The 143,217-nt window shown below is 40.2% G+C and overlaps 7 protein-coding genes across 14 annotated transcripts; 6 read left to right on the plus strand and 1 right to left on the minus strand.

Annotated features, from left to right (window-relative positions):
* The first annotated feature begins 3,171 nt into the window (after positions 1 to 3,171).
* On the plus strand, positions 3,172 to 16,905 carry skp2 (S-phase kinase-associated protein 2, E3 ubiquitin protein ligase). The gene is made up of 10 exons (XM_054757461.1): positions 3,172 to 3,301; positions 4,532 to 4,764; positions 4,826 to 4,937; positions 5,916 to 6,059; positions 10,463 to 10,597; positions 12,826 to 12,924; positions 13,003 to 13,130; positions 13,327 to 13,378; positions 15,769 to 15,876; positions 15,943 to 16,905. Exons 1-10 carry the CDS (start codon positions 3,288 to 3,290, stop codon positions 16,148 to 16,150), a joined length of 1,233 nt encoding a protein of 410 aa, XP_054613436.1. The 5' UTR covers positions 3,172 to 3,287; the 3' UTR covers positions 16,151 to 16,905.
* On the minus strand, positions 15,545 to 30,008 carry nadk2 (NAD kinase 2, mitochondrial). Of its 2 annotated transcripts, none has more exons than XM_054757460.1 (12): positions 29,873 to 30,006; positions 29,124 to 29,212; positions 28,957 to 29,045; positions 27,818 to 27,899; positions 27,102 to 27,185; positions 25,934 to 26,073; positions 25,748 to 25,841; positions 25,497 to 25,592; positions 23,822 to 23,877; positions 23,689 to 23,742; positions 19,318 to 19,441; positions 15,545 to 19,067 (listed from the first exon to the last, which is right to left on the minus strand). In XM_054757460.1, the coding sequence occupies exons 2-12, from the start codon at positions 29,204 to 29,206 to the stop codon at positions 18,929 to 18,931; spliced, it is 1,041 nt and encodes a 346-aa protein (XP_054613435.1). In that variant the 5' UTR covers positions 29,207 to 29,212; positions 29,873 to 30,006; the 3' UTR covers positions 15,545 to 18,928. The 2 variants fall into 2 exon arrangements, with proteins under 2 accessions (XP_054613435.1, XP_054613434.1); XM_054757459.1 differs by having other exon boundaries at positions 15,554 to 19,067; positions 29,300 to 30,008.
* A 2,517-nt stretch (positions 30,009 to 32,525) lies between these two features.
* On the plus strand, positions 32,526 to 55,173 carry LOC129170360 (excitatory amino acid transporter 1-like). Of its 2 annotated transcripts, none has more exons than XM_054757797.1 (10): positions 32,526 to 32,632; positions 35,762 to 35,904; positions 37,185 to 37,322; positions 41,728 to 41,932; positions 42,035 to 42,077; positions 43,352 to 43,638; positions 43,719 to 43,952; positions 45,007 to 45,201; positions 45,277 to 45,411; positions 53,503 to 55,173. In XM_054757797.1, exons 2-10 carry the CDS (start codon positions 35,766 to 35,768, stop codon positions 53,711 to 53,713), a joined length of 1,587 nt encoding a protein of 528 aa, XP_054613772.1. In that variant the 5' UTR covers positions 32,526 to 32,632; positions 35,762 to 35,765; the 3' UTR covers positions 53,714 to 55,173. The 2 variants fall into 2 exon arrangements, with proteins under 2 accessions (XP_054613772.1, XP_054613773.1); XM_054757798.1 differs by having other exon boundaries at positions 32,534 to 32,632; positions 35,765 to 35,904.
* A 2,202-nt stretch (positions 55,174 to 57,375) lies between these two features.
* Positions 57,376 to 62,546, plus strand: spra (sepiapterin reductase a). Its single transcript, XM_054756980.1, has 3 exons — positions 57,376 to 57,790; positions 58,678 to 58,968; positions 60,243 to 62,546. The coding sequence occupies exons 1-3, from the start codon at positions 57,499 to 57,501 to the stop codon at positions 60,431 to 60,433; spliced, it is 774 nt and encodes a 257-aa protein (XP_054612955.1). The 5' UTR covers positions 57,376 to 57,498; the 3' UTR covers positions 60,434 to 62,546.
* A 4,961-nt stretch (positions 62,547 to 67,507) lies between these two features.
* smyd1a (SET and MYND domain containing 1a) lies at positions 67,508 to 89,835 on the plus strand. Of its 3 annotated transcripts, XM_054758066.1 has the most exons (10): positions 67,508 to 67,806; positions 75,347 to 75,523; positions 79,607 to 79,820; positions 79,907 to 80,037; positions 81,607 to 81,645; positions 82,264 to 82,450; positions 84,197 to 84,289; positions 84,356 to 84,519; positions 85,858 to 86,026; positions 89,176 to 89,819. In XM_054758066.1, exons 1-10 carry the CDS (start codon positions 67,670 to 67,672, stop codon positions 89,242 to 89,244), a joined length of 1,380 nt encoding a protein of 459 aa, XP_054614041.1. In that variant the 5' UTR covers positions 67,508 to 67,669; the 3' UTR covers positions 89,245 to 89,819. The 3 variants fall into 3 exon arrangements, with proteins under 3 accessions (XP_054614041.1, XP_054614038.1, XP_054614039.1); XM_054758063.1 differs by having other exon boundaries at positions 85,858 to 89,835; XM_054758064.1 differs by lacking the exon at positions 67,508 to 67,806 and adding an exon at positions 72,803 to 72,944 and having other exon boundaries at positions 85,858 to 89,834.
* Positions 89,836 to 96,124: 6,289 nt separating this feature from the next.
* tbc1d13 (TBC1 domain family, member 13) lies at positions 96,125 to 119,716 on the plus strand. 3 transcript variants are annotated; one of them, XM_054757628.1, is made up of 12 exons: positions 96,125 to 96,298; positions 100,728 to 100,801; positions 100,870 to 100,910; positions 102,132 to 102,193; positions 104,837 to 104,936; positions 106,560 to 106,642; positions 106,771 to 106,930; positions 111,369 to 111,579; positions 112,145 to 112,308; positions 114,276 to 114,436; positions 114,523 to 114,580; positions 118,448 to 119,716. In XM_054757628.1, the coding sequence occupies exons 5-12, from the start codon at positions 104,865 to 104,867 to the stop codon at positions 118,511 to 118,513; spliced, it is 975 nt and encodes a 324-aa protein (XP_054613603.1). In that variant the 5' UTR covers positions 96,125 to 96,298; positions 100,728 to 100,801; positions 100,870 to 100,910; positions 102,132 to 102,193; positions 104,837 to 104,864; the 3' UTR covers positions 118,514 to 119,716. The 3 variants fall into 3 exon arrangements, with proteins under 3 accessions (XP_054613603.1, XP_054613601.1, XP_054613602.1); XM_054757626.1 differs by lacking the exon at positions 96,125 to 96,298 and adding an exon at positions 97,725 to 97,852; XM_054757627.1 differs by lacking the exons at positions 96,125 to 96,298; positions 114,523 to 114,580 and adding an exon at positions 97,725 to 97,852.
* Positions 119,717 to 124,825: 5,109 nt separating this feature from the next.
* Positions 124,826 to 142,754, plus strand: thnsl2 (threonine synthase-like 2). 2 transcript variants are annotated; one of them, XM_054757454.1, is made up of 10 exons: positions 124,831 to 124,896; positions 128,837 to 128,987; positions 130,530 to 130,762; positions 130,851 to 131,045; positions 133,799 to 133,951; positions 134,036 to 134,269; positions 137,077 to 137,225; positions 138,715 to 138,840; positions 138,942 to 139,096; positions 141,903 to 142,754. In XM_054757454.1, exons 3-10 carry the CDS (start codon positions 130,540 to 130,542, stop codon positions 142,126 to 142,128), a joined length of 1,461 nt encoding a protein of 486 aa, XP_054613429.1. In that variant the 5' UTR covers positions 124,831 to 124,896; positions 128,837 to 128,987; positions 130,530 to 130,539; the 3' UTR covers positions 142,129 to 142,754. The 2 variants fall into 2 exon arrangements, with proteins under 2 accessions (XP_054613427.1, XP_054613429.1); XM_054757452.1 differs by lacking the exon at positions 128,837 to 128,987 and having other exon boundaries at positions 124,826 to 124,896.
* The last annotated feature ends 463 nt before the right edge of the window (positions 142,755 to 143,217 follow it).

Genomic DNA, 143,217 nt, shown 5'->3' on the forward strand with positions numbered 1-143,217 from the left:
CAAAATCTGCTCAAAATTCGCTGCTCAAAAAGGGTCGTCAAACGGCGACTGCTTACGTGCAGATGTTGCAGCGGGCATCCCTCATGACTGAGGGCCCTCGTCTGTGTGGTAACAGCTGGGTTTCTCAACAGGACAACGCTGCAGTTCACGATGCTCGCTTGACCAAGGACTTCTTCAGGGAGAATAACATCACTCTTTTGGACCATCCTGCATGTTCCCCTCATTTAAATCCCATAGAGAACATTTGGGGATGGATGGCAAGAGAAGTTTATAAAAATGTTCATCAGTTCCAGACAGTTGATGCCCTTGGTGAAGCCATCTTCACCACTTGGAGCAATGTTCCCACTCGCCTCCTGGAAACACTCGCATCAAGCATGCCCAAACCAATTTTTGAAGTGATTAACAAGAACGGTGGAGCTACTCATTACTGAATCCTACTGAGAACATTTTTTGTTCTCGTTTGGAGAGTTTTTTGTTATTTTTGAGCGATGGTTATTTCTGAACAGTCTATTGTTGTTTTTAATAAATGACTTTTTCAAAATGTTTTTTGTCTCACTCCCCCTTCTTGCTTCTGCATATTGTAGCTCTACTTAAAACCTCATTAAGATCCAAATGTGCAAAATGCAAATTCTAGCAATTTTTCAACTGGTTTTAAGATTTTGAACAGGAGAGAATATACAGTGGTGTGAAAGTGTTTGCCCCTTCATGATTTTTTTTTTTTTTTTGCATGTGTGTCACACTTAAATGTGTCAGATCATCAAAGTAATTTCAATATTTGTCTGTGACAAAACAACTAAACACAAAATGCACTTTTTAGATGAAACTTTTTATTAAGGGAGAAAAAAAATTCCAAACCGACATGGTCCTGTGTGAGAAAGTGATCCCCCTGTTAAAACATAACTGAGATTAATTGAGATCTATCAGTCTGGAAAAAGGTTCTAAAGCCATTTCTAAATCTTTGGGACTCCAGCGAACCACAGTGAGAGCCATTATCCACAAAAACATGGAACATTGGTGAACCTTCCCAGGAGTGGCCCGCCAACCAAAATTACCCTAAGTGACGACTCATCCAAGAGGTCACAAAAAAACCCACAATAACATCCAACGAACTGCAGGCAAGACATGGGACAATCCACAGCCCAAATGAAGGTTGTTAGTGGTGCTGAGCGCAGTCCAATAAACACCAGACTGCAACTGTGAGAGAAGGGTTTTAAGAGTCAGAGACAAAAAGAAGACAAAAACATCTTCAAAGGCCTCTTCTCCTTTAACGCCACTAAATTGCTTGTTTGGAATTTGCACCAGAGCACCACACGTGGGACATTGAAAGGTGGAAGAAAGTTTTAATTCTCTGATGAGAAAAAAAGTAACCTTGACGGTCCTGATGGCTTCCAACGTTCCTGGCATGACAAGGAGATCCCACCTGAGATGTTTTCCACACAGCACAGTGGAGGGGGCGCCATCATGATCTAGGCTGTTTTTTCCTTCAATGGAACAATGGAGCTTCAGGTTGTGCAGGGGTGTCAAATGACAGTTGACTATGTGGAGATGCTACAGGGGGCGTCCTTCATGACTGAAGACCCTCATCTGTGTGGTAATGACTGGCTTTTTCAACAGGCCAACGCTGCAGTCCACAATGCCCGCCTGACTTCTTCCAGAGGAATAACATCACTCTTTTGGACCCTCCTGCCTGTTCCCCTGATCTAAATCAAATTGAGAACATTTGGGGATGGATGGAAAGAGAAGTTTACAAAAATGGGCATCAGTTCCAGACAGTGGATGCCCTCCGTGAAGCCATCTTCACCACCTGGAGCAACATTCCCACTAGCCTCCTGGAAACACTGGCATCAAGCATGCCCAAACCAATTTTTGAGGTGATTGGCAAGAATGGCACAGCTGTTCGTTACATTTTTTGAACATTTAATTTGTACTTTAGGTGGGTTTGATATTTTTTGACTTATGGTCTTAAACTTATGATCTGCTGATGAACTGCCTTTTTCACTTTGATTGTTTCCTAAAAAAATGGTCTCACTCCCATTTATTGTTTTTGTATTTTGAAGCTCTGCTTAGAGACCCACCTTAAGATCCATTCCATTCCATTTTCCTCCGCTTATCCGGGTCCGGGTCGCCGGGGCAGCAGTCTTAGTAGGGAAGCCCAGACTTCCCGGTCCCCGACCACCTCCTCCAGCTCCACCGGGAGGACACCAAGGCGTTCCCAGGCCAGCTGTGAGACATAATCCCTCCAGCGTGTCCTAGGTCTTCCTCGGGGCCTTCTCCAGGCTGGGCAAGCCCGAAACACCTCACCAGGGAGGCGTCCGGGAGTCATCCGGAATAGATGCCCGAGCCACCTCAGCTGGCTCCTCTCGATGTGAAGGAGCAGTGGCTCTACTCTGAGCTCCTCCCGGATGGCCGAGCTCCTCACCCCATCTCTTAGGGTGAGTCCCGCTACCCTACGAAGAAAACTCATTTCCGCCGCTTGTATCCTTAAGATCCAGCAGTGCAAAATGTAAATTCTTGCATTTTTTTAAGCTGCTCTTAAAATTTTGGCCAGGAGTGTGTGTATATGTGTGTGTGTGTGTGTGTGTGTGTGTGTGTGTGTGTACATACATGTGCTTATAATATATATACTGTAGATATACATACTGTAACCGTACACACATCACTTCCTGAGGTGACCTGAGGTCAATGAGGAATGAGCATCGGATCAATCCTAATGTTGGACCAACGTTGCCAGATGTACGATCAAATTATTTAATGTCTATGATCATTGCACCCCCTGTACGAGAAACAATTCTAAAAACCTCAGAATGTAGGATAGTTTGAGTTTCAATGGATGGTTATTAGCAAACACAAACAGGATACATCCTACACTGCCCCTGCTGTTGTGTATTTGCTCAAATACCTTTTTACAGCCAGGTGGGTGGGCTGTCCTTTCATAACCGTGCTTTAAATTTATTTAAGGTTAAAACTGTATTATAAGATATATTATTCCCGGTTTGTGGTAATGTTTTACTGTAGCAGTTGGTCCCGACCAACGTCAGCTAGTATATGGACGAAATGTTTCTTCAAAATATGTTAATTTTAAGCATATGGCACGATTACTTGAAATTACCCATCTGGCAACACTGCGCCGGGCATACGCGACTTGTGACGTAGTCACGTAAGGCGCCATGCAGCTGGCGGTGCGTTTAAAAGAGTCAGGTTGGGGGGTTACTGCGGCAAAACTCTTCTAAAGTCTGCAGTCGCAGTAATTTGTTGCACATGACACATTTGCTTCGGAAGCGGAGGCGATGCCAGAAGAAAGGTATGGTCAAATTTGTTCTTTAAAAATGGAAATGTACTTTTTTTCGGTAATTTGTTCTTGTCATTCTATTCGCCGTGAAACTGCTATCGAGCCAGTCACTTAATGACTATTTCTATTATCCTAACGAATTGTTTGATTGCTGGTGTGTAATCCTGGAAGTGTATTGAGTAAGCTCTAACTCTTGAAATGGCAAAGCTACTAAGTAAACTTATCACATTTTGTTGTGGCTTTGCGCGGTCAATCGAATATGGCGGGCAGGAGGGAGGAAGGATGAACTCAAAAGTCGTCCACATCACATTTGTTCACCTCAAACAACAAACCGGGGTTTTTCATGGTTGTTTTCCATAATGAAAAATGAAAGGATGCAAGGGCCACTTCGATATTTTGTACTGCAGCACATGTACATTTAGTTATGCTAAAAGAAGTTGTACAGTATTTTTGAAGAAAAAACTACATCTCAGCTTTGCAATGTAGGTGAAAAAGTCTATTATTTGTATGAACTCAGCTCTTTGCTCGTTTCCCCCCATTTTTAACGATTTTTCCCCCAAATATTTCAGATTTGTTTTTCAATAAACTTTGTAAACTTTATTTTCGTAATATTATGACTTCATTCCCATAATAACTTTTTCCCTAACCTATTGTCCAAAAGTTACAACTTTTGTTTTGTTTGTTTCTCATTGCAACTTAAAAAAAACAAACAAAAAATCTTTTAATATTTAAACTCTGTGCTACTAAAATGGTATTTTTTTCTGATAATGAGTTTACTCTTGTAAAATTGCCATTTTTTCGCATTAGAAAACTTTTTCTCAATATTTTGACTTTCTTCTCATAAAATTAGTTTTTCTCCCGTCGTTTGAATTTTCCAATTATTTCAACTTTCTTAGAAATTTTCTTATTGTAATGTGGCTCTTTATTTTTGTTTTCTCATATTACAACTTTAAAAAAGCTTTTTTGTAAATATTTTAACCTTTTGCTACTAAAATGGCATTTTTCCTATTTTATGATGTTATCCTCCTCAAATTTAGATTTTTTTTGTCCTCATTGGATTACAACTTTTTTTGTCTTAATATTGACACTTTATTCTTGTAAAATTACTGCTGATTTGTACATTTTTGCAGTTTTTTTGTTTAATTCTATTTTGAGAATGGGCCCCGGGCTGCACTACCCCTGACATAAGCGTGCTGTATGACTCCACCAGATCCATATAGAAAATGCTTGTTTTCCACCCAGTATGCCACTGCAGGATGTGCCCTGCCTCAGCGTCCAGGGTTCCTTGTTGTGTAAAGGCAGCAGCAAACGGAAGTGGACTGAGGGTCAGGACGCCGAATGCACCCCAACAGAGCTCATCCAACAGTGGTCACCTGGACACAAACAACAACGCTCCATGTGCAAGGGGAAAGAGAACGACTGCAACCACTTTGTCATCTCCAGACGCTCAAGAAAGAGGAAGGAATCGCTGTCAGGTAAGGTCATGTCTTAATCGTCCCCGCTGTCAGCCCGTTCATTCATGATGTCCTCCTGCAGGTATTTCATGGGACAACCTTCCTGATGAGCTGATTCTCAGGATCCTCTTCTTCCTCCCACTGCACGACCTCCTCAGGACATCAGTCACTTGCAGGCGCTGGCATCGCCTAGCGTTAGTATACTGTAGTATAATATAGTTTTGTGTGTGTGTGTGTGTGTGTGTGTGTGTGTGTGTGTGTGTGTGTGTGTGTGTGTGTGTGTTATAAGCTGCTATTTATCGGCAGGCATAGCTGAGGACAACTATGGGGGCTTGGGTCAATGTAACTCTGGCTTGAAGACAAGAATGGATCTAAATAGCATTAGCAGCGTGCTAGCTAGCCACCGGGAAAGATTTTCAACCCATCAGCAAAACATACTGTATGTACAGTATAGCGATCTAATTGATCTTATTATGTATTGTGTAAAACTGTGACAGGAATAACCTCAAATTAAAAGCACTACATGAATACGGGCCCACCATCCACCAGTATGAGCCTGGTGTTTGTTTTTCCAGAAAGTGCACAATACAAATATACAAGTATACACATTAGCACTCAATAAGGTCATCAAATCTTACCTTTATGCATTCCCACATAGTAATGAGGTGAAAGGAAAAAGGGGAAAAATACAGTATAGTAGTCTGTGCAGTGTGTGAGAAAGTTTTGTGTGTTCAAGGACCATGGGACAAGTCGCCGCTTGCATTAAACATGCAAAAACTGTGGGATTTCTAACTTTATGAATAAAATAATGGCCCATTTTTCCAAAATTGATATCCCTTTAGATATAATTTGCTGTAGTTATTTACAAATTATTTTATTTTTTTCAAATTTATTTTTATTATTGTGCGTGAATGTTTCACGTTCTACATACAATATATCTCGTACGTACGTACAGGGACAACTCCACACAGAGATGCCCAACGGAGATTCGAACCCAGCTCTTATATAAAGTTCTGCCACGCGCGTGGGTTTTCTTTGGGTCCTCCGGTTTCCTCCCACATTCCAAAAACATGCATGTTAGGTTATTTGGCGACTCTAAATTGTCATACTATGAATGTGAACGTGAATGATTGTCTATATGTGCCCTGCGGTTGACTGGCGGCCTCTTTCAGGTTCGATGAGTCACTGTGGCACAGTGTAGACCTGGAGGGGATGACCAACCTGGGTCCAGCTCTGCAGCAGGTTCTGAAGACGGGCGTGCAAAGGCTACGTTGCCCTCGCTCTTTTATAGACAACCTGCATGTAACGGACACATGGTGAGTGTTGGTGGGGCTTGTCTGAAAAAATCTAATTTGGTATTCTACTGACTGCGAAAAAGCTCTATCTATACTTACATGTTTATCCCAGGAGTGTCCAGACTTTTCCACTGAGGGCCACATACTGAAAAATGAAAGGATGCAAGGGCCACTTTAATGTTTTGTAAAGCTACACATGTAGATATGCTAGCAAGGTATATACTTCAAGAGATGGAGCTCCCTCGCTTTATCGCAGTTTTCAAACTCGTCTGCACCCTTAATCACAGAGCGGTTCTGTTGACGGTCATTGCATTTGGCTAAGCGCCAACTTTCAACCACTGGTTCTGTTTTACAACACACAGCATGTTCTCGTTCTTGTGCTTGGGTTTTCTCCGGGTACTTCGGTTTCCTCCCACGTGCATATTTTAATCAACAATTTAGCGACATGGTCACTATATTTAGCAAGTAAGGGTGTTCCTTGCATCATGCATTGATTTGGTAATTACATAAAAGCTATCAACAAAGGTGAAGCATCCGCTGAGTAGGCGAGCGGAAGTGAGCCCCACCTCCGTAATGCCGTTGCAATGCACGTTTCAAAGCTGTAAAAAAAACCCCTCCTTAATGCAACCCATCCCCTGACCAACATCACCAAGAAGGCAGAACTTGGACACACTCGCCTTTACGGCATGAGTTTGTATTTGTACTTTATTTATCCCACAGCTGGGAAATTCACTTGTTACAGCAGCAAGCAAGTAAAGAGTACAGTGTAAAGAATACATAGTGACTACAACAATGGTTCAGGTGGTGCAGGTGTTGTAGAGCCTGACAGCGGTCGGTATGAAGGACCTGCGGAACCTCTCCTTCTTACACCGTTGGTGTAACAGTCTGCTGCTGAAGGGGCTGCTAAGGGAAACCACGCTTTGAACGCTTATGTTGGTTAGTTGGTTGTTAGGACCAGAAATGAGTGTTATGGATGTAAAATGAGACAGGCAGAAACACCGAGTGTCACCCACATTGCCCCAACCCCACTGGGTTGACAGACTGTTGCACAGGAACCACAGTAGTAAGCTTCGAAGCCGATGACGGAGCCACTCCCATCACACTTACACCCCTCTGAATGACGATGGGGCTGCACGGTGGTAGAGTGGTTAGCATGTTGGCCACACAGTCAGGAGATCGGGAAGACATGGGTTCGAATCTCTGTTTGGGCATCTCTGAGTGGAATTTGCATGTTCTCGTGCTTGGGTTTTCTCCGGGTACAGTTTCCTCCCACGTGCATATTTTAAATTGTCCATAGGGAATGATTGTTTATATGTGCCCTGTGATTAGCTGGCGACCAGTCCAGGGTGTAACCAGCCTCTCACCCAAAGTCAGCTAGGATAGGCTCCAGCATGCCCCCGTGACCCTAATTAGAATAAGCGGCATAGAAAATGATGGATGACGACCGTCTTCTCTAAGTCTTGCGCCCTTGTGCACCACCATGGCCTTTCTCTTTTGTGCGGTCCATGTGTTTATGTCGTGGATCTGTACATATCTAATGTAAACAACCTAAAATGGCACCTGCGGCCCACAATGCATTGCGCGATCACATGTATGTATCGCAAGCTTTCATCTTGGCCGTAAACTAACCGGATGCTAAACAAGTGGACGAAAGCGAGCCGAGGCAAAATTGTGGTGTAGGATGACTGGTGGTGAGGAAGATGAAGAGGACAAAGACAGAGCAGAGGACAAAATGGTGGAAGCTGAAAAAGGAAGAGTGTTGCATGACTTTTAGGAAGGAGTTAAGACAGGCTCTGAGTGGTCAGGAGGTGCTTCCAGATGACTGGAGAACAGCAGCTAATGTGATCAGGGAGACAGGCAGGAGAGTACTTGGTGTGGCATCTGGAAGGAAAGTAGACAAGGAGACGGTGGTGGAATGAGGAGGTACAGGAGTGTATACAGAGAAAGAGGTTAGCTAAGAAGAAGTGGGACACAGAGGACTGAGGAGAGGAGACAGGAGTACAGGGAGATGCAGCGTACGGTGAAAGTAGAGGTAGCAAAGGCCAAACAAGGCGCTTATGATGACTTGTATGCTAGGTTGGATGGTAAGGAGGGAGAAACTGATCTATACAGGTTGGAGAGACAGAGATGGGAAGGACGTGCAGCAGGTTAGGGTGATGAAGGATAGGGATGGAAGTCTATTGACAAGTGCCAGTAGTGTGATGGGAAGATGGAAAGAATACTTTGAAGAACTGATGAACGTGGAAAATGAGAACAAAGACTAGAAGAGGTGACTTTTGTGGACCAGGAAGTACCAAAGATGAGTCAGGATGAAGTGAGGAAGGCATTGAAGAGGATGAAGAGTGGAAAGGCCGTCGGTCCTGATGATATACCCGCAGAGGTTTGGAAGTGTCTAGGAGAGGTGGCAGTAGAGTTTCTGACTGGGTTGTTCAACAGGATCTTAGATCATGAAAAGATGCCTGAGGAATGGAGGAGACGTGTGATGGTGCCCATTTTTAGCATTTGTGAGCAGCAGTATGGTTTCATGCCAAAAAAAAAGAGAGTACTACAGACGCAGTATTTGCTTTGAGGATGTTGATAGAGAAGTACAGAGAAGGCCAGACGGAGCTGCCTTGTGTTTTTGTAGATGTGGAGAAAGCTTATGACAGAGTGCCCAGAGAGGAACTGTGCTATTGTATGATGTCTGGAGTGGCAGAGAAGTATGTTAGAGCGGTGCAGGACATGTATGAGGACTGGAAGACAGTGGTGAGGTGTGCTGTGGGTGTGACAGAGGAGTTCAAGGTGGAGGTGGGACTGCATCAGGGATCAGCTCTGAGCCCCTTCTTGTTCGCTATGGTGATGGACAGACTGACAGACGAGGTTAGACAGGAATCTCCATGGACTATGATGTTTGCAGATGACATTGCGATCTGCAGTGAGAGCAGGGAACAGGTGGAGGAGAAGCTAGAGAGGTGGCGGTTTGCCCTGGAAAGGAGAGGAAAGAAGGTTAGCGGCAGTAAGACAGAGTACATGTGTGTGAATGAGAGGGACCCAAGAGAAGAGTGGAAGAGTGAGCTTACAGGGAGAAGAGATCAAGAAGGTGGAGGATTTGAAGTACTTCGGGTCAACAGTCCAGAGCAATGGAGAGTGTGGAGAGGCGTGTACAGGCAGGATGCTACGGGTGGAGAAAAGTGTCAGGTGTGATAGAGTTTCAGCTAAAATGAAAGGAAAGGTGTACAAAACTGTGGTGAGACCAGCGATGTTGTTTGGTCTAGAGACAGTGTCCATGAGGAAAAGACAGGAGACAGAGCTGGAGGTAGCAGAGATGAAGATGCTGAGGTTCTCTCTGGGAGTGACCAGGAAGGATAGGATCAGGAATGAGTACATCAGAGGGACAGCACATGTTAGAGGTTTTGGAGATAAAGTCAGAGAGGCCAGACTGAGATGGTTTGGACATGTCCAGAGGAGAGAGAGGGAATATATCGGTAGAAGGATGCTGAGTTTGGAGCTGCCAGGCAGGAGGCTTAGAGGAGGACCAAAGAGGAGGTTTATGGATGATTGCTGTGGCGACCCCTGAAGGGAAAAGCCGAAAGGACAAGAAGAGGTCTCTAATGTTAAAAAACTACGAAAATATTCTATTATTAAAATTGAATCCTACTTCACAGAAATTCACCTATCACGGTCGGGTCTGGACCCAATCAACCGTGATAAACAAGAATATAGTGCAAACCATTTTGCACTGTTCCGTTTGTATTTACTTTGCCGAACAAACGACTCCGTGGTAGTTGACTGTTTTTTTCCCAGATGGCAAAACTGGGTCTGGTGCATACATTTGCTGTGAGCAAGTTTGTTTTGTTTTCCTTCTTGTTGCCACCACTTTTGAACAGATTGGGCATACCGGCTCGTCAGTGTCACCTTTTTCATTCGGTTTGAAACCGGAATATTCCCACACGAGGGCTGTGGCATTTTGCTTTGCAGGAGTCTTTATTTGTTTACTTTACCCCTCTTTCACTTAGCTCATGCAGTTGTTTTATGGAACGCTGTTGTTGATCGTCTAGGTGCTGAAACCGAGTGAACCATCTTCCTGCCTGTTTGTAGGCGAGATGAGGGAAACGGACGCCGGCAAAATTATCAAGTTTATTTTAATTTGTGTGATTCATTTATTTATTATCGCAAGACGTTTTTTTTTTTTTTTTCCTGAACGAGAAATCTCGTCACGGATAGCCCTGCCCGCGACATAATCCAGGTTTAATCCCTAAGTATGCCTCACACACTTTTCAAGTATAAAATGGTTGGCTGGTCAACACCACACAAATCTCTCTCTGTGCTGAGCTTCTTTTGTCAGTGGAACGTTGAGGCCAATATTGGATTGATCGTTAATTAATGACACCATCATTGGTCCTTATTGAACTTTTTCAGACAGAAACTGTTTTTTGTCCCGTTAGCAAACTGCAGATAGCTGAAATGGACCTGTCCAGCTCCATCATCACGACCCCAACCCTGGAGAGCATCCTCAGTCGCTGTCACCTGTTGGAGTGTCTCAGTCTGGAAGGCTTGCAACTCTCTGACGCCATCATCAGGTTAGTTAAGTGTTTATTGAAGAGTTGCACGTGACTTCATGTCCTGTTGCAGTCGTCACCGACTCAAACCTGAAGTCAAATGGATACATGCGCTGTTTTCACATGCGTAAATCGTTCAAATAGGGATTTGGGGGAAAGTTATTACTGACATAATGCATCCTAAAAGGGGAAAAGTTCAAGAAACAACCAAAGAGCTCAGAACCCGTCTCTCTCGTCAAGTGGAGCCGAGTATGAACACGCTCCAGTTTGCAGTGACACAACAACAAACAAAGCTTATACTAAATCCAAAGACATTTGATCTGGAAAATGTGAAATGCAGAAGGAATTCCCTCACAACACAAAATTATGGAGTCATCATTTCCTCTTATCCCTTCATCTAAAGTAAGGGTGTCCAAACTTTTTCCAGTGAGGGCCACATGCGGAAAAATAAAAGGATGCAAGGGCAGCTTTGATATTTAGTAAAGCAGCACATGTGGATATGCCAACAAGTTAGATGCATTTCAAGAAAAAGCTGCATCTCACCTTTTGTTACGGCTGTTGCAGGCCGAGCCTGGCCCTTTAAGAAGAATTGCATTGTGAGAATTTAAGTGTCTCTCTTCCCTTACTCGTCTGTCTGCACCGCCCATTCTTATGCGTCCTGATTGGCTGTAGACCGTTGTCAATCATTCTCCTTCCTGCCGCCTTGCCATGTCTACTGTGTCATCGCTAGCTTGCTTGTTTGCTAGCTTGCTTGTTTGCTAGCTTGCAGTCTTTGTACTTTTGTATGTTTGCAAGTTCCTCCCCAACAAAACCCACAATGTTGAAACATTCTGCTGCCCAAAAGCAGAGGAGGATGCTAACCATTGTGCAAAAGGTTGAACCTTTGGACATGCTGAAGGAATGTACAGTAGAAGTTACACGGCTGTAGGGCGCCATTACGGAATAAATGACTCTTCAGTTGGAGGACTGCAGCAATACAAGGATACAAAACGCTACAGTACAGTGGAACGGCACCAGGACCAAAGGGCACGATCAGAGGCGTGAAATGCGCACGAGTCACTTAATAATTTCTTGTGTCCAACCTAGATTGATCATTAAAATTCACACGAAGGTTTGAACTTTGGGAGTGTTTAAACACGAGAAATGTGAGAAATGATTGCCTGTCTGAGAAAGTGTATGGTGAGGGGTTTTACAGCCTTCAAACGGATATAATCATTGTACATAAATAAAGTTGGTTACTTCACGGATTTCATTTATTGTGGGCTGTTTTGGGAACCTATCCCCAGCGATAAATGAGGCAACACTATCAGTATGAGCTTCACTCTTTCCTCCCCCCCTCCATATTTGCTGGGGGGGTTGTTTGTTTATGTAAATATTTCAATTTGTATTATGACTTTATTCACTTTAAGCACGTTCAAATGATTTATACATTATATATTTATTTTATATACTTTTTGCCCAAGCTAATTTTCCAAAAAATTACAACTTTTGTTTTGTTTCTGTTTATTCTTATAACATTGCAACTTTTTTCCTAGTTAGAATACAGTTTTTGTTTCTCTTAATGTTTTGACTTTATTCTTGTAATATTACAGCTGTTTTTTTTTCTATTTCTGTTTTTTTTTTGTTCTTGTAAATTTTCTTCTAGTGTTTTGACTTTATTCCCATTAATATAACTTTTTTCCTCAACCTAATTTTCCAAAAATGACAACTTGTTTTGTTTCTCATAATATTCTAACTTAATAAAACATATTTTTGAGTTCAACTTTATGCTACTAACATGATGTTATTTTTTTCAGTATTATGTTATTTCCGTAAAATTGCAACCTTGTTAGATTACAACTTTTTTCTAGGAATATTTTGACTTTATTCTTGTAAATATTGATGTAAAATTACTGCAGATTTTTTTAATTTTTTACTTGTGTTTTGTTTTTTGTAAGTGTTATATGTTTAGAATGTACCGCGGACCGATTTGCAGTTAAAAAAAATAAAAGTATAACTTCTTAGCATATCTTAACAAAATATCAAAGTGGCCGTTCTTTCATTTTTCACTACGTGGCCCTTGCTGGAAAAAGTTTGGACACCCCAGGTATACGGAGAGTAAAGTGTCATAGAAGTACTGTAGCATGATGCAGTCAGGTGTTGAAGTATTCAGGTGTGATGGAAGGAAGAAGCTATTTCAAAGTCTGTGCGTCATGAAGAAGTCAACGCTTTGGAGTAGTTGGATGTTGATGCTTCATTTTGTCTTGCAGCGGTCTGGCCAATAATCCACGCCTACGTCAGCTCAACCTCAGCGGCTGCTCGGACTTCTCTGCCGACGCTCTCGCTCACATGCTACAATCCTGCTCAAGGTCTGCTCTTCATGCCGCTTTCTTTCTCAGCTTCCAGTTTCATTCATCTGTGCTGCTCTCTGTCTCCCTCTTGTGCAGAATAGAACAACTGAACATATCCTGGTGCGCCTTTGACAATAGTCATGTGAGGAGCGTCGTCAGTCATGTGACCCCCAGTGTTGCAAAGCTCAACCTCAGCGGCTACAGGGACAGCCTCACGCTAGACGGTGAGCGCAAGACTCGTGTATTCAAAGAGCGAAATGAAGTCACTTACAAGACGTGACATATCAGCATCTTTCATGTTGCCAAAGACACTGTGGCAGTGAGATCAACGCGACACCACCTTCCTGTTCTGTGCCCGATATCACATGTCCACCGATACAGACATGTTGCATTTACACTCACGTGTTTTTCTCTTTCTAGACATGAAGGTGTTGGTTGCCAGATGTCCTCGCCTTCTTACTCTCGATCTCAGGTATGCTCATAGACGAGCATTTGCAACAGCAAAGTGAATTCTGTACACACACACAAACAGTACATGCACATTGTACCACGTGTACACACATACAGTACATGCACACTGTACCACGTGTACACATACAGTACATGCACATTGTACCACGTGTACACACACACATACAGTACATGCACATTGTACCACGTGTACACACACACATACAGTACATGCACATTGTACCACGTGTACACACACACATACAGTACATGTGCATTGTACCACGTGTACACACATACTGTACATGCAAAAAGAAGAAATGAGAGTGAGACAAAAAATGTTTGGAGTAAGCAATTTATTGCAAACAAACATTCAAGTGAAATACGCTGTTCATCAGCTGATCAAAATTTGAAAACCGCAGCCTTTAAAATAAAAATAGTGCCAAAATAGTGGCAAATACAATAACAAATATACTGTAGCGTTGAATTTAAGAGCTGATATCTAACAACTTCCATGGTTTTCTTAATAACCAAAATCACTTCAGTTCTTCCATGAATAGCTATAGCATTGTACTGCCAAAATATGTAACTCTTATGAGCTATTTTTGTTTTCATTATTTGTCCAAACAAAGGTACCTTTAGTTGTGTCAGACATTAAAATGAACAAGAAGCTGAAGAAACAAGGGCGTTCTAATCCTTTTTTCAACTCCTCTTCAAAGGTAAATAACATTTATCATTACGTATTATATCATTTTTATTTTTTTTCATTAATTACCCTTGTTTAATATTACTGCTGCATCCAAACTCATATTTACATACATACACATATACTGTATATGTATACACGTACATGTCGTACCTATGTAATTGGTAAATTACGAACAAATCGACTTGCAAACGGTCGTCTGGAACCAATTGTGTTCGTAAGTTGGGGACCTAGTGTGTAATTGTATATTGTTCAGTAGGGGTGTCCCGATGCAACTTTTTCACTTCCGATCCGATTTAGATATTGCAGCCTTGAATATACGAATACCGAAATAGATATCGGCACAGATCATACTTTTATTACTTGTTCAGTAGCATGGAATTTTAAAGGCTTGATCAAGTGATATTACTCAGAAAAATAGTCAGCAAAAGTAGGTATGAGGAAAAATGGCCCCAACACCAGCTTTTCTCGTACAGCCAATAGCTTTTTGTTGTCCCGTGGGAGTTTCTCACGCTGCAAATGTGTCAAACAACGGTAGATGTTTCAGGTAGATGTTTCAGGTAGCTGTGGTGTAGCAAAAATCCTTCAAATGCGCGATGAGGCTGGTCGTATTAAACTTCCCCGGTTCTGTACCACCACTGGAAACTTGTGCATGACAAGTTTTGCACTCAGCTGCCACGCAGCTGACATCACTCCTCCTTGCTAAACACTCTAGCACACGCTGTTGGTGTGATCATGTGGGTGCTGGTGCGGACACTGGAATTGGACTGCTTGTATCGGAGTGTCAATATCAGATTTTACTTTACTTCGGGTGCCATGACACACTAAGTTACGTCATGTTTCACGTCCTTCACACAGCTTCGATGTACGGTACTTGGGTATTGTCGAAATGTGATGAACTCACTTGTGTTGCTTTGAGTTCAACATAAGAATAAATACTGTTGTCAGAACAGTAAATGATGTAATAGTATATGATAAATGACATGACAATATTATCAGTAGTAGTATTATGTTAGACAGCAGTATTATGCCTGAGGATAACTTCTTGGCTTTGCCACACATTCTCCAATACAAAGGTTTCCACCTACCTCGAAGGTTGCTTTTTTTTTTTTTTTTTTTTTGCTATCAGAGCAATATGTGATATGAATATCAGGATCATACCACACAGACACAATGGTGTCCTATATGGAATATTTCTGTCAGTATGCTTTAAGTATATTGCATACAGTGTGTACAGTACTTACTTCTTGTGTCTGTGAATTTGGACAGCCTCAAATCCATCACTATCATTTGTGCACTTACCAAAAACTCTCCTTTCTTCCTCCTCCTCACTTTCAAAAACCACATTTGCCATGATGTAGTTTGTGGGTACTGACAGTGTACTGCATTTAATGTAGGACAGCAGGACACACAAGTAGTCGTAAGTATACAGTGTGCATTTAGTGTACTTACTGAAGTATTCCACGTTCTTGCTTTTGTGAGTGGATCAATGAACAGTGGAATACTACAGTGCTGTATTTTGTGCAGCACATTCCTAGTGGAGGAAGTACACTTATATTTGAAGTGTGCTTGCTTTTGCTCCTGGGCTGAGGCACCTGAAGCGGTGCTTTCATCACAGGGTCAGGTTTGGACCACCACACACGCCCTCGTAGTCGTGTGGTACCACAGTATTGGTGCGGTTACTGTAAGTTCTTCCTGTGTTCCAGTGACAGTACTCAGCTGATGGCCGACTGCTTCCCCGTCCTCTCGGAGCTGCAACACCTGCTGCATCTGTCCTTGAGCCGCTGCTACCACATTCACATCGCCGCCCTCACGTAAGCTTTGCCGTCAACCAACCAGGTGCGTTTTGAGTGGCCGACTAACTTGAGCTCCGTTTGCAGCAACCTCAGGAAAACCTTCCGCACGCTGCATTACCTGGACGTGTTCGGCCTTGTGAACGACAGCCACCTGCCGGTGCTGAGGAAAGAGAACCCGGGCATTTGCATCAACTCCTGGCCATTCTCTGCCATCGCCCGCCCCACACCTGCCGACGTTGTGGGCGGCCTCAGCATGTGGAACAGGAAAAGTCGACTGAGGTTCAAGTTGTAGGGATTTTTCAGTTGAAGCTTGTGGTGGGGATGTTTGTCTTCATGAAGCGAGATGTCACTTTCATGTTGTTCAAGACCAAGTGAAAGCAGCCTTTTTAAACATGAATGTTTGTAGGTTTTTTTAAGGTAGAGATAATCATCTGTTTATGAATCTAGTTATGTGCTCTTTGAACACTTGGAATGTTTTACCGTTTTTAAATTCAAGAGGGTTTTTGTATGGGAAAAAGATATGATGATGCTCCATCAGTCACTTTTAATATAAGGTTTTTATTTTCCAAGATGGAACTTTAGCCGCGTTGACTTGTTTACAATAAATGATCATTGCAGCTGAAAGGTAAACGTGTTAGTGATCTAGCAGCCTTTCAGCATGGTTGTAAAGTTACAGTTCATGTTTGTACACTTTGTTTTATGCCTTCAATTGTGCCAAACAAGTAAACCACTGAGTACCTAAAGCTTCCGTGTGTTTGAGGGTGATTTGCTTTGAATTAGCTTTCACAGGTCACCTCCATCCAGGTGGCCCTTGGGTTCCGTTCTTTAACACTGATGGAAGTCGGGTTTTGGTGAAAATCTGATCTTATAAATAACTCCTTAGCCAGTCACACTACACAAAACACATGTAATGACATAAAACACTGTAAGAATTCAATGAAATTGTAATAAAAGCGCACAAGCAACCTTTCCACGGGAAATATTAAGACCACTACTCTAGTTCTCGCTTTCAGAGGATTAGGGACCTGGCAGCTATGTTATGTGATTTCCAACCATCTCTGAACATGACATGTACTGTGTGTGTGCATGTGAAATGAAGTTTAAAAAAAAAGGTGTAAGAGTTTTTATTGAAAATAGTGACATTATTCAGAAGGAAGACCCTGATGGCACATTCCATTGCACGTCATGGAAAGATGGCTCAATACTTTTGAGATGTTACAATGTATATTCATGTACAGTACGCGCTATTTTAAAAATGACAGATTTCATCTTTGAAAAATAAACCACATACAGCACTTGATAAAGAAACGTGAATCAGTTTTGACCTACATTGCTTTTGCTATCAAACATTTAGCAAGGAGCAGCAGTACCTCTATGGTATGGAGGACCAAATGGTATAAAATGAAATAAATACATCTTTAAATAACTAATTACATGTGTAATCAATTAATAAATCAATAAAGAAATCTTTAATTAAATGTGTCATTACATAACTAAAATGCCAGTTAGTTTATTGTAAAACCATATATAATTCACTATAGTGACATAATTAAATAGTGAAATAATTATATATGGTTTTACATTAAATGAACTGGTATTTTATTTAATTATTTAAAGATTTATTTGAAGCATTTATTTAGTTATTGATTGATTTAATTACACATTTAAAGATTTATTTGATTTAATTAAAGACAATTATTGAAAGATTTATTTATTGATTTAATGACACATTTAATTAACAATTTAAAGATGTTTTTATTTATTTAATTGTGTCCCATTTGGTCCTCCATGGATGTCCAAACGTCCAGTGAGGGGCCACACAGAAAAATGAAAGGATGCAAGGGCCACTTTGATATTTTGCTAACAACTTATTTCGGTTTCAAGAAAAAACTGCATCTCAGCTTTGTGAACAAGTGTACTGATTTGTATTTATTTATTTTATTTTACATTTCAGATCAAACATTTAAGTATTAGTCAATGACAACGCAACGGAACACAAAATGCAGTTTTTAAATGAAACTTTTTATTACCAAGAGAGAGAAAAACCCAAACCTACATGGTCCTGTGTGAAAAAGTGTTTGCCCCCCAAACCTAATAACTGGTTGGGCCCCCCTTAGCAGCAGCAACTGCAATCCAGCGTTTGTGATAACTTGCAATGAGTCTCTTAAAGCGCTGTGGAGGAATTTTGTCCCACTCATCTTTGCAGAATTGTTGCAATTCAGCCACACTGACATGAACTGCCTTTTTAAGGTCAAGAGGGCCATGTAGGTTTGGGTTTTTTGTCTCCATTAATAATGAAAAGTTTCATTTAAAAACTGCATTTTGTGTTGTCAGTGACTAATATTTAAGTTTGTTTGATGATCTGAAACATTTAAGTGTGACAAACATGGAAAAAAACTTTGGTCTTTGCTTTTCCCCCCCCCCATTTTTGCTGTTTTTTCCCCCACAACTTTCCAAATATTTCCACTTCCTCCTTAAATAGTCTTTGTGAATGTTCTTTTTGCTAGATGACTTAACTCCCATAACATAACCTTTCCCCCAACCTAATTTTCCAACAACTTATTTCATATTACAACTTTTAAAAAGTAACATTTTTTTTTATATTTCAACTCTATGCTACTAAAATGACAATAATAGAAGTTTATTTTCATAAAATTGCAACTGTTTTTAAATTGGATTATTGCTTTTTTTGTTAATATTTTGACTTTATTCTAGTAAAATTACTGCTGATTTGTCCATTTTTGCTGTTGTTTTGTTTTCTTGTTAAATTATGTTTTTAGACTGTGGAGGGGTAATAAAAAAATAGCTTAAGTGGCCCCCGGGCCGCACATTGGACACCCTTTCCCTATGGTGTCTTCTACTTAGTGCAATTTATTCACACCTCTCTCACTTTTTAGCTACAAAAATTCAAACTATGTTCCAAAAATATCTTGACAAACTTTCTCCACTTCCACATAGAAAAGGGAGGGAGGTGGGGGTGTAATAAATAAAAGACCGGTACTTCCCTGAACCCACGCTCCAAGCGAGTACTGCAGTAGTGGCTACGTGTCGGAGGAGAAGCCGGTGTCTCTCAGTTATCCAGAAGTACGGTGCGGAGCTGATCCTCCTCGCTCATGCTGATCGTTGCGATGGCACCGTCGTTGAACTCGAACGACGTCCCGCCGTCCACCACCATGCACGCGTCCCAGCACCGAGAGCGAACACACACTCTGAAACCGCACACGTGACACCGTTTCAAAGATGGGACACTGCAACTGTCTCACATTTCCCTCAGTACACGTGTACTTACTTCCTGAGCGTGATTGACCACAAATGACGATTACAATATTTACCAGGGTACTGCAAGCGTACTGCAAGCGTACTGCAAGTGTACTGTCAGTGTACTGTCAGTGTACTGTCAGTGTGCAAATTGAGCCTTAGACTCGTCCATGCTTGTGAGGTGGAGGAATGGTGACTAACTTGCTAGCAAAGCCTCTCTGCCGGCTGCTGGAGAACACTCTGTTGACGATCGGCTCTCGAACGCTGAAGAACAAACGTCTGTCCTCGGGACTGAACACCAGTGACTCGTTGTACGCGTCAGTAACTACACACACACACACACACACACACACACACATTGTACAGACAAGTTTCATTAAATTAAACAATACACACAAAAATAAAATACAGTGGAATGTCAGTTAGCGCCACTATTTAGTTCCAGAAGAGCCGACTCAAACCAAAACGGATGCTAACCAAATTAAGTTTTCCCATAAGAAATAATGTAAATCAAATGAATCAATTCCAGAAAGCCAAAAATGTTAACACAAAAGACGTTTCTATAGTTTTACATGCTTGAAAACAATTCTGAATGCACATAAATGATGAATGAAAGGCATAAATGAACATTTAAGGATACTTTTGCCTTCATTGACGATGTGACTCTTGACATGACTCTTCACAAAGACACGTGTGGCAGCAAGACGCCACTCAGTCACCACCTTCCTGTTTTGCCATGAGTATTTCTAAATTCAAGTGTTTCTCACCTCAATAACCCAAAATGAGAAACACTCTTGAATTCAAGAAATAACTCATGACATAACAGAAGAATGGTGTCCGTGTGGTGTCTCGCTTTTTCAATATCTCCTCCTCCACCACGACGTATGCTCGACCACTCCTCTTCAAAGGTAAATAACATTTATCATTACGTATTATATAATTTGTATTATTGTTTTTTTCATTAATTATCCTCGTTTAATATTACTACTGCATCCAAACTCATATTTACATACATACACATATACTGTATATGTATACACGTACATCTAGTACATATATCATTGGTAATATTACCTTTTCCCCTACTTAAGAACCATTTGACTTAAGAACGGTCGTCTGGAACCAATTGTGTTCATTAACTGGGGACCTAGTGTACATATGTTATTTTAATGTATTAATTTATATATGGCATAATATCAGTATAATATTTATCGGACATAATTGAATAATACATATATTAATAGAATATAAATACATATCTTATTTTAATGTATTAATTTAGATACCATCATAAATAAGCTACACTGACACTATCCAATAACTACAGTATATACAAATAAATATTACTACAAAATCTATATACTGTACCTATATACAAAAATGATGCAGGGTGTGAGGATACTTATGTGCTATCATTTATAGTAATATGAACGGGCATTGCTTTACATTTCAATCAATGTGAGATTTTTTCCCCATGTTAAGAGTTCATAGCTTTAATATCATAATATTGTACGGTTGCTGGAGTGCATTGCAGCGCTTGTTGCAAATCACGGGTGTCCAAACTGCCATTTGAGGTCAACATTGTAATATTATGAGGAAAAATAATGTCATTTTAGTCATATTTAGTAGTATTTTTTTAAATCATAATATTATAAGAATCAAACTAAACAAAATAAAGCTGGAATTTTCGGACAATTACAATGGGGAAAAAGTTCTAATATTATGGGGATAAAGTCATGATATAACGAAAAGAAAATTTACAAGAAGAAAGTTTGTCCCTCGTTGCATTGCAGTTCGAACATCGCTCCCTCACTATATTGCGTTGTTTTTTTTTTAAATAATTAATAAACGATCACTGTTTTGTGGTTGAATATGGCCTATTATTAATCAAAAAATATTGAAACAAAGATTTATTATGTAGTATTCCGGTCACTGGGCATCGTAATGTCATTACGTTAGATTATATTACCTTCCACACTGCATGGAGACTGGCCACTGAGCCAGCAGAGCCAAGCCGACATGCAATGGCCGAAATCAAGTGGGGTGGGGGAAAAAAAAGGTTCTCCTCTCATTCCGTGTGGAAGTGGTACGTTTTTACCTACTTTGTCCTTCTTCCCCACTCCGCTTGAAACACTTTCTTAAAGGGATAGTTAGGATTTTTTGACATGAAGTTGTATGATATCCCCATCAGCAGTGTAGTGCATCAACGATGACTTTTCCCCCACTTGAGTTCTGGTCGGTTTTCAGTGTTGAGGGAAGTAGTTCCGGCTAGTTGTCGGGGTCTCTTAAGCAAGTCAAGGGCTCTCAAAACATTATGCGTTCAAAAGAGTAAAACACTTGCATCACATAACAGTTTCTCATGAAAAAGTCAGACCTCACAATCGATGGACATTATTTGCATGCTGCTGCCAGCTGTCAACTGCTGTGCACATTTCCATCACCTGTTTGAGAGCGTTTACTGCTGGAATAGTAAAAGTAATCATGTCTGACTTTGGAACAAGTGATGGCAACATTCCTTTTAGCACAAAGCCGAAAAGATATATGAACAGGAATGCACGGATGTCGAACTTCATTAGATGGCGTTAAAACAGGCAGAGAGAGAGGAAGGACAGAAATGCTGAAGCTGGACCCACCGCTGTAGATGTGACCACCTATATTCACTTTAATTCCATCTTATTTTGACTGATTTCCAAATGGCACTGGACATCTATGTTGATAGCCTGTTCCGAGGATAATGACATATGCTTGAAACAAGGTGGCATCTAATTAGCCAGTAGCTAGTTCTTCCAAGGGTGCTGGAACAGCAGAACTCTTTTAAAAACATGTTTCTTCCTCTGTCTTGGGCGTGTAGGAACGTAATCCTTCTTGCTGAAGTGTGCACTTGTTTCATTTGGTTCCCACATTATAGCAAATACGCCAAGACGTCAAAGTTGTCTAATTGCAGTGTCCGTGACAGGAAAACTATGGAATATATAGGGCGAGTCAGACACATTCTGGCAGCCCAGATAATTACTGTCTGCATCATTTTTGTAGATATTTTTTTGGGACAATACCACTCCAGCCTAGCTCTCACTCTCTCGTGCCGCAGCAATCCTCATGTGCGCATGTAAACACTGTGGAACACATACACAACAATGGACAAGCAGCAGTGTGCAGTGATACCAACGGAGATAAAATAACATTGATCGACTGTGAGGTCTGACTTTTTCACGGAAAACTGTTTTGTGACGCAAATGTATTAGGCTTTATAATGCACAGCTTTGAGAAGCAAAAGGCTTAACTTAAAGGAAAACTGCACTTTTGGGGGGAATTTTGCCCATCATCCGCCATCCTTGACATGAACACACGTCTCTCTCTTTTCTGTGTGTTCTAAAAATATAAAAACAGCTAAAAAGACACAGCTAAGAATGCACGTAATTGGAAACACTTATTCCGCCTATAAAGCCTTCTGAAAAAAACTCCAAAAAGCACCAACAATGCTCCACTTTCATACTGTATAATGTGATGTGCATATTAACCAAGCTACAGCAACATTGTTGTTATTATTATTAATATTGTTACACAGATAAACTACATTACTGCCGTATTGATAGCTTGCCATGCCACACTGGATAGCTACTAGGCCAGCTAGCGACTAGCTTCACTACACACTCGCCCGCAGCGAGTCACTCACAATGCCTCTGACCACTATAAGAAGGTAAGACTGCTGTGTTTTTATTTCTGAGTTTGGAAAAGTCAATGCCAGGTTTAGCGTTCGTTTCTATGTTGCTATGCCAAATCAATGCGCCCAGGAAAGTAGTTCCAATAATGCTCAACAAAACCAAAATACGGCAAAATACTGTATTACTGTATAAAATACTGTAAGAGTATGAGCATTACATGTTATCATGAATGTACCTGTTACTACATGGTCACAGCAGGTTTTTAAAACCATAAAACTTTGTTGCACGTTTTTGGAGGTGTTTTATTAGTGATAGGTGCAATAATGAGCCGTCTCTTTTTATATCTTAAGAATGCACAGAAAAGAGAAAGATGTGTTCATGTCTTCCATAAGGACTGTGGATGATGGGCAAAAGTCCAAAAAAAGTGAAGTTTTTCCTTTAAGTTTTCCTAACTAACCAGAACTACTCTACACAACACCGAAAAACGACCAGAACTCGGCTCTCACACTCAAGTTCATGTCAAAGAATGCAAACTATACCGGCCCATGCCTAATTATAACTATGATTATTCTCCATAAAATGTATTTGTTTATATTTTGGGTGTCTGTAACATATTAATTAGATTTACATTATTTCCTATAAAAAATATTGCCTCGGTTTTTGTGCGTTTTGGTTTTAGTCACTAATTTGTGCCAAATGTCACACCAAAACTGAAATACCTTTAAAATACACTATAAAAAAAAATTCACTTAATTAACCAATATTTAAATAATTAGCATTAATACAAAATCAAATTTAATAAAATCAAATGTGTATATATAAAATGCATTTAATTTTATTATCATTTTTTTGTCATTGTACAATTCCTATGTGTCCAGTCTTTAGGGACAACCTGGTATTAGAAACTCACCCTTCTCAATGAGTTGAGGGTTTAGTGGAATATCAAGGCCAGTCTCATATTTTCCTAAAAAAAAAAAAAAAAAATGCTGTTATTAGTGGGTCATTATTTTGGTTTCATACTGTATGTCTGAGGGTTACTCTACCTATTTTTAGGATCTCATTCACTGCTTGTTCAGCAAGTTTGTTGATGTTATAAGACCTATGGACAGAGAGAAGGCATCAATGACTTCAAAGAGTTTTTACTCTCTAACGAAACTCAAGAAAAAAGGCAGACCTTTGTGCCAAGCTTAAACTGTAAAGAAAAGTGGAGAAAAATCCACACTTTTTTTCCCCTGGCTAGTTTGGTTGAGAGCGAAAGCTGCATTCCTTTCGTTCCATTGGTAGGCAACCTCTGTTGACGTGACAGTGTTAACTGTAACTGTAAAATATATACAGTACGGCACAAAAGTGAATATACCCCTTACATTTCTGCAAATATTTTATATTTTTTTATGTGACAACACTGAGAAAGGACACTTTGGTCACTGCGCAGCTTGGATAACAGCGTAAATTACTGTCCCCTCCAAATAAAAACACACAAACTTTAATGTCTAAACAGAAGTGAGCACGGCTCTCATGAAAATGTCCAAATTGTGTGAAATTAAATAAATGTTAATTAAATAATTAAATAAGTCATAAAAATGATTTTCCATAATAAAATAAAAAAAAATGATTCCCATAATATTTGACTTTGTCATCACTTTTTCCGCAACCTAATTTTCCAAAAATACAACACTATTAAGTGTTTCTTTGTTGTTTTGAGCTTACATATTAGGACTTTCCTTAAGATTTCAACTGCTTCCTACTAAAAAGACGTTATTTTTCTGAAAAATATGACTGTTAGATTACACATTTTTTTCTTAATATTTTGACTTTATTCTCCTAAAATCTCTCCTTTACTACTTTTCCATTTCTGCTGATGTTTTTTTTTTTTTTTTACTTTTTCCACTATTAACTCTTGTAAATGTTCTTCTTGTAATTATGACTTTATTCCCATAATGTTTTAACTTTATTCTCATAATTTTTTTCTGAAAAGTCGCTGGGAGGCGTTTGCTAATCACAACTTTATTCCACTTATATTTTATAGTTGTTTACTGGCAGATGACAGCAGTATGACACAAACCTTTTATTAAGTGAATACTGAAGAAAGAAAATACAGTAATCCTCTGCCACGTCATGCTTCAAATTGATCTCTATCACATTATTTAAAAAAAATATATTAATTAATAAATCATAGCTGTTTCATGGCTGATTATGGCCTATTAGTAAAAAACAATATTCATATTTAAGCACATTTGACATATTTTTGGTTTGTATGCATTTTCAAGCATACAAATGATATGTAGTACTATGACATGTACATGTAGCATGTAGTATTCTACACTGGTCACTAGGTGTCAGTAATGTCGAGATGAGATTGATGAGACAATAGCCACCGCAGGAAGTCCTGTACAGAAGCCGGAAGTAAAAAAGAACAAGGAACTCTCCCAATGCTATCATGTGGGAGTCTATATTATGTCTTATGTCTTGTAATACAAGTGAACATAAGTGTGTTATTTCATGTCTAGAGGGCTCTAATCATGTTAAAAAACGCATTTAAAAGGTTGTAAACCGGTTTTCTATGCTCGATTTATAAAAATATTCCATTTATAAATAAGGAATCCTACTTTGCAAAAATTCACTTATCATGGTCAGGTCTGGAACAAATTAACTGCTATAAACGAGGGATGATTGAACTTTTTAATGTGAATTAAAAATTTTGTGTTTGTGTGTAAGTACCAGGCTTTGGATCCTGTTCCTGTGCAAATGCTAAGCCCTGAGCTCTTCTGCTTTTCCCAAGGGCCGTCATCCACTGAGATCTCATAGTAGGACGCCCTATGGAGCAACAAGTAACAGCGTGGAGGTGAGTGCTGATGATGTTGCACATCCTCCTGCACACGCATGCATGCGTGCACATATACGCACACACACACACACACACACACACACACACACACACACACACACAGATATAGCTATTTTCCAGGTACCTGGAGGACAAAGACTCTCCAATGAAGATTTCGTTCAGGCTCCTGATGGGAAGAAGACTGGCCTGAGAGAAGCTCTCATTCAGCATTCCCATCTCTGTAAACCAACCCAAATGATCAGAACACCCGCATTTAAGACCAATCCAAAAAAAGTGTAGATGGCAGCACATAACACAAACAGATACCTACTGTGTTTTTTGTGCATGGTGCTGATGCGATGGGCTTGGCTGTGCTGCTCCAGGCTCAGCTGCTGCTCATGCAGGTCTACAGGAGTGGGATTTATGCCGGTGCCCTCAAGGTGCAGTCGAATCCTCTGCCGCCACTGCCACCTGCATGACAACAGATGAGGTGAGGAGCCAGGGGGAGCATGGGAAGAACATGCAAACTATACACACAGAGAGGTCTGAGACGATTGTTTCTGCTCTCAAGGCGCAAACAAGGACATGATGTCATCTGTGAAAGATTGGCAATGTATGAGAAAAGAAAATGTTTATTCTTTTAAAGTTGTAATATGAAAATCAAACAAAACAAAAATGCCACTAAATGAAGCATTTTCAAGCATAAAAATGGCTAAATGAAGTAAAATTCGAATAGAAGTCTTTCAAAAGACGCATCTAGAGACGTGACGATACAGTATTAGTATTCTACACTGGCCACTATGTATCAGTAATGTTACTGTAATATTTAGTGAGATGCACAATCGCCACAACTGCTTTTATTGCAGGTTTGAATTATCTCACAACAGGCACAATAGTCTCTAATAACAATGCCTAATGAAAACATGAGCTACTGTTGCAGCCATAACCCACGCCATGCTAAACTCAACTACGAAACCCTGACATCACTTCTTGTCCATCCCACACTCAGCTCCCCTAGCACCGGAACACATTTACAGCAACACACACAAGCATGAGTCTTACTTTCTGTTAGTATGTCTACTCTATTGGGTAAGGTGACTATAAGGTGTTATTTCATGCCTTGAAGACTCTAATAATGTTAAAAACTGAATTTAGAAGGTCGTTGACAGGTTTTCTATGCTCCAACTAAACAAATATTGATTTATAAAGAATCCTATTTGGCGGAAAAATCACAGTTAGGTCTGAAACCAATTCAGTAAATGAGGGATTATTGTATACAAAAAACAGACACACAATTTCACTGAAAAGAAAAGTTCTTAAAATTCATGCCACAAGCTGTATTTGAGCCAAAATGACCACAGAATAACAACAAAATTAAAAAAGCAGAGAAAAATGTACAAAAAAAAACAGAGACTGGCAAAAGGGTTAAGACTTAATAGAGGTGCAAAGGTGGGGCAGGACAAGGCATAACGCTTCAACACCTACTAGTGAATACGCACCTGAACTCACCACGGCAGAGTTTCCCAAGTGCCTCTGGGAATTTGCGAGTGTACTTAACAGGTAAGCACAGATGACCTTCTGACCTTTAGTTGAGAGTGAAATGCAAAGAATGACACAAATGCTTTAAAGAATGATCTACAGCAAGCTTGGGATCATGTGTACAATGAAAATCATGTTTTCAACCTGTCGATTGCAAGCTACTAGTCGATCTTTGACTTTGACGAGAGAATCGAGTGAATATAGGGGGGAAAAAAAATTATCCCCTCCCGGAGAGTGACCAACAGGCATGCATTTTGACTACTGAACACGCCCGTATGCCTTCCCACTCTGCATGCACGCAACCCACAAGGTCCAGCCAGGAGCCCAGTCCCCAAAACCCAACCGGCGGTACCATGAGCGCACACATACTCTCCTTGCTCCGTGGCGCTCGCAGGTTGAGCGATAGCGAGAAAGAGTGACAGCGCAGTGCCTGCTCACGCAACATTAATAAAGAGCATGTTAATGTGGCTCAAAATCTGCCTTTGCTACCTCAAAATTAAGGCACAAATAACTCCATAGATGTGCACCTCTACAAAACGCTGCTCGTTCGGACTGACTGTTGTAACGCAGCCCGCTCCCCTCGCCAACATCGCTCCCTGTTGGGTTTATGTGCTAATGTCACAAAAAGTTTCCAGCAATCAAAGTCCCGCTCAAATAGTGGTGTGTTGTGTTATACCTCTCAGGGTCTGTGTTTACGCCGACAACTGGTTTGTCCTTGCTTAAAACCTTACTGGCAACAAGTAGCATTGTCCCATCACCTAACAAAACAAAGTGCAGTAAGAGAATATGCATTGTGTATTTGCATACTTTAGCTAATCTTTTGTAAGTCTGCTAGCCAAGGACAAAAACAGTGACATTTAACGAGTAGTCTTCATATATTGCAGAGGTGTCTTTTTCTAGTGAGGGCCACATAATGAAAAATTTAAGAATGCAAGGGCCACTTGATATTTTGTAAAGCAACACATGTAGATATCTAAAAAGTTATGTATATTTCAAGAAAAAACTGCTTCTCAGCTTTGTGATATAGGTGAAAAAGTGTATTATTAGTATGAATGCATTTTTGCTGTAGTTTTTTTTCTTTTTCTTTTCCAAATATTTCATTCTTCATCATACTTTCACCTTGTGACTTTATTCACATATTATTTGGACTTGAATTCCATAATTTAACTTTTTCCCCCAAAGTAATTTTCCAAAAATTGCAACTTTATTTTGTTTTGTTTATTTCTCATATTACAACTTAACACATATTTTTGCTTTAATATCTCAACTCTATGCTACTAAAAGATTTTTTTTTCTTGTTTGAATACAACTTTTTTTTATCTTGATATTTTGACTTTATTTTTGTAGAATTACAGCTGTTTTTTTAAATTATCCAACTATTTCAACTTTGTTCTTGTAATTTTTCTTCTCATAATTCTGATTTTATTCCCATAATATTTTGACTTTATGTCCTTAATTTATTTCCTGACTTTTTCCACAACTTTTTAACCTATTTTTCTTTAATATTTCAACTTTATGCTACTAAATTTACGTTACTTTTTCCTCATAACATTATGACGTTAGTCTTGTAATTTTTTCTGGTTAAATGAATGTCTTTTCCTCTTAATTCTCTTATTTTTGACATTATTTTGCAAAAATTACTGATTTTTTTCATTTTCATTTTTTTTTTTAAAGTTTTCTTGTTAAATTATATTTTAGAATGTGCCGCAGGCCAATGAAAAAGCCAAAAATGGAACCCGGGCCGCACTTTAGACACCCCTGATATATTGCATGCATATGATAAAAAATACAGTAAATTGCCAAAAAAAAAGGTACCTCCAGCAGAGATGATGGCATCTGCCCATTGCACTACTTCTGTATCATATTCACCCCTCTTCACCACTTGCACGTCAATTCCTTCTTTCCTGCAGAACCTACATTTTAACACCTCACACAAGCAGCAACAGGAAAATTCCAGGCACGTAGTTGTGATAGTATCTTACTGTAGGCTTTTCACAATATGCTCCACGTTGTTCGTGTGGATGTTATGTCTTTCCAGCAGGCCACTGTAGCTGGAACCCTTCATAGCGAGCTGAAAAATAAAAACATACGCACGTTTAAGAAGTCATATCTTAGTTAGCATTAGCATCGGGGGACTTTCAACAGAATGTCGTCTAACCAGCTGTTTCAAATCCTCCTCAGAGAGACCTGCATAGCGATAACGTTGTTGTTCGAACTCATACCGGGTCGTCTTGGTAACCACTGCTACTTTCCCGGGTTTGAATCCATATTTTGGTTTGGAAGAGAAGTTGCGAGATGACGTGTGAACTAAGCTTCCATGTGCCACCTGATTTCCAAAACACATCAAGTGTGCCACAGAACGGCGAGGCATATTGCAATTTAATGTTAAATGAAAAATAAAAGTCCAAATAAATGTGTGGAATGACGCTCAGGTTCGATACTATTACGTTTCCATTCAAAGGAGTCGGGAAGGTCACCAAATCCACCAGCTAACTTACTTGTTCCGCTTACTTTTATTAGTTTCCCAGCCGTGGTTTGTTAACGTGTAACACAACGGTGGGCTCAGTGGTTAGCCGCCATTTAACTAGCTAACTAGGCATTGGACAACCAATGTTATGAGTTATTATGAGGCTAGTTACTAGCAATACAAAGCAGTAAGTAGCTAGCAGATTGCTCAAAACTCGTCAATATGAGCTCCTATGATTCATGTAGCCACTGGATTAAATCTTACCACAATAAGAATTAAGCCTGCGCCCTACCCACGCTACCAACCATTTAAAAAAAAAGAGTTCAATATTCATAAATTGCTGGATTATTAACGACGGCTCCAGACAAGCATGCGCTTCCCGTAAAATCCAACTTGGCAGGCACGTATAGCACGTAGGGACGTCAACAGTATACCGCTCTCTGATTGGCTACGTAGAAGGTGGGGCGTTTGACTGTTGGACGTGCTCGGTTGTGGCGTTCATAGATCCATGAATAGTAGTATAATACACGGTTCGTGATGTGTAATTTACAGGTATAATTTATGTCGGATATTATTTTCTAAATTACAGGTATATTTAAAAAAAATTTTTTTGTATGTTTTAATTTCTGATTTCAACATATGCTAGTAAGACACTCAATAAATGTCACGATTTCAATGGTTTTCAATCAATATATGTTCTTTACTTCAATTCAAAGTACTACACAAAAAGCGTCAAGTTGAGTTATACTTCAAAATAAGGAATACGTTTAGCATGAACGATGCAACATATGTAATATCACACATCTTTGAAATTGATTAGTAGTGTTTTAGAATATATTTTATGTTCATATTTATTACATTTATATTTATTTGGGTTATGTATTTATGAATATATTTTAGAATAAACACAATTGTTGTCTATGTGTTCCACTTGTTTGGTATATCACCATCACTTTTAGCCAGTGATCCTCAATGATTTTTTTGTCAGGTTCAGCAGCTACCCTTCTCAGCATTTATTGGTTGTTTCCCTTTATGATGGAATATCGTAGTGTTAATGTTTTTGAAATACATATTTGAACGAGGGCTGTACGGTGGCCTAGTGTTTAACATGTTGGCCACACAGTCAGGAGATCGGTAAGATGTGGGTTCAAATGTTGGACATCTGTGTGTGGAGTTTGCATGTTCTCCCCGTGCGTGCAAGGGTTTTCTCCCATAATACAAAAACATGCATGTTAGGTTAATTGGCGACCATAGGTATGAATGTCTATGTGATTGGCTGGCAACCAATCAAGGTTGTACCCCGCCTCTCGCCCGAAGTCAGCTGGGATAGGCTCCAGCATACCTGTGACCCTAGTGAGGATAAGTGGCATAGGAGATGGATGAATGATCTCACAACAGACACAATAACCCCTCACATGGGATAACTCACGGTAAGCTAAAACTCAAATTTGAACCCCCGACATCATTTCCTGTCACCAAGCACTGAAACACATTACAGAAACGCATATAGTCTTCTTTATGTCTTAAATGTCTTATTTACTCTTTTTATGTCTATTATATGTCTACTATATTTGGTAATAGGAGTGTAAAGGTGACCATAGGAATGTTATTTCATGTCTAGAGGGCTCTAATAATGTTAAAAACTGTATTTAGAAGGTCTTAAGCAGGTTTTCTGTATGAAAATATTCAATTTATGTAAAAGATTACTGTAGGCTTATTTGCCTGCCATCTTTTTGGGCCTGTGATGACAACCCTTGTAAACCTATTGCAGTAGCAATACTATTGAGAACCTGACAATTTTTATTTATCTGTGCAAACACCACCATTGCTCAAGCATGACTAAAGACACTAACAGACCTGCCAACATTGAAGAAATTTTAGCCTGCCCAACCTTATTGGTTAAAAGCACTGCTGTGAAACAAATCACTTAAACACCTGCTGGCGACGTGTTTTTCTTTTGCCACTATCTGCTTTGTGTGCATTCACAACAGGGAGAAAAACATTTCATTCATTAGCGTGACGGAGAGTAATAGTTGTAAAAAAAAAAAAAACAACAAAAAGCGACATGACCTGATTTTTGGGGTATTCTTCGCTAATTATATTCAACACTTCATCAGGGAATATTTTCCATATAGTGAGGTCATTACTGAAGCAGCTCTACTTTTTTCAGCTAATTGCAGAGTAGCTGTGGAATTAACTCAAACTATCACATGTCCCCAGTGAGGTGATGCGTGTCATTTAAAACTGTGTCTATTAACGTCTGGACAGGACACGTGAAAGAAAAGAAGGGATATAAACACAAAGCAAAGAGGAAAAAATAGCCGTGGCGTTCGTTGTATGACAGGGGTGTCCAAAGTGTGGCCCGTGGTCCATTTGTGGCCCGCAGCTCTTATAATATTATTAGCATGTTCTAAAAATATAATTTAACAAGAAAACTAAAAAAAGAGAAAAAAACAACAAAAATGAAAATGCTGTAATTTTACAAGAAAAATTTATCCGAAAGCTTTAACACGCCAGCGCGTGACAGATATATATATAAAAAAACAACTATATATGTATATTTCCAGGTATATTTTCCAGGTATTTACATCTGGATTGGGCACAACTTAGAAGATAGCACCTTTTGCTATCTTTTTCTACTGGAACACATTTACAGTAACAAACACAAGCTCAAGTCTTTTTCTGTGGTTATGTCTACTATATTGGGTAATAGGAGTGTAACGGTGACTATCGGGGTGTTATTTCATGTGTGGAGGGCTCTAATAATGTTAAAAAAAACATTTAGAAGGTCGTGATGGTAAACGTGATGTACTTGAATGTAACTTTATTAAGAAACAAAAGCATTAACATTAGCACCCCTCCCTGTCCCTTTTGCTCTCTCACCTCCCAATGACTGCGTGTAGGAAAGCACCATCTCCCCTCTGAGCTTCTCTGTTCTTCTGAATCCGAATAGAATGCAAAGCACTCCTCGCATTCAACTCAACCACCGCAACGAGAGAAGAACCAAGCTGCACATATTCAGAGGTAGGTGGCAACTTTTGTGTTGGAAAATGTGTGCCTAACCCATGAAGTTATTATCCTCATTATTACTATCAAGCATTGCTGTTGTTTAATATAATACTGCGACTAATGATAATATTGTCATATGACATATACTATTTTATCATTTACTGTTCTGGTATCAGTATTTATTCTTATTTTGAACTGAAAGCAACACAAGTCAGTTCATCTCTTTTCATCACATTTCAACAATAATTAATAGTACAGTGCTGTATAAGGGACATGAGCATTACATAACTAAGATTGCAATGACAGAAAATTCGATTTGATTTGATTTGATAATGTCGTGTCACACTTTGATTTTTTTTTTTATACAAAAAAAGAAATTTTCCTGCATTTTTCAACTTGTATTTTATTGAAATGACCAACATTTGTCGGTCAAACTCAAAGTTAGAGTTTTTAAAGAAATGTATGTGGTGCAGCTGTACCTGCCTCATTTTCTGCTGTGCATACTTACAAGTTAGAACCATATAAAACAAAAACAGCACAAATATTAATAAAAGAAATAATTCAACATAGCAATAGCGATAATGACACATAATTCATTAACAGCTGTGTTCATAAATTCATTACTTACTTACTTACTGTACACATCCAGTTTGCTATGAAACATTGCTATTGTAAAATAAAATAAAACATTTGTCTAAATGACATACAGCCAAAGTCAAGGCTACACATAAAAATGTATAAGAAGATTTTTCAATTCATCATAAAATAATAGCACCAATAGCAAGTGTAGAAAACACAATTCCGTAATTCATGGCGTGCACAGCACAAATGACTTTTCTGGAAGGTTTTGCATGGACATAGCAGCTTACTAATGCAACGAGGACTTTTATTGTATGCATATGCATCTTACTGCTGACCTATTTTATCCGGAATTTTGTATAATAAACATGAAGCATGCAGTTTTGAATGTCGCTTGAGACGCCGTCAAATATGTAGATTTTTGGTCCAAAAAAAAATTTTTAAACGTTTTTTTCTCGAAAATAGACACTTTTCCTCACAGAAAACATATCTCATTCACCCTTAGTAGGTACAAATAAATACATGATAATACAAATAAAATGTACAGCATACATGTACCACTGTTACAAAATCACCACATTTTTTTTACGCATTTATGTCTTTATGCTTCATTGATAATGTTTAGTTCCTCACGTGTTGATCTTTTGCACTTTGTTGAACGCATCATAGTTACTGCAAAACGCAAAAGTGTAACTTATATATAACTTCTACACCGTGACTCTGATTCCATCTGTTCGTGGATCATCTTACATTATCATTCATTAGTGGTGAGTAGCTATACATTTTATACTTTAATAGGTACTTTAACAAGTGTGTGAGGCATATTTAATGGTTAACCTGTATTGTGTCTCACCTGAACAATGGCAATTGAAAAGAGAAGGGGAGGATACTGAGATCCTGCCCCAAGTGGAGGAGTTTATGTACCTTGGGTTATTGTTCACAAATGAGGGAAGGATGGAACGCAAGATCTACAGGCGGATTGGTGCGGCGTCTGCAGTGGTGCGGACTCTGCAACGGTCCGTTGTGGTAAAGCGGGAGCTGAACTGAAAGGCAAAGCTGTCAATTTACCGGTTAATCTACATTCCTACCCTCACCTATGGCTATGACCTTTCGGTAGTGACCAAAAGGACAAGATCACAGTCACAATGGCCCAAATAAGTTTTCACTGTAGGGTGGCTGGACTCTCCCCATTGAGATAAGGTGTGAAGCACTGTCATCGGGGAGAAACTTGCCAGATGTGGTGGCTCGGGCATCTGGTAAGGATACCTCCCGGACGCCTCCCTGGGAAGGTGTTTAGGGCATGTCCGACTGGTAGGAGGCCTCGAGGAAGACCCAGGACACGTTGGAGAGACTCTGTCTCTCAACTGCCTTTGGAACACCTTGGGATCTGCTGGGAGGAGTTGGACAAAGTAGCCGGGGAGAGGGAAGTCTGGGCTTCCTTGATTAGGTTGCCGCCCCCACGGACCCGACCTCGAATAAACCGTAGAAGATGGATGGATGGATGGATGGATGGTACTGGAGCTCAATCTAATCCAACAATTACAACAATCACTTTTATTGAATATGTTAATCTGAACGTCAAAGTCAAGTGAGCGGGAGGGTTTGGAGGGGGAGGAGTGAGTATGTCAAAAATACATATTTTTATGGGCGTATCCATTGCTCGTGGATCTTCGCTGATGGTCTGGGACTGTAACCCCTGCAAAAAGCGGGGATCTACTATATAACGATGTAATTGGTCATTTTGTTGTTTGTATAACAAACGCCATCCAATGCAATACAGAGAGACAAGTTTGTTTCAGACAAAGAATAAGAATGATCCCATGGCTTTACCCAGAATTACCATTAACCTTTTAAGAGTGGCAAACCCCAGTACAGGGGGCAGCGCGGTTGCATTTGTGTTGCTGTGGTGTTATGCTGTTATGCTATGCTTGTATCAATATACACATTGTATACACGTTGTACATCCACATAACCACAAGAATGTCAGCTAAGTGCTCAAGCAAACCAATTTTATAAAAACACCACTTAAATGGGCAAATATTCCCAAACCAGATTAACAAAGATATCAAGAGTAAGATAAAGATACTCAAAAATGTTATTTCACGTCCTCTCCTGGCAGTCCTGTTTTTTTTTTTTTTAAAGTGATGTAAATGTTTTTCATTGTTTTTCATTAAATTGAGCACCATTAGCGATTAATGACTCAAGTTAGCATCAGATGGACTTTTTAATACAAGCTTTTCCTTCTTTTGCTGTTTGTTATGTTACATGTTGTCCTCCATCATCATTCTATGAGGATCTGTCACTTTTGTGTGTGTGTGCGTGTGTGTGTGTGCGTGCGTGTGTGCACGAATGTGTAACTGTGATTTGGTGATGGGGAGGCAGTCACTGCAAAGTGGCCATTTGAGAGACTTCCACAATGCACAATGAAAGCAAAAGAGAAAAGTGTTCAGCTCATGATGAGCATGAGGCTGTCAATCAAAAGAAGCCATGAATAAATATGCTCTCCTTGTGACTGTTAGATTCCCCAATCAACTTGTAAACTGTCGATATTTTGCTTGTCTGCAGCAGGATGCAGCGTTTCAGGGAAGGCATCCACATACGGACCATGAAGGCCAAGAGGAAAGTGGAGGAGATTTCCAAAGAGGACATCCAGACTTTCTTGAAGAAGAACGCCTTTGTACTCTTCACAGTCGGTGCAGTTATTGCAGGTATGTACTGTATGCCTGTTCAAACTAAACAGCCACCTTGCTCCCAATGACTGCCTTTACATGCACACAATATTCCGGTTAGGGTTCATATTCTCTTTAAGACAAGACGTGTGTGTCTGCACAGCAATAAGAATATTGTCATCTACATGTTTATCAGCATATTCCCAATATTGCCCCATCCTACGCACAGCAGCCCAACACTAGCACACCCACACCCTGTCTACATCCGACTTTCAGTACAAACTTTGCCATGTACACAAGTTTGCGGATGACACGTTCATCGTGGGATGTATCAGGAGGTGACATTAGGATGAGTACAGAAAACTGATCAGGGACTTTGTCAACTGGTGCGATGCAAACCACCTGCACCTCACCACCAAGGCCAGGGAAATGGTGGTGGACTTTAGGAGAAACAGGACACACCCAGAACCTGTTCTCATTAAAGGTGACGGTGGGGAGGTGGTTCACACAGTTGGTGCATGTGGATGATAAACTGGATTGGACTGCCAACGTAAAAGCTCTGTGCAGGAAAGGGCAGAGCCATCTGTACTTCCTCAGAAGGCTGACATCCTTCAACATATGCAAAAAGCTGCTACAGATCCGACCAGAAGATGACACTCCACCCTTTTCCTGGTGAGAACCATAGACTCGGACTTGGAGGTGCTGATTGTCATCCCAGCCGCTTCACACTTGGCTGCGAACCGATCCAGTGAGAGTTGAAGATCACGGCCCGATGAAGCCAGCAGGACCACATCTGGATCCCCTCAATGTCCTGGCTGCTTTAGAAATTCTGTGCATTAAAGTAATGAACAGAATTGCTGACAAAGGTCAGCCCTGGTTGGAAAGAGTCCGGCTTATTGCCCGCAATGCAGACCAAGCTCGGACATCGATCATACAGGGAGCGAACCACCTGAGTCAGGTGGTCCGGTTCCCCATGCTCCCACAGGATTCCTCAAGGAACATGGTCGAATGCCTTCTCCAAGTCCGAAAAACACATGTGGACTGGTTGGGCAAACTCCCATGCACTTTCAAGGACCCTGCAGAGTGTACAGTTGGTCCACAGTTCCACGGCCAGGACGAAAACCACACTGCTCCTCCTGAATCTAAGATTCAACTGAGGAGTGTGATCTATCTACGTGTTTATATGACTTGATTCAGAATTGGCAATCTGAAAAAGGTGTTTGCATGTCTCGGAGGTTTTTGCTTCCCTTACTACAGGAATGTTCTGTGCATGGAAAGAGTGTCTCACACACACTATTCTGTCTTCCTTCCCCTTCCAGGGATTATTCTGGGGTTTGCATTGCGCCCCTATAAGATGTCTTATCAAGAGGTGAAATACTTCTCTTTCCCTGGAGAGCTATTGATGAGAATGCTGCAGATGCTTGTCCTACCCTTGCTAGTTTCCAGTCTCATAACAGGTAAGTTCATAACACATAGTTCATCAATCTGTGTGTGCATACTAGATATGTTCTGTTTTGTATGAATCTTTACGGGAGAAACTGCAGATGTGTTGGCATGTGTTGCTTTCACTTCCTGTCCTTATGTCATTGTTCTGATTTGAGTCAACAGAGGCACTTTGCATACAGTAATTTCTACAATTATTTCAAATTGCAAATGTTGACCCCAAATTGGAGGAGAAGTAAACCTTAAGCTAGCAGGAGGGTTTGGAGGAGAAGGAGTGAGCCTGTGTAGAAATATTTATGGGCATCTTAATCAGGGGCCAATCTAATCAGCCATCGATTATAGCCTTTGGAGAATAATCAACAATGGGCCAAAAGTTGGTCAATTGATGCCAATGTCAACACCTATTTTTCAATAATAAAATGTAGGTAAACTGGTGTTTCTTAGAAATGAATGATAGGGCTCAACCAATTATTTGACCATTCTATTTCATCGGCATTACAAAAATAGATCCATCCATCCATTTTCTATACCGCTTCATCCTCATTAGGGTCGTGAGGGCATGCTGGAGCCTATCCCAGCTGACTTCGGGCAACAGGCGGGGTACACCCTGGACTGGTCGCCAGCCAATCGCAGGGCACATATAAACAAACAACCATTCACACTCACAGTCATACCTATGGACAATTTAGAGTCGCCAATTAACCTCACCTGTATGTTTTTGGGAATGTGTTGAGGAAGCCGGAGTGCCCGGAGAAAACCCACACGCACACGGGGAGAACATGCAAACTCCACACAGAAATGCCCAGGGGAGAATCGAACCCAGGTCTTCCCGATCTCCAAGCTGTTCCTGTATTGGCCAATGTGCTAACCACTAGATCACCGTGCGGCCCACAAAAATAGATGTCTAGTAAAAAAAAAAAGTTTTACTTTTTGCACTATATTCTTGGCAATAAGAAGAAGAAATCTGGTAATGTGCTCTGTTAATTATTAAATGATGGTGTTTTGTGGTTCAGTACGGCCTATTGTTATTTAAAAATGTGTATTTATGCACATTTTGTGTTTTTTTTGGTTTAAATGTATTATTTTCAGGCATACAAATGGCCTGTAACCAGGAACAGCATAAGTGTAAAAAATGGATGGTTGAAACTGTACGGTACACTAAATGTAATCTACGGGAGCATAGTGTTTGCATGGCCATGTACGTGTCCTATAAATCACTCTTTTTTCCCTTAGTTTGGCTGGTACTGCGACTACCGTAAATCACGGTGTATAAACCGCACCCGTGTATAAACCGCACCCCCATTTTCAGGCTCACGGCGGGGAAAAACATTGTTTAGTTCATAAATGCTTGCCAACTCTTTCATCTCAAATCAACATGCGTAAAGGTACTAAGCAATTTCAAAAAGAAGAAAGGAGAAATCTGCCGTCCATCAATTCATCTGCAATGGAATTCATGTAAGAAAAGTTTGCCGTCAACTTGCCGATGATGTCCACTCTCCAACGCCGGATGACTGACTCGTCCACACCGTGCTGCCGTCCTGCTGCCCAGTTCCCAAACTCTTCTGCATACCGGCAGACGGAGAGTTTGAACGCTGTGGTGAAAGATTGTCGAGGCATTTTGAGAGGGTACAGGCCTGGTCACACCGCCCGAACTTTGCTGTAGCGTCCCTTGAACGGTAGGAAGAGGGGACCCAAATTTCGACAACACTCATCACAAAATGGGAAAAAAAAATAGAAACACGGGCGGTGCACCGCTAGGAGAAACAGAGTTGCTTTAGCCTTGATGTAATGGTAGCGAATGTTGGTTTAGCCGTGACGCGAACGGTGATAGAGCGGCGTACTGCGCATGCGCATGCAGATCAGTTATCCATGTATTGTACATAACACATAACGCTGCATTGCTTCAGTGTGAATTTGAATAAACTCCAACGTTGTATTGTATTTTACATTGGAAGCTTAGGTTAGCTTCAGTGTATATAGAGATCGTTTTAGTGTGTGAAAATACAGACAGCCGTCAGATAAGTTAGAAAGAAATTGCATACACAAGCATTTTCAGCAACTGTACGGCAGAGGGCGCTAAAGTCAAAGCAACTGTCTGACCCACAGACGGCTATTCTAAAATGGGCTTCGGTCAATTTCTGCATCTGGTCACAGACCTGTCATCATGTATAAACCGCACCCTGATTTTTTGCTTCTTACCAGTGCAAAAAAAGTGCGGTTTATACACGGGGCTTTACGGTAATAGTCAGGTGCAGCTTCCATCCAAACATGCCAAGAAGAAACTATCCACTATCTGCTACATATCAACTGCATTACTGGCCACAAGGGCAACGTCATCAGCATAGATGATGCACATCTCCTTGGTTTTTTTGTGTGGGCAGGCAAGGTTTGTGTTGGGCGCAGGAACACGCCCCTGTTGAGCACTGGGTTCACTGCCGACGAGACATGTGCCTTCATTCCATAGTGGAACTACTTGATGATGTTAACAAGTTCGTCAGGGTTTCGAGGACCTTTCAGAGACCATTGTGCGGACAATGGTGTCAAATCCCTTTGTGAAGTCAACAAAGACAGCATGCAATGGTTGGTTCTGTTCTGTTGCCTTCACTTGGAGTTGCCGTAGAGTGAATATCAATATAATACCAGAGAGTAGGCATCTGTTGAAGAGGTCCAGCAGAGCTTCGCTCAACTTTTCCCTACGGTTTTTCAGGATATTTGAGGAATTACCATCCACACCTGGTGCTTTGTCACTTTGCAGTTGACTTCATAGCATTCTTGAGTTCCTCCATACTGATTTCCCCACACATCTCATTCCTGGAAGGCTTCATCTTCAGCTGCAGACACACATTATAGGGTGTGCAGATCCTTCATGGTTTAGCAGACTGTTGAAGTGCTCCTCCCAGCTGGCCTTGATGTCTTGAAGGTCTGTGAGCAACGTAAGTGATATGCTCTGCACCTTGGCCTTGCTTTCAGCAAGTGCACTCTTGCTCCCGTCAGAGTTCTCCTGTAAATGTTGAAAATGCTTGTGTCTCTTTTTTGTATCTGTTTTCATAAGTCCAGCATTTTCACTTCCATGCTCCCAGAACCAATCAAGACTTTCTGTAGGGATGGCCAAGTGTTTCCTTCCCTTCCAGCTGGCTGAATGCAGCGTCTATCACTCTTGTCAATTCTTGACAGTGCTCGATGTTTGTTAGCTGGCTAATGTTCAGTTTCATAGGCCAGAGTGATCTTCATTCTGAGTTGGCATCTCACAAGGTGTAGAACACTCTGGCCCACACATTGCTTTTGTGAACAGTACACCTGCCAAGCCTGACTTTCTCGTAATGGAATAGTCCAGCAAATGGTAGTGACCAGAGTGTGGGTGCTTCCAGGTGACATAATTCTTGTTGCTGGTAAAATAATGTGCTGAGTTTTAGTTGTGCACAGATAGAGGTCCCCATTGGAGTTCTTTTTCTATTTGCCAATCTTGCCAATTATGCTCGTGTAGGTTTCCCAGTCCATCAGGACTCGTGTTTTGAAGTTGCCTAGCTTGTCTTCCCAGGCAGTGCCACCCCTAAAGTGGGCTGCCTGGACACCTGCATTGCTGCCTGAACAAACTGGTGGTCATGGGTCAGCCAAAGTTGCGACTATCAAACCTGTGTGCAGAGTTCTTTTTGACATTTTCTTCAGTAAAAATGGCTGAATTTGCACATTTCCTGATCAAAAACAGACTAGAAACCTAAGCTGCGGCTGCCTTGAGTGTCTCTTCTTGGCCGAGTGTGCAAGTCCGGCGTCCTACCGTCTGAGTGCGCTCACTGAGTTGGATCATGGCGTCTGCCAGTTTGTGTTTGTCAGCATGTAGCCAATAATATAATGTTTCAGAAACATTATACACCATGACTTTCCACAGCCTGTGTAATGTCTCAAATGTAAGTGTGACCTCATTATTCTTGCTAATTGAAGAATAAAATACACAGAAATGTCATATGCACTTGCAGTACTCTCCTCATCCTGAAGGGAGAGGGGTGTGCATGATCTGGAAGATGCTTGTCACTGGCGTCCTCCTATAGAGACGAAACAGCACCAGCACCAGCAGGAGAGCAGCAAGTCAAATGCATAAAATATATTTTATGTTCTGCTGGATGCTACTCACCATTAATGAGTGATGTTGTAGATGATCCATGATCACATGGAATGGGAGTCACGATGCAGCCAGTCTCAGCACACCAAATAAAAATGAAAAAAACATCAGTGAAGTATTAAAACATAAAGATTGTGTCAGAATTGTATTACTACAAGTAGTATATGTATACATTGTATTTGTACCTGTATTATCACGTATTTATAAATTATTACCCACTTATCAGACGTGTTGTCTCTGTAAAAAAATAAAGTTGTATTTTTGAATAAAAAAACAATTGTTTTTCATCCTGTGTTCATTAGGAATGGCTGCTTTGGACAGCAAAGCCTCAGGAAAGATGGGCATGAGAGCTGTGATTTACTACATGACCACTACCTTCATTGCAGTCTTCATTGGCATCCTCATTGTCCTCATCATCCATCCAGGAAGAGGATCCAAAGAGGAATTTGGAAAGCAGCAGACAATAGAGCAAGTCAGTCCTGCAGATGCCTTTTTAGATCTGATCAGGTAGCTTTCAAATATGTGAGAGAGTAACATAGTGCGTGTATGGCAGAATCCCGATCATTAGTTGTAATACCAGCTGTAACCCCGAATGGATTCTCTTTTCAGAAATATGTTTCCTCCAAACTTGGTCCAAGCTTGCACACAACAGGTGAGCCACACAATTCTTGCTATGTCTGATTCTCTTTCGCTGTAGATGTAATGGTTGCTTCCTTTGCAGTACTTTGTCTGAGAAATGTGCCTTCATAATTTGGACGCAGAGAAATAAGCAGCATATCGTGCACGTTCTTGATTGGGCTAGTCTCGTCAAAGTATGCAAATGATAAACTGAATGACATGAAAGCATGCCTATCCACATGTAATGGTACAACAGGATCACATTATGCGACGTACCGCAGTTGGAACATCACGGTTGGCTTAATTAAACAAAATGCCAAACACAAATCTGCTTAGCTTTTGTGTTAATGACTTTTAAAATGAGCCAAAAAAAATTTTTTTTGTCACTTTTTTATTTGTCACAATATTTTATAACAAGAGAAACAAACAAAGAAAGTGCCAACATGGGAGATTGATTGCAAGTCTGTTATTCCATTTCCGTTGCTCAGTTCCAGCATTCATTATAAGTTTTGTTGCTGTTTTGATGTAAACATTGTCCATTTAGTGCATTTGTTGTTGAACTGGGTCTCCTGTAGCCGTAGGCGGTGCGTCAGCCTTTCCATCATGTGGAAGAAAATCTAAATAGTTCAATAAAAAAACAAGTTCCAAAAACTTTAGAAAACAAAAACAAAAAAAAAAAACGTGAAAAATGGTAAAACTGTAATTTTACAAGAATGAATTTAAAATATTATTGTCACAAGTGGCCATGGCCAGTAACAGTATCCCAAGATGCAGGGAAGAGACTGGCCATTAAACAAAAGTTTATTTACAAAAATGAATCGCTTGCCTACCATGTCCGGTATATCCTTTGAGATCATTATTGTTGAATGGAAACCTGTTTGGTGACTTTTTCTTTGCATTCACACAGCGTTTGTATGGGATGCTAACATTGTCTTCACATTTGTGAAATCAAATGGTGAATCTAAATGGTAAATCTAAGTGTTTAATCTAAACCTAGATGATAAATCTAAATCTAAATATTAAATCCAAGTATAAATGTTAAACATTTTTTAAAATATAAATGTTAAATGTAAATATTAAATATAAATATAAATGTTAATTAAATGTTAAATCTTGAAATAAATGAATAAATTTGCAAATAGCCGACACCTGTCGGCGTGTACAGACCCACCCACACCTCCGACCGCTGAAATTTTACATTCGGCACGCCATACATTTGCACTTGTAAATCATACAGTGATAACGCCGTATGTGTAAATGTGTGGTCAGTTTAACGCCTTCTCCTTCAAATGTGTCAAATGTGTCCAGTATAAAACCAAATATGGAAAGCGGGCAGTTCATGTGACGGTGACAGTGACAGTGAACGACACACTCTTCAACACGACCAATGGAACCCAGGAGGTGATGGAGATCACCCGAGAGGAAGTGATTCCAGTGTCCGGCCAGGTGAACGGATTAAATGCGCTCGGTCTGGTGGTCTTCTCCATGTGCTTTGGGCTAATAATTGGCAACATGAAGGAGCAAGGCCAGCTCCTGAGGGATTTCTTTGACAGCCTCAATGACGCAATCATGCGCCTGGTTGCCATTATCATGTGGTAAAACTTGACTTTTTTTTACTTGTACCACTCATGTTGCAGTCACACTTATCTGAAACGTAACCTTTTACCCCTCACAGGTATGCTCCCATTGGGATTTTGTTCCTCATTGCAGGAAAAATAGTGGAGATGGATGATCTGACACAGATGGGGGGGCAGTTGGGCATGTATACCATCACAGTTATCATTGGCTTAATGATCCACGGCATTCTAATTCTTCCCACTCTATATTTTGTCATCACACGGCAGAACCCATTTATTTTCATTGCTGGGCTTCTGCAAGCTCTGGTCACAGCTCTGGGCACCTCCTCCAGGTGAGCTTCAAATGTAAAAATTATCTGCAGTATAATTGTCATGCTCCCCAATGTCAAACTACAGTGGATCCCCGCACAGTTGCAAATTTGTGGTAAAAAAAATATAATTTTTTAATCTCTATATTTTTTTCTCTGCACATTTAAACGTTTTTAGACTTTTTGACTGATCCACAAAGGAAATTGCTTGGTCGCACAAGTTCAAGTGCAGAAGAAAGAGAAAAACTAGAAATAGAAAAATGAGTATACGGTACTTCTTATATAAAAAGCAATGTAATATGAACAAAATAAAACACAATAGAAAGAAAATGAATGAAAAATATTTACCAATTGACAAGGAATGAATTCAATACAAAGTAAATGTACGCTATTATACAAAGATAGAGAAGTACAGAAGACACATCTCATTCTTCATAACTGAGTAATCATTTTATAAATAGGTGATAAAAAGGTGAAATACAGGTAAAATGTACAGCATACTGTATATGCACTACTGTTAAAAAATGCTCAGTTTTGACATGTTTATGTCTTTATGCTTCCTCAATGTTCTTTCATCAAGCGTAGAGATTTTGCATTTTGTTTAATGGTCCTTAAACACACCATAGTTGTGTGCCGTGACTCCGATTCCACGTGTTCATAGATCATCTTACTTTCTCATTCACTAGTGGTGAGTAGCTATACATTTGATACTTTAAATGTGTTTAGTAAGTGTGTGAGGCATATTTAGGGCTTAAACCTGAATTGTGTCACGAGTGAACAACGACTATTGAAGAGAGAAGTGGAGGGTTCTGGAGCTGAATCAAATCTAGTAACTACAGCAGTTACTGCAAATGTTGATCCGAAATTGGAGGAGATTGTCAACGTCAAGCTAGTAGGAGGGTTTGGAGGGGGAGGAGAGAGTTGTGTGTCAAAAATAGACATTTCTATGGGCGTATCTGTTTCTTGCGCATTCACTGGTGGTCCCACAACATGACCCCCGTGAAAAGCGGGGATCTACTGTAGTCCAAACTGAAGTCTCCTTTGGCGCAAAGGTGACATTTTATTTGTCATCCCCTAGCTCTGCCACCCTCCCTGTCACCTTCAAATGTCTTGAGGAGAACAACAGAATTGACAAGCGAATCACTCGCTTTGTGTTGCCAGTGGGCGCCACCATCAACATGGATGGCACTGCCCTGTATGAGGCATTGGCAGCCATTTTTATTGCTCAAGTCAACAACATGGAGATGAACTTTGGCCAAATAATCACAATCAGGTAAGAATGAATATAAGAGGCTATACTGAGGAAATCATTGCAAAACTATGACTATACTGTTGTTTTTTAACCAAGTATTACAGCGACTGCTGCTAGTATTGGTGCGGCTGGCATCCCGCAAGCAGGCCTTGTCACCATGGTGATTGTATTGACCTCTGTTGGACTTCCTACTGATGACATCACTCTAATCATTGCAGTTGATTGGTTCCTGTGAGTATCCTGCACTTACAAGCATACATGACATCTCTTCGAACGCGCGCCCATAAATTAATTAAAACTTAATTTTGGTCTGTAAACACGAGACTCGTTCAAGAACTAATTACATCACTCGGGGCAGAAGAATGCAGTGTGTGTCTGTGCAGAGACACTGAGGACGAATAACATTGCTCATTAGTAGCGGTGTCACGAGACACCCAACTCCCGAGACAAGCCGATGCACGAGGTTGGGTCCACGAGAACAAGATGCGATTTTTAACATTAATTTTAAGAAAAGTCCAATGAAAAAATATGACTGGACAAACAAACATTTTTATTTTAACTGAGTCACAAAACAATGCAGGTGTGTTTTGAAATGTTTATTGTCCTGCAAATGGGATCAATGGGACAATATTATAGTCAACATTTTTATAAACCACTGATGTTATCATGATAGATAACAATAATAATACTATATATCACAATGAGGCAGTATTTCCTTTAATGTGTCATCTTTCACTTTGTAAAGTTGTGAAATTGTCGTTTGTGACATGTATTTTCTCATAGGCATCTCACCATCTAAACAGCTTTAGGAGCATTTCTTGAAACGACGATTTTTCAACTGTATTAAAGAGCAGCATTTCTTTGGAGATACATACAGCATTTTATGTTGTTGCATTTGTATTTACTTTGCCAGCAAATGTCTCAGTGAGTGTTGATTGGTGTGTACTTTGTTTTCTCACATGGGAAAACTGGGTTGGATGGATATGTTAAGGTGGGCAAGTTTGTTTTGTTTGCCACCACTTTTGAATAAATTCAGGATACGTTTGTGTTGGGCTCCCCTTGACCATTATTAATATTCCCAGATGGCATTGTGGCATTTCGCTTTGCAATTTCGGTTTTCCTCCTATTTTCTGCTATTTTGCATTGCTCCCTGTGGTATGCTAGAGCCCCATGTCCGCCCCCAGAGGGACAAAGCAACTGTATGACTGACAAGAGGTCTCACTCCGTCTCACAATGTCTCAAGCCGTTCCGTGAAGCATCTAGGTCAGGGGTGGGCAAACGTTTTCACTCATTGAGTTAACAAAATTGGCGGGGGTCCAGACTACATACAGTCAAACCTGTCTTAGCGGCCACCTTTATAGAACGGCCACCTGCCTATAGCAGCCACTGAAAAATCCCCCGCAGCAAATTTACATGTTATAGACCGTGTATATAGCAGTCACCTGTCTAACGCAGCCAGCGGCCCCCCATTTTGTCTCCCTTGGTCAATATCTGACTGCATATAGCGGCCAAATTACCAACTCAAGTAGAAGCTTCATGCACGAAAAAGTTTTGTTTTTCAATCAATGAAGCCGTCGTGTGTAGACTTTAATTACTGAGTCCTAGCTCAGTCACAATCATTCACAAGATCCACACAAACTGTCAGTTGTTCCACATAAAAAAGCTGTCTTCTTTTGAGCTTGCTATTTCCTGGTCAAACATGTAACTTTAAGAGCATTTGCACCAAAACATTACCGCAAAGTAGGCTGGGAACAGGACGTGCTCCCAGTGACGCTACAATAAAAAAAAAACATACGCTAGCATGCATGCGGCAGCGGGAGCAAAACTGAGTTCGGTTGTACTTAATTGAAGTATTTTAGAATGTACTCATGTTATTTTTGATCAATCCTCATCCACAAATCCATCAAAGTCCTCATCTTCTGTATTCGACACAAAAAAAGCCATCTTCTTTTCCGTTCGCTACTAGTCTGTTAACTTGTCAGTGTTATTCAGCTCCGAAGCAAAGAAGGAAACTTCTCCTGTTTCTTCTGCCAACTTTGTTTATTGAACGCGGCCACCAGACAGCAGCTCAGAACACACACACATCTCTCAGCATCGTCTCTGCTTCCTGCTTGCCCACAAGGCAAAGGTTAAACAAGCCCCACTACATAGCTGTCCAGGCAATGCCTGTAAGAAATGACACCGTTTATTTCCTGGTGTGCACTGGTCAATACTGTAATGCCGCTTGTTGTGGGGAAGGAGAGACTCACGTCGCCGATGCACTTTAATGGCTTTATTAACAGCGGAGAACACTGCAGGACTTTACATCCACGCCAACATAAACACACTTCCCAACTCTCTCCAAACTCACAGCTAGCACTGAGCCTAGCTCTCCTGCTCGGGACGCCCACCGTCACTTCCCGTCACTTCCTGTCACTTCCTGTCACTTCCTGATGAACTAAAGCTGTAATGACACTATGCCGTATAAAAAGTAAAATATTAAAAACAAGCGTAAGACATTACTAGCACAGCTTTGTTCTGTGGGTCGTGGATATATTCTATCAGTTATTATTAAGCCTCTAGCTTCCTTTTAGTAAGTAAAAACCTTGGCTATGATTGCACTACATTGTCATGTAGACCTACAAAGTACACTTGGAAGAACAAGAGGTGAATAAATGTATTGAAACTGATGAGGGGTAGGATTAAATAAGCTTTGCTTCTTCCTACTCCTTTTTGGACATGCAAAATTGTGAACTGTACTATGTGATGTGCTACTGTTTGACTCATATGCATGTTCAGGATGAATTAAAACCATGAACCATGATAATAACAAGCCTAGTAGTGCTGTACAACTTTTATCCGCAGTCCGCAAGACATACAAGACAATGAATATACATAAATAACAGATGTATGATATACAATTTGAACTATGAACGATACAAAATTGACTATTGCAGAGTATGTGAACGTCCCTCCTTTTTTACTTTTTACTCAGACAGTGCAGTGGGTAGGTTAAGTTGTGTGTCACATAGTTGTTGACTTCTGTTTGACTGTTTGTCGGGCACCATGGGTGAGGTAGTCTGGATCGCTGCATGTGAAAAGCTACTAACAATTCGAAAAGGTTGTCTCAGATTGACTGACTCTGACTACTTGCAAGTCATGTTGCCAGCTTGTATGTTAAAAGTTGAAATTAAATACTTTGGAAGCAACTGGCGGACCTGATTCAAACACTTGGCGGGCCGGATGTGGCACCCGGGCCGTAGTTTGCCCACGCCTGGTCTAGATGCTGAACAATTGCACAGAGTGACGAGAGATGAGGAAAAAAGACACGCATGCACGGACGCCGGGAATATTATCGAGTTCATTTGCATTTATCCTGTGCTTAATTAATTAATGTATTATTGTGAGTGGTTAGCCTGTTGGCCACACATTCAGGTGATCAGGAAGACCTGGGTTCGACTCTCTTGCATGTTCCCCCCGTGTGTGCGTGGCTTTTCTCCGGGTGCTCGGGTTTCCTCCCACATTCCAGAAACATGCATGTTAGGTTAATTGGAGACTCTAAATTGTCCATAGGTATGAATGTGAGTGTGATTGGTTGTTTGTCTATATGTGCCCTGCCATTGGCTGGCAACCAGTGCAGGGTGTGCCCCACCTATCGCCCAAATTCAGCTGGGATAGGCTCCAGCATACCCCCACCCTTGTGAGGCTAAGCGCCATAGAAAGTGGATGGATGGACTTCAGATTTGGCTTGGCCTGTCTTGTCTTGACTTGAGACTTGGAAAACACTGACTTGCTCCCACCTCTGCTAGCCAGACTAGCCTGGGACAATTTTAAGAAGGTAGGACAACTACAGGGTAAGTAGTAACAAGTAAGGTGTTTTTCCGACTTCCACCAAAGCTCAACTTACATCACAGCCTTGGAACAAAACTGGTTTGTAACCTGAAGCCCACCTGTAGTACAGTGAAGAGACTTATCCACATCCATACATGAATCATCACTACTTCCATCTCTACTACCACCTAGTGACACACTTCTCCTTTCTCCCTAAAGTCCTGCTCTACATCTTTCCTTTTGTATGGAATGTTTTCTGGAGTTACTTTTAACATAGAAACATAATTAGGTTTCCAAAATTAATCATTTCAATTAGAATACCCGTCTCAGAAATTGCTCGGCTAACTGGGGCAATGAGGAAAAGTTCCTGTCTCCTTTAACTTGGATGGTCCAAATCTGACTGTTTGTCCTCTTTACAGTCTTGTGTTCCTAAACCAGACTTAATCAAAGAAAGCCAGACTCATTCGTGCTTAACTTAAAATTATGGTGGATATACCACACACCGGTTAGCATGTTGGCCATGTTGGAAGATCTGTGTTCGAATCTCCGTTAGGCATTTCTATGTGGAGTTTGCATGTTCTCCCCATGTGTGCGTCCCGTTATTTCCCACATTCCAAAAGTATGAATGTTAGGTTAATTGGTGACTCTAAAGGTATGAATGTGAGTGTGAATGGTTGACCAGTCCAGCTGGGATAGGCCCCAGCATACCCCCGCGATCCCAGTGAGGATAAGCAGCATAGAAGATGGATGGATGGATGGATACCATACACCAAGTCAAACACATAGAAGACATTTTTTCACGCTCTGCATGACATCTTGGACTCTTCAGTGTTGTTTTCTTCATTTCCTGTTGTATGCCCTTATTTTGGTATCCCTGCTTCCTGTTTTGCACCATAGGCAGCGACCAGACTTTTCATTTTGAAGGTATGAGTGTACCTGGCGCTAATTGATGAGCTGACTGTTTAGTTCAGCTGGACAGTCTGGAAGTTGCTGGTTGATTGTATGTTTGTGATGTGTGTTAGCTCATGCATTGGTTTCATGTTGAATATTCCTTCTTTTATGCGTAACGATTCGTCTTCTGTTATTCATTCATTACTTACTGTATTTTCTGCTCTGTAATTCGCTCCGCAGTATTAAGAAAATGTTATTAAGAAACAAGAGACGCACTGGACTATAAATCGGATTTATTTAGAAATTTATTTCACAAAATTGAAGACCAAGAACAGACATTTAATCTGGAAAGTCAAGTTATTCAGCTACACAGTAACACACACACAACAGGCTGAATGTGTGTCTGCTATGTCACAGTTTTCTCCATTGGTTTGGCTGTGTACATACATCTACTGATGCCTGGTCTGGACACATCTTCAGTGATGTTCCTGGGATCTTAAGGCGTTTCGGGTCTTTCAACATCATACGCCCTCTTCCAGGTGACCAAGCCGGGGCTAATCAGACCCCAGCTTGTGTCCAGACGGCTAGCTAGCTTCCATGACTCCATGGCTCCCCTTTTTTGAGCCAAAGCCATCTTGAGGTTCTTTCTGCCGCATCGGTGGAACTGCGGATGGCTCTCCTCTTTCTCTCTCCCTCGATGCTTAAACTACTGAAGGCTCTGGCCAAGGTTCGGGCTGCAAAACCCCTACATCCAACATCCACAGGGAGATACCTTCTTCTCCAGCCGGCCTGCTGGCAGTCGCTGACCAGTCCTGCGTACTTGGAGAGCTTCCTCTCAAAGGCTTCATCCAGTTGATCTTCCCACGGGACTGTCAGCTCCAGCAGCACTATTTGCCTGGTGGACTCTGACACGAGGACAATGTCTGGTCGCAGGGTGGTGACGGCAATGTGGCTGGGGAACTTCAGCTGATGTTCAAGATCCACCAACAACTGCCAGTCTCTTGCGTTGCCTTTCCTTCCCCCTGGTGTTCATTTGGGGACACGGAAAGGAACCTAGTCCTGCTCGGCTAGGTGACCACAGTGTGACCACTCCCACCAGGCTCCTGTGGTGCAGCTTAGCATCTGCCTCTTGAACTGCTTCCTCTGCCCTCCATTTCCTGCCCGTCCTTACTTGAATCCCTGCTTTAGCCACCTTTGGATCACATGAGTCCCTGTACTGATCCACTTCCCTGGCTCTAGTTACCTTGTATTCCTCCTCCAGGGATTTGAGAGGCAGTTGCAATTTGTTGGTGTTTCCATAAAGTGCAATGCTACTCAGGCTCCTTGGCAATCCAAGCCATCTCCGGAGGTGGTTGCTGACCCTCCTCTCCATGGTTTCAACTGTCGAGATGGGTACTGCGTAAACAAGGAGAGGCCACAGGATCCTGGGAAGAATGCCATGTTGGTAGACCCAGGCTTTAAACTTCCCAGGCAGGCCTGACTTGTCCACAGATTTCAGCCAGCCATCCAACTCAGTGCGGGTCGACTGTATAGATGTTGTGTCTCTCAGAGAGCAGTCAAAAACCTTTCCCAGGCTCTTGACTGGTTTCTCTGAGATAGTTGGGATGGCTGTGCCTGTGATGTTAAACCGGAACTTGTCCTGTACCTTTCCTTTCCTCAGCACCATTGATCTGGATTTGTCAGGTTTGAAACGCATCTGGGCCCACCCCACCAGCTTCTCAAGCCCCTTCAGAATCCACCGACAGCCTGGGACTGATTCTGTCATGACTGTGAGGTCATCCATGAATGCCCGGATGGGTGGTTGCCGTTGTCCAGATTTTGTGCGGGGCCCTCTGCACTCTGGTTCAGCAGACTTGGTGAACCAGAGAACTAGGGAGAACAACGTCACAGAGATAGTGCACCCTGTGATGATACCGATGTCCACCTTGTGCCAACTGGATGTTATTGCTCCTGAAGAGACCCTCATCCTGAAATTGTTGTAATAATCAGCGATGAGTTCTCTGCACCTGCTGGGTACGTGATGTTTTGTCAGAGTGAGCTGAACCAGCCTGTGTGGAATGGAACCGAAAGCATTTGCCAGATCAAGCCACAACACTGACAAGTTGCCCTTGTTCTCTCTGGCCTCCCGAATGAGCTGTGTCACCACACCCGTATGCTCCAGACAACCTGACATTCCTGAAATGCCTCCTTTCTGGACTGATGTATCGATGTAGGTGTTCTTTGCCAGGTAGGTACACAGCCGTTTGGAAACAGTGCTGAAGAAAACTTTGCCTCAATGCACAAAAGGGAGATGATGTGGAACTGGTCAAGTTGGGTGGAATTTTCCTCCTTTGGGATCCAAACCCCTTCAGCAACTCTCCGTTTGTCAGAGATCCTCCCCCTTCTCCAGAAGACTCGCAGGATTTTGCACAGACGAAGCAGGAGTTTGAGACAGTTCTTATACACTTTGTATGAAGTGCCACTTGGTCCTGGAGCAGAGCTTGCCCTTGCTTTGCGGACAACCTCCCTGATTTCCGTTAGCTGCAGCTCTGACATGTCGAACTGCACTTCTGGTTCAGGGGGTTCTATAAGGTTGTTACACTCTCCCAACTCCTGCTCTCTTGCGGGGTCGCCGTACGTCTCCTTCAGATGTAGGTCTATATCTTCCTGCGAGGAGACCAGTTTGCCAATGCAGAAGCGCAGTGGCAAACTGGTGAAATGAATATGATATGAATATCATATTCTTCAATATGAAATCAATATCAATATGAAATGAATATGAAAATGAAATAACATTCTCTTCTGCAATAACATGGACAAACCTCCAAAAAACTTTGCAGTTCACAGCAGAATTTAATTTCTCATTCATTTCATCAAATTGCAAATGTTTTAGTACATGTCTCAGTGTCTTAGTCCATCTTTGCAAATGGCAGTACAGGTACAGGTTACCTATGTACAGTTAGAGCAGTTGGCCTATATTTAGCACAATTTCCAATTGAGCTCCTGTTGATATAAATTGATTGTCGATTGTCAAGTCTAATGGTCAGCATCATTTCATCGTATAAGTCATCACATGCACAATATTCTGTTCAGTTGTCAAAATTAGTGAAGAATATACTGTAAGACCTTGCATACTGTATATGAATCTCTTGAAACATTGGATACATTGATCATTTGACAATCAGGATAAATTAGAACTTGTGCTGTGATGTGGATGAGAATCTGTGACCAAACAGATAGCAGCGTGAGGACGCCCAGAAGGGTGAGGGCAGTGAACCGCAGCCAGTGAAGAAGTGTTTTACTTACAGCACTGAACTAATAGTTATTAAAACTTTAATTCTGATCTAGGAAAAGCACCAAAGCAAAAAAACTGTAATTACAACAGTCACTTTTTGATTGCAAATGTTCATCCAAAATCGAAGGAGAATGTCAATATCAAGGTAACAGGAGGGTTTGGAGGATTATTAATATATAGGAATATAGGAATATTAATATGATTCAAACATTTTTATGGCCGGATTAATTAATCGTGGATTTTGCTATTCGCAATGACAAAGTTTCTACACATTTTTCAAATTGCAAATTTGCACATTTTCAATTGGGCTGACAGTAACCCCACATTCTCTTCTTCTTGGGGCGTAGGGACCGTCTGCGTACCACCACTAATGTTTTGGGGGATTCCATCGGAGCTGGCATTGTTGAGTTCCTCTCTCGACACGAACTTCGCAGCAAAGACGTGGAAATGGGAAACTCTGTTCTGGAGGAGAAAGAGAGGAAGAAACCTTACAAGCTCATCTCACAAAATAGTGATTTTGAAAATGACAAGTGTGGTCACAATGAATCAAGCATGTAGTTTACCAGTTTAGCGTAGTTTGTGAGGCTGAGGCTGTTTAGTTTCTTTTTTTGTTGTACACTTTTCTACACTTTGATTTCATGCTGCTTTTGCTGTTTGTCGTGTTTGAGAAGTGACGAATTTTTGACATTCCTCCTCCATCCAAGAAGCAAAAAGTATAGTCTCAAATAGTGTTTGAATCATGTTATCTTCATGCACGAGTGGGGTGTGCAGCTTTGTGTGCAACTAGATCATTTAAGTGGAAGTGAAAGTATGTTAAAAAATAAACCCGCATCCCACGGCAAAAACTGCCACGTCAACAGAAAGCAGACTGTGGGCTACACTGTAATGACTACGTGGATCTTTCTTTTACTTTCACCATTTTATCACCAACACCAGCTGCTGGGAATGCTTGGCAGAATCTCCTGTTTGTCGAGTCTTTGACTCACGCCTCCAGCAGAGCTTCACCTGAGTTATAGTGGTTCTGGATTGGCTGTATTCTGTGGCTCCATTGTTGAGGTGACCGAACAGAGCTGTGGTCACAGTTCGGTCGGTGGCAGTCGTGGTGACAACCTCCAAAACCGACGGTGGACACCAGAGGTTAAGGCGGCCGTCAAGTTGAAGGAGTCTTGTTTACACTTGCACGCCCTTTCATTGCTAACAGGTGTGAAGTATGTGTAAACTGTGGGGGCTGTGTGCCAGTGTGCAAAGAACATTTTGAAATGTTCAAAATTTGTGACACGCATAATTTCCGTGAACTAGTTGTGAACACACCAACGAATGTGCGTATATGCGGGCGGTGCATATCAAAGCGTACCTCTGTGTGTCTCATTCACATAGGTTAGCCTTTCCACCACCTCTTGGAGCTATTTGGGGGAATTCTCAAGTAATTTCTGTAGCATTTTGGACCTTCCTTGTGATTTTCTTTTAATAACTAATCATAATGCCCAAAGGGATGTCTTCTATAGTCAGCAATTCCCTTTCCCACACTGTCTGTGTCGCTTTTTTTTTTTTTTTCGAATTTATTGCCTCCTTCCTGCTTTGTACATTCTTTACCTGCAGCTGCAAAAAAATGTAGATTTACCTTTCTTTTTTGCATGAGCTTCTCTGGAGTTCAACATCTTGTAGGTCCCTTGCAAATAGAGGAATTACTGAAGCTGGGGTGATCCTTGGTCAGATGTTCCAAGCATGCTCACCAAGAGAAGGATCTAGGAAACGAGTGATTATGTCTTGCTGCTGGCCTGGGAATGCCTGGTGTTCCACCAGTCAAACTGGAGGAGGTGGCTGGAGACCTTACTAAGACTGCTGCACCAGGAATGGGACCCGGACCTGGACCCACATAAGCAGAAAAAAATGGATGGATGAAATTAGATATATTGATCTTTTTCCCAGTTGTTGTTGCTTCACGTTTTTTATGTGATATTATTACAGGCATGTATAAGACATTATTATTTTATTATTTCATTAATATTTCATATTAAAGCTAGCTTTAAAAAAAATGTATGCCTGGATCTTGACATTTGTTTCAATACTACTTCTTTCGAACAATAGATAATATATGAATGGTTGAGAGACTATGTGGAAAATATTATGTAAAGAAAACAAGAGGAAAGTTGAAATAGTAATAATAGTAAACTTCTTTTTTAAAAAAAGAACAGCAAAAATGGAAAAAACAGCTGCAATATTACGAGAATAAAGTCACAATATTGAGAAAAAAGTTGTAATCTAACAAGAAAAAAAGTCACAATTTTGTCACGAGTGGTAGGATCCCAGGATGCAGAGAAGAGACAAAAGTTTATTTTAAAAAATTTGTCCAAACGAGAAGCTAAAAACCAGAAAACAAAACACCAAGGACAAAAGTACAACACAAATCTACCGGGCCTTGCCACAGGAAAAAACTACAACAAAATTCCTCAACACAAAGCGCTGCGAGAAACGGGGATAGCAGGAGACAAAAGATATACACTAACAAAAAAACAGGAAAAACACTCATAATAACAAAAGCCGCTGCTGAGAACCAAACAGGAAAAGTGCAAAAGCCAAAGTACAACACAAAAGCCACTGCTGGAGATAGCCAAGCAGGGAAACGTGTAGTTCTCACAAAACAGGCAGGTATGACCAGCTAATACACAGGTAGAATACAGGGAGGAGCAGGAAGCAAGCGTGGATCGGGAAACAACCTGGCAACAGGTAAGTGATACAAGTAGTCCAGGTGAGTAACTGCAGTGTGTACCTGTAGCTCCTCCCAGTCAGCAGTGTGCTGCAACAGACAACAGAGAGTTTGCAGCAAAACAGCACCCCTGCTCATGACAAATTTTATGAGAATTAAACTGTAAAATGTCATATTGGTAGCATAAAGTTGAGATATGAAAGAATTTCAAAATCATAATATGAGAAACAAACAAAACTAAATAAAGTGGTAATTTGAGGAAAATTACTTTGGGAAAAAGTTCTAAAATGATGGGAATAAAGTCAAAATATTATGGGAATAAAGTCATAACATGACAAGGAGAACATTTACAAAGATTATTTAAGAAGAAAGTTGAAATATAAAAAAAAATGTCAAAAAAACAACAGCAAAAATGGGAAAAAAGACCAAAGACAAAGTTGGTCCTAATAATAGGCTTCTTCACCTATATCACAAAGCTGAGATGCAGTTTTTAAATTGAAATATACATAATTATTTAGCATATCTACATGTAAGTGTTGGTTTACAAAATATCAAAGTGGCCCTTTCATCCTTTCATTTTTCACTATGTGGCGGTCGCTGGAAAAAGTTTGGACACCCCTGGTACAGTATAGCCCATGAATGAGAGGGGGCGCTATTGGGCCATCACTTCAACCTTTGTAAGAACAAGCGGAATCACAATAACCACAGGGAACCCTGATTTACATAAGTAAAGAGGACAGGCTTAGAAGAGAAACGGTGGGTGTGGAAAGATGATCGATTTTGATCTCATGACTGAAGTTTTGGTATGGAGCCAATATCAGATAAATTGGCCAATACTGAAAGGGATACTGACACTTGAAATTATTTATACCTTTTCATTCCGCATTAAAGGCTGAGATCCCTGGTATAGTCTGGCTAATTTCCTGGTAGTCTGGCAAACATGCTGGTCATTTCCGGTTTGTTCTGTGAACATGCAGCATATCTCTCATGCAGTGGTTTTAAGTTTGTGTGGTTGTGCGTGTGTGTGCGTGCACACGTGCGTGTGTGTCTTTGCTATTTGGAGCGCATTTCTTCTGCGTTCGTTTTTAAACATGCGGTGATTATGTAATTGTCGCCTTTTTCATGTGCAGTTTTTTCATATGGTGTTTCTGTGGTTTTGGATCATTTCTGTGGAGTGTTTGGATGTTGGATGTTGTATGTGTTTGCTCCTCTCGCCCACCGTCATTTTTCTCAAACAATTGTATGTCATGAAACGGAATTTTGTTGATATTTTAACATTGTGTTATGCTTTTGTTATTAATTGTTCGCAAAAATCATTTTTGTTTGCCTATCTTTGTCCTATGTTTTCAGTTGATTAGACTCGTGATCAACAAATTCAAGGCAAAATCACAAAATCGTTTAATGGTCCTGAAACATTTTCAAGTAAAAAAACATCTGCACCGCACCCGGATTTACTTTGTATCAGATCGATACCAAAATTGCAGTATCGCCCACTGCTACTGTGAAGGAGGATAAAGCCGAGAGATGGCGACATTGTTGAGTCACGCTTATTAAATACAAGAAGAAGAACCACCGCTCAAGCAGCCAGAAGTCGTTTAGTTCCGCCCAGTTGACAAGCAAACAGCCCGCGGAGAGAATGGAACATCTGGGACAAGCTCTGTGCATTATAACCGGGGCCTCCAGAGGCTATGGCCGAACAATAGCGAAGGAGGTGTCCCGGCTGGTGAAGCCCAGGTCGGTGTTAATCCTGGTGGCCAGGTCAGGTGACGAGCTGAGGGCTCTACAGAAAGAGATGTCCGAGTCAGACCTGGAGGTGCGGTGTGTGGTGGCGGATCTGTCGTCGATGGAAGGAGTGGAGAGTGTCGTCCGAACCGCGAAAGAAGCTTTTTCAGAGGACGTCCAACATGTTATTCTCTTCAATAACGCTGGTAAGGCCAGTGTCCAGCTGTATTCTTGGACACGTCTGGAAATGATGTCAGATATTTAAAACGCATCTTTTCAGCGTACTTATAAAAACCTTCACTTGTAGACACCTGTTAGCATGCACTTGTATGTATTGACAACTTGTTCACTTGTAGACACCTGTTATTCTGATTGGCCTGCACTGTTTTGCACGATGGTGGAGTATTGACGAGTCGTTCAGAACTTGCAAATTTTGCATTGACCCAGAATTACGGGTATTTGTCTCTGTTAACTTGTTCACTTACCACTGCTACTGCTATCTATATTAAAAGGGAACCAGGTAACATGTCATTAATCGTGCAAACTGAATTTTTACAAATTTATTAACAAAGAGGAAAAGGCAACAGCTTTGCATCTTGCATATCAGCTCTCCTTTCCACTCCCTGTTCCTGTTCAAAATGTTCGCTATGCCTAGCAGTCAAAGAACTGGGGTACTCTCAAACGCAAACTAATTTCGACTCACTGGGCATCTACAGTTTATGGACACTCCACTAGACCAACCCCAGGCATCTATCTTTTTTTTTTTGCGCATGCGCGTATTGACAACCTGTGACAACTAACTCCAGTGAATCAGTACTATATTCACTGAGGTGAGTGACTCATAAAAACTCGAGTCAGTAAAAGGAATTGAGTTTACCATCATTACTTTGTATGTGATGACCACCTAGCAGTGTTGTTTTTGGCAGCCATTTTACTTTTAGTCTTTTGGACATAACTGCTTCTTGTTTTAGGCACATTTTAGTCAGTTCTATATTTGAAAATAATTTCATGGTCATCACCGTTCACGAAAACAACACTATTGTTGCCTCATCAGACATTCACGGTAGCAAATTGCATATCTCTCTCCTCCAAGGTTCTCTGGGTGACGTGTCCCGTTTCTCCTCAAGCTTCACTAGCATGACTGAGGTGAATTCCTACTTGGCTTTCAACGTGAGCTCCGCCCTGTGCCTCACTGCCAGCATACTGCAGGCTTTTCCAAAGCGAGAAGGTCTGCGACGCTGTGTGGTCAACATCTCCTCGCTATGTGCCCTGAAGCCGTCACCCTCCTGGGTGCTGTACTGCACAGGCAAGGCAGCACGGGACATGATGTTTAAGGTTATGGCAGAAGAAGAGCCAGACCTGCGTGTGCTCAACTATGCTCCAGGTGGGAGGAATGCTGAGGTTGTTTGTGTGTATGCGCGGACACTTGAAAAATTAGTGGGAACATTGGTTGGGATGCTTTGAATCTGGGGTTGCAACTAACGATTATTTTGTTAGTCGATTAATCTGAAGCTTGTTGTTTTGATTAATCGAGTAATTGGTTAGGGCAGCCTGCACAGATTTTTTTTATTCGTCTTTTACACAATCTAAAAATATAATTTAACAAGAAAACAAAAAAACAGCAAAAATGGAAAAAATCAGTAAATTTACAAGAATAAACAGAAACAAGTTGTAATCCAAATAACCTTTTTTTTCTCTAATCTAAATATTCGAGACATAAAGGTTATTTTATTAAAGTCATAATATTATGAAAAACAAACAAAACAAGAAATTAGAAAAATTTGTTTGCGGCAAAAGTTACGTTCCGAAAATAAATCGTAAATATTATGAGAATAAAGTCATAATTATGACAAGAAAATTTACACGAAGAAAGTTGAAGTAGCTGGGACATAAAAAAAAAAAAATAGTAACAACAGCATAAGTGGAAAAAACAGCTGGAATGTTACAAGAATAAAGTCAAAATAATAAGAGAAAAAAGTTGTATTCTAACAAAAAAAAAGTCACAATTTTACTGGAATAAACTCATAATATTATGAGGAAAAATAATCTCATCTTTGTAGCATAGAGCTGAAATATTAATGAAAAAAATGCAGTTTTTAAAAGTTATTATATGAGAAAGAAAACAAAAAAAGTTGTAATTTTTAGAAAATTTGTTTGGGGAAAAGTTATAATACAAGGGGAATAAAGTCCAAATTTTATGGGAATAAAGTCATACTATTACAAAAACAAAAAGTACGAATATTTAAGAAGAAAGTTGAAATATTTAGAAAATAAAAAAACCCAGCAAAAATGGGGGGAAAAAAGAGCAAAGAATGAAGTTGATACTGATAATTGGTAGGCTTTTTCGAGGCTTTAAAAGGTGGCTTTTTCCACCTGTATCACATAGCTGAGATGCAGTTTTTTCTTGAAATCTATAAAACGTCTTAACCTATCTTAGAAAATATCAAAACGACCCTTGCGTCCTTTCATTTTCCACCACATGGCTCGCTGGAAAAAGTTTGGACATCCCTGGTGTAGGCCCTAACTGATTACTTGATTAATCGAAACAACAAACTTCCGATTAATCGACTAAGAAAGTTATTGTTCATTGCTGCCCTAATACTGTGTGTATTTACTTATACTCTTAATTCCAAGATGACCAAAGTGTTTTGTGTGCAGGTCCTTTGGACACGGACATGCAGCTGTTGGCCAGGACCAACACAGCTTTTGTCAGCATGAGGCAGATGTTTGCAGACATGTTTGCTCAGGGCGAGCTGCTCACGTGCGAGGCCTCCTGTGCTAAGCTGATGAAGCTGTTGCTAGAAGACAAATACACATCAGGAGATCACATTGACGTCTACGATGTGTAGACAATGCGGGTATTGTATGTACGCTTACTTCCTCGTTGAGTTGGCACCCAACGATATAGAAATGCTGATTTTATACTGTGATCAATCTGTACTTAGGGCCCTATGAAATCTGTTTCAGTTTTTTCACATCATCCTCTGCGCACATTGCTACAAAATCTTCAACAAACTGTAATGCCCTTACTATTATTATTATTATTATTATTATTTTAATGACACACTTATTTTGTTTACACAATTTGTTTACACAATTTGCCACAAGATGTGGCAAACGGTGCTCGTATTTTGAAAGCCGGAAGTGTGTTGTGTGTGTTGAGAATGTCAGTTGACGGTTAAGATGACAATAAATGTGCCTCTCGTCTTTTTAACTCAGAATACTCAGAACTTGCACGTCGTCAGCAGGCATTGTAAAACGCTCGCTTCCATTAAAGCGGTTAACACTCACCCAGCCTGAGTTGCATACACACAGCCGCACTAGCATGCTCCGCTAAATTAAGCAAACCCTGCTAGCTTACATTCCCGCTCTGTAAGAGAGGAGTTTTCACGTTTTTTCACCGGCGTTTTGACATGTTTAGTTCAGGAGGGGGCGGGTTGACGTTTGTGATGAGATTCCGCCATGATTGAGCGGTCTGCCAGGGAAATACTTCTTCACACGAACGTTCCTTCTCCTCACGGTGACATCATTTCATTCACATTATGTCACTTTCCGCGTGATTCCACGTTTGACAGTAAATTGCGTTTTTATTGGCCAAATCTGCGATCCCATCCGCAATTCCGTTAACGCGGAAATCATAGTGCCCCATGTACAGATTGTTGAAGTTGTTACAATAGGACCACTTTTGTCTGACGTCAGTGATGTTAGTGACGTATATTGATACAGTAATCAATACATCGCGCTTGAAATTTCACAGCTTCAGTCAATCACGGTTTTTCAAAAATGTATTAATAAATCTGTGCTTTTTCATGATTGAATACGGCCTATTAATAGTCAAAAATCAGCTTTTTAATGCACATTTTACATATTTTTTGCCTAATTGAAGCATTTTCAATCATAAAAATGGCTAAATTAAATACAATATATAAGGCATTCAGAAGACGTAATATGTAGTATTCTACACTAGGTGTCGTAATCTTACATTGATGAGATAATACTGTACCGCCACTGCAGGATTACTCTATTCTATATTAAAAAAACATTGAAAATGTACGTTGTATTATCATTCCAACCAAGAACAAGAATGGTTGGAACTTAGTGACGGTTGTGATCTGGCGTTTTATAGAGAATAAAGTTTAATCAAATGAACTTCACATTCAAGGAGGGGCCGGACCTTCGTGGAATGGTGGCGGGAAACACTGAACAAGTTCTTATACATCTTGTTCTGAGTGATATATGCCACAAAGGTTTGCTAAATTTGCATAGATATTTTTACTATCGACGTGGGGACCGCACGTGCCTTGATATCTTAGCATTCCAGATGTATTTACATATACGTATGTATGGTTGAAAAATGAACCGAACATTCTTCATGTGATCAGGTTTTTCCTTTGTCTTGTGTGACGCACATGGCATTATTTAAAGATATTGTTTAAATGACTTTGCTACTCAGCATTATAACTCTATGTAATAATACAATAACAACAATGTATGTTGTGTCTCTAAGTATACTTGTCTAAGTGTCCTTATCACCCTACTGTACAATGCGAATGACGCTTGACTTGACGGTATATTGACAACATCAGCATTGATACCTCCAGCATTCCCCAGCGACCCTAATGAGGATTAAACGGCACAGAAAGTGAATGAATGACTTATGTTATACGTATATTAAAAATCAATAAAATGATTGATTAACCTATTTCTGTGTGTGTGTTTTTTTTTTATTTTTATTAATTTTTGTAAACAGTTGTTGAAGGCCCAGAAAAAAAGTTACAAAAGTTTTGTTTGATAAATGAGATAGTTCAGATTTTTTTGACATTTTTTTTTTCCTTGACGGGGAAGGACGTGTATGGCAGGAGCTCTGTTGATGATACTGGAAATTTTAACTATTTTGGTGCTTTCCTGACTACACTTCATGAGCACTGGATCAGCGCTGATGGCTGAATCCCCCATCTGAATTCCTTTAACTTGGATAGTCGAGAGGTACAGATACAAGTATCAATACCTGCTAGCAAGTCTAGCTAGTTAGTGAACTGCTGAAGTTCAAAGAGGTTGCTTAGCAACAATGTCAAACACAAAGGAAAATGATACTGGCTCTGAACTCGAAGAGGAAAATGATTCAGGCTCTGACGTGGACATAAAAATAGAAGCCCTTTTTCCAGGATACCTGGAGTTTAAGAAGGCTACCAAGGAGTTCCTCGAGGGTAGAGAGCTCACTCTATCACAAATAATGCAAGCAATTGAGAAACTGCATTCAATGGCAGAGAAACATTCAGCTTCAAATGCAGTGATAAGGAATGGTATCACAAACATTATGGAAGAAAATAGAGCACAGAACAAGTATATCAAAAAACTAAGAAAAGAGGTCAAGAAGTTGCAAGATGAAAATGCAGACCTGGGTGCCGCTCTTAAGGAGGTTAAATACCCTGTGGAAGATATCAAGGCTCTGCAGGACGACGTTAAGGAACTGTTGAATGACAATGCTGCCTTGCGCTCTGCTCTTCAGGAAGTGATAAACCGTAAAGAAAATACAGCATTTTGCAAGGATGTTAGGGTTCTGCAGGATGATATCAGGGCATTATTGGAAGATAACGCTGCCTTGCGCACTGCTCTCAAGGAGGCTATAAACCATATGGAAGCCACCTCATGTACTGATCTTAAGGACGCTAAAGACCCCAGGGAAGAAAATAGAGCATTATGCAATGATATCAACATTCTACAGGATGAAATCAAGGCACTATTGAAGGATAATGCTGACTTTCGCACCACCCTTGAGGAAGTGAAAGAAGCAAAGGAGAATATCAAGGAGCAAATTAAAAACTTCATTGACGAGATGGATCAGATGGCACAAATGAATGATGTGGTCCTCACAGGGCTCCAAATCACACCCAAGTCAAGAGATGTTCCTTCAAGCAGCAGATTGCTAACTTCCTACACTCGAAGGAGGTGGATGTCGATGTCAGCAGTATTGACACTTGCGTCCCACTCCATGGCACAAACAACACCACACCTGTCATCATTAAGTTCACCAACAGGGAATTATAAACTCCACTGCTGAAACAGGGAAAGAAGCTAAGAGGCACCAACATCTACATGAATGAGCATCTCACAAAACGCAATTCCGACATCGCCAGGAAAGCACGAGACCTGAGGAAGCAGGGAAAGATTCAAAACACTTGGAGCACTAACGGGAAAATCTACATCAAACTAAAAGGAAGTCCAGGAGTTGCAATAGTGCTTGTTGTCCAAGATATCAGTAATCTGGATGCATATTAAACATTATATTACTATGATAATAAGCATAATGGAGGAAACACCCTACAAGACAGAGAAGGACTACATTCCACAGCAATAACCTCGACATAATTAATAAAAGGAACTCTTGTATACAAACCCAGCGTCACTAGCAGCGCAACACTAAACACGATGTGGATATCAACAGGAGAGAAAGGACAGGATAAATAGAAAGGGAAAAGGAAAGGAGAAGGAGGAAAAAATGGAGAAAGGGAAAAAAAAAAAACACTTTTTTTTTTAATCATTTGTGTACCTGTATACTGTATATGTAAAAATGTGCGTACTTGTGTAGGTGCAGATGTAGGTGTATATATATGTATGCACGTGTTTGTATGTACACACATGTATTAGCAATTGATGTGCTACGAAGAGGGGGTAGGATTAAATAAGCTCTGCTTCTTCCTACTCCTTTTCGGACATATGCGTGTTCGAAATAAATTAAACCAACCAACCAACCAACCAACCAACCAACCAACATCCTCATCAGCAGTGTGGTGCATCAACAGTGGCTTACCTCCCACTTCGTCCCATGAGCTGAGTTCTGGTAGGATTTCAGTGATGAGGAAAGTAGTTCCAGTTAGTTGGTGAGGCCACTTAAGTAAAGAGTTTGGTTTCTCAAAACAATATGCGTTCAAAATACCTCCTCGAAAAAATCAGTCCTCACAATCGCTCGGTGTTACTTTTCTCTCCCGTCGTATCACTGCACGCTGTCGCCTGTCCGTTCAAACATGTTGGAAAATAGGGATGTCCACAAGTGCACTTGGCACCAAGACACCCTAGGCCACAGGTCTATGATCAACTTCGTAGTTGTATCATCAGACCTGTGTCCGCATGTTCTGGAAATGTGAGTGAAGAGAGGGGCTGCGCTGTCAACTGATCACCACCCGGTGATGAGTTAGATACTGGGGCAGGATGCCGGACAGACCTGAGCGGCCCAAATGTGTAGTGAGGGTGTGCTGGGAACATCTGGCAGAGTCTCCCGTTCGTCAAGTCTTCAACTCTCACCTTCGTCAGAGCTTTGCCTGCATCCGGGGGAAGACGAGGCTATCAAGTTGGAATGGGAATTCCGTCTCCATTGCTGAGGCAGCCGATCCGAGCTGCGGCTGCCAAGTGGTCGGTGTCAGTCGTGGCCTAACACTCATGGACAGAATTTCTAGGCGCAGTCGAGGCGTTGAGGGAGTCCAGTTTGGGGGCCTTAGGATCGCATCTCAGCTATTTGCATGTCCTGATGCCCTTATCAGGCTGTGACCTTCAGCGTTTACTGGGGCGGTTTGCAACTGAGTGTGAAACTTCTGGAATGAGACTCAGCACCTCCAAATCTGAGACCATGGCTCTCAGTCGGAAAAGGGTGGATTGCACCCTGCGGGTTGGGAGTGAGGTCTTGCCCCTCGTGGAAGAGTTCAAGTGAGGGATGGTTGGAGCATGAGGTCGACAGTGTCTGCAGTAATGCGGTCGCTGTACCGGACCTTCATGGTGAAGAAAGAGCTGAGCTGGAAGGCCGCTGATCCTTCACATTGAGAGGAGCCAGTTGAGGTTTATTGGGCCTGGACGCCTCCCTAGTGAGGTGTTCCGGGCATGACCAGCCAGGAGGCGGCCCCAGGGAAGACTGAGGACACGCTGAAAGGGTCATGTCTCACAGCTGACCTTGATGTCCTCCTGATGGAACTGGAAGATGTAGCAGGACCAGGAAGTCTGGGCTTTCCTACTGAGAATGCTGCCCCTGCGACCCGGACCCGGAAAATGGATGGATGAAATTTTGTTATTTTGCCTCATAACATTCAACATTAGCGAGTAAATTAGGCCTTTTTTCTCGTTCGAATACAACATTTTGTTGTACTATTTTCACTTGATTGCTCCCTGGTTTAGGGAGTTAATATTAGGGTTGCAGGGAAACACAATCAATTAGTGTGAGGAATGATCAATATTGTTAGCAATCAACATTGTTAATCCAACTGACCTGCTTTGGTATAATTGGGACAGTTCTGGATGATATTTAGATTTAGCGTGTTATAAAATACCTCACACAGCATTCAATGGATAAACGTGTTGATTTCCTTCATTTTTTGCATGAGTTTTAATGACAATAAGTGTGCATATGCAGGGGGTGAGTTTCAGTGAAGGTGTGCAGTTAAATCTTTAGGATTGTTCAGTCTTGGTTAAGAAAGAAAGGAATGCATTCCTGCATCTGTGTTTTTGAAGACACAAGCTACGCTCTATGGGATCCAGATGTTGACTGCAGGCCATACATGGAGTCACTGGATATATAATAAAATATACAGTAATTCCTCATTTATCACAGTTAATTGGTTCCAGACCCTACTGTGATAAGTGAATTTCCTCGAAGTAGGATTCCTTATTAAAAATGGAATAGTTTTGTAGTGAGAGCACCGGCCTTCACAATTTTTAACATTATTAGAGCCCTTTACACTCATATTACCCAATATAGTGGACATAAAAGAAAATAAGACAAACAAACAACTTGTGCTCGTGTGTGTTACTGTAACACTGTGTTACTGTAAATGTGTTTCAGTGCTAGGGGAGCCGAGTGGGGGGGCGGACAGGAAGTGATGTTGGGGGTTCAGAATTGGGTTTTACAGTAGTTGGCTTGGGTTACGATGTCAAAAAAAATAGCCTGTGCCTGCAGTAAAGCTTGTTCCGGCGATAAAGTATGGTGCTTGTGTGTCTATATCATCGCAAACTGTCTTCTGAATTCCTTGTATTTGTATTTTACTCAATGTAGCCATTTTTATGCTTGAAAATGCCTAATATTGGCCAAAAACAAAAAACATTGGCTTAATTATGCATATTTATTCACTAAAGCTGAATCACACTTCCACTCCTTACCCCTTATCTTAGCCTTTTACCCTCATGACTTGTTGTAATGACTTTTTCCATTTCTTAGTGTCTTCTTCCCCTTGGCCCTCGGTTTTAATGGGTAGGGACCCATCCCTCAGGCGAAGGGAAAAGGCTAAGGGGTGGAATTGGGATTTAATAATAGGCCACATTCAACCACAAACCAACATGATTTATTAATTTATATATTTTTGAAAAACCATGATAGGGTGAAGTCTCAAAATCTGAAGAGCAAAGTGGCAATGGACTACTGTAAAATGGATAAATGATAATAAGAAAAATTATAATAATTAATAATTTTTAAAAACAATGCTAAATGCTAGGGTTGGGGCCCATTGTTTTACTTAAAGCACAAATGGGTAAGACAAACAAACATCCACACTCACATTCACACCTGTGGACAATTTAGTCTTCCATGAGCCTAACAGGCATGTTTTTGGTGATGTGGGAGGAAACCGGAGCACCCAGAGAAAAACGCACTAGCACAGTTGGAACACGGATAGTAGATAGATAGAGCAAAGATACTACATATTTCCAACAGCGATTTGAAGTGGGAGACGGACGTGCTAACCATGAAGCATCTATGTTTTCACTCAGTCCAGTTTGTTTTATTTTGCCTGTCATGTGCTTGTAATGGAAGGCAACAGCTGGCATAGACAAAAATACCACAAGGGAGGCGACCCAACTAGGGAACGACTCCCACCTTGGATCCACACACCCTCCCAGTTCCCTCCACTGGTCTTCCTTCTCCCGCTGGGGAGGTGCTTCAAGCCTTAGAGGAGGTGAATGTATTTTTGGCTGTAGGACGGGCCGGGCCAAGGAGGCCAGAGCACCTGAATGTGTGTGAGAATTTCATCAGAAGCCACCACTCCAGTTATCTTCGTGTAGCCTCTGCTACTGTTTTCTCCCTCTCTGCTTTTTGCTTTGTTTGCACAATGACGGTGGGGAATATGGAGAGCGCTGAGCTGTTTGAAGCAGGGCAGAAAGGCCGCGGCCTCAAGGCAGGCAGAGAGCTGAACGCTGGGGAGGTGGTGTTTGCAGAGGCCAGCTTTGCTGCTGTAGTCTTTGACAGGTAGGAGGATGATGTCACTGCCCTGATGGACACAATCAAATGATGTTTTACTAACTTAGTTACAGGTTCTTCCTCCGTCCCATTGGGAATGTGACCTCGTTTCCAAATTCTCAACTGCCTTGACATCAGCAACTAGATACATAGCAGCTGACAAGGTGTCATGTGATCCTCAGGTTGACTTTTGGATTTTGTAAAGTGCAATATCTGTGTCAAATGTAATGTCTGGTTGTTAATCGGTTCCAGACTCGACCGCGATAAGTGAATTTCCACAAAGTAGTATTCAATATTAATAAATTAAATAGTTTTGTAGTCATGGCATAGAAATCCCGTTTATGACCTAAATACGGTTTTTAACATTATTACAGCCCTTTAGACATGAAATAACACCCCTACAGTCACCTTTGTGTTACCAAGGGATGCTCCAATCGTGGTTTTATGCTGCTGATTCAGATACCTATCATCCATGGGTGCAATCAGCTAATACGGATGCCAATCACATGGATTCAATGTATTTATGATGAGTGCTGTTGGCCAGGGGTGCCGTGTAAGAGAAGTTAAGACAATTCCAAGGTCCCCTGACTGCCAGGTCCAAAAAATATATAATTATTAACAAAATAAAAAAGGGGGAGGGGACATTTTGGTGGGGCCCGACATGATTTGTTTTTCATGAGGCCCAGAATTCCTGACTACACTCCTGCTATTGGCAATATGATCTGAAAAAAGGAACAATAAACTCACCTTAATTTAGACAAAAACATATTTTACTTACTTTTTCAAGACAACATATATCACTCGTGAGACTTACAGAGGATGAGACAACGTATTTAAGGAGACTTTGGTTGAGAGTACATTGTCTGAGGGAGCTTTAGCAGGACTTCCAGGCAGGACATAAAGTGGTTTGAAAAAGTGTTTGTCCCTATCTTTTTTTTTTTGCATGTTTGTCCCACTTCAAGGTTTCAGATCATCAAACAAACTTAAATATTAGTCAAGGACAACACAACTGAACACAGAATGCAGTTTTTAAATGAAACTTTATTATTTAGGGAGAAAAAATCCAAACCTACATGGCCCTGTGTGAAAAAGTGATTGCCCCCTAAACCTAATAACTGATTGGGCCACCCTTAGCAGCAACAACTGCAGTCAAGCCATAACTTGCAATGAGCGCTGTGGAGGAACTTTGGGCCACTCATCTTTGCAGAATTGTTGTAATTCAGCCACATTGGAGGGTCAGGACTTTTACTAGACCACTCCAAAGTCTTCATTTTGTTTTCCTTTAGCAAGGTGCACTTGCTGGTGTATTTTGGATCATTGGGCCTCATTCACAAAACGTTCTTACGCACAAATGTGTTCTTAAAGCCTTCTTACGAAGATTTTTGGCATTCACGAAACGTGTTCTCAACTCACAGTTCTTAGATCTAAGAACAAATTCTACGAACGCTCAGGAGGACTCTTGCACTTTCAATGCTCAATCGCAACCCGATCCCAAAAAATGTAGTGCAAATAAAATATCCCAACAATTATTTATCATCAAAACAACTAAAATATACTCCATCGATAAATATATATTCAAATCCCAATTCATCAAAAAAAAAGTAGCTGGCTGGACGTGCGCTGCGCAGAGAGAGAATGTAAAGGGACCATTAGATTTATTTGCTGAAAGCGATGAATATTTGATGTCCCGCTTCAGGCTTCAGGCTTCCCTCTCTGATCTTGCAGGTGTGCAGGATCATCAGAATAACATCGCAATGAAACGTGGTGTGTCTATTGCGCACGTAGCACCCCCAGATAAAGAAATGCGCCCCCAGCCACGTCTTGAGCCAGAGCACGGGGCTGCTGTATTAATTAGACAGCGTCTAATCAAATGTAACCACAGAAAAAATAAATTGTCACACACAAACTATGTATTTTGACTTTATTTTTCCATCATGATTGTGTAAATATTTTCTAGAGTTTCCGAAATGGTTTGGTTTCTGATTGATGGCCCACCTCCCGTTTCCTCCAGATCCCTCCGGTGCAGTCTAATCTTTTTTTTAGTCTATTTCAAGTCAAAACACTTCTTTTTAACCTCTGCGGTGGCGCGTTTCTCCGTGGAAACGGCATTTATGTTTCCTGCAATGGTGCTCCATGCCGACTCTTTTTGGATGGCCTGATGACCGGTGGATACACGTGAAAATAAGGTGGTCTTGTGTTCGGTCACTCCTTGTAAAAGCACCTCTATTTCAGTAGGATTGAAGTTTTTCTTCTGTTTGTTGTCCAGCTGCTCCTCAGTCTTGCCCTTGCGCGTTGTCATCTCCGCCTCCAGCTGCCTGTTACGCACGGCACATTTTTTACCTTATATAGGAAATAATAGGCGGTGACCTATGCAAATTAGGCCTCACATGCACGTGCATCACAGTTGCCATTCATCAACCTAAGAACACCGGTGCAAACGATTATCCCTACTTAAGAACGTGTCGTGAAGGTGGCGGAGTTTCCAACCCACGTCTTCTTAAGTACAGTTCTGAAGAAGACTTTTAAGAAGATGTTCGTGAATGAGGTCCAATGTCCTGTTGCAGAACCCAAGTTGGTTTCAGCTTCAGGTCACGAAGAGATGACCGGACATTCACCTTCAGGATATTTTGGTAGACAGCAAATTCATTGTTCCATTTATCACAGCAAGTCTTTCCGGTCCTCAAGCAACAAAATAGCCCCAGACCATCACACTACCACCACAATATTTACTTTGCGCTACTTTTACACCAGATGTAATGGGACACACACCTTCCAAAAAGTTCAACTCATCCTTTTGTCTCCTGGGAAGGTTCACCACTGTTCCATGTTTTTGCCATTTGTAGTTTGCTGGAGTCCCAAAGCTTTAGAAATGGCTTTTTAACCTTTTCCAGACTAATTAATCTCAATTAATCTCAGTTATGTTTTAACAGGGGGAGTGGGGGCAATCACTTTTTAACACAGGGCCATGAAGGTTTGGATTTTTTTCTCCCTCAATACTAAAAAGTTTCTTCTAAAAACTGCATTTTGTGTTTAGTTGTGTTGTCATTGACTAAATTTGTTTGATTATCTGAAACATTTAAGTGTGAAAAACGTGCAAAATGTTTTTATAAATGTATTTATAGAGAATTATTCATACACAAGGTAATTCAAAGTGCTTTACGGAAAAGAAGGGTAAAATCACTTCATAAAATCATTCCACAAACATAAAATCATTCTAAAATCCATAAATCCATAAATCATTCCATAAAACAAAAAAGATGATGAATCAAGAGAATGAAGTAAATCTGCAGGACCATGTTCACCGGCCGTCAGTGACACGGAGATCTGAGTGTCGTCTGCATAATTGTGGTAGGACACATCACAGCTGCGTATGAGTTGGCTTAAAGGAAGCATGTACAGATTGAACAATTGGGGTCCCAGGATTGACCCCTGGGGAACCACACAGGTCATAGCCATTTGCTCTGAGGAACAGTTACCAACTCCAACAAAGTACTTCCTGTCCTCCAGATCGTACTTGAACCAGATTAGAGCAGTACCAGAGATTCCCACCCAGTTTTCTAAACTCTGTAATAGGATCACATGGTCAACTGTGTCAAAGGCAGTGCTCAGGTCCAGCAGAACTAAAAGTGAGACTTTGCTTGCATCTGTGTTCAGACGAATATCATTTGTCACCTTGATTGGAGCTGTCTCAGTGCTGCAGTGGGACCTAAAGCCTGATAGGGAAGTATCAAACACATTGTTAGAGAGGAGAAAGTGAGTCAGCTGTTGGTATACAACCTTTTCTTTTCTCAAGAATGACAGGTTTGATATGGGCCGATAGTTGTTACAGTACTGTGGCATCAAGACTGCTCCTCTTCAGAAGAGGCTTAATGACAGCAGTACAGACTTTAGAAATCTAGTTGGTAACTCAAGGCAGCATGTGGATGGACCCACACTGCAGATGATCTCTTTGCCTGTTTTGTCAATGACAGGTATGAAATGTGTCAGCTTGTGATGTGTAGCTGGCTGCAGAATAGTTATTTATGTTGTGGAATTTATTGCTTTTTTTATATCTTGAACTTTGTTGTGAAAGAATGTTGCAAAGTCATTGCACTAAGATGTAGAAATGAGTTGTAAGGGCAGTGAAACTGGAGGGTTTGTTAATTTGTTCACTGTGGCAAACAGTACACAAGAGTTGTTACTGCAGTTAGTGATGAGTTCAGAAAAATAGCTTTCTCTTGTTCTACGCAAGGTTTGGTTGAAAACACAGTTTTTTCTTTGTAAACCTCATAATCAACCTGGATCTTTGACTTGCGCCATTTCCGTTCGGCTCTACGGCACTCCCTTGTCTGTGCTGTGACAGACACTTATTTTCTCCATGGCGCCATTTGCTTACTTTCAACCATTCAGGATCAATGGTATGCAAAACATCTACAACACTTAATGTATAAGAGCTCAACAGATCATCAACATTAGAACACAGTGTGTTTTCCAACCTAATGCTTGCTATAAACTGTGTCCCTGTGCTGCTATTAATGAGTCTTCCCTGAACAACTGTAGCGTCAACTGTTTGGGTGTAATAGACAGGTCAAAGAAAACACAAAAGTGATCAGACAAAGCAACATCCACAACATTCACATTTTAAATACTCTTAGTAATGATCAAATCAATAGTGACCTTTGCTGTGGGTAGGTTTGGTCACATGCTAAGTTAGACAAACATTTCAAGGACAGCAGTGAGTTCTTTAGCATGCCTGTCATTAGCTACATCCACATGCACATTCAAGTCCGCTGTAATGACCAAACAGTCATAATCACTGCACACAACTGGAAGTAACTGAGTAAAATCCTCAATAAAACAAATCTGTGGTGATTTGTAAATGGTAATATAAAGCAGTGGTCCCCAACGGGCCGCGGCCCGGTACCAGGCTGTGGGTCATTTGGTACCGGGCCAAAATAAAAAATAAAAAAAATCATTTCCATTTTTTCTTTTTTTCATGTTTTATTTTGAAAAGTGGCCGGATACTCTCTGTTACATCCGTCTCACTTGACACATGTCCACTGTGCGTGTGCTAACTTTATCTCATGCCGCACAGATAGACTACTACTGTATTTTTACCATTTTTCTTTCACCTCATATTTGCTGATACTATGTGGGACTGCATAAGGGTAAGTTTTGATGACTTATTGAGTGCTAATGTGCGCATTTGTCTCAAGTTACCTTTAGTCTTTTACCACACACGTCAAACTGCAATGTAATAATCTCTCTGGAAAAACTTGGCTGGAACTGGTGGATGGTGGGTCGGCATTCATTTTGTGCTTTTAATTTGATGTTATTCATGTCTTAGTTTTACACAATACTTAATAAATAAGATAAATTAGATTGCTATAATGCAGTGGTCCCCAACCTTTTTTGACCCACGGACCGGCTTGTGTTTACACAAGCTAGTCCGTTGGGGACCATTGATATAAAGTACGGAAGTCTGTTTTAATGACACATACTCAAAAGAAGAAAAAAGCCCAAATGACAATTTTTAGGTGAGTATATTGTCCCTGAATAAGGCACAAACACCCTCACCCCTCTGGTGTTGTCACGTTTCAGAAACAAAGACGAAATGAGGAGGACTAGACTCAATCAGGACAGCATTTGCTGTGTTGTTGTCCAGTCATGTTGTCAAGAATGGCTAAGCACAAGAACAAAGTACAAAAGAATAAGACTAGAATCCAACAAAAAATACGGGCCAAGCCACACTATGGGTAACAAAAGTCACTACTACAAGAGGTAGCAGGAAAAAGGCTAGGTAACAGAAAAACCCAAAGCAGAAATAGCTGTAGCAGCGTTGACACTGTTGGGAATAACAGCTACTCCGACGGTGAAGGCCTCGAAACCTCACCATAATCCGTCAGGTGGTTGTTCTTTAAATGCCTTATTAAATGAAAGCTGATTAACAAGAAATATTTTTCATGGCATGTTTTTAATTTTATATCACTCTCACAAATGGCAGGCATGTTCCACACAGCAGACATGTTTGTTTTGGCTGTGGCACGCCTGCGCAGTGTGAAGGAAAGTGGGCAGGAGACACTTTTCCGAGACGTATGCTTTTCCACGGAAATCGGCCAATATTGATTGGTGCCCGATCGATTGGAGCATCCCTAGTATGACCCAATATATTAGATATAATCAGAGAAGAGAACACATATTAGACATAACTAAGATAACATAGACACATGTTAGCAGTTCCTTGTTTTTTTTCTGGACAGCTATTGTATTGTCATTGTATTGAAATGGTGGCTTCAAATGACTTTGTACTTGTATTACTCAATATAGCAGACATCCATCCATCCATCTATTTTCTACGCCGCTTATCCTAATTAGGGTCGCGGGGGTATGCTGGAGCCTACCCCAGCTGACTTCAGGCGAGAGACGGGGTACACCTCAGACTGGTTGCCAGCCAGTCGCAAGGCACATATAGACAAACAATCATTCGCAATATAGTCGACATAGTAAGAGTAATAAGACATAAATAAAACTCCTGCTCGTGTGTGTCGAAGTAAAGGTGTTTCCAAGCGGACCTTAGTGGCGGGCGGACAAATGTGTGGAGGACAGCTGTTTCACAGGAGTTTTCCTCAAAAATTGTGATGGAAGTTGTAATGTTTTTTAGGTGTTTGTTGCGATAAAATTGTGGGAGAAAATGAAAGTTGCAATAAATGGTCTCTGTATAGGGACATTTGTTAAAGACTAAGGCAGGAATGAAGAAATATAAAAGACTAAGAATAGCATCTTAGCAACAAGGCACACTTAAATAAACAAAAGCTTTATTCAGCACAACAAAGCTCACCTGCATTCCTGTCAGTATAAGACTCTCTGCCTTCACGTGAGTAAAAAATACAGGACAAACCTTCACAGTTAAAAATCTTCTTTGCTGAAGATGACGAAACAATGCAAATACAGTAATCCCTTGTTTATCGTGGTTATTTGGTTCCAAACGCGACCGTGATAAGCGAATTTTCGCAAAGTAGTATTCCTTATATATAAATTGAATATTTCATCAATATTATTAGTTAGAGCATAGAAAACCTGTTGATTACCTTCTAATTGCAGATTTTTATATCAATAGAGCCCTCTAGATATGAAATAACACCCCTATAGTCACCTTTACATGTCAATTACCCAATATAGTGGACGTAGTTATGGAAAATAAGCTATTTAAGACATAAATAAGACCCGTGCTCTTTGAGGGTTCACAGTTGAGTTTTAGTTATTGTGTTCAGTTGTGTAGTGATTGACTAAAATTTAGATTTGTTTGATGGTCAGTTGATGGATGCGATGGTCTTAAATGTTTGATCAGCTGATAAACAGCCTATTTCAGTTTAATTGTTGCTTTCAATAAATTACTTTTTCAAAATGCTTTTTGTCTCACTCCGCTTTCTTGTTTTTGCATATTGTAGCTCTACTTAAAACCTCATTAAGATCCAAATGTGCAAAATGCAAATTCTAGCAATTTTTCAACTGGTCTTAAGATTTTGTATAAATACATACAGAAATAGCTCAATACTCTGCTTTCTCGCAGCATGTTCATGCAGGTGTGCCACAGCTGCTTCCGCCAGCAGGCCATGTTACATCGCTGCGGCCAATGCCAGTTCGCCTTCTACTGCAACCGCACCTGCCAGACTGCATGCTGGGATGAACACAAGAAGGAGTGTGCGGCCATCAAGAAGGTTGGCAAGGCGCCAAATCAGAATGTTCGGTAAGAAAGACATCTTAGCCTCCTTAAGCTGATAGTTGGACTTATTTGTGAGGGAAGAATACACTAAATAAACTCATAATCTTATCCTGCTCAACACTGTCGCGTCATTTACATTGACAGTACACAGCTTAGGAAAAACAGAATACAGTGATAGAAGGTAACAATGCACCATTAACATCTGCTGGGCTCTAGTTGGAGAACCTGGTTGGAGAATCTGGGGATGGACCACAAGAGAGAAGGCAAAGAGAGGAGTAATAATAACGACAATAATAACACAAAACGTCCATCCATCCATCCATCCATCCATCCATCCATTTTTCTTCTTCCGCTTATCCGAGGTTGAGTCGCACGGGCAGCAGCCTAAGATGAGAAGCACAGGTTTTGCTTTCACAGGCTGCTTCGTCCAGCTCCTCTCAGAAGATCCTGAGGCGTTCCCAGGCCAGCTGAGAGACATACATAGTCTCTCCAACATTCGGGTCTTCACAAAGGCCCCCTAACGTGTCGGACTTGCCTTTAAACACCTCCCCAGGGAGGCATCTGTGAGGCATCCTGACCAGATGCCCGAGCCACCTCATCTGGCTCCTCTCAATGTGGAGGAGCAGTGGTTCCTCCCGGATGACAGTGCTTCTCACCTAATCGCTAAGGGAGAGCCCAGCTACCCTACGGAAAAAAACTCATTTTGGCCACTTGTACAAGTGATCTTGTCCTTTTGGTCACTACTAACACAAACCTCTGGTCATGAGCAAACACAAATAGCAATAGCATTAATAATAATTAGCGCTCTCCAACAGTCACAGGTTTCAAATTAATTAGTCATCATTAATCACCATTTGGCACTATGTGTGAAATATGTCCATTTTTGCTGTATTTCATGCACAGAAAGATAAATGACAGGACATACAGTAGTTACAGTACATGTTTACAGTATGCATTTACAGCAGAAAGCTGAAAGTTTAAATCAAGCTAAAAGATACCACCAGTGTCTGAAAATGTAATTGCCTAATGCGAGTCTCTTTAATAGTAGCAGAACCACACTTTAATCACGTTGTTATGAGCCATGTTATGAGCCATGAAGGCTTGCGTGAAGACACGACGTAACTTAAGATGAATTCACATGAGTGAGTGTAGATGTATTTTCTGGCATTTCCGAGCGTACTTAAATGCAGCAAATCGTACTTGTGCAGTAAAAGTTACGTTGAAGAGAGATAAGAATATTCACTTACTGTTTTTATTTGTCTTTCTGTTTATTTAGAGCACACATACATGCATAATAAAGACGTTCTTGTGATTTTCGGTGTGCCCCTGAATACAACTGGAAGGTTTCCAGGATGAGCGGACGAGAGAGGTGTTTTTGAGTTGGAGATACGCGGTGTTGGAATTGCCCTGTTTTTGATGTGTTCAGGTCAGAATAAAGTTATTAAAGAGCGCTAGACTCTGTGTGGACGCTATTATGGCCCCGCCTGCTGTCATAACAGAGACATGTGGTTTGACATGATGCGCATCCATAAATGATGCTAACATTTTTAAAGTAATTAGTTAAATAAATTTGTTATCATAGTTAACGTGGTATTTTTGACAACCATAATAATAATGTGAGCGAGAATTTGTCAGTGGAAGCTGTCGCTAGTAAACCCAAGAAAGACCCAGTGGCCCAGAGGACTGAGCAGGCCCAGACAAGACCACCAGGGCCCATCACATGTCCCATGAATCTGAGGGTGGCACCCTCAGACACCCTCAGATTTATTAATATGTTTGTTCAGGCTGCATTGTTGTTGGAAGTTAGAAAATACAAGTTGTTTGGTTTGCCTTTAAAATGTTCCAAACAATGATCAATACTGTATGTCTGGTTTGTTTGCTCCATCAAATTGTCTTGCCTGGTCGTGACTTTCTTCTGAGCTAAGCTTAAGTCTCTGGAAGTCCACACATTGTTACATTGTGTTTACTTTGTAACATTGTTACTAAAACATATTTTTCACACACTGTAAACTCTTCTTTTCAACAGCGGTTTTCTCTGTTTATTGCACATATAGTAATTTTAATGGTTTACAGTGGTACCTTGGTTTTTGTTATTAGTAAGTTCCAAAAGGTCAAATAAAACTGAAAGAGAGAAAAAAAACAAAGCAAATTTTCCCATAGGAAATACAGTGGTGCCTTGGTGAACATCATTAATCCGTTCCAGAAGGTCCAACTCAAACCAAAACGGACTCTTACCAAAGCAAATTTTCCCATAGAAAATAATGTAAATCTAATTGATCCGTTCCAGACACCCAAAAACACAAAACACATTTTAAACAATAATTAAAAAAAACAAACAGACAATAATTCTAGTTTAAAGTGCATAAAATGATGTAAAAATAATTACAAATGACAAATGAATGGACAGCTGAGCATTTAACATCACTTTTAGCTAGTTTTGTTGGAAAAAACCTCCACTAAACCATCAATGAGCAAAATAACACAAAAAAACACATTATTCTACTGCAACCACAATTTGCAAATATGTAAAAATATGTCACACAGAACCAATAAACATGTACCTTGTCGTTTTAATACAGAAAATTAAAAAAACACCCGCGGGGATGCCTTACAAGGTGTCTGCTAACGTCCGTCCATCCATCTACCCATCCATCTTCTATGCTGCTTATCCTCACCAGGGTTGTGGGTATGCTGGAGCCTATGTCTGGTGACGTGTGCTCTGTTTGACTCTAGCTGCCGTGAACATAATACGGTAAGTTTGAATGCTCATGTTTTGTTGTTAGAACCAGAAATGAGTGTTATGGATGTAAAATGAGACAGGCAGAAACACAGAGTTGATAGACGGTTACGTGGGAACCGGAGTAGACGTGTGTGCACCGCAGCCAAAAGTTCCATTGAAGAACATCACATGGTTGCACAGTGCATCATGTCCAAAAGTAGTAGAGTAGGAAGAAGCAGAGCTTATTTCATCCTATACCTTCTCCGTGTCTCGGCAATTGATTATATAGTTGTTTGTTCACTGGACCAAGTGTTTGTGTGAACAAATAATATACAGTACGTATCATGACAAGCCAACTCCTAAACAGAATACATTTGGACAGGTTTTACCGAATGAGGCAGTGCATGAATCAAGAATTTGGGATTGACAATTTGAACTATGAACTATGAATCATTGACCATTAAAGAGTTAAAGTGTTTCCTTTTTGGAGGAGTCTTGACTACCTACTGGGATTCCTTGACGTGTTTGCAATCAAACAAAAACACAACAAAAATGTGGCAAACAACACGGTGAAAGAGTGAGTACAGTTGGGCCCTCTTAGAGATATTGTGAGAAGCACTGTCATCTGGGAGAAACTCGGAGTAGAGCCGCTGCTCTTCCGCATTGAGAGGAGCCAGATCATGGTGCTCTGGCATATGGTCAGGGTGCTTCCTATAGACGCCTCCCTGGGGAAGTGTTCAGGGTATGTCTGACCAGTGGGACGCGTTGGAGAGAATATGTTTCTCAGTTGGCCTGGGAATGCCTCTGGATCCGTTGAGAGGAGCTGGACGAAGTAACCGGGGAGAGGGACGCATGGGCTTCTTGCCTTATGCTGCTGCCCCGTGACCCAAAGATGAATGGATAGATGGATGGAACATGGCAAAAATAAACTGTAAAATAAAAAAACACCCAATGAACTTTGTCATATAAAGTTTGTTTCTCTGTCCCTCTTCATCACACAGGCTTGCGCTCCTTTGCAAACAAACCCCCACTCTGCTTTGTTTCACAGCCTGGTCTTCTCGGAGCTGCTGTGACGCAGTCCCTCGGATTATCGTAATGTCATGTACATCACTGGAAAGCAGGGAGCCTCTAGTTTGAGAAACTGTTGGAATTATTTTGATTAGACAAATGGTTCAAGACGTGTAGTATGTGGGTACGATTAAAAAGCAGCTTAACAGGCTGTACTTTATCCATTCCTGGACTACAATAACAACATTTGCTTATTTTTTAGCTTCTTAAAAGGGTTTTTGTGTGTCATGAGCTCCTCCAGGATATCCCTTGGGCCCCCTGATTGTGTTGATCATGGACTGAAAGACCCACTCATGTACTCTTCTTATTTCCCCCTGCAGTCTGGCTGCACGAGTGCTGTGGCGCCTTCACAAGGACACAGGCATCGTGGCAGACAATCAGATGATCTCAGTGGAACAGCTGGAGGACCACGTGTCCGACCTGGCAGGGGACAGCCTCAAAAAGCTCGAGAACGATGTCAAGAGCTTGCTGGGATATTGGTCTTATGGAAGGAAACAGCACTCAGTCGACTACATCTCACACATCTTTGGCATTGTAACAATGAACACCGAAAACTGTTTTCGTTCCTCCTGGACCACCACCTTCTCTTCCACATACTTCTCTTATTTGTGTCCCTGTAGATTAAATGCAACGGATTCACACTGAGCGACCAGAGTGGGCTGCAAGCTGTCGGTGTGGGGCTTTTTCCCAACCTATGTCTGGTCAACCATGACTGCTGGCCCAACTGCTCTGTTGTCCTCAACCACGGCAAGTATGTATCATTTACAACAGGGGCGTCCAAACTTTTTCCACAGAAGGCCACATATTGAAAAATGAACAGATGCAAGGGCCACTTTGATATTTTGTACAGCAAAACATGTAGATATGCTAAGAAGTTAGATATATATCAAGAAAAAACTGCAACCGCTTGGTGATATAGGTAAAAAAAAAGCCTATTATTAGTATGAACTTGCTCTTTTTCCCCCATTTTTGCTGTTTTTTAAAAATGTTCCAAATATTTGATCTTTCTTCAATAGTCTTTGTACATTTTCTTTTTGTAATATTAAGACTTTATTCTCATAATATTTTGACTCACTTCCCATAATATTAGGGATGTCCCGATCCCGGGCTGCACGGTGGTCTAGTGGTTAGCACGTTGGCCAACACGGTAACAGCTTGGAGATCGGGAAGACCTGGGTTCGATTCTCCCCTGGGCATTTCTGGGTGGAGTTTGCATGTTCTCCCCGTGTGTGCGTGGGTTTTCTCCGGGTACTCCGGCTTCCTCCCACATTCCAAAAACATGCAGGTGAGGTTAATTGGCGACTCTAAACTGCCCATAGGTATGAATGTGAGTGTGAATGGTTGTTTGTCTATATGTGCCCTGCCATTGGCTGGCCACCAGTCCAGGGTGTACCCCGCCTGTCGCCCGAAGTCAGCTGGGATAGGCTCCAGCATGCCCCCGCGACCCTAATGAGGAAGAAGCGGTATAGAAAATAGATGGGATGGATGTCCCGATCCCCATTTTTTGGCTTCCCATCCGATCCGATTTTTTTATAGTCTAACAGATCCGATTCGATCGATTACAAACATGAATTTGTGGAATTGAATACGGTTATGAAAATAGCTCTTCAAAACATTACTTTTTTATTACACGGCATGGCCAACAATATTGTTTGGTTTTTGTAACAAATTTGTGGTGTGATTTAGAATACATAACTTTTTTTTTTAACTCCATTAGGGCCAAATAAAATCTGTTTTATGTTTTCCCAAATTCTGTTTTTTTTTCCTCAAGATTGGATCGGGACATCCCTACATAATATCCCAACTTTTTCCCAAAGCAAATTTTCCAAAAATTACAACTTAATTTAGTTTTGTATGTTTGACAGAATATCACAGCTTTTAAAACAATAACATTTTTAAAAAATATTTCAACGCCACGCTTTTAAAATGACATGATTTTTCCTCATAATGTTACAAGTTTATTCCCATAAAATTGTGACTTAAAAAAAAAAAAAAAAAAGTTAAGACCCCCAAGGTCCTCTGTCCAAAAGCTTAAAGGGGGTGGCCCAATGTGATTTGTTTTCATGGGGCCCAGAATTGACCCCTGCTGCTGCATGTGACGTAATCCCTTAGAGCGTTTCCTCTTATCCAGTAGTAAAGATATGTACATTTTCACATCTACAATAACCACCAAAGTCTTTACTTTCACACCAACATCATTCATGCATTGTAGATGATATGTTGTATTCTAGCGAAGGATTAAAAAAATGAAGTGCATGGATGATATCATATCAATAAAGCCTCACATGTAAACATTGAACTTGTCACTTTCTTTTTACAGCCAAACTGCTCTGAGCTCCGCTCTCCACTCTCAGAGGAGGTACGTACAGCCCGTGCTCACTTTACCTATCTTGGGTCAAGAACGGGAGGTATTTGTCACAACTGCAAAATGCTAATAAGGCACTCAATTAATGTCACTGTTTCCATGATTTTCAGTCAATATACTGATTATATGATTCATTCAAAGTACGTTTGTGGCATTAAGCACAAACAGTTTTCAAACACAGTGGAACCTTGGTTAGTGTAATTTATTTGTTCCAGAAGGTCCGACTCTAACCGAAAGGTACTCCAACCTGACCAAATTTTCCCATAAGAAATAATGTAAATCCGATTAATGTGCTCCAGACATCCAAAACTGTTAACACACCACATGTTTTATAGTTTTACATTTATAGTTTTACATGCAGACTACGATTGGAAATGCATATAAATTAATATGTAGGCTAAATGAACATTTAAGGTTACTTTTACCTTCATTCTGCTTCCTGTTTCTATGTATTAGCAAGCTAATAGGATGCTAACAAGGACACTTTGTGATAAAAAATGCATTAAGAACACAACAAAACGCGCACCCTAGTATATGCTAATTGGAACATAACGTAATTTTTCAATTATTGTTACGTTCATTGGAGACCCTAAATAGTTTCTTCTTTGCTAGGATTGAGCTGCGAGCTTTAGAAAAAATCCCTGAAGGTCAAGAGTTGACCGTGAGCTACGTGGACTTCCTCAACCTGTCAGCTGAGCGCAAGAGGAAGCTGGAAGAGTGTTTCCACTTTGAGTGCACATGTCAGCACTGCAGCCAGCACCTCAAGGATGACTTGATGGTGGCTGCTGCAGACAGCAAGGTGAGACATTTGGTGGATTTCATTCTAATCTACGAGTTTGCTGGGCTCCTCCTAAATGTGTGTGAATGAGCTGATCTGAAGGACTGATACAGATGTGCGAGTCATGAACGACTCGTCAACACTCGCCAGTTTTTACTGAACTGGAATTCACGGGTACTCGTCTCCATAACTCGTTGACTTACTCAACAAAACATGCCATTGTTTACCTGGATTTGTGTAAATGTATTAACCCCGACAGATCTGCTTCTTGCCGCATATCAAATTTCCTTTCCCCTTCCTGCCCGAATGATTCACCCGTTGCGATTGAGTCTCGCTGACTCAAGGGTGCTCAACAAAGACTCGAGTTTCACTGACTGATGGGTGTTTGAAGAAGACTTGAATTTTGCGTTTCACTGACTCACAGGTGCTCAACAAAGACTCAAGTTTCACCGACTCACGGGGTGCTTGATGAAGACTCAAGTTTCATTGATTCACAGGTGCTCGGCAAAGACTCGAATTTCACTGACTCACAGGTGCTCGAGGAAGACTCGAGTTTCACCGACTCACTCACAGGTGCTCAACAAACACTTGCATTTTTCTGACTCACGGGTGCTGGAAGAAGACTTGATTTGTACGTTTCACAGACTCACTGGTTTTTGACAAAGACTCGAGTTTCACTGAATCACGAGTGCTCGACGAATACTCGACTGTCATTGGGTGGTCGACAACAACTTGAGTTTTACTGACTCACAGGTGCTCGACAAAGACTCAAGTTTCACTGAATCAAGGGTGCTCGATGAAGACTCAAGTTTCACTGACTCAAAGGTGTTCAGCAAAGACTCACGTTTCACTGAATCACGGGTGCTCGATGAAGACTCAAGTTTCACTGACTCACCGTGGCTCAAGAAAGACTTGAGTTTCATTGGCAAAGACTCGAGTTTCGCAGACTCATGTGTGCTTGAAGAAGACTTGAGTTTCATGTTTCACTGACTCACGGATGCTCAATAAAGACTCCAGTTTCATCGAGTATCTGATTCACTTTAGAAGACAGTAAAAGGAATTGAGTTTGATCTGGCATGTCGTCGTCTTCTTTTTTGTTTTTTGGGGGGTTTTTTGTAGCTTGCAAACCAGCTATTGGGTGCATTAGCGCCACATACTGGACTGGAGTGTGGGACGCAAGATCATATGGGGAAAAAGAATAATACATCAATAAATAATAATTATTCTTTTTATAAGAATGAAAAAAAACAGAGCAAAACAAGGCAAAAAGAGAAAATAAAGTAAAATTTTATTTGAGTGACATGTCATTTGAATGCTTAGAAATTAGAGTCCACTTCAAAATTTGAAATCCACTGTAGGAAGTGGAAGAGACGTCCTCACAGGAAGTTACACATCTGGTGGAAATAACTCAGAGTAACCACAAACAATAGACTAACCAAACAATAATAAACCTTCATTCATATGAAAAAAGGTCTGAAGATAAAACCGCAAAAATAATAAGATGCGTCATAACAAACACTCCTTTTTGCACAGTTTTGTCTTCATGTCCAGTGAGTTTTAATGCTAGAGGAATAATACTTGTACCTTTCAGAGTGGCTAATGTTAGCTTAGAGCAAGTCTGAGGTGGAAATCTTATGATTTTATGGAATTATGAATGGCATATAGTATTTGTGTAGTTATGATGACTATCATTATTATTAATAAAGCAATATGGCCTCCAGTATGGGGCACAACTTCTGACACGCTCATCTTGTTTGTCCCTAACAGCCGTCTGCTGAGAAGCTAAAAGAGGTCACTGCCTTCAGTCAAGACTGTCTGGAGAAGATCGAGAAGTCCCGCATTGAGAGAAATTTCCACGAGGTGCGTTTCCTTCCTGGCATCACACAATCTTCTGTGTGGCTCTGAACAGGCCCGGTCTGCTTTTAGGTGGTGAAGCTGTGTCGTGAGTGTTTGCAAAAGCAGGAGAACGTCCTGGCTGACACTCACCTGTCCAAACTGCGCGTGCTGAGCATAGCCAGCGAGGTGCTTTCATACCAGCGCTCGTTCTCTGAGGCTGCAGAGTACGCTGGGAGGCTGGTGAATGGATACATGTAAGTTTGCCACCTCATCTATGCTCTTATTTAGTGACACATCTCAACATAAAGCTTATCGCTAGCCCAGGGGTGTCCAAAGTGCGGCCCGAGGCTGTTTTTTTATTGGCCTGCGGCACATTCTAAAAATAACAAAAATAAAAAAAATAAAAATAAAAAGCAGCAACAACAAAAATGGAAAAATCGGCAGTAATTTTACAAGAATAAAGTTTTTAAAAACTTGTAATCTAACGAGAAAAAGTTGTAATTTTGCGAGAATAGTAATTTTAGTAGCATAAAGTTGAAATCTTAAAGAAAAGGCTGTTCTTTTTTTTTACTTGTAATATGAGAAACAATCACAACAACGAATGAAGTCATTTCTTGAAAATTAGGTTAAGGAAAAAGTTGAATGGTATGAAAATAAAATCAAAATCTTAAAGGCATAAATACGAGAAGGAAATTTACAAGAAGGAAGTTGAAATAGTTCGAAAATTCAAAAAAACAATAGAAAAGGATAAAAACAGCAATAATTTTATGAGAATCAAATCTAAATGTGAAGTGAAAAAAGTTGTTTTCTAACAAGAAAAAAGTCACAATTTTACAATAACACATTTGTAACATTATGAGGAAAAATTATGTAATTTTATTAGCACAGAGTTGAAATGTAAAAAAAACATTATTTTGTTATAATATTATGAGAAACAAACAAAACAAAAAATGTGTTTTAGCTATTAGTACAAATTATAATATTAAGGGAATAAAGTCAAAATAGTACAGGAATAAAGTCACAACATTACGTAAATAAAATTTACAGAGATTATTTCTGAAGAAAGTTGAAATATTTACAAAATGAACAGAAGCAAAAATGGGAGGGGAAAAAAAAGAGCAAAGAGAGAAGTTCACACTATTGATGTGGTTTTCCACCCATGTCACAAAGCTGAGATGCAGGTTTTTCCTGAAATGTAAATAACTTGTTAGCATATCTACATGTGCTGCTTTACAAAATGTCAAAGTGGCCCTTGCATCCTTTCATTGTTCACTATGTGGCCCTCAGTGGAAAAAGTTTGGACACCCCTGTCTCAAATGCTTCCACTTAGAGCCTCGTCTACTAAGGTCCCAATCAACGAGTGCTAAATTGCGTGAGCAAAGTAAAAAATGGCACATACAATTAATGGGCGTGTTGCGATTGATCTACAATAATTGCTTGCGCAATTTTGAACAGGGCAAAATTGCTGCGGCGCACTCTATTGAATTGAGGATTTTGCATCAGGTTTTTTCATGAACATGCGGTACTACAGCTCGGAAAAGCATTTCAACTTAACCTTGCAAGATTAACTTTGCATCCTGTATCATCCACAGGAAGTTATACCACCACAATAATCCCCTGTTGGGTTTGGCCATCATGCGTGCGGGCGTCATACACTGGCAGGCGGGGCAGACTGAGCAGGGCCACAGCATGATCTGCCAGGCCTTTGGCATTCTCATGGTCACCCACGGGCCCAACCACGCTATCACCAGAGACCTGGAGGTGAGGTCATGTGGGTTCATTGTGGGTTCATTGTTGGGTTCATATACAGGAAGTCCTCAGTGCAAGGGCAAGTACATGTTCCATATTATGACGGCAATGTACGTCTCTCTGGAGTATAAAAAAATGCGTCATGAAAAAGAAAAAAAACATGTAAGTCGAACTGCACTAATATGTGAGTTTGCAAGTCGCATTCATCTAGAAATTTATTTCACAAAATTGAAGACCAAGAACAGACATTTAATGTAGAAAGGCAAGTTATTCAACTGCACGATATCACACACAACAACAGGCTGCATAGCTGTCTGCTATGTCAATGCAACAGGGGTGTACAATGTGTGGCCCGGGGGCCATTTGTGGGTTGGGGCTGTTTTTTATTGGCCCATGGCACATTCAGAAATTATTTAACAAGAAAATACTAAAAAAAAACAACAGCAGCAGCAAAAGCGGAAAAATCAGCAGTAAGTTTACAAGAATAAAGACAAAATATTAACAGAAAAAGTAGTAATCTAACAGGTAAAAGTCGTAATTTTACGAGAACAGCATAATGTTATGAGGAAAAATAACCTCATTTTAGTAGCATAAAGATGAACTATTAAAGGAAGAGGACATTTTTCCCAAGTCATGATACTATGAAAAACAAACAAAACAAAGTTGTAATTTTTCATCAAATTAGCTTGTGGAAAAAGGTATGTTACAAGACTGAAGTCAAAATAACATGGGAATAAAGTCATAATTGGGAGAAGAAAATTCACAAGAACAAAATTCAAATAGTTGGAAAATTGGAAAAAAACAGCTGTAATTGAAAAAAATACATTACAACATTTTATATTAGTAGCGTAGAGGTGAAATATTAAAGAAAAATTATTTAATGAAAAAAAAGTTGTAATAATGAGAAGCAAAACAAATTAAAGTTGTCATTTTTGGAAACTTAGGTTGGGGAAAAAGTTACGATATTAATGGATTAAAGTCAAAATAGTATGGAAATAAAGTCATAATATTCCAAAAGGAACATTTAGAAGATTATTTAAGAAGAAATACACGTACACTCATGATAAACATTTTAAGAGCAGTTGAAAAATTGCAATAATTTACATTTTGCACTGTTGGATCTTAAGGAGGTTCTAAGTAGAGCATCAAAATGCAAAAACAAGAAATGGGAGTGAGACAAAAAAAATTTGAGTAAACAATTTATTGCAAACACCCTTAAAGTGAAATAGGATGTTCATCAGCTGATCAAATCTTTAAGACTATGCCTTTAAAGCCAAAATCCTGGCAAAAATGTGGATTCAATGTCATTTTCTGCCATAATCTCTTGATGGTAAAAAGGCTTTTTCTGTTTGAACGCGGTCGCATTGTTGAGCTGCATAAGCAAGGCCTCTCTCAGTGTGCCATTGTTGCTGATGTTGGATGCAGTAGGACAGTCATTTGAAACTTCTCCTGAGTGTTATGGAACAAAAAAAGTCAAGTGGTAGACCCAAACAAATGTCACCAGCCCTGAGCCGGAGGAGACGATTGGCTGTCTGTCAAGACACGGGACAATCCTCAGTCCAGACGAAGGTTGTTACTGGTGCCATGTGCAGTCCAAAAACCATCAGACGGCATCTGCGAAAGAAGGGTTTTAGGAACAAAAAACGTCTTCAAAGGCCTCGTCTCCTTCAACACCATAAAACTGCCCATTTGGAATTTGCATGCGAGCACCAAACATGGAACATTGAAAAGTGGAAGAAAGTTTTATTCTCTGATGGGAAAAAATATATCCTTGACTGTCCTGATGGCAGCATGTTCGCCTTGCAGTCAGGAGATCGTGGGTTTGTATCTCCGTGGCAACATGTCTGTGTGGAATGTGCATGCGTGGTTTCTCTCTGGGTACTCCGGTTTCCTCCCACATTCCAAAAATATGCATGCTAGGTTAATTTCAGACTTTTAATTGTCCATAGGTATGAATGTGAGTGTGAATGGTACTCTGCGATTGGCTGGCAACCAGTCTAGAGTGTACCCCGCCTCTCACCCAAAGACAGCTGGGATAGGCTCCAGCATAACCGCGACCCTTGTGAGAACAAGCGGTATAGAAAATAGACGGATGGGATGGATGTGCTGATGGCTTCCAATGTTACTGGCATGACAAGGAGATACGACCTGAGATGTTTTCCCCACGGCACAGTGGAGGGGGCGCCATCATGATGTTTCAATGGACCAATGAGCTTCAGGTTGTGCAGGGGTGTCAAACGGCAGCTGTTTATGTGGAGATTTTGCAGGGGGCATCCCTCATGACTGAAGGCTCTCGCCTGACAAAGGACCTCTTCCAGGGGAATAACATCACTCTTTTGGACCATCCTGCGTGTTCCCCTGATCTAAATCCAATTGAGAACATTTAGGGATGGATGGCAAGGGGAGTTTAGAAAACATCAGTTCCAGAAAGTGGATGCCCTCCGTGAAGCCATCTTCACGACCTTTCCCACTGGCCTCCTGGAAACAAAGGAATAAAGCATGCCAAACCAATTTTTGAGGTGATTAACAAGAATGTTGCAGCTACTCATTACTGAGTCCTTTTTAAAAAGATTTTATTTCTATTTAGGAGGGTTTCAGGGTTTTTTGAGGTATTATGGTCTTACACTTTGGATCAGCTAAACAGCCTATTTCACTTTAGTGCTTGTTTGCAATAAATTGCTTCCTCAAACATTTTTTGTCTCAATCCCATTTCTTCATTTTGCGTTTTGAAGCTCCAACAGTGCAAAATGTGAATACTTGTAATTTTTCAACTGGTCTTTTGATCAATGTACTAAAAGGTTTCTCAAATAAGTAAACCAATAATTCCTTTCCTGGTAATTACATTTATGAAGGAGTAATTACATTACTAATCCAGTTAAGTTTTTTGAAAAGTAACTAATAACTATAACTAATTGCAAATTTGGCCAACAATGGTTGTAACCATGAAACGTCAGAACGTGAAATGTCGTTACACCTCGACCGCCTGGACTTGTCTGTGAGAAGGTTGAAGAGTACCGGTAAGTGTCGACAGTAGCTTGTCAAATAGCGAGCCAGCAAATGTTTAATATTGATATGCTTATGGAAAAGTGGTGTCCATGCATCAGATAAAGTGCTTTTTTTTGGGGAATTGTGTGATGTGGAGTCCTTCTGCCCACCATTAGTCGATGCGCATGCAGACTGAGATGGAACTGAAGAAGAAAAAGAAGGAAGAGGAGGTGGCCTTATCCTGAGCTATGCTGACTTCAACAAGCAGCTATACGCCCCATTGGCGAAGTGGAAGAATCACCCTAATAAGAAAGATGGCTGCTCAGGTGTCGCAGCACAATTGGCTGGATGCGTGCTGAAAAAGAGTACCATCGATGTTACATGTTGTGTGCAGCAATGACAATAAAACTTGTTGTGATCACTTCCCCACCATCAGGAAGTCATCTGTGTTCTGCCCACCCAACACCCTTCATCAAAGGGTGTCCCTAAAGTCTGGACACATGTTCACAAATGCATATAGAGTCGTCTCTCGCTATACATCACGGTTCGAACATCGCTTTATTGCAGTTAATGCACTTATTGCATTCATCAAATGATCGCTGATTTGTGGTTGAATACTAAGAATGCAAATTGTATGTATTCTTGGCCCAAATTAAGCATTTTTAGCAAGAACAAAAATGCAAATATAAGGCATTTGGATTATGTTATATGTAGTGTAATGTCAGGTAACGTTGTGTGTGCCTTTAACTCATTCAATCCCAGCCAGGTTTCAAAAGGTTTCCTTCCGTATCGGCCATTTTAGATGATTTTGACTGATTTTTCAAGGCACACAGGCTATTGTGTTTTATGGCTATATGGAACCTACCAAAGAAAGATTAGACTCCTGTCTTTCATCAGAAAAAAGTTTGTTTCTACCTTTTTCCGTTCTTTAGTAATCAGCAGTGGAACAGGTAAGGGAAGTAAGTTTTAGGAAAATATCAGTTCCCGACTACAAAAGGGAGAAAACCTGCATTTTGTGAAAAGATACATTTCAAGCAGAACTTTCACTTTGTCACAAATATTTTTGGATTTTGTGAAAGCTCAAATATCTAAACAACTATAGAAACATAACACAAAAAAGTTTTTTTGTACAGCAAAATAATTTAACACCAGGAGCTATTAACAAGTTTCACATTTGGAACTGAACAATGTGTGTCCACACGTGTGCATGTGCATGTGTATGTGTGCGTGTGGAGGCATTAAAATTTCCTACATTGTAGGCATTGTACCTTCTGCACGCTACACTTCTCCACGCTCTCTCACTTCCTCCTTCCTGTCATGTGTGATTCTTCTATTCACATGATCACTGCCGAGCTCTTATCATATCATATGCACTTCTGCCACCTTGTGGCTGTTTTTGTTGCTTAAAATTGCTCTGAAGTGAAATGCATTAGAGAGTTGTGTCATCACCTCTTTTTGCCTCTCGCGCACAAAAACCTAAAAGGCGTATAAATATGTCGTTGGGATCAGGCATTCAGGTTTATAAAAATGTATAACTACATCTTTGGCATTGAATGAGTGAAGAGATGGGGCCTGGGAAGTGATGTGTGTGACGTCAACTAGCTAATGTTTAGTTGCTGAGTGTTAGCATGGTTAGCAGTGGGGAGAGTGCCAGTGACTGGCATGAGTTGTGGCTGACAGCTGCTCCTGTGTCAATGTTCACTGCATCATTGCAGTAGTATTCTAGTACACTGGCCGCTAGGCGTCAGGAACATTCCATTGATGAGACAAGAGACAATAGCTACCAAGTATGCTGAACTCGGATATCGAGAGTGGTACGGATTCATTGAAATAAATGAGTTATAGGTGCCGACAGCCATTAGCAAGTTAAGCTAACCATCGAACTACTGAAGCTCTAAGCGGGTTCCTAACAACAATGCCATGCAAAAAGCAACATGATTCAGCCGTGGAGTTTTTGGGTCTGGACAAACAGCCGGAGTCATACAGCACATGCCGAATGCTGACAGATGATTTTATGTGGCGCCTTGAAGGAAAAATTGAAAGCGATACTGCAGGAAACTGTAGCACAGAAAAGATCTAGAAGCCTGCAAAAGATTGGAAATGTGCAATCACAGAATAACAGCTTCAAGAGGAGTTTCTCTGAGATCCATGATGAAGTCAAGTACCTAAGGGAGGAAAATAGAGCACTGCACAATAGTTTCAAGGTACTACAGAACGATCGCACTGCCTTGAACGCTGCTCTCGCGTTAAAGACGCGAAAGAAATAATCACTAAGCAAATGAACACAATTGAGAATGCATGAATGAAGAATGTGTTCTCTACACTTCCGTTTGTTAAACGATTATTGAAAATGATTATTGAAAAATATGCCCATTGCTGAAACGTTTTTAATAGAGATACACAATATCTTTTTTTTCAAACCGATACTGATAATTATTGTGCACCCCTACTTTTTAATATGTTGCCTTGACTTCGGCTGCATTGTCTTTTGCATAATCATTTTCATTTCTTGTATATCGGTAGTGTTTGATAGCAAATGCTAATGATGAACTGTTTGTCTAATGAACACTATGTAGCGATTTTCACTGACATATTACTCAGGTTATATACACAACTATTGAGGAATTATGTGTAATTATCTTTATTGCCATATTGAACTGAATGGTAAATTATTATTATTATTATTATTATTGAATAATTTCAACTACTTCGATTACCTGTCAACTTTGAAACTGGGAATGTGCAATACCGATCATCAGTATTTGGTAGGGGTGTCATGATACGCTCGATGTACGATGTTGATGAGATGAGACGATATTTTAACACTACTTTTAAGAAAGCTACAATGACAGAATATAAGAGTGGACAAACAGACTTTTTTTATTTGACTGAGTGACAAAACAATGTAGGTACATTTGTAATGTAATTTTATAACTTTGCATGTTTGACCTAAGCATGATGCTTTTAACTGCTGAATATTTTTGCACAAATTGAAACAAAAACTACAAATTATAAGTTAAAATAATGATGGCAGTTGTAGCTGCTACTACTTATCATCTGTGTTGATGTGTAGTTATGTAAAGACACATTATGTTCGTGATAAGTGCTGAACCAGGAAGTTTTCAATAAGTCCCAAATAGCCCCAAATAGACACTAGTATCACATGTTTTTATAGAAGTCATATACAGTGAGTGAGTGAGTAATATGTAAATTCTGACTGTTTTTAGAGAGCCGGCTCTTTTGGCTCAGCTCACTAAAAAGACCTCCCAAGTGGCTCCTCCTTTTGTCTTAATTTATTACCAAATTATGTGTATTGTGTACAAAGAATTACTAATGGCAAAAATACACAATATCAAATGTTTACTATTTCAATTGATTTATTTAAATCCTCAATGAACAGCTACAAAAAATATATTATAAAAATACTGTATATTCTAAAATACAAAAACAAAGACCCGTCTCAATAGACAAGGTCAACTCTGCATGCAAATTATTAATTATTAACTATTTACAATCAAACACAACATCAACAAAACACCACACAACAAAACACAAATTAAAACGTGCAAAACAAAAAGAAAAAGCAGCAACCAAGTAACAGTTTGCTGAAGATTGTATAAAAACAAACAAACAAGTGCCTCAGCTTTGAGGGGCTGATCCTGTTTCTCCTTTCTGTTATGAGTAACAACAAATTAAGTTTAGAACTACAAATAAACTTTGTTCTTGGTTTGTTTTATTTTTAATTTATTGTATTTATTATTAGTTGTTTAAAAAATTGGCCATCTGCAGTATTGTCATTGTGATCACTGTCATAGTTCATCATTTCATGACTGCTATTATGTCTGATTGTCATTGACAGCTTTGTCATTGTGGTTGTTGATATTGATTTGTCCTTTATCCTTGTTCGTCTTTATAGTTGTCACGGACATTTATTTGCTGATGTCGTTCTGTATGTTTCTGTTGTTCTGTCACAATTGTTGTTGTTGCTGCTGTTGTCCTTGTCTCTTGTCTCTCTTTTTTTTGTTTTTGTCCCCCCCCCGTTTACTTTTCTCTTCTTCTCTGTCCCCTCCTGCTCCGGTCCGGGCGCTCCAAATTTGCTTTATAACAAGCATCAAGGTCGAATAAATTTTGTATGACAGGGGAAGTGTATATCACACTTCTCTCTGGCAGAGTAAATCTGTTGAGCACTTGACGGCATTTAGGTATACAATTCTATCGTTTCAGCAACTTGAAAAAATGCGATTTCGCGACAGTGCCGGCACGGAAAAAACGGGCGAAAATCGACCCCTCGGAGAAGTTGTTTTTTTTGCCATCTTTGAGTCCTGCCAGGACCCCCGATGAATGTTTGGGGGGTTTTGCCCACCTCCCTGGCCGGAAAAGTGTCGTTTCAGCAACTTGAAAAAATGCGATTTCACGACACTGCCGGCACGGAAAAAACGGGCGAAAATCGACCATTCGGAAAAGTTGGGTTTTTTGCCATCTTTGAGTCCTGCCGGGACCCCCGTACGGTACTTATTTAATTTATCCCACAACATTCTTCCATCACACATTCTGACACACTGACAGGTAAGTGACCGAATCTGAATGAGGCTTGAGTGTTCATGAAGGGCGACAGGGCGAGATCCACCCCAGCGGCACACACTGACCCCTTGTGACTGCTTTGGGCCGGGGTGGACCAGCGGATTAAGAACAGAAATTGCAGAACAATATGTGCTTTCACTTTAAGTCCCCAAATACCAGAAAACTCTCCAACAAAATATGTTGCCAGCTTGAGCAAGAAGGTCACCACGTTGGCAACACTGGTGCTGTGTGTGTTTAAACTCGCCCCTCCGCTGCTCAGTGTGGACACAGAGACACTACCACACATCTTGACCAATGGCGTTCACCTTTAACAGTAAAAAAGAAGAGGAAAAAGGACGTGAGCCGGCTCCTGTTGTTCATTTCAAAGAGCGGACTCTTGGAGCCGATTTGTTTGCGACCGGCACATCAGTTTGATCAAATGTAGAATTATGACAGCTTCTGCTTGGACATTACACCGCCACAGCTGTTCAATTCTGATGAAAACAAGCACCTGCTAAGTGATGAGTACCGCTGGGACACCAAGGTAGGTTGGACTGCAAGGTGTATTGTGCGTAGAGCACTTAATGTGCGCTTCCAAATCCTGCCTGCACTTCCATATGATGTGTATGTGTTATCACTCATAGTAGCGATGCCATAGTTCATACTCTGATTGGCTTCTGGCTGACCTGTTCTTGCGAGACAGCTTTTCTCTAAACAAGAAATTGTCACATTTTAATCTCTCATGATCTCGTGACACCTCTAGTATTTGGTATAGTAGTTTGCTGGTTAGCTTTTACTAGATTTTATATATATATATACGTTGTATGTTTTATTGGAAGAGATAGATCATGTCAACTTGTAACTTGAAAAAGTGTGTGCACACCTGATATACATGTACAATGTACATATTCATATTTATAAATATAAGACATATATTACACATTTATATGTTTAGAAATATATTTTCTTTGTTTATAGTGTCGACGCTCCACTACCTAACGCCAGACTTTATCAGGTATCAGCACCTGAACAAAAGGCACTTAAGGATCATATTACCACTTCCTTGGCAGCAGGTCTTATACGTCCCTCCTCGTCGCCCCTGGGGGCTGGCTTTTTCTTTTTTTGAAAAGAAAGACAAGTCATTACGCCCTTGTATCGACTATTGTGGTCTTAATGATATTACAGTTAAGAATTCTTATTCGTTACCACTTATGGATTCTGCATTTTCTTCACTACACTCTGCCAAAGTTTTTTCTAAGCTTGATTTACGTAATGCCCATCATCTGGTACGTATTAAGGAGGGGGACGAGTGGAAGACCGCATTCAATACACCCCTCGGTCATTTTGAATATTTAGTTATGCCATTCGGTCTCACCAACGCTCCCGCCGTATTTCAAAATTCAAAATCTTATCAACGACGTTCTCCGCGATTTCATTAATCAGTTCTGTTTTGTTTATTTAGATGACATTTTAATTTTTTCCAATTCTCTACAGGATCATGTTCGGCAAGTTCTACAGCGGCTTCTGGAGAACCGTCTCTTTGTCAAAGCACAGAAGTGCGAGTTCCACGTTTCTACCGTGTCATTCTTAGGCTACATCATGGAGAAGGGCCAATTCAAAGCCGATCACGCTAAAATACAGGCGGTGGTCGATTGGCCTTCTCCCAAATCAAGGAAGCATCTGCAGAGGTTCCTTGGGTTCGCCAATTTCTATCGGTGCTTCATTCGTGATTACAGCATTAAGGCGGAACCTACAACGAAGCTTACATCCACCAAGTTAACTTTCGTGTGGTCTCCAGAAGCCGAATCTGCATTCGTGAAGCTCAAGTCATTGTTTACTTCTGCCCTGGTTCTTGTTCATCCTAATCCTGTACTTCAATTTTTCGTAGAAGTCGATGCCTCGGATAAAGGAGTGGGGGCTGTCCTCTCCCAACGTTCCCCAGTCGACCAGAAACTCCACCCGTGTGCGTTCTTCTCTCGCCGCCTCACTAAAGCTGAGGGTAATTACAATGTGGGTAACAGGGAACTGCTTGCCATCGTTCTTGCGCTGCGGGAGTGGCGACATTGGTTGGAGGGTGCAGCTCTGCCATTTGTCGTCGTCACGGACCATAAGAATCTTGCATACATTCCCACAGCACAGACTTAATTCACCTCAAGCACGCTGGTCATTATTTTTGACAAGATTTACCTTTTCAATTACTTACAGACCCGGCTCTAGAAATGTTAAGCCCGACGCTCTGTCCAGAGTTTACGACCCAGTCAAGGAAGATGGACCACCTCCGTCGCGCATGATCGATGGCTGGCCTGCATACACCGTGAAGGCTATTTTAGATGTTAGAAGAAGGGGTAGAGGGTGGCAATATCTGGTCAATTGGGAGGGGTATAGGCCAGAGGAACGTTCTTGGGTCACCCGCTCCTGTATCGTTGATCCCACGCTCATTAGTGACTTCCACTCGTCCCATCCTGATAAGCCAGGTAAGCCGCCAGGGGTCAATTTAAAAGAGGGGGGAGTACTGTCATAGTCTGAGTCGCTGCTCTGCCGCCATCTAATGGTTTTTCATTGCAGCACACCTGCGTACCTAGGGGAGGAGTTCCTGGCACATCTGTGTTCAATCAACGTTGGACTATTTAGCTCTCGCCCTGATGCTTGGTCTTTGCCAGATTGTCTTCTCATGTTCCGTTACCATGCTCTCGTCCTGATGTTCTTGTTACCTTTGATTCCTGGCCATGTTTAGTTCTCGTGAGTACTCTAGCTTAAGACTTCTTGCTGTGATTTTTGATTCCATGTATACGACTACTGCAAGTTCTGCTGCCCAAGCTATTGACTTTGGTTTTCCCTGCACCTTGCTCGGTCTACCTTGTTTTTTGCCTAGTAGAGTTCTATTGTCATTTTTGCTACAAGCTCTTTGTTGTATATATCTTGCTTTGCCAGTTTAGTGTTTAGTTCTTGTTTTGCACTTTTACTTTGTTTAGTATTTTTGCACTTTCATTTTTCCTGTCTAGTTTTTGTGCAGCAATCTCAGTTTCTGCTCTTTTTCTATTTTGTTTTTTTTCCCTGCCCTAGTTACTGTGCAGCGCCTTGACTTATTGTATTTTTTCCCGTGGCTGTGCCCGGGCCATGCTTTGGACTGTATATTGTATATAACACGACTAAGAGTAGTAAACTCATTAAATTGCCACCGGTGTCTCTCTGCATCTTGGAATCCAATCACACGGCTGTAAGCCACCACGTGACAGTACAGCATGAGTCTATATCCTAAAATCACCAGACCAAACAGAATAATAGACCACTGTGCCAGAGAAAAGTATTAACTGTTTTGAAAAATATATTACAAAGTTAGGAGTGTGTGTACAGTGAAATTCAGTTGTTTGATGGATTATAATTTTTTTTGTCCACTCATGGTGGCTATGGTTTAAATCTGCATATTCATTTAATACCAAATTGAAGGGGAAAGTTTAACAATCATGATAAAGCAGTATCCGAAGTACAGGAATACATACAACTAACGATAAAGCCTAATTTTCGGGGGAATCCCCACTCACTTTGACAGGTTTTCACCACTACGCCGTGCGGGGATTGCAACACCAATATAAATGAAATCTTCAAGATTGAACACTCTTAATGTCCAAAATAATTATCAAACTTACTTATTTCTTCGTATGATGCACACAGAGCAATTGCTAACTTTGTGCTGTCTTCTTTGAGGCGTTCAGGCGCACTCGTAATTGTGAATGTTAAGCGCTAATTGTTTTTCATGGGGGCATGCGTACCCCACTTTGGGAACCTAGCTTATAAAGGAAAAACTCGCCACAAAACGCATCAACACTGCCACCTAGTGGTCACCACGAGGTACAGCATGTCTCATGAGCACACTGATGCAACTCTTCAAAAACACATACACGCATTTTATAAATCAGAGATCAGTAAAATAGGAAAACATAAGGACATCATTCAAAAATGAAAAAAAGACAGTTGTTGTCCTCCTGCCGTCTATTTGGCACTAAAGTCCGGGTTAGTTGAGCCACTTTAGCCCAATGCCATCAACATAAACATTGTAACAATATGGGCAATACAGGTTTGTGTGTTGCATTGGAGAGAAGTGAACAATATCGACTCCTACGACCTTTGGTACTTTGGTATCTAAACTATCGATGTTTGGATCGATCAGCCCATTCGAGTGGACAGCGGCGTTGTCTGCTCGTGTGTAAAGACGGAAGTGACTTCCTTCAGGCAATCATCTTTGGACAAAAACATCGCCGCTTTCCCAGCTATGTCCATCGCATACAAAAACAGGTGGGGTACAGGTAAACATTTGCTGTATTTGCAGAGAAGGACGCGAGAATTGCTTGAAAGATGAACATGCATTGGCGTATTGACAGCAACTAGCATCCCCACCACACAATTGGAATTGAGCATAATAATAATCAACTGCATTAAGATAAGCGTTTGTCATGCCATCAAACCTCTAGCATACAAGCGTTTTAAGTTTTAAACATGATGGTCAATTAGAGCAGGAAATCAGCGGTATTACTTTAGCTAACTCCATTCCCAAGCGAGCGATGCTAGCTTCCCGTTAGCACATCAGCTGATGCGTTAAACACGAGGCTAACGTTTTAGCTGACTGCGTGTTTTTCATATCAGTGGAGTCAAATAAAACTTTTTCAAAAATAAAACACACTCGCATTTTATGACACATGCCCCAATAATAGTTCGGGGGACTGTGACATAATTTATGCTCCAAAGCGACGGCGATTGACTGTTATGTAGCAGTTCTTCCATTTTCCAGTTGTGGTGGGCTCTGTCTCACCAAGCTTCTTGCTGAAGCCACAGGACTCATTTGTGTGTTTCATGGACACATAACCGGTCTGTGGGGGTCAAAAGTAATCTGTTATAACTCGAAAACAGCACCCAACACAGCACGAACCCATCAATTCATTCCCCTTCTGTACCGCTTGTCCTCAGTAGGGTCGCGGGTATGCTGGAGCCTATCCCAACTGTCTCCGAGAGGCGGGTAACACGTTGGACCGGTCGCACAGTACAAACCGTTGAGGCTATTTTACCAATGTTGCCAGTTCTACGAAAACAAGCCCAGCAGCAACCCACCACAATTATGCATATGCAACAGTAAAATCAACATTGTTAACATAAAGACATACAATGTAAGTTATTCAAAGTTATTATTAAGAATTTCAGTCTCAAATTATTTGAATAACTTACATTTTTTAACTTTGGGTGATGTATGACAGGCTACATAAGTGGCTATGGGTGGCAGTATCTCAGGAGGTCGTTGTCCAGAAACAGGTTGCTGTTGTTTTGTCCTTGTGCGAGACATTTCACCCACCTAGCCCCCGAGGGCAGCCCACACTGGTGTAAAAATGTGAATTAGCAGCCACGTTTCCATCATTCTCCCCCCAGGCAGTGTGTCTACGGATTTACACTCCTGATCAAAATTTTAAGACCAGTTGAAAAATTGCAAGTATTTACATTTTGCACTGTTGGATCTTAAAAGAGGTGCCAAGTAAAGCTTCAAAATGCAAAAAGAAGAAATGGGAGTGAGACTGAAAACAGAGCACCAAACATGGGACATTCAAATGTGGAAGAAAGTTTTATTCTCTGAGAAAAAATGTAACCTTGACTGACGGTCCTGATGGCTTCCAACTACTTGCTGGCATGACAAGGAGATCCCACCTGAGAGGTTTTCCACACGGCACAGTGAAGGGGGCACCATCATGATCCGAGGTGCTTTTTCTCAATGGAGCAATGGAGCTTCAGGTTGTGCAGGGGCGTCAAATGGAAGTTGGCTATGTGGAGATGTTGCAGGCGGGCATCCCTCATGACTGAAGGCCCTCGTCTGTGTAGTAATGACTGGCTTTTTCAACAGGACAACGATGCAGTGACCCCCTGACAAAGGAATAATGTTACTCCTTTGGACCATCCTGTGTGTCCCCCTGATCTAAATCCAATTAAGAACATTTGGGGATGGATGGCAAGAGAAGTTTAGAAAAATGGGCATCAGTTCCAGACTGGATGCCCTCTGTGAAGCCATCTTCACCAGCTGGAGCAACATTCCCACTAGCCTCCTGGAAACACTGGCATCAAGCATGCCCAAACCAATTTTTGAGGTGATGAACAAGAGTGATGCAGCTACTCATTGAGTCTTTTTTTTGGGAATATTTAATCTTATTTTGGGGAGGTTTGTTTTTTTTGTTTGTTCTTTTATACCGATAGCCTTAAGCTAACCTCTACTTATAACTTCCTTAACATCCAACAGTGCAAAATGTAATTTCTTGCAATTTCTCAACTGGTCTTAAAATTTTAAATAGAGTGTAGAATATCACCACCAGTGTATAACTGTGAAGTGAATGAATAATGGGTTCCATTGTAGCATGCTTTGGGTATCTTGTAAGGCGCAAAATAAACACAATCCATTATTATTGTTATTATTTTCTTTGGTGCATGAATTTGTCTCATTGTGTGAAAACCATGTCAGTTAGCCTGGTGCAGTGGTGCACAGACATCCTATTTTTTAGTTTGTTTATATTTTTATAGACATTTGTCCCTCGTTTATTGTGATTGATTAGTTCCAGACCCAACCGTGCAAAGAGAATTTCTACAAAGTAGGATTCCTTCTTTATAAATAGAATAGTTTCATAGTTAGAGCATATAAAACCTGTTTATAACCATTGTTAGAGCCCTCTAGACATGCAATAACACCCCTAGTCACCTTTACACTTGTTTTACCCAATATAGTAGACATAATAAGAGAACATAAGGCATAACTAAGACATAACATAGACTCACACATGTTAGCATTGGGAGAGTATCTTGTTACTACATATACTACATATCACATCTTTGAATGCGTCTGAATGCCTTATATTTGCATTTTAGTTTATTTAGCCATTTTTATGCTTGAAAAAGTTTAATTTGGGCAAAAAAAAAGGTCAAATTTGCTTAAATATGCATATTTTTGGACTGATATTAGGCCGTATTCAACCACAAAACAGCACTGACTTAATATATTTTTGACAAACTGTGATAGAGTGAAGCTGGGAAATTTGCAGCGTGAAGTGCTGAGGGATTACTTTATGGTATATACAGTATCATGTATCGACATGTGGATCAAAAAGCTTCAAATTGATATGATGCAAACCTTTCTTTTCCACAGGATACAGGACTTCAAAGTTGCTTTGAGTGAAGGAAATATCAACTTGAAGACACTAAGAGAACTGTGCTTCAATGGTAATTCTTTTCTGAATAAAGCCAATGGACAATTGTTTTTCTTCTACCTGTTGTTTTATTCATTTTAGGTATCCCGTTTGAAGGAGGCATACGGGCACTTTGCTGGAAGGTAAATATGGTTTTGTAGCCTTCACTCTAACAATATGTGTACACTTTTGCCAATATATGTGGTTAAATATCTCTCAGCAAGTTTCACCTCAACCAGCCACTTTTTGTAGCCATCAACAAGCTATATTATATGCTATTATATTATATGCTTCTGGCAGAATTGAGTTCATTTCAATTATTTGCGTTTTTGGTACAGACCTGGCTTTTAAGCATAGTCCACTAGAGCCCTTCTTCATGATTCCATCCACTTTATGCAGTGTAGAATGCTACACAAGTGGCAGTAAAACAGCCACAGCCACAAGATGCTGCCACCACCATGCTTAACAGTTGCTACAGTGTTCTTAGGTTTGACTCCTTCAAACATACATCTTGCTTGGTACTGTGCCCAAAGAGCTTGTCCTGTCTGACAAACATTTGTCCAGAAGGCATTTAGCTTGTCCATGTGGGCAGCAAATTTAAATTTATTTTTAAATGCATCAATTTTGCAGCTTCTTTCTTGGTTGGCACAAAGTCCATGGCGAGTTAAAACTTGCTTTGCTGTGGGCAGTGACACTGTGTTTCAGCGCGTGGTAGGCTTGACCCTTATGTTGTTTAATAATGGCTGCAAAAGATTCTTTGGACTTTCCAGTTGTTCATACTATTGCAGTGGAACCTTTGTGGTAACCAGTGGTTAGCACATACCCCGGTTAGTGTATGTTTTGGTTTATGTCCAAAATTTACAAAACGTTCATGTTAGCATGCACTTAACCAACTGGGACTAGAAGTCATCGTCGCCCCTGTATGATGTCATCAGCGGTTGACTCTGTAGTGACTAAACCAGTAGCTGACTATACTGGTTGCACCGCAAGTCTCTGCTTTTCTTATTGATCATGGCTTCAATATAAGACACAGTGGAGCCAAAGAAAGTTGCAAATGCATTTTGACAAAGAAGGTGAGAAACTCTATTGAATTCAAGAAATAACTCACAGCAAAACACAACTTCAGTCAAGGTAAAAGTGAAAAACTATAATTGTAAAACCATAAAAAGTTGTTTTGTCTTGAAATTTTTGCGTGTCCGGAACAGATGAAGTAGATTTGCATTATTTCTTATAGGAAAAATGTATTTGGCTAGCATACATTTTGGGTCTTGTCTGACTGTTTGGAACAGATTAATGACGCTAACCGAGGTTCTACTGTAGTTGAGCCAATGAATTGAATCTTGTCGTTTGATTTTTTTTTTTAGATCCTTCTTAATTACCTTCCTCTTGACCAGACAAGATGGGAGTCTTTCCTCAAAAAGGAAAGGTAAGTGGGATTATAAACTATGTGTTGTCACTGAACATATCTGATGACATCCTGACTGGACTAGTCCAGTTGCAATGGATTCAGTGCCCTGAGAAAACAGTGACTTGGATGAATGACAATATTCGCAGGCACAGCTGATGATTCAAATAAGAGAACTGGCAACTGTGTCGTTTATGCTGTACAGTTGTCTGAAATTTACATACACTCATCATGGGGAAAATGGTTGCATATTGATTTTCTGGCCGTTAATGATGGGTAGAAAGATTATACAATGTATGCCTTTGGTGATTTTTATTTTTAAACATTTTATTTACAGTGGTGTGAAAAAGTGTTTGCCCCCTCTTGAGTTCTTACTGTTTTTGCATGTTTGTCACACTTTAATGTTTCAGATCATCAAACAAATTTAAATATTAGTTAATGAAAACACAACTGAACATAAAATGCAGTTTTGAAATGAAACTTTTGATTAGAAGGAAGAAAAAATCCAAACCTACATGGCCCTGTGTCAAAAAGTGATTGGCCCCTACACCAAATAACTGGTTGTGCCACCCTTAGCAGCTATGAAGCATTTGCGATAACTTGCAATGAGTCTGTTACAGTGCTGTGGAGGAATTTTGGTCTCCTTTGCAGAATTGTTGTAATTCCGCATGAAGCACCTTTTTAAGGTCATGCCACAGCATCTCAATAGGATTCAGACTTTGACTTTGGATCATTGTCCTGCTGCAGAATCCAAGTTGGTTTCAGCTTGAGGTCACAAACAGATGGCCGGACATTCTCGTTCAAGACTTTTTGGTAGACAGCAGAATTCATGGTTCCATTTATCACAGTAAGTCTTCCAGGTCCTGAGGCAGCAAAACAGCCTCAGACCATCACACTACCACCACCATATTTTACTGTTGGCATGATGTTCTTTTTCTGAAATGCAGCATTACTTTAACGGCAGATGTAATGGGACACACACTTTCCAAAAAGTTCAACTTTTGTCTCGTCAGACCACAGAGTATTTCCCCAAAGGTCTTGGGGATCATCGAGATGTTTTCTGGCAAAATTGAGATGAGCCTTCTGTTCTTTTTGTTTAGCAGTGCTTTTCGGCAGGCTGTTTTTGCCTAGTGTCTTTTTTTATGGTGGAGTCTGAACACTGACCTTATTTGAGGCAAGTCAGCAGTTCTTTGGATGTTGTTGTGGGGTCTTTTATGACCTCTTGGATGAGTCATCACTGCGCACTTGGGGCCAGTTTGGTTGGCCGGACACTCCTAGGAAGGTTCACCACTGTTCCATGTTTGGCCATTTGTGGATAATGGCTCTCACTGTTGGTCGCTGGAGTCCCAAGGCTTTAGAAATGGCTTTATAACCTTTTCCAGACTTATAGATCTCAATTATTTTCTTTCTGTGTAATTTTTCACACAGGGCCATGTACTGTAAGTTTAGAGTCAACTTAAGTCTCCCTGAATAATAAAAACTTTAATTTAAAAACTGCATTTTGCGTTCAGTTGTGTTTTCACTGACAAAAATTAAAATTAGTTTCATGATCTCAAACATTTAGGTGTGACAAACATGAAAAATAAGAACTCAGCAAGGGGGCAAACACTTTTCCCACACTGTATGCTGTTGTGTCGTAACAGACAGATCATGTCGACCTGCACATGCTGAAAAAGTGTGTGCACCACTGATATACAAAATACTCCTATTTACAAATAGTATAGATAGTAAATGTCGTACATCAAAATAAAGTCTTGTCTCATTTATTGAGTTTGTCATTTAGTTAGGACAGAAAGATCAGATTGAAAATATCTCAAATGTTTTATTTTTTGGCAGCAGTTGTTGGCTGTTGATGGAAGAACTTCAGTGATTTTGGTTATCATCAAAAAAACTCAGGAAATGGCTAGATATCGGCTCACAACTTAAACTCTTATGAGCTGTTTTTGCTGTCATCATTATATGTGTCCAAACAAAGGTACCTGAACAAGAAACTGAAGAAACAAGGGTCGTCTAATCATTTTTTCCATGACTGTACTTTCACATTATATTTCAAGTCAGTTTAGGGTACAGATAGTATATCTGTACCATACAGTATAATTGGTGGATGGTGGGTGGGATACTATCTGTGACCATGAGTTTCTAGTTCTGATTAACCCTCCCAAAAGCCAGTAGTTTGCACCAGCCTTCTACCTGGTGCACAACTTTGCAAGCTTTTTGAAAGCCTTAAAATTAACTTTAAAAATCTGGTTCATTGGTTATTTTCTCATTTAATGATTTTACACAATCCAGTTTTGCTAGATGAGGGGTCTCCAACAGGTAGCTTGTGAGCTACCAGTAGCTCTCCAGCTGATTTTGCATAGTTTGGGTCAAAGAATATTTGCTTCAACTCTTTGTAGTTTTATAAGTGTACAATTTAGACATTATGTCTGTATTTAATGACAAATGAGCACAAAATAGCATAAAGACAATGACAACACTTTTTGAGTGGAGATCTGCTTGTTAAAAGTGCAATTTAAATGTTGCCAGTCATATTAATAAAACACAAATCGCTCACATCTCCTGTCTTTTTGTCAAAGTAGCTCATCATGGTGAAGGTTGGAGACCCCAGCTGTAGATGTTGACACATCTAACACCACCCTTGATTGTGCATTTGGTTTGTCATAGGGAGGTGTATTCCCAGTTTCTGAAAGAAATGATCATCCAGCCTGGCATCGCCAAAGCCAACCTGGGCCTATCCAGAGAAGATGTTACAATGGAAGACCATGTAAGTCAAGTTGCCTTTTTCACACTTTTGACATTACCACAACAAAGCTAACTTTGCACCAGGACTTACGTGGAAAGCTTTAGGCTTACTATGAAATGTATCACAAGCCAACTGTCGAGTAACATAGTATGTATATGATATGTTAACACATCTTGCTGTAACCTACTTTCGAAAGGATATCTGTGTGATGAGCCTTCAGCTGCAGCTTGAGATTGCAGCCACGTTTACGCCACGTTTTTCACGTCTCGTTGCACAATGCATTCAGTTTTTCTTATGGATGGATTATATTTAAAGTATATCCACAAATCAGTGTGTTGTTTCCCACCAAAGTGCTCCTGTTGCCCACATCACCAGCCACCAGCGTGTTGACCAAGAAGTACGCTGCATGCTAAGCTAGAATGCATTGATACATTTTAGTTTTTGACTGAAAGATTACATACACAATAGGGAGAAATGTCATGCATTTTCAACCCTTGACAGACCACCCTCCGGCCTTTTCATCCAGTCTCGTCTCGTCAACAAATACTCACTCACGACTTGTCACATTTTAGTCAACAAAAAGCCATGTTTAGCTCGTCACCGTCTTGTTTTAGTCATGAAAAAAAGCTTTGTCAACATAATAATTTTGTCATCGATGATGAAAACACTGATATACATGCATATAAATGATGAATTAAAGGGATAAATTATCATTTAAGGTTACTTCTACCTTCATTGGAGTCGTGATTCTTGACATGACTGTTCACAAAGACACAATGTGACAGCGAGACGCCACATGGACACCACCTTCCTGTTTTGCCGTGAGTTCTTTCTTAAATTCAATAGTGTTTCTCACCTCCTTTGTCAAAATGCTGCCTCTTCCAACTTTCTTTGGCTCCATTTTGGGTTATTGATGTGAGAAACACAGTTGAATTCCAGAAATAACTGTCTTTGGGAACAGTCACATCTTCGGTGAAGGTAAAAGTAACCTTAAATGTGTATTTATCCCTTTCATTCATCATTTATATGCATTTAAAATTGTTTGATGCATGTAAAACTATAAAAGGCTTTTAGTGTTAATATTTTTGAGAGTCATCTGCTCATGAAATCATAGTCGGGCGACGTAGTTGTCTTGACATTTTTTCTAATAACAGCTCCAAATGAACTGATAACTTTTGTTATATATGTATATAGGCATCCTACCGCTGAGTTAGTTTATCCATAATCAGAAGAATAAAGATTAAAGCTGCATCTGTGTGTAGCTTGAGATGTCTGTTCACCAGTTAATCTTTGCCTCAAGGGAGAAACAGCGAATCAGGAGAGGAGTTAAATGTCAGCGGTCATATGACATCTACACAGTGACATTTATGAAATCAACCCACCCTACCGGTTTCTCACGATCGCCGTAATAGGCAACCCTGATGTACTCAAACCGAGGCAAAATTTTGCTGTAAATTTTTTACGTTAAAAAAACATGCCAACCGGGGCAGATACTAACCGAGGTTCCAGTGTACTTAAGTATGTTGGTAAGAAAACATTTTGTGAATAACAATAATGCTCAGTTGGTACCTAAAGAAAGTGATTTCCTGTAGCAGTGGCTCGTGTCTCCAGCCTTACTGACTGAACGATCTTGTTGTTTTTCAGCCTCTAAATCCCAATCCAGACAGCAGGTGGAATAATTACTTCAAAGATAATGAAATTCTACTACAAATTGATAAAGATGTAAGGTAGGGAAATATTTATATCTTTCTGTTTTACTTATATACTTTTCCTCTGTAAAGGGATTGACAAAAAGTACAGAATTGAAAATGTCTTGCACTTGCAGTACCATGTGACAAATGTTTACATTTTCCAGGAGGCTGTATCCAGACATGGCCTTTTTTCAGCGTCCTACGGACTACCCTTGCCAACTTATCTTAGACCCTCAGAATGATTACGAGACGCTGCGTCGGCGAGTGGAGCAAACCACCCTGAAAGCACAAACTGTTAATCGGAACCGCAGTGGAGTAACCAATGTACGTATGTATGTCTTCTTTTATAAATATTTTGGACATTGAATATTGAGACAATGAAAGATGGGGGCGGGAAGTTTACAGGTGGCCCTCAGTTTACAACTTTTCGTAGGTGTGAACCGACTCCCATAAATTAATTAAAAACTTCATTTTGGTCAGTAAACATGAGACTGGTGTGTGCCTGCAGATACACTCAGGAAGAATACACTCCTGATCAAAATCTTAACACCAGTTGAAAAATTGCTAGAATTTGCATTTTGCACATTTGGATCTTAATGAGGTTTTAAGTAGAGATATAATATGCAAAAACAAGAAGGGGGAGTGAGACAAAAAACATTTTGAAAAAGTAATTTATTGAAAACAACAATTAAACTGAAATAGGCTGTTTATCAGCTGATCAAAAGTTTAAGACCACAGGCTATAAAAGCCAAAATCTGCTCAAAATTGTCATTTTCTGTCAGGCATTCACACTGTCATGCCCTCCTGATGGCTAAAGCTAAGCAGCTTTCTCTTTTTGAACGTGGTCTGATTGTGGAGCTGCATAAGCAAGGCCTCTCTCAACTTGCCATTGCTGCTGAGGTTGGGTGCAGTAAGACAGTCATTCAAAATTTTTTGAAAGATCCTGACCATTATGGAACAAAAAAGTCAAGTGGTAGACCCAAAAAAATCACACCTGCACTGAGCCAGAGGATCCGGTCTTCCACCCAAATTAAGGCCCTTACTGGTGCCGACTGCAGTGCAATAACCATCAGATGGCATCTGCGGGAAAAGGGTTTAAAAAACAAATTCAAAGATCTCGTCTCCTTCAACAACACAAAACTGACCGTTTAGACTTTGCCAGGGAGCATCAAACATGGGACATTGAAAGGTGGAAAAAAAGTTTTATTCTCTGATGACAAAAAATGTAACCTTGACGGTCCAGATGGCTTCCAACGTTACTGGCATGACAAGGAGATCCCACCTGAGATGTTTTCTACCCCACAGTGGAGGGGGGTCCGTCATGGTCTGGGGTGCTTTTTCATTCAGTGGAACACCGGAGCTTCAGGTGGTGCAGGGTCGTCAAATAGGGGATATTTTTTTGATTACTTATTTATTTGATACTTTTGATTAGCTGATAAACAGCCTGATTCAGTTTTCAATAAATTACTTTTTCAAAGTTCTTTTTGTCTCACTCCCCCTTCTTGCTTTTGCATATTATAGCTCTCCTTAAAAAGGAGATCCAAATGTGCAAAATGCAAATTCTAGTCATTTTTTAACTGTCTTAAGATTTTGATCAGGAGTGTATAACTGCATTTTAGTTAACTTTTCAAACTTCATTATGTCTCCCAAGCAGTAGTGCGCCAAAGAAAAGGAAAGCCATCATTATGGAAGTGGGGAGAAAAAAAAGCTCAGAGAGAGGGAAATGCCCACCAAAATTGTCCGGTCTTTTGGTCTGAAGTGCTCAGCTGTGGTGATCATGATTAAGGATAAAGATGATTGAATGCTAATGAATGCTAGAGGGGTCACGGATTCCATCTGCTGTTACAAGGAGATCTGGAAGCAGAAGATGGGGTTTTGCTTCCAGACTAGCCTGGGACAATACTATAAAGAATGTAAAAAGGCCCACAAGTGATCATGGACCCTCTGCCTCAACATCTTTTGTAGATTATGTGCTAGTAAACCTGTCTCCCTCCCTGGCAAAGCCCCTTCCAATGTGTGAGACAACCACAGGGATGAAAATAAAGTTGTTCGCTTTTTGTTACTGCTTAATTTAATGATTGTATTTAATCTTTTTATGACTGTGTTGTATGTCTTTCATGTTTTCTGTGTACAGTGTGAGTGACATAGGACTTCCACTAAAACGCCACTTACATTGTATGTTGTTGTATGTACTTTATTTATCCCACAGCGGGGAAATTTACTTGTTACAGCAGCAAGACAAGTAAAGAGAACAGTGTAAAGAAAGCATAGTGTCTACAACATGGTTCAGGTGGTGCAGGTGTTGTAGAGCCTGACAGCGGTCGGTATGAAGGACCTGCGGAACCATCACAGGCTAGGAGGGAATTTGTTCATAACTCGAGGACCACCTGTAAATGTAAAGTGGGGAAAATTTGTATTTGATCCTTCAATGACCTTACAAAAATATGAACATTGCAGAATTTCAGAATCATGATCATTTTGACAGTGCGAGAAAACAAGAACAAAGAAACAGAAAGAAATACACTAAATAAAGGTTACAAATTAATTTGTGTTTGATTGCGGGAACAAGGACCTAACAGGTCGAGACAGCCAACCAAAGAGCCAAGGTTCTTGTTCAAGCGGGAGTTTTTCCTTGCCTCTGTCACCAGGTGCTTCAGTGTGTTGTTCAGTTGGGTTTTTTTTAATGTATGATGAGCGTGGTTCTAGTTTTAAGTTGGTGGAGAAGGGCTTGTTGGCAAGTACATAGGTCAGTTTCCTGTAGTTGCTCACATCTCAGGACAGATTTTGATCCATTCCTTTTGGTAGATACTGTCCAAATCCAGAAGGTTTTTGAGGCCTGGCGCTTTGCAAATCGAAGTATCGTCTCCATTCATAGATTTTCTTTGGGATTAAGTTTGCAGACTTTCTAAACCACTCCAGCATCTTGATGTGCTTTTTTTAAGCCACTTCTTTGTTACTCAGACAGTATTTTTTGGGTCATTGTCATGCTGGAAGACCTAACCACAACCCATCTTCAGTGTTCTGGCTGAGGCCTGGATGCTTTCATGCTCGGCAAGGCAAGTTTATTTATAGAGCACATTCAAAGTGCTTTACAGAAAAGAAGGGTAAAATAACTTCATAAAATCATTCAATAAAAACATAAAATCATTCTGAATTCATACATAAAGTTCCATAAAACAACAAAAAAAAGATTACAAATGAAGAGTGCAGATAAAATACTTTCATTTGTCATATGCACAGTTGAATAGAAGTGTTTTCACCTTGGATTTGAACATTGTCAAAGTTGAGGATTGTTGCACATCTTCTGGAAGATTGATCCAGATTTTGGCAGCATAAACTGAAACGCAGCCTCACCGTGTTTAGTCTCGACTCTGGGCACCCGCAGGAGACCACTCACTGAGCTTCTCAAAGCTCGAGATGGTTTATGTGGCTCTAACGTGTCAGAGATGTACGCAAGACCGTGAACAAGCAGAGCTATTTTAAAGTGTATTTCCTGAGTACTGGACCAATATGGTCATATTTCCAGTCGTCCATTCCAGTCTTGTGCAGGTCTGCCATCATTGTTGATGGTCTGTAGTCCATTCCAGTCCTTGTCTAGTCTCTTTCTCACTGAGTTTCTTGTTCACGGTCGAATTGTCCAATTGTCCGGCATGGCTCAGGTGGTAGAGTGGTCGTCTCCCAACTTGAAGGTTGTAGGTTCGATCCTCCATCCTCCCATGATCATGTTGAAGTATCCTTGGGTAAGATACTGAACCCCCAGTTGCTCCTGATGCTGCGTCATCAGTAGGTAAATGTGCTATCTAGTCAAAGCTCTTTGAGTGCCTTGTAGGTGGAAAAGCACTATACGGTACACGTGAAAGACCATTTCCTATTACCAGACAATCTCGTCTGGTTTCTTTATCACTGAGTTTCTTGTTGATGGTCTAGTAGTCCATTCCAGTCATGTGTAGGTGTACAGTCTTGTTAATGGTCTAGTAGTCCATTCCAGTCATGTGTAGGTGTACAGTATTGTTAATGGTCTAGTAGTCCATTCCAGTCTTGTGTAGGTGTACAGTATTGTTAATGGTCTAGTAGTCCATTCCAGTCTTGTGTAAGTCTACGATATTGTTGATGGTCCATGGTCTAGTAGTCCATTCCAGTCTTGTGTAATTCTACGACATTGTTGATCGTCTGGTAGTCCATTCCAGTCTTGTGCAAGTCTAAGAAGTTGTAGATGGTCTTGTAGTCCATTCCGGTTTTGCACAGGTGTACAATGCTGTTGTTTCAATGGAAGCTTGTTAGAGGTGTATTGTTTTCACAAAATGAGTTGAGATTATGAGTACTTTCTTAAAGGGACAGGACTAAAATAATCAGTCTGTGGCGGTCAGAATGCTTGATGGTTGCTAGGGGATTATTTACTTATTTCACTTCATCTAATACAAATTTGTTTATAACTTTTAATTATTGTTTATTTCTAGATACTTTTTTTTTTAGTACAAGCCTAAACTGTTGACGATCTGTATGGGTAAGGGTAACTTATAAAGTCAGCATGGGATCAAATACTAATTTCTCTATTTAGTTTGTATGACAATACATTGATGACTTTTTAAAAAAAAAAAACAGCAGTAGAGATTTCAATCCTTTGTGCTCCAGACTAATTTGCAATGGTTGCTACACTCATGCTGTAAAGCACATAACAAACTTGTACAACGTAATACATTGAATGTAAGGATTGTTAAATGATGATGCCACCACTGTTTGGTAAGGTACATTTTTCTCCCAGGTCAGCTCCCCTGGAAAGGCATTGAACCTGTATCCATCCAATGAATACGAGGTGTTGCCCAGCGGCAGTGAAGCACATTGGGAGGTGGTGGAGCGCATCCTCTTCATCTACGCCAAACTCAATCCAGGGATTGCCTATGTCCAGGGCATGAATGAAATAGTTGGTCCAATTTACTATACATTCGCCACAGACCCAAACAGCCAGTGGAAAGGTAAATCCTTTGCTTTTTGCTTTTAACGTTTCATTGCAGTGAAAGGCACTGTAACCCTTGTGAGGTAATCACAGTATTTTCTGGACTATAAGTCGTATCGGTCAGAAAATGCGTCTTCAAGAGGAAAAAAACGTTTAAGTCGCACTGGACTGAGTCGCATTTATAAAGAAATTTGTTTCACAAAATTCATGACCAAGAACAGACATTTAATGTGGAAAGGCAAGTTATTCAACTACACAATATCACACACAACCGCAGGCTGAATAGGTGTCTGCTATGTTAGTCTAACACATTAATACTTGTTCAGCTACACCAGGGGTGTCAAAACGTTTTCCATCGAGGGCCATGCTGAGAAATGAAAGGATGCTAGGACCACGTTGATAAAATTACAGCTGTTTTTTTGCATTCCTGCTGGGGGGTTTTTCCAACTATTCCCTCTTATAAATTTTGATCTCATAATCATCATTCATCATTCATTAGTTTGAATGAATGCCACATTTTGCATTTGCTCCGAAGTGAATCGCAACATTTACACTGGGGGCACACATGTGACTGTATTTTGCAGAGCATGCAGAGGCCGACACGTTCTTCTGCTTCACCAACCTAATGTCGGAGAACAGAGACAACTTCATCAAGAGCCTGGACGACTCGCAGTGCGGCATAACGTACAAAATGGAGAGTGTGTACTCCATGCTCAAAGAGAAAGATCTGGAGCTCTATCTCAAGCTGGTAAGAACAAGCTTTCTGAGTCTAGTTATGTCTTCTTCCAGAGAAAGAAAGCACGAAATCACAAACTGTTATTCAGGCCAGTGAATTTTCTGAACCGCCACCATCTTGGCTGTGATGTCACGTCAAGAACGCTTTCCGGCAACCAGGTTCAAGCAAACAGCCATGAACGTGCAGCAAAGCCAGGAAAGAGAAATATTCAAAACAAAAACACAGTAATAACATTCTCTGCCACTGACAGCTCTGTGCAGTCCAAGACCAGTGAGTAGCGATCGCTGCCTAGCTAGTCCTGGCATGAAACCCCATATTATTATTGCAAGATTGGTAGAATACATCTAGTATAAAAAATAGGAATTTACTTACTGAAACAGACAGATTGACTGCAAGATAGGCTAAGAAGATGAGTGCCAGTGATTGTTTAATTTGATGTGCTTGTGACATGTTTAAATAACAATAATACTTATATACTTGTACATTATAATTACACACACAGTTCTTACACACAACCACTACGTTGTGAAAATACTGCAATTTGTGTGATGATGATGATGATGATGATGATGCTACATACAGTAGATACACATACCCAGGCTTTTGTTTTTGGAACACGTGAGTACAGTATGTCTTCTGAATGCTCATGTTTTAGTTCATTTAGCCATTTTTATGTTTAAAAATGCTTAATTTTGGCCAAAAACTGTTAAAATGTCCTAAATTATGCATATTTTTTTTACTAATAATTGCCCCTAGTCAACCATGAAACAGCAATGATTTGTTATAGTATACATTGACGATGTGTGAGTATATTTGGAAAAACCGTGCAAGAATCAAGCCGCGGAAGTTGAAGCGTGAAGTGGCGAGAAATGACGGCAATCAATCTAGGATGGAAGTATTCCATAGGATACACAGCTTTAGGCCATGTTAACACAAATATTAAAAATGCATAGTTCTCTGTGTGTTTTGGCCATTCTTCCACACGCAAACGTAGGTTTTTCTTAAAAGGTCCGGCCATGGTGGAGAGTTTCAAAACGAGCGGACGCATAAAGCGGATACAGGATAAATGGAAAAAACAGCCGTAATTTTACGAGAATAAAGCCAAAACATAAAGAGAAAAAAGTTGAAATTTTATGAGATTAAACTTTAATAAACTAATTATCAGGACAGTAATGTCATTTTAGTAGCATAGAGTTCTTTTTTAAAAGTCATAATATTATGAGAAACAAACTAAACAAAGCAAAGTTGTAATTTTTTAATATTACAAAGATTATTTAAGAAGAAAGTTGAAATACTTGGAAAATTTAAATAAGAAAAACAATGTAAAAAGTGTGGGGGGGAAAGAGCAAGGAGCGAAGTTCATATTAATAATACATTTTTTCACCAACATCACAAAGCTGAGATGTCATTTTTTCTTGAAATATATAGAACTATAGAACTCTTAGCATATCTACGTACATGTGTTGCTTTACAAAATACCAAAGTGGCCCGTGCATCTTTATCGTTTTTTCACGATGTGGCCCTTGCTGAAAAAGGTTGGACACCCCTGATTTAAATGTTGAGTTCATTTGGTGCAGTTAATACATACAAATATACAGTATATATACTGTGTACAGTGTGTATATATATATATATATATATATATAATATATTACTGTCCTGTCATTTATCTTTATGTTCAAAACACAGGAAAAAATGGGCACGTTTTACACAGTTGCAAATGATGATTAATTAATTGAAAACTGATTAATCTGATTTTAAAAAATTTAACATTAGTTTTTAAATTTTATTTGACATCAAGTCACAAAAGTGACACAGGCCCTTGTTAACATGAAATTCGATTTTTAAAATGCATTCGATGCATCTCTTTGCTCTTTACATTTACTCATTTTCAAAATGCAGTTCCTGTTTTTCTTGTAGTTCAGACGCGGGCATTTAGGTATTCATGCCTTTTTTTCCTCCTTTTTCTTTGCCTCCAGCTAGAACAGAATATCAAACCTCAGTACTTCACCTTCCGCTGGCTGACCCTGTTGTTGTCACAAGAGTTCCTCCTGCCAGATGTTATCCGCATCTGGGACACCCTGTTCTCTGACCAGGACCGCTTCCACTTCCTCATCCTGGTCTGCTGCGCCATGCTCATGTGAGAATATCAGCCTGTTTACCTCTAGCCACACTAAACACTTTTTCACATGGCCTATCTTTCGTCTTGACTTAACACCTTCACAGACTGATCCGAGACAACCTTCTGGCAGGAGACTTCACAGTAAATATGAGATTACTGCAGGTGGGTATGTTTTGGAATACTTCAGTTTGGGGCATACTCCTGCATGAAGGGCTGTGATTGGTCATCTTGTAGTACATCATTTCCTTTCTCTATACGACTCTTTTGGAGGGTGCAGAGAACACCTTTGCGAATGCCGTCTCTGATTTTGGGTCATCATTTGTATTAGTGATTAGCTGTATTTTGAAGATCCGATAATATCGGCTTCCGCCACGAGATCAGGCCAATCCGGTTGTCATATCAAGTTCGTAACTCTGAGCTACAATCCAATATGGCAGGTGCAGTAATGCGCCTCAAAGCTGGTTGCCACTTGACTCCTGCCACCCACAAGAAGAAGAAAACGCAACACCTCCATCCTGACCTGTTTACAGTGTACCGTGGTGAAGTTAGCTTCACGTTGGACGTCGGATATTCGGCTCCGTAGCTACAGCGGTAGTTGCCCCTCACTGTGCCCGGACCTCTGTGTCATTGTGCGGGGAGCTCACATGCCCACGTGGTGGCCAATGATGGCGGTGGCCCCCCAATGTCACTCCCCGGCCACCCCTGTGGCCATGTAGACGATTCAGGTGTCAACTTATTGCCACCCCTACGTGAGTAATGGTCTAACCTTGGCCACCTCAATGAAAAATGTCTGGCTCTGCCACTGCTCACACGGGAAGTGCTGCTCTAACCGCTGGTTGTTTACACTAGGGACCGTCAATAACTTATAATAACTATAATTACTATCGCGCAGAGGCGAGTTTGTTTTAAAAAATGTAATATTCTATATCACACAACACATTGATCTATAACCTTGTCAAATGATTAGTCCTACCCTAAAAGTATTTTGCATGCCCATTTTTTCCCATTTTATCCTTTATTGGATAGACTTTTTTATTGGATGGATTTTTTGTTGGATGAGGGACCTGACTCACAGAGGTTTGTTACAAATATTGTTGGTCATGGTGTGTAATAAAAGAGTAAATTCAGAAATACTTTGGTTGCATTATTTTTAATGCTTTGAAGAGCTATTTTCATAACCTTATACAATTCCACAAATTCATATTGGTAACAAAAGCTTATTATTTTAAAAAAATAAGGCTCTGTACCAGATCAGATCGACGATCGGATTGGAAGCCAAAAATGTGGATCTGGACATCCCTAATTTGTATTAAAAGTTACTGTTGTAGCTCGGGGTGTCATGATACACACGATACACGAGATTGGGTCGAGGAGACAAGATTTTTTTAAAGATGCCCTTATTTTATTACCACTATTACAGGATGTGCGCCGCTCTTATGTTGAAGGCCGTAGGGTGTTTTGTGTGCGTGTATGTTGAAAATGTACACACAGCCGCACTCTGCTAAACTAAGCTAACCCAGCCATTGCTATGAGCTCACACTCAATGTGACTTCCTGACTGACTTACCTCAGGAGGGGGCTCGTTAGTGTTTGCGAGGACATGCCGCTATGAATGAGCCGTCCGCATTTAATTTCCAATATGTCAGTATCCGGGAGATTGTAGATTCCGTTTTTATTGCCCAATTCCGTGATTCTGTTGACACGGAAATTATAGGGCGGTATTCGATCTTCCCGGGCTTTCCAACAGCCGCTTCCTTCTTCGTCCTCTGGATGGCGTAAGTGCATTGTGATGTAAGCGATTCCTCGAGGTAGAAAAAAGTTGTTGATTAGTTTTTGTAATCGAGGTACAGTATTCCCTCGTTTATTGCTGGGGATAGGTTCCCAAAATAGCCTGCAATAAGTGAAATCCACGAAGTAGCCAACTTGATTTTTTTTGACAATTATTATATATATGGGCTGCATGGTGGTCTAGTGGTTAGCACGTTGGCCAACACAGTAACAGCCTGGAGATCAGGAAGACCTGGGCTCGATTTTCCCTTGGGCATTTCTGTGTGGAGTTTGCATGTTCTCCCCGTGCGTGCGTGGGTTTTCTCCGGGTACTCCGGTTTCCTCCCACATTCCAAAAGCATGTATGTTCGGTTAATTGCCGACTCTAAATTGTTCATAGATATGAATGAGAGTGTGAATGGTTGTTTGTCTATATGTGCCCTGCGATTGGCTGGCGACCAGTCCAGGGTGTACCCCGCCTGTCGCCCGAAGTCAGCTGGGATAGGCTCCAGCATACCCCCGTGACTCTAAAGAGCAGGGGTGTCAAACTCGTGCCATGGAGGGCCGAGACAATGCAGGTTTTCTTTCCAGCCGGTCACTAAAGCAGGTGATTTTAATGATCAACACCTTCAGTTTGAGGGAAGGAGCTCATCAATGTAATCACCTGCTGAAGAAACTGGTTGGAGAGAAAACCTGCAGTGTCTCGGCCCTCCATGGCACGAGTTTGACATGTGATAAAGAGGAAGAAGCGGTATAGAAAATGGATGGATGGAATTATTATATATGTTTTAAGGGTGGAAAACCCCTCACCATGAACTTTTTTAAATAAACTGTGAGCATGTCTTTTCGTCCTGGTGCCGTTCCGCTGTACTGTAGCATTTTTGTATCCTTGTTAAAACATGTTGCGTCAGATGAACCGAAGATTCGCTAGCAGGCAAGCAAGCTAGCAATGACCCAGGAGACATGGCAGGACAGCACGAAGGATATCGATTGACAATAGTCTGCAGCCAATCAGGACGCAGAAAACAATGGGCGGTGCAGACAAATGAGAGAGGGAAGAGATAAGCACTCAACTTTTTACAGTGCAATTCTTAAACGGCCATGCTCGGCCTGTAACAACGTTCATATCTGGCATTTTTTAAAAAGCACTAAAAAAAATCCGCAAGGGAAACCTATACTCAAATTATTCGAGGAATCGTTGCAGCCCTACATGTGTGAGTCCATATTGTCTTATTTTCTGGTATTATGTCTTCTTTATTGGGTAATATGAGTGTAAAGGTGACTGCGGTCATCCCTCACCAAATTGCGGTTCAAATTTCTTGGTTTCACTCGCTCCCGATTTTTCAGAACTATATTTATTGATGAATAAGTCATGCTCTTTGGTGGTTGAATGTGTTTTTAGTCACAACATATGCATATTTAAAGGGACACTGGGGATTTTTTTACATGAATTTGTATGACGTCCCCATCAACAGTGTAGTAGAGCAACAGTGACTTCCCCCCCACACACTTGGTCTCGTGAGTGCAGATCTGGTCGGATTTCCGTGATGAGGAACATAGTTCTGCTTAGTTGCTGGGGCCACATAAGTAAAGACTGTGGTTTCTCAAAACAACATACATTCAAAAAAGTAATACATTTGTATCTCAAAAATGCCTCCTTGAAAAAAATCAGACCTCATAAATCGCTCAGCGTTATATTTGTCTCTTTCCGTATCCCTGCTCACTGTTGCCTGTCCATTCTTGTGTACGTGATGAAGACGCTTGCATGTTCTTCCGCGAAACAGCGCCGCGACCATCTTGCTTACGTGTGTGTTCCACAGCGGAAGAAGATGTGAGCGTCTTCATCACATTTTGATAAACGCTCTGCAAACATTCCGCAATGAGGGGAAAAAACCATCGCGCTTCAACACATCAAACCTTATCAGCCACCCGAAACGCCAGCTTCGCTACGAAGCCCGGGGCTTGTTCCTATTGAGGCAGCATTTGAAAAGTGCGAAACGTTTGCCAGAGACGGACGGAGGGCTAAAGCCATCTGTGATTTCATCATGGAAATGACGGCACTGGACGACCAGCCCTTTACCGTTGTTGAACATACCAGCTTTTGTCGGCTAGTACAGTTTGTCAAAACCAACTTTGAGTCGTTCTCACCTCCAGGTGCGCACAAACTACAGTTACATCTAATTTAAAAAAAAGAATAGATAGAAGTAAGTTATCAGTATATTGTGCATCCCTAATATATTTACCACTTTGTTGTTTGTCTCAGGATTATCCCATCTCAGATGTCCACACCATCTTGACCAAGGCCAAAGAACTGCAGGATAGCTCATAATCTGTTCCACCTGTTGCCTCCACTCATATGTGGTGAGTGCGAGGGCACACGTTGAACAAAACATTGTCTGTTTTCAGGACCTCAGCGCACGTGTTGGGAAAAACCCAGCGTATTGACTTTTAACAGGACATCTGATGTTTGGTCAGTGGGAAAGGCCAAAGAGAACTTGAATGAAGGCACATTGTGGTGAGCAGGAAGTGCGTCTTAGTGCATTATGGGAAAAGGAGTCCCTGTGGTCATTTTCTGCGACAGTTCAATTGGTAAGTTATGAAAACATTCCAGAGCCAAGCTTTTATCCAAACACTGAAACGGCATTTGGAAGCATAATAAATGAGTTGTTTTGCCCCTTTCCTTAGTTTTTGGCTGTCGTGCTCTTTTTAAACGTTTGAATGTTTCAATATAAGACATTACTACAAGTATTTGAAAGATAATCATGAAGTGAGGGGAGTGGCATTGTGTATTATGAATAATCATTGGAACATCATTGCTACTTCAGTATTGTGCCTTTCGACCCACGAGGAATTGAAATACATTTTATTATGACAGAATGAAAGGAACAGCAAAGGTGTCACTACAGTGTACTGTATAGTTTTCCTGGATGCAACTTGTGATACACTACATACACTGATCATGGGCACGCATGTCCTTCATTTCTTGGAACACTTCCTTTTCACAGGGGGAATGATTATACCAGGGGTGTTCAAACTTTATCCAGCGAGGGCCACGTAGTGGAAAACGAAAGGATGCAAGGGCTGCTTTGATATTATGTAAAGGAGCACATGTTGATATGCTATCTGGTTATATATGTTTCAAGAAAAAACTACATCAGCTCTGATATAGGTGGAAAGGTGTATTAGTAGTATGAACTTTGCCTTTCTTTCCCAATTATTTTTTTTATTTTCCCAATATTTCAACCTTTTTTTGTAATATTTTGACATTATTCCCATAATATTGTCTTTTTCCCCAACCTCATTTTCCAATAATGACAACTCAGTTTTGTTTTGTTTGTTACTCATATTGTTACAGCTGTTGAAAGTTTCTTCTTGTAAAATTGTGACTTGGTTTCTCGTTACAATATGGCATTTTTCTATTCATATTTTAACTTAAGTTTCATAAAATTACAGCATTTTTTTCCATTTCTGCTGTTGTTTTCAACTTTTTCTTGTAAATGTTCTTCTCTTATTTATGACTCTATTCCCGTAATATTTTGACGTCATTCTCATAAAGTTTATAACTTTTTCCACAACCTGAATTTCCAAAAATTACAACTTTATCCTGAAGGGATGCTCCGATCCGGGTTTTATGCTGCCGATTCCGATACCAATCATCCATGAGTGAAGTTGATTGGTACCGATCACATGGATTAATTATACATTTTTCTATTTATTTATGATGAGTGCTATTGGCCAGGGTTGCCATATAAAGGGGAAAAGTCAGGACAATTCCTCGGTCCCCTGACTGCCATGGGGCTTAAAATATAAGTAATTACTAATAAAAAATTTAAACTTAATTAAAACAGGGGGAACATGATTTTTTTTTTAATGAGGCCCAGAATTCCTGGCTGCAGCCCTGCTAACGGCTCGAGCAGGACTTCCTGGTAGCACGTAGGTGGGCTCCAAGTGAGAGAGCAGTCTTTAAGCCCGGTGTCAAAGGCTGATCACCTCATCCAATGAATTCAACCACTTTTCAGGATATTTGCTTAGCATTCTGACGGACACACATGCAGGTGAATGTTGCCTACTGAGGATCACACTGTGAACTTTGAAAACTCTCCATACTCCCATCTAGTGCTTGTTCGTCAGGTTCTGTATTAGATCCAAACTTTTTATCGTGCTACCTTCGCAAGATATTTTTCGTGGCATGTATTGGCAGGTAATTTCCACACGGCAGACATGTTGGTCGGGGCAGGATGCTACTATACACTGCAGGCTGTGGACTACAATAGTGCTAGCCACAGGTGATCATGATCGGCATTTGCCGATCACGTGCTTTTTCATAGAAATCGTCCAATACTGATCGATGGCCGATCGATCGGAGCATCCCTATTATGTGCTGTTTTGTTTCTCATAATATTACGACTTTTAAAGATTACAATTTTTTTCCCCAACATTATGCTACTAAAATGACATTGATTTTGATTATCATAAAACTACGATTTTTTCTCATAATATTTTGACGTTATTCTTGTAATATACTGCTGTTTTGTTTTTTTTTTGCTGTTTTTTTCTTTAATTTTATTACTTTTTTGTTGTTGTTGTTGTTTACATTTTTAGAATGTGCCGCCGGCCAATAAAAAAACAGTCGCGTGCCGCAAATGGTCCCCAGGCCTCACTTTGGACACCCCTGGATTATGCAATCTTCAATTTTTCCAAAACAAGAATGAGGTGTGCTCATTTGAATATATTTAGGATTTTAAAAAATAAAAAGGTGAAAATAAGGGATATTGGTCTTCCACCAGAATTTTGCTTAGTTTCTGGAAAATCTCCACACCAGCGTAATGTCGTAATTTCATGAAACAAAAAAAGACAGAGACAAACTTTTGAAGGTACGGTATGTGACAAAAGTGAGTACAACTCTCACAAGTAGTTCTTTGCCATGAGGTGCCAAGTTGAACTTCCAGCGAGCAGTATGAGAGACTGTGAGAGCAATAACACCACATTTAACTCACCTCCATTGATGCATACTAACACCTTGTAACACTAACGAGTCACATGACACCGGTAGAAATAATTGCTAATTGAGCCTAATAAATACACTTTAACATCAGTGTACCGTGTGCTCAGTGTACTCAAAGTTAAATGTATCCGGTTGCATGTTCTGAATTTGATGATGCACAATTTCATTGTTGCCAGTGTTAATACTTGTACATATATTTTTACATTGTGCATTAAAATGAAGGATTGTACAAATCTAATTCACTCTTCTTTTTTTATTCACTCTATTTCCATAATAGTATTTACATTTTTTCTCCAAACTATTCTCCCAAAAATTACAACACTGTTTTGTTTGTTTTTCTTAATATTAGAACTTTTTTAATATATTTTTTTCTTTAATATTTCAACTTTATGCTCCTAAAATGACATTTTTTTTCTCATAATAAAACCTTAATCTCATGAAACGACTTTTTCTCTTTAGATTACAACCCTTTTCTCTTAATATTTTGACTCAATTCTTGTAAAATGACTGCTGATTTTTCCATTTTGCTGTTTTTATTTTGTTAAATTATATTTTTAGAATGTGCCGCGGGCCAATAAAAAACAGCCACTGGCCGCAGTTTGGATACCCCTGATAGGCTAATGTGAGCCCTTCAATACTCTTTACAGCAAGGTAGAGTCGCTGTTCTGCCTTTGGCAGTTTTTATTTCCAATTTCCAGGTAAAAGTATAAGTACGTGCTCTACGTAACGTCTGATTGTAGCAGATGGTCCTGAGCAATGTCCAATCGGGTATGCATGATAGTTTTCCTCAAAATGCCATCCTTTTCAGCACCTGGTACACCTGGTAATTTATCATGTCCCATCTGGCAACACTGCTCTGAATATGTACATAGATGGCTATCAGTCAAACATGAGAATGGGTCAACAGAGCCTTGAGTTACTTTCTGACTACCTCATCATGCCTTCATTGTTTGCACGTCCTCCACAGGTGCCTGTGTCTCAATTGGTGCACTTGCGTACTTGAGTTCATACACTTTGTCTTTTGTGTGTGTTCACACTGATAAGTAGGGACAATGCTGTGTATTGTCAGTACCAGGAAGTTGCACTCAAAATGGTGAGTGTGCAGTGATGGGAACTTACCACCTTGGCTACGTAGGGGAGGGACTAAGAGGATGAACACTATGTGGTGGAAAGTAGTGAACAGAAGAAGAAGTGTGTAAATATTGCCATAGTCATGATGCATTTGGAACAGCACTACAGGAAGTAAGTATACAGTGTATGTACTGTATGTATGGATGCAGTATGCCTGCTGAAGTGCACTGACTGAAGCCACGGATAGCCACTTGCAGCTTCCTAACACCTATGTGAGGATGCTGTTTGTGGACTTCAGTTCAGCTTTTCAATCGGTGTGCCCGGACAAACTGACACTGAAGCTTCATAACCTGGGACTGTCCACATCGCTGTGCCACTGGGTTGGGGACTTCCTCAACAACAGGCCTCAGAGGGTGAGAATGGGAGACAGGACATCGTCCACACAGGTCCTGAGCACAGGAACACCACAGGGCTGCGTGCTCAGCCCAGCCCTCTTCACACTATTGACCAGCGACTGCACTGCCATACACTCCACAAACACGGTTGTGAAGTTTGCCGACGATATCACCGTAGTGGGTCTCATATCGGACAATGATGAGACCCCACTACAGCACCTTATTCAGTGGTGTTCAGATAACAACCTTGTTCTGAACACCAACAAGACCACGGAGGTCATTGTGGACTACAGGAGGACGGAGCACACTCCTCCTCATCAAATGCGGGAAGCGGTGGAGCAGGAAGTGACATCGGGTGTTCAGAGTTGAGTTTTAGCTTGACGAGGGTTACGGCCGCAACAGTAGCCCGTGTTACGGATTATTGTGCCTTATTGCACTAACATTACTGACACCTAGTGACCAGTGTAGTATACTACATATCACATCTTTGAGTGCGCCTTCTGAATGCCTTATAGTTGTATTTTACTTCATTTAGAAATGTTTATACTTTAAAATGCTTCATTTAGGAAAAAAAATAACATTTGGTTAAATACGCATATTTTTTGTAATAACAGGCCGTATTCAACCACAAAACATATTTATTTAGTCATACATTTTTGAAAAAACTTCATAGAATGAAGTCGGAAAATTGGAAGTGTGAAGTGGCGAGGGACGACTGTATTCCTTTTTATTTCATACAATTGTTTGAACAAAAATAAAGTCATTTGTACAAAATAAGTAAACAAAAGCAAAACGTACTATTGGCTCTCATTCAAATCCTTTCAAGCCATCCTGTGTCCAAGAATTCCCTGACTTTATCAACAATAAATAAACAGAACAATACCAACTGTCATGGAAATGTATGAAATATACAACAAAAACATACACAGATATTTGTGAAAAAACAAAATAAAACTGGAAAATATTGATCACATCACACTATTATCGGACCCATAATCGGACTATGCATGGAACCGATATTTTTGACATACTGATCCATCCCCCACTTCCAATTATGCAGCTAACATGTAGCCAGCAGTGGTTCCCAACTTTTTACATTTTTAAAAAACATAAACCATTTTTACATTTCATTAAATTGAAATATTAAACATGATTAACTGGTTAATTGTATAGTAAGTCATTCTGGTTCAAAGATGTGCATTGTGCATGGTCACATTTTGATAAAGGTTTAACATGAGCACTGATAAATAGATAAGATGTGAATTTCTCTTATCGAAGTATTAGTACTGCATATCTTTTATTTCAGCTGGATAGGGGATCCTTCCCTTTGAATGGGTTGAACCTGAGCTTCACTTTTGTCCACTTGCAATTGGTATGATTTAAGTATGGTAATTTGATACCAAATTGAAAGGGAAAGTTGAACAAACATGATAAAGCAGTATCCTAAGTACAAAAATACAAGCAGCGATAAAACTTCATTATCAGGGGAATCTCCAGTCTCTCGTCCTGACACGCACTTAGATTGACAGGTTTTCACAGTACGCGGATTGGAACACCAGTATAAATTAAACATTCAAGATGAAACACTCCTTAATACATAACATAATCATCAAACTGTCTTACTTATTCATATACAGGTAACTCAGACAGAGCAATGAAGAACTTCATGCGTGTCCCCTTTCTTCCTGCTATGTGCTCAGTGCTATGAGGCGTTCAGGTGTGCTCGTAATCGTGAGTGTTAGGCGCTAATTGTTTTTCATTTTTATTCACGTACCCCCAATGATAATTGGCGTACCCCACTTTGGTAATCTAGGAGCTGGAGGACAAAGGTGGATGATACTACTGGTTATGGTATCCACCCTATACCAAGTTAATACAGGGCCAGTATCAGTGATAACATTTGAATTTGTTGATCATGATCATCACAGCACAAAGATTTACGCAAACAAAATCTATCTTTATCAACACATTTACTGATGAACAATATATTTTTACAACTTTATAGTTCAATGTAACAATATAGCTACAAAATCATCCAATTGTTCCCTTTTATTATATACTGTACAATTGTTTAAGCGAAACAATGAACGACTCATTCAAATTACATAGTATCGAGTCGATGCTGGTATCGATAAATATAGATATTTGGCTCGGCTGGAGCCGACCCGACGCCATGCCGTATCACTGCGTTGAGTGCAAACTCCAAACAGGCGAAGAAGATAAGGTGGTGTCGACGAAAGAGTAAGTAGAAAAAAAAAGTTCAACGACATGTTGAATGGGAATCATGACAATCAAACTATGCTACATAATGGAACGTATGCTAGGACTGTATACTACAGGGGGAAACGCCCCGCAACGGCCAAACACATACATGATCCGAAACAAAAACACACAGACGCTTTAAAAGACACGCATGACGGAAACGCTGCGTCCAAGGAACAAAACGGAAGTTAGCAAGGCAACTGGGGGCGTGAGGGATATCCGTCTTTCAAGACTTAAAGGTGCTGTCTGCCTTGGTTAGTGTTAATGTGTTACTTGTTTTAACAAACCACGAAGAGCAGTGTGCAGCAATATAAACTGTATGAACTCTTGATCGCTTCAGTGGCACTGTCACTGCGCAATACGTACCCGGAACGCAATCGGTTCAACTTGGTTCTACGCATGTGCAGAACATGTCTACATCCGGTCGGTCTATTTTTCGGCAGTCACAGGTTAGGCATGTGTAATCTACGCCTCCCTCTACCTATTCTACGGCAGCAAGCGCCCCCCTTCACTCCCCAAAACATTATTAAGATAGGTAGAAATTTGAGAAATGACAACAAAGTCAGTCTTTTTTTCTTATATCATACCCATAGTGCAAGTGGATATAAACACTCTTTTCTTTGTTCCATAAATTATTTTACGTTTTTTTTGGGCCACTGAAAAAATACACACAAAAGCATTTGCCAGGAAGATATGTTTGGATGGATGCTATTTCCTCTTTTAGAAAAAAAAAGCTAAATCCATCATTGCACTCTACGTATGGTTGTTTACATTGAAATATAACTGCATTTTATGTGTTTTATTCTATTTATTTATGTATGTTACACGTAACCGGATATGACGTTTAAGTCTGCGCTACGTGCATTGCGTAAGTTTTTACGTAGCTTACTCTTGGTGGATGTCATAAACTGAACTCTAAACTACATGGAATGGGCGTCACGGCTGACCGCACGAAGCCATTGTCGGCCATCTTGCTTCACCCAAAAAAAGCACACACGCATACACATACATGTATCGTCATTCACTACATACATTTATTATGGTTCGGTATAAAAATTAACAGGAATTAACAAAAATTCCATTGAAACAGAGTAAATTTACTAGACCCAAATCTCAAAATTTCCCTCCAGTTTAAGGTTTTTCCTACCTCTATGGTGTGAAATTACAATGCATAACAAGTCAATTTCAGTGTTCATAAGGTATTTGTTATGATAAGGATCTACGTAGTATCAAAGTTAAATGCAACGCATACCTTTAGAAGATGATCAGGAAAGTCAAATATTGTTGGAACTGCATTTTGTCGTAATCTAACAGTCTGGCCGGTCCTGTTGAGGTTCTCCTCGGTGAAATGACTTGAACAGAGTTGCGATCTGGCTGCAGGAATCCACCTGTCTCTCCGCATATTTACTACCCATTGCTTTAGAAGTTGAGCATTGCAGTGTGGAAATCGAAAGGAGAATAAGGGCTCATTTACAACTACTTAGATGAAAAGATGCTTACAGATTTAAAGTATCTATTTTTTTTAACTTTTCATTTAACTTTAATTCCTGCTATTTAATATTACAGACAAAAAACTTTGCTTATTAATACAGTATGTCACAGAACGCGTCAATCGCAGTCGGCTTTCTTGTTTTGTTTTGAAACAACATGGTGACTTCTATTCTTCCAGTGGCGTCAGGCCTCTGTGGTCAATCAACGCGCAGCAATCGATCGGGGCCATTCCACGTATAGAGTTCAGTGACGTCATAAGACGATAGAAACATCCTCATGCTAACGAAGTATTTTAACAAGAGTCACTTATAATCTCCCAACATATTACATATATGAGGTATGGTTATTGTACGGAGACCCAGAGGGGACATGGAGAAAAAAAAATAATGGGTAAAAAAAAAACAAATAACTTTTGCATTCCCTTGCAAAATTTTTGTGTTATCTCGCAAGAGTTTTGTGAGGGAAGGCAAAAGTTTTTTTGTTTTTTTTATACCCATCATATTTTTTTTTCTCCCTGTCTCCTCCGGGGCTCCGTATTATCGGCCATTTATGTTCATACATTTAAAAAATAATGACTACCACAGCATGTGATGTCGCAGAAGCGCTGTCATAAAAATTAGCTAAAGGAGGACGTGACGTAGTCCTTGCGCATGTGCGAGACCGATTGCATTCCGGGTACGTATTGCGCAGTGACAGGCACTAATACCTTACTTGCGCATAGCTCCAACTGTGTGTGTACTTCCGGTTCCGGTCTTAGCGTGCTAAGCCATCTGGGTAACGTGGTACATATCACCATTTACCGCCACATATTACTTACGTCCTGCGATTGGCTTGGCGACCAGTCCAGGGTGTACCCTGCCTCTCGCCCAAAATCAACTGGGATAGGCTCCAGCATACCCCTCATTAGGATAAGCGGCATAGAAAAGGGATGGATATGACTTACGTCCAATATAACATGTATAGCCAAACGTTTTCTAGGTAGGGTCACATACTGAAAAATGAAAGGATGCAAGGGCCACTGATATTTTGTATATACTAACAAGTTGTATATTTTTCAAGAACAAAACTGCATCTCAGCTTCATTTTATACGTGAAAAAGTGTATTATTAATATGAACTTGGGTCGTTTCTCTTTTTTCCCAATTTTTGATGTTTTTTTTAAATTTTCCAAATATTTAACTTTCTTCTTAAATAATCTTTGTAAATTTTCCTTTAGTCATATTCTGACTTTATTCCCATATGCTCTGATAGTATCGTCCGATTTCTGTGGAAAAGTACTGTATGTGACTGGCGTATGCTAATCAATGCCAATCACAAAAAACGATCACCTGTTACTCGTATTATTGCAGCCTGTGTTCCCCGTGTGCAGTGTAGTGTCCCCTCCCCCTTTCCTTCTCACTGTGCAGGTGTGGGGCGGCAAACCCGAACATACAGTACATGTCTGCCGTGTGGAGCTTAGATGCCATTTGTGAGTGTGCGTTTGAATTCTGCAGAAAAAAAAATATCTTGCAGGGGTAGCACACCAATCGCTTTAATTTAAACACAACATCTGACAAACAAACTCTTGATGGAGTATGGTGAGTACGGTGCCGCATCAGTCAAACGGCAGCTAACGCAACCAAAACACTGGACAACACTCGCCCGTATTTGCGTGACTGTGAGCAAATAACCCCAAAATAATCATGTGATATATGTTCTCTTGGAGAGGTAAGTAAGATATATTTTTGTCTAAATGAAGGTGATTTTGTGGTTCCTTTTTTCACATCATATAACCAATAACAGGGCAGAAGCCAGGAATTCCGGGCCCCATGAAAAAAAAATCATGTTGGGTCACCCTTTTTATTTTTATTTTTTAATATTTTGCCTATTTTTTTGAGGCACCTGGCAATCGGGGGCCCTTGGAATTGTCCTAATTTTTTCCCGCCCATACGGTGCTCCTGTTCAGTAGCACTCATCAGAAATCAATTGAAAAATGTACAGTTAGCGCATGTGAGCGGCGTCTCATCCATTGATGATCGGTATCGGTATCGGACTTGGCAGCATAAAACCCTGATCGGAACATCCCAACCTAATTTTCCAAAAATGACAACTTTATTTTGTTTCGTTTGTTTCTCATAATATTACAACTTAAAAAAAAATCATTAATTTCATTAATATTTCAACTCTATGCTCCTAAATTGACATTATTTTTCGTCATTATGTTATGAGTTTATTCTGTAAAATTGTGCCTTTTTTCACCTAAGAATACATTTTTACCAAAATGTTATGACTTTATTCTCATAAAATTGCAGCAGTTTTTCCATTTCTATTGTTGTTGTTTTTTAATTTTCCAACTATTCCAACATTGTTCTTGCACATTTTCTTCTCGTAATTATCACTCTATTCACATAATATTTTGACTTTATTTTCTTAACTGTCATGTTCCGCAGGAAAGGAATGATCACTTCCTGTCGTGCGCTCTTATTTTGGAGTGTTGCACTTCCTGCTGGGGGGAAGCTGCAGCCGCTTTACCCCAGCGGTATGGTGCACAGCTGTTCGCCATCGCAGTTAGTGGAGGTTAAAAGCCCGGCGTCATCGCAGGTACAGCGCTGGTTCATTCTACCTTTTTCTCGTTGCCCACGCTGTCACGTGAACGTCCCTGTTGCTCCTGCATAGGGCTACCATGTAGCTTTTTCACAGAGCCTTCTTCCACCTCTGTCGCATTTTGTTGTTTTTCCCTGCACTAGTACTGCACCTGCTTTGTTAAAGGACTTTTATTTTCCACCGCTGCCTCCGTCTTTGCATACTGGCTGGTCAAGCACTCGACAGCTACGCAACATCGTGAAATTAACATTCTAATTATTAACGGAATCTTCCAAAAATTACAACTTTATTATTTGTTTCTCATACTACAACTTTTAACAAAGTATTTTTTCTTTAATATTTGAACTTTATGATATTAAAATGACGTTATGTTTCTTCATAAAATTATTGCTATTCTAGTAAAATTATTTTTTTCACGTTAGATTACAATTTTTTTGCTTAATATTTTGACTTTAGTCTTGTGAAATTACTGCAGATTTTTCCATTGTTGCTGTTCTTGGTTTTTTTTTGTTTTCATGTTAAATTTTAGAATGTACCATGGGCCAATAAAAAAACATCAGCGGGCCGCAAATGGCCTCTGGGTTGCACTTTAGTTGAAATGTTAAAGAAATATTAAATATTTTGATATTTAATAGTTTAATATTAAAAAAATATGAAAGAAAATTTTGAATTTTTTTATTTTTTAATAAATAATAACCAACAACAGCAAAAATTACAAATTTGCAGTAATTTTACAAGAATAAAGCCAGAATATTAATAGAAAAAAGTTTTCATCAAACGAGAAAAAGTCATAATTCTTCGAGAATAACGTTGTAATATGAGGAAAAATAATGCCGTTTGCGTAGCATAAAGTTGAAATATTGAAAAAATTCAATATACGTAAATATGTAAAATACTATGGGAATAAAATGCTAATTACGAGAAGAAAACTTAAAAGAGGAAAGTTGAAATAGTTGGAAAAGCAGCAGCAGGAATGGAAAAAAACAGCTGTAATTTGATGAGAATAAAGTCAAAATATTAAATCGTGATCTATCGAGTCGCAATTCTCCGAGAATAAATCCGTAAACATGATGAGGAAGAATAATGTCATTATAGTAGCATAGAGTTGAAATATTAAAGAAAAAATACATTATTTTATAAAACTCATAATGTTGTGAGAAGTAAACAAAACAAAATAAAGTTGTAATTTTTTAAAAATTAGGTTGGGGAAAAAGTTCTAATATCATAGGGAATAAAGTCATCCTGTACTATTTAAGAAAAAAAGTTTAAATATTTGGAAACTGAAAAAAAAAAAAAGAAGTAAAACTGGAAAAATAGAGCAAAGAGTGAGATGCAGTTTTTCTTCCTGAAATATATATACTGTAACTTGTTAGCATATCTACCGTACTGTACATGTGTTGCTGTACAAAACATCAAAGTGGTCCCTGCATCTTTTCATTTTTTCAGAATGTGGCCGTCTTTGGAAAAAGTTTGGACGCCCATTCTACAGAATGTATATTGTGGGCCTCAGCTTAGCATAACATTCTTTTCTGCTCCCAGGTTTGCCGGAATGAAGTACTGCAGTACCCGCGGTGGAGTCCAAGGATGGGACTTCCGGGATGTGCTGTTTTCAGGTTATGCTCCTGATGGAGGGATGTTTATGCCTGAGAGTATACCCACAGTGAGCCCAGTAACGCTGAGGCGCTGGAGTGGACTGTCGTATCCCAAACTGGTGATGGAGGTAGCCTCCATCTTCATTCCCTCTCAGCTCATTCCCAGAAAGGACCTGGAAGGTGAGCTCAGTGTCAAAAAGAAAACCAACAATTTGAAATCCTGATGGAATGTATAGCACTAAAAATGGCATTCCTTTCTCTGTCTCAGTCCTGATTGGCTCTGCTTTGTCTGGATTCTCTGTGCCGGATGTGATCAGAACTGTCCAGCTGAAGGATGGCCTGACAATCCTGGAGCTCTTCCATGGAGACACCTTAGCTTTTAAGGACCTGGCTATGACCTGCACCGTGCAATTTCTCAACTACTTCCTGCAGAAAGAGAAACGCAGGGCTACTGTTCTTGTTGGTATGAAAGCAACAAAATCAGTTCCAGGAGGTCCTCGGTCTGCGTACGAGTTCTGTTCTCACGGCGTGTCAGAAGTGGGAACTCTCACGCTGTCACTCGTTCTCAAGCGAGTCTCTGACTTATTGTATTTGTATTGTATTTATTATATCTGACAATTGTATTGACATATCTGACATTTTATTGTAAATCAAATTGAATGAATTGATAGCGGCACGTTCGTAACCACATAACGTCGTAAAACGAGGACCCCCGTACATGTTTTGGTTTCATTTTTACAGAAAATGCTGTGCTTGAGCAAGTTATCAGTTTCCTCCCACAGACCAAAAACACGCACGTTAGGTTAACTTCGGGGTGTACAAACTTGTTCCAGTGAGGGCCACATACTGAAAAATAAAAGGATGGAGGGCCATTTTTAGAATTTGTAAAGGATTTTTTTTAGTATGCGGCCCAAAGTGGAAAAAATGTAGACACACCTGCTCTAAATAGTCCATGGTTGTGAATGTGAGTATGGTGGTTTGTGTATACAGTGTTCCCTCGTCTATCGCGGGGGATAAGTTCCCAAAATAGCCCGCTGTAAGTGAAATCCGCAAAGTAGCTAAGTGTATTTTTTTTTACAGTTATTATGTGTTTTAAGGCTGTAAAACCCCTCACCATACACTTGATACACTTTTCTCAGACAGGCATGAACATTTTCTCACATTTCTCTCTTGTTTAAACACTCTCAAAGTTCAAATTTTGTTAGAATTTTAATGATCAACCTACTAGGTTGGACACAAGAAGTTAAGTGACTCGTGTATTTTACTCCTCTGACCGTGCCTCGTCGTCCTGGCGCCGTTCAGCTGTGACGTTTTTGTATCCTAGTTAAAGCATATTGCTCCTGTCGTTGTATTTTCCTCACTCGGTTAGCTTCTTCTATTTCTTCTGTTATTTACAGTATTGGCAGTTAGCAAGCAGCTCACACGGTTAGCTAGTTTGGTAGCCATGGCCACAACAGGAGACGGCACGAAGGAGATTGATTGACAATGGTCTACAGCCAATCAGTACGCAGAAGTCAATGGGCGGTGCAGACAGAAGAGAGGGAATAGCGAAACAGAGAGACAATGCAGTTCTTCTTAAAGGGCCAAGCTCGGCCTGTAACAGCGTTCATATGCTGAAAAAAAGCACTAAAATTGCACCAAAAAAAATCCGCAAAACAGCGAGTCCACGAAAGGTGAACCGAAATAGAACGAGGGAACACTGTATGCGGCCAACGATGACATAGTTGTGGTATGTTATGAGTAAACATATTAAGACTGTCTCTTACCTACAGTGTATTAACTAGAAACTGTGTTGTTGAACTGTGCGTGAAACGCTGAGCCAGAGAGAGTCAGGATTACATATTACAGCTTTACAAACATGGAAGGTAAGGTCCTTGGAATTTGGAATCCAAGCGTTGCAAGTCTTGCTTTTGAAGGAAAAAGAATGTCATAATACCACATGTCCTGTTAAGGGTCGCACGCAGCTGCACCCTATCCCAACTAACTTGGGAGAAATTACTTTGGATTTGATTGAAATAAGTATTTCATCCCCCACCATCCAGCAACAATTGTTGTGTGTTATGTGTCCAAGACGTCTGCAAATGAGTCCTGTCCCATTAAGAAAACACTCCAAATTTCAACTCATTATGTGGATAAAAGACACCTGGCACACGAACACTCTTTCATTAAAACCTCTCTACCACCTCTCTACCATGGGCAAGACCAAAGACCTAACATGACCGACAAGCCTGGAAAGGACATCAACAACATTGTAGACCTCCACAAGACTGGAATCAACAAGATTGTAGATTTGCACAAGACTGGAATGGATTGCAAGACCATCAACAACATTGTAAACCTGCACAAGATTGGAATAGACTACAAGACCATCAGCAAGATTGTGGATCTGCACAAGACTGGAAGGGACTACAAGACGATCAACAAGATCGTAGACCTGTACAAGACTGGAATGGACTACAAGATTGTAGAGCTACACAAGACTGCAATGAAGTACAAGACCATCAACAAGATTGTAGACCTGCCCAAGACTGGAATGGACTGCAAGACCTTTAAGGAGATTATAGACCTGCACAAGACAGGAATGGACTACAATACCTTTCACAAGATTGTTGACCTGGACAAGACTAGAATGAACTACAAAATTGTAGAGCTACACAAGACTGCAATGAACTACAAGACCATCAACAAGATGGTAGACCTGCCCAAGACTGGAATGGACTACAAAACCATCAACAAGACTGTAGACCTGCACAAGACTGGAATGAACTACAAAACCATCAGGAAGATTGTGGACCTGCACAAGACTGGAAGGGACTTCGAAACCATCAAAAAGACTGTAGACCCTGCACGAGAATGGGATGGACTACAACACCATCACCAAGGTTGTAGACCTGCACAAGACTGGAATGGACTACAAGGGCATGAAGAGGAAGCTTGGTGAGAAAGAGAACGCTATTGGTGCAATCAGTGCAATCACCCTCACTTTGGAGCTTCATGCAAGGTTTCATCTGGTGGGGTGAAGATGATCGTGAGAAAGGTGAGGGAGCAGCACACAATGACAAGGGAGGAGGAGCTGGTTGATGATGTCGAGGGAGTTTTGAGCACAGTTAATATATTGATGTGATCATATGAGTCCCTGGTTTTTAACTTTGACAGGTGGTAGTGCACCTCTTGTGAAGTGCCAACAATGCACTTTCTTTTTTGCTTTCCATGTAGGTACATCAGGTGACACAGGTGGCTCGGCCATCCAGAGTGCAAAAGGTACTTCTGGCCTGGATGTGGTGGTGGTTTACCCTCGGGGACGTATTACCCAAATCCAAGAGAAACACATGATCACTTGTCTGGAGGACAATGTTCATGTTTTTGCGGGTAAGCACACAACAATAGTGTTGTCGTCCACCACCCTATGTTGAGGATATGAATAATAATTGTAGTTGTTGTGTGTTGTCAAAGCGGACGGCTCATCTGATGACATTGACCAGCCTCTGCGTCGCCTCTTTGCCGATCAGGAACTTGTGAAGTCTCATGGCCTCATGAGCCTCAATTCGGTGAACTGGTCTCGTATCATGATCCAACTGGTCCATTTCATCTATGCGTACCTGCGGCTCATGGGTGTGGAGCAAGTGGAGGCTTGCATGCCTGAACTGGAAGTGGTGGTGCCTACTGGAGGGGCGGGGAACCTTGCAGGTATGGATACTGCCTCATATTTAAGCAATTACAATCTACTTTTAAGTTTAAATGCACTGTTGCACTTTCACTTACCCCCTTCAATGTGTTTCTTCGACAAATTCACAACCGAAGCTAGCCATTGCTTTCACATTTAGCTATGACTTTGGCCAGAGACATGAAGTGATAATACAGGATTTGTGAACCTATGGTGGTTTATTCAGATGGCTTTCCTCCATTTGTGCATACTTTTATTTAGACCCTTGTGTTGTCATGACATTCTATACAGTGGAACCTTGGTTAGCGCCATTAGTCCGTTCCAAAATTTCCCATAAGAAATAATGTAAATCCAATTAATCTCTTCCGGAAAGCCCAGAAATTTTAACACAAAGCATGATTTTATAATTTCACAATTATAGGTTTAAATGCAGAAAACATTTCTAAATGCAAGTAAATTACATACAAATAACGAATGAAAGGGATAAATTAACATTTAAGTCAGGCGTGTCCAAAGTGTGGCCCGGGGACTATTTGTAGCCCATGGCTGTTTTTTTATTGGCCCGTGTCCTGTTCTAAAAATGTAATTTTACAAGAAAACTACAAAAAAAAAAAAAACAGCAAAAATGGAAAAATCAGCAATAATTTTACATGAATCAAGTCAAAATATTAATAGAAAAAAGTTGTACTCTCATGATAAAAAGTTTTTATGAGAATTTTATGAGAATAATGTCATAATATTATGAGGGAAAATAATGTTATTTCAGTAGCATAAAGCTGAAATATTAAAGAAAAAAGATGGTATTTTTTACAGTGATAATATGAGGAAAAAACAAAACAACAAGCAAAGTTGTAATGTTTGGAAAATTACAATGTTATCAGAATAAAGTCAAAATATTATGGGAATAAAGTCATAATTACAAGAATAAAGCTGAAATAATTGGGGAAAAAAAACAACAGCAGAAATGTAAAAAAAAAAACAGCCATAATTTTACCAGAATAAAATCAAAATATTAAGAGAAAAAAAAGTATGGACACTCCTGATTTAAGGTTACTTTTACCTTTATTGAAGATGTGATTGTAGCCAAAGACACGATGTGGCAACGAGATCAACGCGGACACCACCTGTAATGAAACACCTTTTTATTTTATCAGGATTCGTTGGAGATCGGCTCGGGAAAGAACAAACCACAACTAACTGAATATGGCTGAACACAGCGTCTTTATTCAACGCACATAAACAGTTACAGTTTCAAACATTGGCTATGCACTGTGAATGTAGCTCTTACCGTGACGCGCTGGGTTGGAGAGCCTACAACCCCGGCAGAGTGTGCATCAACCGGCTGGGCGTCCGTACGAAACCCGCAGCAGACTCTGTCTAGGTGCTTTCGCTCACCCCTCTTTATCCAAGTCTGTTTGTGCGGGCATGAGAGCGGGGTGGCCGGCCCCAAAACTCAGGCATTCGCACACAGTTACTGTTTTAACAAAACAGGTACCAGGCAGCCTAGTTTGGTTATATGAGTGTCCTGTCTTCCTCAGTACATAACAAGCATCTGGTAGACAAGGCCAGCAGATAATAACAAAATACGGTGAAGTCCTGGGAAATGAATGTTCAGAACAACACAAACCCATCACCCTTTCTCACACCACCTTTGTGTTTTGCATGAGTTAGTTCTTCAACTCAGTAGCGTTTCTCACCTCAAGTCTCTGCTGTTCTTTTGATCACTGCTGCAAAATAAGCCACAATGGAGCCAAAGCGCCAGCATTTTGATAAAGAAGGTGAAAAACAATTTAAAGAGACAACAGAGACCAACAATGTAAAAAAAAGAAAAATGAATGCATTTTGTGAGTTGCTGAGGTAGAATCCAGGCTAATACTGTCATGCCTTTATTTTGAAGCTTACTTGGCACTGTGTGTGGTTGATGCCGGGTAACTCGTTATGTCGCTGTGGTCATTCCATGCTGCTTTAGTGACAAGGATGAAGTTAACAATACTACAACATGTCGACATGAAGGCAACATTTTTCATAGAAATGACCCCTTTGGTTCTCAAATTTTATGTCTGCAAAAGCGGTCGCCCGTGTATGTTGACTTTGAATGAAACAGGCACTTTTTAGTAACGGTGGACCAGTACTTGATGAGTTGGTCCACATAAACGTGTTGTGGTCCAGGTAAGTGGGTTCCACTGTATGATTGACTTCATCTTCTTTTGTTTGGTGTCTTTTTGAGATACAGTAATTATTTCCAGACCCAACCGTGATAAGTTCTGCAAAATAGCGAAGTCCTTTTTAAATAAATAATACTTTTGAATACTTTTGTAGTTAGAGCATAGAAAACCTGTTAACGACCTTTGGTAGATAGATTTTTCCAGCAGCTCTTCAAATATGATGAACTTAATCACAAAATAAAATAAATCAAGGCAAACCATGAGCGACAAGAAAAATAAGAAAATAGAATAAGAATACATAAACAAATAAATATGGAACAGATCACAAGAATTTAAATTCTAAATACGGTTTTAACATTATTAGAACCCTCTAAACATGAAATAACACCCCTATAGTCACATTGACACTCCTATTACCCAATATAGTAGACATAAAGACAAAATAAGACAGAAAATAGACATAATATAGACTCACACAGTGTAACACTGCCCTCTAGTGGTCAAGCGTGTAGCAGTATAAATATGGAATTCATTCAAGGCATAGCATAATGCATCTGTAGACACAACAGAATGGTGTTACAACAATTTGCTGGGAATTTTTAATGGATTGTCTGACTACATTGGAGCAACTGACTTCTATTTATTTGGTTATTTGTGCACTTCAGCTGGCTTCATCGTCAAGCAAATGGGATTGCCCCTGAGGTTGGTGGCCATGGTGAATGCCAATGACATCGTGCACAGGACAGTAACCTCCGGTGACTTTAGTATGGCAGCGAACGTCACACAGACACTGGCTCCTGCCATAGACATCCAGGTATTACAGTTTTACACTCAACTATAACTGCTAATTGGCTAATATCGTATCTATATGCTTGGGTACAAACTTAGTATGACCTGCAAACCATTTACTCAATTTGTTAAAGGTATTTTGTGCTGTGTTTTATTTTTTTTTAGTGCTGCCACTTGATCAAAATGTTCAATTGTGATTAATTTCAACATTTTCATGGTTAACTTGCACTTAATGCTTTTTTTAACATGATTATGGCTAGTTCATTTGGTCAGGTAGGGTGGCTGGGAAGTGCAAAACACAATCAAACGTTGAAACACTTTTGCATGTCAGAAAACACAATAGCAAAAGACGAAACAGATTATCATCATTCCAACCAGAAAGGGAACATACCACAGCCCAGATTGACAGGGATGGAGGCCAGTAACGGTGCCTGTCGTTGAAATGATTTGCTCCAGATGTGTGAGTGTGCATGGTGTGTTCCATAAAGGCATGAAATAGCTGAAAACGAGGCGCTCAACCAGCAGTGAAAGCTTAACTTCTGCAGATGAAAATAATGCTTCTGATATGTCTATCTGCATTCTTACACCAAGTCACTGTGCATGAATACATTCTTGTATGTGTCTTTCATCGTTTTGCTGTGCTGTTTGTCCATGGGGGTGTAGCGTGTGAACCTTAATTAAAAGTCAAAGTATTAAGAGAAAAAACTTATACAGTATTCTAACAAGAAAAAAGTTGCAATTTTATGAGAATAAATGCACATTCCCTATTTCCTGTTCCCTAAAAATGTCACTTTAGTAGCATAGAGATGATATATAAAAAAAAAAATGTAAGAAGAAGAAATGGGAGTGAGGATAAAAAAAAAAAGTTTAAAAAAATAGAGTAAGCAATTTAATGCAACAACCATTAATGTGAAATCGGCTGTTCATCAGCTGATCAAAAGTTTAAGACCATAGCCTGACACTTAGTGACCAGTGTAGAATACTCATATCATCACATCTTTGAATGCCTTATATTTGTATTTCACTTAATTTAGACATTTTTATGCTTGGAAATGCTTACATTTGGCAAAAATACATAAAATCTGCATTTTTTTTTTACTATAATAGTCCGTATTCAACCACAAAACCGCATGATTTATTAATTGATATATTCTTGAAACACAGATCGAGTGCAGTCACAAAATCTGAAGCGAGAAGTGGCGAGGGATTACAGTACAGAGCAAAATAATGTAAGAAAGGAGCTCTCAAAAGGGAATTCAGAACAGAAGAAGGAGATGCGAGAGAAGATCAAGAAGACATAAATCTATTTTTTTCTATTTAAAACTATAATAATATACTGTAGATAAACTAAACCATTATCATTCCATAGACATCTTTTTAACGCATGTCTTGGTAGGGTTACCAACCATGTATTAGTATTTTTTGTAAATACAAGTTCATGTGATGGTCACATAATTGGCAGGATCAGTGCTCGTGTAGGTCTCAGTGCTGCTGTGCTGACGTTTGTGACGTAGGATCCGTATAACATGGAGAGAGTGTTCTGGCTGCTTCTGGGAAGAAACGGTGCTTTGGTGAAGAACATGATGGAGGAGTTCCAGCATTCACATGCACATACTCTGCTTGAAAAGCACCACAAACTGGTACCCAGTATTTGGATGTTCTTCACTGCTATACTTCCTGCTTCATTGAACGTTTGTAACGGTACATTTAATCTACGGTTTCTTTCCTTTTCTACTGCTAGTTGTCGCATATAGTGTCTACTGGGACAGTGAACGATGACGGTATCGTGGAGACAATGAGGAGATGCTGGGAGGACAACCAGTATGTGCTGTGCCCGCACACAGCCGTGGCGGTATGGCACCACTACCACTGTCCTCACAGTGCCAATCTTCCCAGGTCAGACTTTCCACATTCAACATGTCCAGTAATGTTCCCCCTGGCGTTGCATGACAGCGACGCCCTCGTTTTGTCTTTGTGGATGCTTTTGGAGTATTTCTGTTGCTTTCTAGGGGTGGGCAGTCAATCCAAATATCAATAATACCGATATGAAGGGTACTAGTAGTATCGGACCTATGTTACCGTGATATTTTCAGTTCTGTTCTGTTTATTTTCACAACTGTGTGTGTTATCTGTGTTGTTCATATTGTTACGTTGTTGATATTATATTTATTTACTATTATTTTGGAGAAAAAGAGAAGAAAAACTCATTTTGGAGGCAAAAATCCAAAGGATTTGAATGCGACCCAATTGTAGTTGACTTATTTTGTAATGCTCGACTGATTAATCGGCCAAATTTAATTGGCCGATCCCGCTCCACTTTGCGCTTCGAATTTTGCGGCTTCAATGTTCATCCATCGTTTTTCTACGCCGCTTATCCTCCTTAGGGCCGCAGGGGTATGCTAGAGCCTATCCCAGCCGACTTTTGGGCCAGAGACGGGGTACACCCTGGACTGGTCGTCAGCCAATCCCAGGGCACATATAGACAAACAACCATTCACACTCACATTCATACCTATGGACAATTTAGAGTCGCCAATTAACCTAACATGCATGTTTTTGGAATGCGGGAGGAAACCGGACTACTCGGAGAAAACCCATGCAGAGGAAGAATATGCGAAGAGAGATGCCCAAGCGGACCCAGGTCTTCCCGATCTCCTGACTGTGTGGCCAACAAGCGATCCACTCGGCCACCGTGCGGCTTCAGTGTATCGTGGTTTTTCACAATTATATTAATTAATAAATCATGCTGTTTTGTGCTTGAATACAGCCTATTATTAGTCAAAAATATGAATATTTAAGCAAATGTTAGTGTTTTTAAATGTGTTAGGTGCTCACTCTGCTAGTGTTTGCCGCCCTCTGCTGTCTGTGTTTGCACTGTACACCTGCATGGTAAGTCATCATGCTTAAGTTCCTTGTGCTTTTGCCATTGATTCTTTTGTTGTACTTTGTTACTTTCTTGGTGACCTTCTGTCACTGATGCTTTTTGTTGTTACTTTCCACTTCTTGTAAATGTGCCCTTTGTTCCCTGTTAGTAAACCTTGTCGGTTGTAACAAAATGAAGTAAAATACAACAATAAGGCATTCAAAAGACGTATTCTAGGTGTCAGTAATGTTACTGTAATGTTCGGTGAGACACGCAAGCACCAGACAAACAGGCACAATCATCCCTAACACAGGCTACTGCAGGGGTCACCAACTTTTTTTCTTGCGAGAGCTACTTTTAGAAAATGAAAATGGCCACGAGCTACTCATTTTTCTAGAAATGATTTTCCTACTTTATTTCAACCCAAACAAAGCAAATATGCTTGTTTTACCAAAACATTAACAAAATGCTGGTATCCACAACTCGCATTTTATGTTTCAGAATACTTTTATTTCTAGTGTTCTCACATTATTAACTGAAAACCTGAATGAAAAGCAGGCTTGCGGGCACCTCATGTAATCATGGGGGGCTACCTGGTGCCCGCGGGCACTCACTCTGCTCCCCTAGGAAACACATTTATAGTAACACATGAGCATGAGTCTCATGTATGGCTTATTTTGTCTTATTATGTCTACTATATTGGATAATACAAGTGTGAAGGTGACTATAGGGTTGTTGTTTAATGTCCACAGGTCTCTAAAGTTAAAAACTGTATTTAAAAGGTCATAAACAGGTTTTCTGTGCTCTCAACTATGAAAATATTCCATTTATAAATAAGGAATCCTACTTTGCGGAAGCTTACTGATCACAGTCAGTTCTGGAACAAATGAATCGCGCTAAACGAGGGGTTACAGTATTGACTTGTTCAGACAATTGTACATAATAAAAGGAAATGAAGAATCCAATTGTGTTCCACAGCTACCAGTGAATAGCACAAATCCGCAAGTAATTGATACACCCATAAAATCTATTTTTGACCCATGTTTTGCCCCTTCCCCCTCCTAGCTTGACGTTGACGTTCTCCTCCGATTTGGGATCGACCTTTGCAATAAAAGTTCAGATTAGATCCAGATCCAGAACCCTCTCTCTTCAGTTGCCATTAACCGCATCACTCACGTCAACACAGCAACTACCACTCCAAACAAAATGGGAACTCTTGACGCTTGACAAAAAAACATGATCAGTGAAGCAGTGGTACATGTATGCTGTACATTTAACCTGTATTGATCACATATGTATTGATTGCTACAAACGTATGGTGAATGAATTGTATTGTCTGCCAAAAAAAAGAGCCAAGAAAAATATATAAATATTTTCTTAATCAAAAATCTGAAATTTTGCAGGGCTGTGAGTGCTGAATCACAAATGTACTGTGCTGTGTTACATGTCTCATATTGTTATATTTATATGTTCATATAATTTATATATAGATGATATAAATTGTTCCCAAATACTTATTTTTGGACAGCTTGCCGAAAATCTTTGTTCTATGTTTTCTTGCGATAACAGCCATGATCAATGATTTAAAGGTAAAATGACAAAATCATTCAATGATCAGTATCGGTATCTGCAATCCTGGCTCTTTAGTCCCTTGGTTTCGGATCAATGCCAAATTGTGCAGAATCACGCACCCCTGTAGGTAGGAAAGTTTGTTTATACAGTATTTTTTGTACAGTGTATATATGCCTGTATATTTATACAGAGTAAGCAAACAAATGAAAAACGGACGCCATGTTACCATACATCTCCATTTGCACAACTCCAACTCATCTGTTTCAGGTGTTACATGGCCACAGCATCCCCAGCCAAGTTTCAAGAAGCGGTACAGCGAGCTGGATTGACCTTTGACCTACCTGAAGCCGTCAGAGCTTTGGATACGTTAGCCTCGCGTTACCAGAACCTGGACCGCAGCGTGAACTGGTGCAACGACTGGGAACAGAAACTGAGAGAGACTATCCAGTCGGTGAGCTCAGCCCGGAAAAACGGACTGACTTATTACAGCTGATGTGATTGCAGGGCCGTGACATATGCAAAAAGATCAATGTGCAGGGCACTTTGCTTCATTATGCAAAATGATTTTACAGTTAATTTTATTGTGAATGTATACATTTTATGATCAAAGATTCAAAATGTAAATACGCAAATGCCAGAAAGTCACAAAATGTAAACGGAAACATTCATTTTTAATGATGGGGACTATCATTAAAGGTGCTTTAGTGCATTCATGTATTGACTTTGTGCATCATTAAAGACAGCTTCACACGTTATCCATTATTTTTAACTTCATTTGCACCCATGCAAATGAAGCAAAGTGAGGTCGAATAGGAAAAAAGTAAATGGCAAACCTGTGGTAGTTGTTGTAGTAACAGATTGGTGTGTCTAGGGGGCGCCAAACTCACCGTTTGTGGTTCCCCTCACTTGAACCGTGCTTGTGTGGACTTTCCAGACTATCCAGAGTACGTAGGACTAATTTACCACTGTACTTGTAATTGGCTTTCTCAGCTGGCTCTGTGTGTACAATCAGACTGTCACGGAGCAGGAAAAAATATCCAACCTGGAAGAAGCAGGCATTACCCTGCTTAGATGGTGCAACACTGATCGGAATAGAAATACAGGCTGTACCTAAAGTCTGGCGACATAGACAAAATACATTAATTATTCAATAAAAGATTTTTTAAATATTCAATATATGATAATACATAATATAATAGATACATATTTATGTTTAATTACATGAATTGTAATACATTATTTGATTTATATTGTATATTTTTCAAATATTTTTGTCCTAATGTTTCAATTTTTAGTTTAATTTTTAAAAATAATTATGTATTCATGAATTATTAATTAAATCAAACATGTTTGGATATATTCATACACATTTAAGAAACATTCAAATATATAGTGAAATTATACATTACATTAAAAAGAAAACATTTATATTATACTCATTTATATTGTATATCTGTATATAAAATTAAGCATTTTTTTATTATGTATAATAAATGCTTTTTCTCTTTTGATCAGGGTTGTACTGTGCATATTATATGACATATATTAAGCATACAATATACAAAAAAGTTGATCTTAATTA

This window comes from Dunckerocampus dactyliophorus, chromosome 17 (genome assembly GCF_027744805.1).
Source record: "Dunckerocampus dactyliophorus isolate RoL2022-P2 chromosome 17, RoL_Ddac_1.1, whole genome shotgun sequence".
Classification (NCBI taxonomy): domain Eukaryota; kingdom Metazoa; phylum Chordata; class Actinopteri; order Syngnathiformes; family Syngnathidae; genus Dunckerocampus; species Dunckerocampus dactyliophorus.

Bases quoted from the DNA above. Each gene is read 5' to 3' on its own strand.
- thnsl2 (XM_054757452.1), top strand. From the start codon at position 124,829: ATGCCGTATCACTGCGTTGAGTGCAAACTCCAAACAGGCGAAGAAGAT. The intron at 124,897-130,529 runs GTAAGTAGAAAA...TTCTGCTCCCAG, and splicing joins AAGGTGGTGTCGACGAAAGA to GTTTGCCGGAATGAAGTACT. The intron at 139,097-141,902 runs GTCAGACTTTCC...CATCTGTTTCAG, and splicing joins CACAGTGCCAATCTTCCCAG to GTGTTACATGGCCACAGCAT.
- smyd1a (XM_054758063.1), top strand. From the start codon at position 67,670: ATGACGGTGGGGAATATGGAGAGCGCTGAGCTGTTTGAAGCAGGGCAG. The intron at 79,821-79,906 runs GTAACAATGAAC...GTGTCCCTGTAG, and splicing joins TCTCACACATCTTTGGCATT to ATTAAATGCAACGGATTCAC. The intron at 80,038-81,606 runs GTATGTATCATT...TTCTTTTTACAG, and splicing joins GTTGTCCTCAACCACGGCAA to CCAAACTGCTCTGAGCTCCG.
- nadk2 (XM_054757459.1), bottom strand. From the start codon at position 29,512: ATGCCTCGCCGTTCTGTGGCACACTTGATGTGTTTTGGAAATCAGGTG. The intron at 25,593-25,747 runs GTACCTGGAAAA...GTTGCTCCATAG, and splicing joins GGAGAGTCTTTGTCCTCCAG to GGCGTCCTACTATGAGATCT. The intron at 23,743-23,821 runs GTAGAGTAACCC...TTTTTTTTTTAG, and splicing joins GAATGAGATCCTAAAAATAG to GAAAATATGAGACTGGCCTT.
- skp2 (XM_054757461.1), top strand. The intron at 4,765-4,825 runs GTAAGGTCATGT...GTCCTCCTGCAG, and splicing joins GAGGAAGGAATCGCTGTCAG to GTATTTCATGGGACAACCTT. The intron at 15,877-15,942 runs GTAAGCTTTGCC...CTCCGTTTGCAG, and splicing joins ATTCACATCGCCGCCCTCAC to CAACCTCAGGAAAACCTTCC.
- tbc1d13 (XM_054757626.1), top strand. From the start codon at position 97,830: ATGTCCATCGCATACAAAAACAG. The intron at 100,802-100,869 runs GTAATTCTTTTC...TATTCATTTTAG, and splicing joins AAGAGAACTGTGCTTCAATG to GTATCCCGTTTGAAGGAGGC. The intron at 104,937-106,559 runs GTAAGTCAAGTT...GTTGTTTTTCAG, and splicing joins ATGTTACAATGGAAGACCAT to CCTCTAAATCCCAATCCAGA.
- spra (XM_054756980.1), top strand. From the start codon at position 57,499: ATGGAACATCTGGGACAAGCTCTGTGCATTATAACCGGGGCCTCCAGA. The intron at 57,791-58,677 runs GTAAGGCCAGTG...CTCTCCTCCAAG, and splicing joins TATTCTCTTCAATAACGCTG to GTTCTCTGGGTGACGTGTCC. The intron at 58,969-60,242 runs GTGGGAGGAATG...TTTTGTGTGCAG, and splicing joins TGTGCTCAACTATGCTCCAG to GTCCTTTGGACACGGACATG.
- LOC129170360 (XM_054757797.1), top strand. From the start codon at position 35,766: ATGCAGCGTTTCAGGGAAGGCATCCACATACGGACCATGAAGGCCAAG. The intron at 43,639-43,718 runs GTAAAACTTGAC...TACCCCTCACAG, and splicing joins CTGGTTGCCATTATCATGTG to GTATGCTCCCATTGGGATTT. The intron at 43,953-45,006 runs GTGAGCTTCAAA...GTCATCCCCTAG, and splicing joins GCTCTGGGCACCTCCTCCAG to CTCTGCCACCCTCCCTGTCA.